The 130,388-nt window shown below is 45.8% G+C and overlaps 9 protein-coding genes and 1 long non-coding RNA gene across 18 annotated transcripts in view; 2 read left to right on the forward strand and 8 right to left on the reverse strand.

The window, feature by feature from the left end:
• Positions 1-8,146, reverse strand: part of LOC120673329 — an 8,147-nt gene extending 1 nt beyond the window's left edge. Inside the window, exons 1-14 of the mRNA XM_039954112.1 lie at positions 7,416-8,146; positions 7,216-7,302; positions 5,874-5,983; positions 5,672-5,722; positions 5,383-5,554; positions 4,960-5,280; positions 4,651-4,851; positions 4,050-4,538; positions 3,749-3,958; positions 2,815-3,003; positions 2,451-2,614; positions 1,694-1,852; positions 1,063-1,141; positions 1-768 (exon numbers count right to left, since the gene is read on the reverse strand). The exon at positions 1-768 is cut by the window's left edge and continues 1 nt beyond it. Coding sequence (XP_039810046.1) covers positions 325-768; positions 1,063-1,141; positions 1,694-1,852; positions 2,451-2,614; positions 2,815-3,003; positions 3,749-3,958; positions 4,050-4,538; positions 4,651-4,851; positions 4,960-5,280; positions 5,383-5,554; positions 5,672-5,722; positions 5,874-5,983; positions 7,216-7,302; positions 7,416-7,907 — 3,168 coding nt within the window. The 5' untranslated portion in view covers positions 7,908-8,146 and the 3' untranslated portion in view covers positions 1-324. The remainder of the gene's footprint in view (positions 769-1,062; positions 1,142-1,693; positions 1,853-2,450; positions 2,615-2,814; positions 3,004-3,748; positions 3,959-4,049; positions 4,539-4,650; positions 4,852-4,959; positions 5,281-5,382; positions 5,555-5,671; positions 5,723-5,873; positions 5,984-7,215; positions 7,303-7,415) is intronic.
• A 13,406-nt stretch (positions 8,147-21,552) lies between these two features.
• On the reverse strand, positions 21,553-25,670 carry LOC120673431 (uroporphyrinogen decarboxylase 1, chloroplastic). The gene is made up of 5 exons (XM_039954256.1): positions 25,385-25,670; positions 24,926-25,314; positions 23,562-23,846; positions 22,670-22,905; positions 21,553-22,158 (listed from the first exon to the last, which is right to left on the reverse strand). Exons 1-5 carry the CDS (start codon positions 25,509-25,511, stop codon positions 21,990-21,992), a joined length of 1,206 nt encoding a protein of 401 aa, XP_039810190.1. The 5' UTR covers positions 25,512-25,670; the 3' UTR covers positions 21,553-21,989.
• A 1,969-nt stretch (positions 25,671-27,639) lies between these two features.
• LOC120675713 lies at positions 27,640-35,188 on the reverse strand. 7 transcript variants are annotated; one of them, XM_039956920.1, is made up of 11 exons: positions 33,911-34,107; positions 33,235-33,319; positions 31,938-32,006; positions 31,234-31,840; positions 30,977-31,104; positions 30,723-30,863; positions 29,548-29,724; positions 29,354-29,426; positions 29,131-29,229; positions 27,967-28,004; positions 27,640-27,886 (listed from the first exon to the last, which is right to left on the reverse strand). In XM_039956920.1, the coding sequence occupies exons 6-11, from the start codon at positions 30,743-30,745 to the stop codon at positions 27,871-27,873; spliced, it is 426 nt and encodes a 141-aa protein (XP_039812854.1). In that variant the 5' UTR covers positions 30,746-30,863; positions 30,977-31,104; positions 31,234-31,840; positions 31,938-32,006; positions 33,235-33,319; positions 33,911-34,107; the 3' UTR covers positions 27,640-27,870. The 7 variants fall into 7 exon arrangements, 5 of the variants coding, with proteins under 5 accessions (XP_039812854.1, XP_039812853.1, XP_039812855.1 ...); XM_039956919.1 differs by having other exon boundaries at positions 31,231-31,840; XM_039956921.1 differs by having other exon boundaries at positions 33,235-33,325; positions 33,911-34,095.
• Positions 35,189-35,251: 63 nt separating this feature from the next.
• On the forward strand, positions 35,252-39,381 carry LOC120675711 (calcium-dependent protein kinase 1). The gene is made up of 8 exons (XM_039956915.1): positions 35,252-36,065; positions 36,613-36,756; positions 36,865-37,017; positions 37,365-37,480; positions 37,571-37,738; positions 38,074-38,201; positions 38,292-38,391; positions 38,840-39,381. The coding sequence occupies exons 1-8, from the start codon at positions 35,405-35,407 to the stop codon at positions 38,924-38,926; spliced, it is 1,557 nt and encodes a 518-aa protein (XP_039812849.1). The 5' UTR covers positions 35,252-35,404; the 3' UTR covers positions 38,927-39,381.
• Positions 39,382-39,979: 598 nt separating this feature from the next.
• Positions 39,980-44,044, reverse strand: LOC120675712 (probable protein ABIL1). The gene is made up of 9 exons (XM_039956916.1): positions 43,668-44,044; positions 43,370-43,452; positions 42,486-42,636; positions 42,302-42,401; positions 42,131-42,214; positions 41,804-41,876; positions 41,655-41,707; positions 41,486-41,568; positions 39,980-40,487 (listed from the first exon to the last, which is right to left on the reverse strand). Exons 1-9 carry the CDS (start codon positions 43,791-43,793, stop codon positions 40,296-40,298), a joined length of 945 nt encoding a protein of 314 aa, XP_039812850.1. The 5' UTR covers positions 43,794-44,044; the 3' UTR covers positions 39,980-40,295.
• Positions 44,045-45,282: 1,238 nt separating this feature from the next.
• LOC120671899 (protein FAR1-RELATED SEQUENCE 5-like) lies at positions 45,283-48,496 on the reverse strand. Of its 2 annotated transcripts, XM_039952159.1 has the most exons (3): positions 48,174-48,496; positions 45,806-48,038; positions 45,283-45,705 (listed from the first exon to the last, which is right to left on the reverse strand). In XM_039952159.1, the coding sequence occupies exons 2-3, from the start codon at positions 47,311-47,313 to the stop codon at positions 45,672-45,674; spliced, it is 1,542 nt and encodes a 513-aa protein (XP_039808093.1). In that variant the 5' UTR covers positions 47,314-48,038; positions 48,174-48,496; the 3' UTR covers positions 45,283-45,671. The 2 variants fall into 2 exon arrangements, with proteins under 2 accessions (XP_039808093.1, XP_039808094.1); XM_039952160.1 differs by having other exon boundaries at positions 45,806-48,496.
• Positions 48,497-59,253: 10,757 nt separating this feature from the next.
• On the reverse strand, positions 59,254-60,986 carry LOC120676148 (protein TOO MANY MOUTHS-like). The gene has a single exon (XM_039957372.1). The coding sequence runs from the start codon at positions 60,883-60,885 to the stop codon at positions 59,386-59,388; it is 1,500 nt and encodes a 499-aa protein (XP_039813306.1). The 5' UTR covers positions 60,886-60,986; the 3' UTR covers positions 59,254-59,385.
• Positions 60,987-65,708: 4,722 nt separating this feature from the next.
• On the reverse strand, positions 65,709-74,195 carry LOC120676147 (S-type anion channel SLAH2-like). 2 transcript variants are annotated; one of them, XM_039957370.1, is made up of 4 exons: positions 73,689-74,195; positions 67,524-68,269; positions 66,657-67,424; positions 65,709-66,545 (listed from the first exon to the last, which is right to left on the reverse strand). In XM_039957370.1, exons 2-4 carry the CDS (start codon positions 68,244-68,246, stop codon positions 66,147-66,149), a joined length of 1,890 nt encoding a protein of 629 aa, XP_039813304.1. In that variant the 5' UTR covers positions 68,247-68,269; positions 73,689-74,195; the 3' UTR covers positions 65,709-66,146. The 2 variants fall into 2 exon arrangements, with proteins under 2 accessions (XP_039813304.1, XP_039813305.1); XM_039957371.1 differs by lacking the exon at positions 73,689-74,195 and adding an exon at positions 68,399-68,579.
• Positions 74,196-83,505: 9,310 nt separating this feature from the next.
• On the forward strand, positions 83,506-84,595 carry LOC120676745. The gene is made up of 2 exons (XR_005675978.1): positions 83,506-84,158; positions 84,253-84,595. It is a non-coding gene; the product is annotated as an uncharacterized LOC120676745 (long non-coding RNA).
• A 12,738-nt stretch (positions 84,596-97,333) lies between these two features.
• Positions 97,334-126,302, reverse strand: LOC120675612. The gene is made up of 8 exons (XM_039956817.1): positions 126,154-126,302; positions 125,572-125,782; positions 125,425-125,493; positions 125,198-125,297; positions 124,439-124,510; positions 124,268-124,320; positions 98,775-98,812; positions 97,334-97,947 (listed from the first exon to the last, which is right to left on the reverse strand). Exons 3-8 carry the CDS (start codon positions 125,474-125,476, stop codon positions 97,855-97,857), a joined length of 408 nt encoding a protein of 135 aa, XP_039812751.1. The 5' UTR covers positions 125,477-125,493; positions 125,572-125,782; positions 126,154-126,302; the 3' UTR covers positions 97,334-97,854.
• Positions 126,303-130,388: the final 4,086 nt, after the last annotated feature.

Below are 130,388 nucleotides of genomic sequence, written 5' to 3' on the forward strand. Positions count from 1 at the left end.
AGACATTATCAGAGGCTCAACCACATATATAGGACATCATCAATCATCTACCCAATTTGTTCTACAGACGCAAAGCAGCTGTTAGAAAGCTTAAGCTAGAACAAAAGCACCCACGGAACCCAATTTACATGTAGGGTGGCAACTCGAAGGCCTAGATATCTTACAACGGCGCCGTTTACACCCAGCACAGAGGGCACAACAAAATTGATCAAATATGCACACCCGTTCAGGGGGCAACTAGTGAGGACATTAGCAGTAATGATGAAAGAATGAACAAAATTTCCTGCAGAAAGAATTATCGCCCTAAGTATGTTTGTCAAAATGCTACAAATCTACTGTCATCGTATGGTTCGAGCCACCGATATCCTCAGGTGGTGGCTTTATATACTTGCCCAGTGTCTTTTGCCGAGCTCTCTTCTTGATTCTCTGGATCTTGTCTCTGCTCTGCTGCTTCCGGCGCTCCTTTTCATGTTGCCGCATGGTCCGCTCCCTCTCATAGAGACCTTGCCAGAAGACCTCCCCAGTTTGTGGCCAGAGCCACCTCCTATCTGGGTGATCTGAGTCGAACTCTTCTGCCAACTCCTCATCCATGCTCTTCAGAGTGGCGTAGGAGAACCACTGGACTGACATCTGACCTCTCCTGCCACTGAGCTGGTGCTGCTCCTGCATTACACCAGTCTCAGGATTGACATAAACCATCCGCCGCGCACTGTGGAATGCCCAGACATTCACAATCACCTCCAGAAGACGAGAGTAGCAGTGCTGGTCCTGCACAGAAAACAAAGAGGTCAACAACGCAATTTCTTTTAACCACAAGCATATGGCAAAACGGATAACAAAAACAAGTCGAACTATAAGGCAAATGCGAATGTGAGCTTTAATTTTTCTTCTTTTCTGAGCATAAGAGGACGACCATGTATATTAGCATGGTGATTATCTCAGATTCTTATAGGTAGCAAATTTCATTTAATACTATTGATTATTCTATCTTCAGAAACTACTGCTCTGGGACAGGACTTGAAAATTAATTAATGCTATCTAAAGAAGTGACACAGGGCTCACCTTGTGGAGACTCAAGATGCAATGCCCAGTTCGATGGTGTTTGTCATACATTTGTGCATCCAGTGCATCAACAAACATTCTGAAAAAAGCAACAGCATACTGTAATGATAACCAAGCATATAGAAAAAAAGGCTGAATCAATATAATATCCTATCAGGTAAAAGGAACGAACAAAATGAACAACACAGGCAAGCAAATAGCGACCAAAAGGGTTTGCTCCATATCGATTGATGCATAGCATGGTATTATAGCAACATAATGCTTTGAAATGATCAAATGACTTGATACTTGTAGCCATAAGCTTTGTTTTGTACCCTGCTCAATAAGAAACTATACTCTAGCAGTTAAAACTATCCATGTAAAAAAAACTTTGGATCTTGGCCAATAGCATGGCTATGTTCTAACAGTAAATTACCCGCATAAAGTACACTACCCCGAATCACTAGCACTGCAATTCTACCAGTACTGACATAAATATACTTAGATAAGCGATATCCTGATGCTCATTCACAGTAGATAGTTTGATATACACATAGCATTAGATAATTAAACAGTGCACACATCTTTATCTAGTTATAACATAACAACGCTCACTAGATTCTCAATAAGATTCCAAAAACATAACACATACCTTGAAAACATAACAAATTCTAGGAATGACCGTGTAGGCAAAACCCAACTTTGCATCACAGACCAAGTGTCTCCATCACTAGGCATGTATAGCAGAGAATCCAGTTCATGATCAAGCTGTACACCATACATCCTTTGAAAGGCCTCCGAAAAAGCTAACCTTTGAGGTAGAAGCACGGAGTAGATTAGTTCAGTTGTAACCAAACAATGTCCGCAATGACAATACCATTGAATGGCATACAAGACAGCAGCTTACATTGGCTAGGATGCAGGTATTCGTATATACACATATAGCATATACTCCCTCCGTTTCAAAATATAGGTCATTTTGGCCTTTCGAGATACATAGAGTTTGCTATGCATATAAATATACACTATGTCTAGATACATATCAAAAACTATGTATCTAGAAAAGCCGAAGTGACCTATAATTTGGAACGGAGGGAGTACTAATGTAATAGATCTCATAGTTCTGTAACAATGAACTTACAGACACCGGATAACCAACAGTGAAATAACTACTAATAAGAAAAGAACATAGAGCTCTTTGAATGATTATTCTGTATGAAAACGTATCTGGTATTTGCTTCATAGAATTGACTATGTGCAGCAACAACAAAACCCTTTATTCCCAAGCAAGTAGGGGTAAAAGCTAGAGATGAATCTCAACCAGGGACAAAAAAAAAAGCAACATTTCTCAAACGAGTACATTTGCAGGCTTGGATATCAGTTCAACATATGAAATATAACTGACTAACCTGCAGTTCCCAGCATTGATTGCATCACAGAAGGACCAAAAATCTTTATTAGCATGGTTCCTTGGATCTTGATCCATCCGAACCCAAAAATAAAAGGCATCTCCATGCTTTTGAGATTGAATGGCTTCTAAGATTGCAGATTCAGCATTTTCTGATAAGTTTTCCTGTTCAGGAAAAACAGCTGCTCAGTATAAGTAGGATATTAATTGTTATGCAAGACAATGTAGATAGTTCTCACTGCACTAAAACAACACATTCCATACAGAACACTTGACTAATCATCATTTTATCAATCAGACTCATCAAATCCATGGTACGCCTCCAAAAAAGAAATTAGAAAAACATAAATGAACTTGATCATTACCTTTCTCGCTGTTACTCTCCAGGACTGAAACCCTATCCAAGAATTTTTATGTATACGGTCAATTCTGTTGGCAAGAGCAAAGAAAGCTCCAAATTCACCAAGAATATCTCTATAGTAAACATTGTTGAGAAGTGGAAGGCGAGAAGAGGCATCAATATCATCCGCTCCTGGTCTTCGACCTTTTGAAGACTAATGAAAGAGAAGCCAATTATCAACATGAGCCATTGAATAATTGTAAAGCAAAATCATACAGAGTCTTGACAGTGCCATATCTGTTCCACTGGTACTAGTAACTACGCTAGATTTAGCTTTAGCAACTATTTTGCTTGAACATAACCATTTGAAGAAACTATGCCAATTTTAGCAAAGGCAAAATATCTAGTGCAAATCAATTGTTGGATGCTAAATTATAAATGCACCTAGTGGATTCTTGGATGCAGTTTGGATGGATCAGGTTTTGAAGGGGATAGAGGATGCAAATTAAGAGTGGTGAAACTCCACCGCCAATGATGAGAAATCATGTGGTATTCTGCCTCCTCGACTGACTACAAACCTGTACCACCCAAATATCATGCAATTGACACGAATGAGAGTTTATACATAATCACATAACATAGCTCAAGAGGATTTGACTATCCAAAATTATTTCCATATATTGTTCATCAAAGGCTTATCTAACCATAAATCAGATTAAATCAGAATTTGGGGAGTCTCACTTAGCATTTAGTGGAATGTATTACTAAAACGTTCCAAAAGGACCAGTTGAAACGTTCGAATTTCCAACAGTATTGCTAATCTGTGCTTATAACCATATCTTCACTGTTAGAATTGTCTGTCAGATGGGTATACTTTACAACATCAGAAATGTCTACATCTTTGAAATATTAAGGCCAATAAAAAATATTTATTGTTGCTCAGAGGAACAACAGCTTACCAGGCCAACTCCACGATAAAGAGAGCCTTGGTGCAGAAAGGGCCAGGTCCCCTCCCCAAAGAAAGGCTCATATATACAAAGCAGCTGACCTGTCCGCTCAAGCTCCTTATCATCTCTTTCATGCAATTCATTCTTTAACCTCTCTACCCTTTTGACATTTCTGTACACCTCCTCCCATGTTCCATGAACTTGGTCACTCCTGTCCTTCAACTACATAACAATCAACTCCAGTTACTTTGAAGCATTGTTTAAAAAGAAGAGGATGTGAAAAACACGTGAATATGCAACATTTGTGTTTTACCTCGTCTTCTTCCATTTTTCTTTTGATGTCCAAAACTTCATTTGCTCTCTGTTCCTCCCAGGCAATTGCAGAGAATGCTTCACTAATCTTTGATGTACCAACAGAAGGGTGTTCCATTAGGTTGCTATGCCACTCCTGCTCTAGTTTCTGGAGTATCTTGTAGCCAGACAAACTCCCATTAACACGGTGTAAATGCTTTACATCCTCAAATAGGTGCCATTTCCACTCTTGTTTCAGAGCTAAAGGTATCTCACCAGCAGTTAAAGGGCTTAGTACATCAGTGGGGAACTTGATAACATTTTCCAGAAGCACAGCATAGCCCTCAATGGTCTCAGAAGCCATAAGGTTCTTGGCATAGACCTTTCCAACTGATGCAATTTTTTGCCCTGAAACAGACACTTTACCATTCGACAGTGCTCGAAGTAGGACTTGAGTTAACATGCCGATATTCTTTTTTGGAAAAAGAAGCCCGTTTACCCCATCATCAATCTACACCAAACGAAAACCATGTTAGTTTATTTGTAACATACAATATGCAGTCATCAGTATTTGAAACCTAGAGATGAATCACAATCTAATGTGGGTGCACTCATGAACATACATGTTTTCTAACAATTGCAAGGTCTGGAGCTATAACTAGCTTCTCAAGACTCATAGCTTGGACAAGCACACTGGGAAATGATTGCTCCTCGAGACAGGAACCATATATAACAAGGTCAGCTGTACGAAGGAGGTTGTGCTTGTCACCAGCAGCAACATGCTCCACTGCACCTCTTGGGAAGCCAACACTCAGAGCAACAGACTATCAAAAGCCAGAAAACTAATACATGGTTAGATACGACTTGAAACAAGGAAGTCTGTAAATAACCAATTCACATGATGAAACAGAACATGAAGGAGTGAAGCAAACCTCAAGGACCATCTTATGCTTCTCAGTTATGTTCCCAGTGAAGATCTTCACTTTCAGTTCAGAATCTGTGATATTCTCGGAGTGATATTGCTGTAACAGAGGACCTATTGCTTGCAGGACAAGTGTCTCTTCCATCAAATTCGCACCATATGAAAATGGAGTACCAACAATTACAATTACAAAATCTTTGGGGCTCAAGCCTAAGCTGATCCTCGCATCTTGGTGGTAATGGTTGGCAATAAAGTTATCAGCCTGAAATACTTCTGAGGGAGAACCTGGAATCACGAAATAGTTACCAGAATCAAATGCAGCATACATCACCTGCAGGAAAATATTTAATCATACTTTTAGGTTAGAGGATCTTTATCCATATGACAATGATTGTATGATTGTTGAAATCACAATCAGATTTGAATTAAATACCGGTAATATATAGTTTGGGAAAACTATAACATTTGCCCTGCTGAAGACTTCTTTCCAAGCATCTATAATCTGAAGCATTCCACTTGCATTATACTCTTTAATACGATGAGCAAGAGAATATTCATGCACAGTCCAAATGACAGGTACGGATTTGAAAGGCTCGTGCAGAAGACTGTAGAAAGGCACAGAGACATGGTCCAAATAAAAAACTCACTTTGAGAAAGCATTATATCACAATCTGAAGCACATGAAGAAAAATAGTCATATGATTCTAGTTTTCTAATGCTACCTTGAGAATACTGGTCTTGCCTCAATAGAATTCACAAGTATGCCATCATAGCTGCAGAAATAATGCAAATTAACCTGGTGAGGAAATGATTAGAAAGTGAGGCTGGTGCCACATCTTATCAGTAAAAGCGAGATGGGACACATAATGTGAAAATACAGTAAGCGAGAAGAAAACAACAGGAGAGAGAACTTCAGAAACTTACTCTAACCAATCTACAGAATTAGGTAAGTTTGCGTCCTCAGGTAAAATGCTCACTGGTGCTCCGATGGCTCTCCAAATATTACCACAAGGGCCATCCTCTAGTGAGAAAACCTGGATTAATAATCAATAAAGAAAATTAAGGTTCATGGAAATCATTCTGGCTGTATATGAAAATGACTAAGCCAATATATAAGTAGGAAATCTTAACTCATACTAGCATTAAATGATAAAAAAAAGAAAAGGAACAAACAAGGTGATGCAGCATATGTTGACTAAACTTAGCAGCTTACTGTGTAATAGAATTTTCCAAGTATCATTTATCCAAAAAAGTTTAAAAACATATTTGAAGAAATCAATACAAATAAAGCAACATGCCAACTTATCTCCTGGGAAAAGGATACTAGCATTGTCAGCATCTTGGTTATGTACATTTACAATATGCTGAATCTTGTTGTCTCGTGTTTCTTGGGCATGTGGAAGTCTACTAATGTTACCAATTCACAACTTTTGCAGGTAACACTTTGCCCGCACAAAAGGGTAAAAGTATTCATGCCTTACATTTTGTAGCACATAAGACCATTCATCATAGAGGCAAAGTCGATTGATCTGGATACCATTATACTTCCAAGTTCTGAGTTCTGACAGCCAAGTCATATGCAGTGTCACAGATGCTTATATAAAACATGTTACTGGCAGCAGTATTCAAATACACGAGGGCAGATGTTCCTCTTTGGCAAAAAGATCACCAACTAGACAAGTTTATCAACATCCAAAACCAACTTTCAGGACAAAATATAGTACAGGATGCAATTTCAGCAAAAGGGGTAGCATCTCTAATTTAGTTACTTTATAAGTTGTAGGCCCTGAAATTTTCCATAGCGCAAAAATTGCATTGACATGGACATAGCAAAAAATACAATCCGCATCACATTACTTCCACACTGAGGACATCCAACTGCAGAGCACTTGACTACCAAAGGAGTCAACTGAAGTAACCCCACACTTAGCATCCTACTTTTCCTTCGAAACTGGAACACACAGATCAACTATGTGGCTCATGTGTTGCCAGAGAGGTGCATAAATCATACTGGCTGACTGGCAAACCAACTTGCTCCAAAACATTGAGGATTAGTCACAACAGCTCAGCTCAACCATTAAGATATCTCCGGGTCTCCACAAACAACTCCTAGAATTCTCTCCCAAAAAAAACTCATAGAAGCAAATTCTAACAAAACGAACACAGGGGCATGGGTTCCACATGAGCTTGAGCAAACGACCAACAAGCACACTACCAGGCTATGATTCGCAAGACAATGATTCGATAAAGCAGTTAAGTCACGCACCTTCATTTCGTAGCCCATAGCCTCCAGCACCGAGGCGACGCTAAGCATCTGAAGCTGCATTGCGCTGGGATACAAGTCACCAAACACCTACAGAAATTTCAAAGGAGAGCAGCGAGAAAAATCAGGAATCACAACGCAGAACTAATTGCCCGACCCACACAAATCATCCTCCCCCCACGCCACCACTCATCAGTACTCACCATGGCAAGGCGCGGCTTCCGTGCCCCGAGCCTCCTGACGGGCGTCCCGAGCTCCGCCAAGCTCCGGGCCTCCTCCCTCCGCTCCCTCGCCCACTTCTCCCTCAGCCTGGTCGGCTCGAACGCCACGGCCGCCTCCAGCCCCACGAGTACAACGCCGACGCGCGGCAGCGAAGGGTGCTCGCCCCCGCCGCGCCCAGGCCCCGCGCGGCGCGAGGGGAGCATCAGCCTGGGCCGCTCGACGACGCCCGACCCCGGGAGGAAGGCAACGAAGACGATGGCGACGAAGAAGAAGGCGGCGGCGGCGGCGATCCACTGGAGGTAGTCCACCTTCTCGAACAGCAGGAAGCGCGCGAGCCTGGATCTCGCCCGCGCCCTCCGCGCGCTGCCGGCCCTCAGCGGCTGCGGCGCCGGGGCCAGCCCGCGCTTGTAGCTCCCCGCCGCCGCCGCCGCCGCCGCCGCAGCCGCAGCGGCCCCGTTCTCGAGGGAGCCCATGGTGGCGAGCGTGTCGGCCGCCCGCGCCCCCGCTCCTAGGGTTCCGCGCGCGGGGTGGCCATCAGCGGATTGGTCAGCGGGCGGGAGCAATGGGATTGGATTGGCAGTGAGGAGACCGTGCTGGGACTCGTGAGCGAGCGCGGCCGCTGCGTTGCCTGCTACTAGTATTTCCGCAGCGAGGCGTTGCGTTTCGTTGAGCTCAACAGGATGGGGGGAGGAGAGAGAGCGAGGGAGAGGGAAGAGGGGGAGGAGGACGGGGGAGGCGGTGGCGTTTAAGGCGTGGTGAGAGAAGCGGGGCGGCGCGCGGGCGTCGGATGGGGAGGGGACGGCGGGGATGGGCTCCCGACGCCCGGAGCATGGGGCCGCGTGTTTCGGGAAGCGGGAGGGCGGGTGGGGCTGGGGGTCACGCCGTCTCGGGCTCCGTAAGCCGCGTAGGCGAGTTTCGGCTACGCTCCCTGCGTGCTTTGGCGTGGCAAGGTGGGGTCCGGAACCCGGTGGGACCCATGCGACATCACGCGGGTAGGTCGAGGGCCAGGTGACGTTTGGTTTGGGCTTGAGGAGGAGCCTTTGTTTTGGGTAAACCGAGTCCCTGAGATGTTTTCCCTCGAGTACTCCACTGTTGTCGCCAAGCCAAGGGTGGAATAATAAATCGACATTTCGAGAGGCAGGTTCTCGTGCACATTTTCTTCTTTTATGGTACAGTATTTGTTTCGATTTTGCATAAAATAAAATTTTATTATGTCTTGCAGTGGAAGTATACTCGAGAGACGGCATGCTGCCATTATGACTTATGAGCCCGCGTGGAAAAGTGGCAGGATTCTTGCGGAAAGAATGTGCTAGGGCGCCTGGGAAGTTTTTCAACGCAATTGGGCGCACGGAAAATATTTGCTGGACCTGGACCGGGTTTTGTCTCGTGCAACGGTGCAAGAACGAAACGCTCGTGTGGCCGAAAGCTCCAACTGCGTGGTTGGTCGGGGACTTGGGCTCGAAGGTGGCTGGAAAATGTCTAAAAGCTTCGCCGTTAATTCCTTGCGTTCGTACTACACAAGATGAAATATTCTCTCTTTTAGCATAAAAAATAGCTTCGGCGAATTAGTCTTAATGACACGTACTTCCTCCGTCCCAAAAAAAATGTGAATCTCGCTTCCCGATAAATCAAACACTTTTAATTTTGACTAAATTTATACAAAAAATTACTAACATTTGTGTAACCAATTTTTTGTAGTATAGAAATATATTATAAGATTAATCTAAGGATATTTGTGTTGTAATATATATATTAGTACTATTTTGCATAAATTCAGTTAAAATTAAAATTATTTGACTTCTTAAGAAATGAGATTTATATTTTTTAGAACGAAGGCAGTATAATTGATTAAGAGCCAGTTTAGTTACCAAAAATTTTCACCCAAAAATTTTCGTCCCTCTTCCCTCCCCCTGCCGCGGCGGCGGAGACCGCGGCTCGCAAGCGCCGGGGGCGGTGGCGGGCTCGAGCTCTCGCGCGCTGGCCGCAGCGGCGGGGCCCGAGCATACTCGCACGCGTGGCGTGTGGGTGCTGGGCGAGCGCTGGCGTGCAGGGAGGAGGAGCGCGGCGCAGTTGGTCGGTGGCCGGTCGAGCACCCTGACTAATCAGGCTCGCGGCGCGGTGCGATGCCTAGGTTGCCGGCAAGCTCTGCTCATGGGGAGAAAGAAACAGGGGAGAGACAAAGAGAAAGGGAAGTCAAATAGCGTTTGGCTGTTGATTTTTTTGAATTCTGTGAGCAGCCTGGTATTGCAGGGGTATTTTGGTCATGTTATTTGTTCTCTCTATCCTCTAAATCAGAAAATTATTATTTTAATTATTATAATATTTTGTAGCAAAGATGCATATTTAAAGAGTGTCCAGTAGCAAAGATAAAATTAAATAGTGTCCACTAGTGAAAATCAACATTATAGAGTGTCTCAGAGCAAAATTACCCTTCAAAATTCCAAAACTTACAAGATTCCCCATCACATCAAATTTTTAAACGCATGTATGAAATATTAAATGTAGTTAAATAAAATAACTAACTACACAGTTTGTCTATAATTCGCGAGACAAATCTTTTGAGCCTAGTTAACCCATAATCGAATAATAATTACCAAATACAAACAAAAGTGTTACAGTACTTTACACCCAAAACTTTATGCATCTAAACAAGGGGCAATTCTCGATGCCAAAAAAATTTGCCCAAACATCGATGTTGCGGTAGTTGACTCGATGCCCAAAACTCTCTCTCCTAATTCAAGCATCATTGGAAGCTAAGGCTGCTGCTGCGACGTACTGCAAGCGGTCCGCTTGGCTTGCGGACGAGCGGAGGTGCGCCAAATCAAGCGCAATCCAGGGCGTCCGCAACGGCTTGCGTTGGCCCCACCTCTCTTCCGGGACCAACTGCCCTGCTGCTCCTGCGCTCCTCCGCCGCCTGGGCGCAGCTGCTCGCCGCCGCTCTTGCTCAACCGCGCGCGGCCCGAGCTGGCCATGGACGTGAAGGCCTCCTCCAAACCGCAACCACTTGCTTCCCAGCCCGAGCTCGAGCCTAGCCGTCCGCACGTCGCGCAGCTGCTCGTCGTCGCGCCGCTGCCCGTGTGCGCCGCCGCGAGCCACAAAGTCGCGCCGAGCGTGGAGGTCGCTCGTGCAGGGGCCGGCGCAGCCGGGAAGGGAGAGAAGGGGAGGGAGAGGCCGACCGCCTCCGAGATCTCTGCACGGGGTGGAGCCGAGGAGAGCTCGGCTGCTGCCCCTGCTCCTCCAATTCGCCGTCGTTGAGGGGGGAGAAAGGGGCCGGGGCTGTCGGGGATGGGGCTTTGCTCCTTGCCTCCTCAAGGCCTCGCTGGCACAGAGAGGAGAGGGAGCAGCCGAGCTCGAGCCTAGTTGTGCCGCTGGAGCTCCGCCCGCCGCGGCCGCTCCACTGCGGCGCGCGCGGCCCACCCCGCCGTGCCCGCTCCACCGCGTCGCGCCACACCACCGTGCCGCCGGTCCGCGTCGCGCCGCACCACACAAGCATTCATTCAAACACGACGGATTACAATAACGCGGCTCAACTTTTAAGGGTCGGCCAGGACGACTCGACTACTGAACCCTACAACACAGTCTTCGGGGTCACTATTTCCGGGATCTCGGGGAGACGCGGGAGGCGTGGGCGGCACTGATTCACAAATCCTCCTGCGTAGTTGGGAGGAGGAGCGCAGCGGGATTCCCTCTAGGATTGGCGGCTCCGCGGCAGTCCTGGGATGGCGTTCCTTGCGCTTGGCACGGTCCACTAGGTAGACACCCCTAAGGAGCTGACTGTGGCGATCTGCCTGCTCCCTAAGGTTCTCTTCGGCCACGGCAAGGCGGCTTTCAGCTTCGGCTGCTCGGGCTTCTGCCTGGGCTACGGCCAGTTTAGCCCTACGCCAACAGGACTCCGCTCCCTCAGCACGCTGGATTAAATCTCTCACACGCTGATGCAGTTGGTCACACAAATCGTCGAGGCTAAGCAAATAGCCAGACATAGCGACAACTGTGGGGTTTTTCTCTGTCCCTGCGGGGCTCTCCAGGTTGCGGATCCTCACCGCCCAAGCAGGACGGCTACGATCCAGCGGTGGAAAGTACTTCATGGGAGTGGAACCCAAGTGCCATTCAAACATCTGGCATAGGTACCGCAGCGCCTTGCGAGCTGCAAGTTGAATGGTGTCAGGCATACGGGCTCCAGTGGCGGTGACGCTCCAGGGTTGCATCTCCAAGTACTTATCACTGGCGCCAATATGGATAGTGACCTCACAGCTTTCGGTGCCATGCTCTATGAACTCTCGACCCACGTACTCCGGTCGTTCCGGAATACCAAGTCGCACCGTGGCAGCATAAAGCACCCTGGGGAATCCATCTTCGTTGATGCAGTAGGTGGTGGTCCAGTCATCCGCCATCTGACTTACAAAGGTAGGGTTAGCATAATAAGGATAAAGTTTTAAGGAGTAATAGGGTTTCAAGGATTGACCATCATAGGGCTCCTACGGTCATCGCTCACTACCGGTTCGTGTCCTATAGCCAAGCATGGCTCTGATACCACCTGAAGCGCCCCGACCCAAAGATCAAGGCTAAACCATGTATTAATTACCGAATAAAGTCTCCTGCATAATACATGTTACATCAAGTGGAGTCCAGAGTCATACAGAGCTTTATTCAACATGTATACGAGCGTGGTGCCGGCGGCAGTGCACGGTCCCGTCGTGAGGCCGGCGTGTCGCGCGTGCGCAAGCGAGAGCGAGCACGGGCGAGGATGGCAGGGAGGGGGCCGGGCTGCTGTGTGGGCGCGGGTGAGGCGGTTCGCGCGGCGGAAAAATCTCGGGCGGCACTGTGCGTGGCGACCCCGATTAATGGCGAGGTGGGTGCTGCCATGACGGGTCATTTCAAGGTCAATGGTGTGGGTACTCTGTGGCTTCTAGGGAATGATGAAGTTATGGCGAAGGAGGTAGGCGCTGTCATGATTGTCTGGGAATTATGGCGTGGTACGGTGACTCGAGGGGCTTCTATGGAGACGAGATGATTTTTGTCGTAGGTGCAAGCATGCGTATGCTGGTTACTGGAGGGAACGAATGTACTAACGCAAGGCAAGAGTATAAAATAGTTTGCATAGTAATTATGTAATACCTCATATGACGTTAGTATTATTTTACGTTACTAGTTTAATTGCAACATAAGTTTTATTTTAGTTATTGTTGGAAATTGAGGTGGCCCTACTAAGTTGAGGATCTACACCAACTTACTTCAGAGTCGGTCAGCTTCTAGTTACTTAGTGTACCGGGTTCTTTTGACGGCAGAGCCGCCTTTTGCTTCCGGGAGGCAAAGCCTACCAACAGATGAAGCTGGCTTCCGGGTGGCAGAGCCAACCTTCGATGAAGCCCAGACCCTTTTGTGATCCCGGGTGACAGAGCCAATCTTCGATGGATCACAACTTATACACTAAGTACTAAGCTTAACCGGGAGACTAACACTTATAAAGACACTTACCTTATTGGAGCAATAAAGTTACAAAGGAAGACACACCTTGTGGTGGCTAACCTAGCACACTCTACCTATGCTCCCTTCTACCATGCCCTTGAATGTGTGTGGGATGGAGTGGAGTAGTATGACATGGCAAGGGGTGGCACCCTCCTTATATAGGCACCCATACCCCCTTGGATGAGTGACACATTTCACACTCTCGGAAATTCCCTACAAATATCTATTTCTAGAAAATTCTAAATTTTACCATGACAAGAAAATATCCAAACTTCATGTCTTCTTATGATTCTTGTGGAGCATTCTAGAACCTTGTCATGGTGAACAAAATTATGCAATGGTTTATCCTTATTTTTATAGAACCTTCTAGAAGTTTGCATTGTATATTTCAACACTCTCCTTTAATCGTGATGAAAACTGGGATGTTACAAACCTACCCCACTTAGGTTGAATCTCGTCCCCGAGATTCAGCTTCACTACTAAAGAGACTGGGGAACTCGGCTCGGAGCGCGTCTTCTCTCTCCCAAGTTGCTTCAGCTTCCGTATGCCTGCTCCACTGAACTCGGCAAATCCTGACTTCTAAGTTGCGGGTTCTTCGCGTCACAGTGTCCAGAATTTTTACTGGTATCTCTTGATATCTGAGATCATCTCTGGGGCCACTTGTTCTTCTGGTACTCGCAGACACTTTCTGAGTTGGGACACATGGAATACATCGTGCACATCTAACATCTCTGCTGGCAACTGAAGCTTATAGGCTACCGCTCCCACTTTCTTGTTAATTTGGAAAGGTCCAATGTAACGTGGAGCCAACTTTCCTCGTACTTTGGAATATGCGTGTGCCGTGAATTGGGGAAACTTTAAGGTACACATAGTCTCCAACTACGAAGCTGAGAGTACGTCTTCTTTTATCGGCATAACTTTTCTGGCGGGATTGAGCTGCCTTTAGATTCTCTCTGATTTCTGCTATCTTGTCTTCTACTTTTTTAATAAAATCTGGGCCCTCAATAATGCGGTCACCGACTTCGGTCCACATGAGAGGTGTGCGACACTTCCTCCCGTAGAGGGCTTCAAACGGCGACATCTTTAAGCTTGACTGGTAGCTGTTGTTGTAAGATAACTCTGCATATGGCAAACTGTCTTCCCAATTTTTACCATAAGTAAGAACACAGGCTCTTAGCATGTCTTCAAGGATCTGATTAACTCTTTCGGTCTGGCCATCAGTCTGAGGATGATAGGCCGAACTGAAGTCCAACTTTGTACCAAGTGCTTCATGTAACCTGCTCCAGAATCTCGAAGTGAACTGGGTGCCTCTATCTGACACAATCCTCTTAGGTACTCCATGCAACTTCACAATACGCTCAATATATAACTTGGCTAATTTATCACCTCAATAAGTGGTACGCACTGGGATGAAGTGTGCCACTTTAGTGAGTCGGTCAACAATCACCCAAACCGAGTCATGACCACTCTGGGTTCTTGGTAGACCGGTGATAAAATCCATACTAACTCCATCCCACTTCCATACTGGGATCGGCAACGGCTGGAGTAATCCACTAGGCTTGATGCTCTGCCTTGACCCTTTTGCACACATCACAATGAGTGACGAATCAAGCGATAGCCCCCTTCATACCATTCCACCAATACTTCTCCTTAAGGTCCAGGTACATTTTCGTAGTGCCGGGGTGAATGGAATAGGCTGAGTTATGGGCTTCATCCAAGATGGTCCTGCGGAAATGACCTTGCTTAGGCACACATAATCTCTTCTTGAACCACAAGACTCCATCTTTATCTACTCTGAAATCTGGGGCTTTGCCTTCACTGTTGCGACCTTTAATCCATACCAATCTTTTATCCTCCATCTGAGCTTCCTTTATCTGGTCATCCAGGACGGGATGGACACTAAGGTTATAGTTGCAAGAGCGGCGTACAACCCTTAGGTTCAGCTTCCTCATTTCTTCATTCAGCTCTGGGGCTTGTGTGACTAAGTGATGGCAATGTGCTTTACGACTGAGCGCATCAACCACCACATTAGCCTTCCCAGGGTGGCAATGAATTTCCAAATCATAGTCTTTGATCAACTCCAACCATCTTCTCTGTCTAAGGTTGAGGTCTGACTGGGTGAAAATGTACTTCAGGCTCTTGTGATCCGTGTAGATTTTACACTTGTTCCCGATCAGATAATGTCTCCAAATCTTGAGGGAATGCACCACTGCGGCTAATTCCAAGTCATGGGTGGGATAGTTCTACTCATGTGTTCTCAACTGTCTTGATACATAAGTTACAATTCTTCCTTCTTGCATAAGCACACAACCCAATCCTTGTCGGGATGCGTCGCAATAAACGACAAAGCTCTTCTGATTATTTGGCAAGACTAGCACTGGGGCAGAAGTTAGTCGCCTCTTCAACTCTTGAAAGCTTCGCTCGCAAGCTTCAGACCAGACAAACTTCGTGTCCTTCTAGAGCAACTCAGTCATAGGCCGGGCTATCTTAGAGAAACCTTCGATGAATCTCCGGTAATATCCGGCTAATCCCAAGAAACTCCTGATTTCCGAGGCTGAGGTTGGTTGCTTCCATTCTGATACTGCCTTGACCTTTTCTGGGTCCACTTCAACACCTTCAGCTGTTAAGACATGACCCAGAAAACTGACTCTCTGCAACCAGAATTCACACTTACTAAACTTGGCATACAACTGGTGTTTTCTGAACTTTCCCAGCACAACTCTGAGATGTTGTCCATGCTCCTCAGCACTCTTAGAGTAGACCAGTATGTCATCTATGAATACCACAACAAACCGATCTAACTCCTCCATAAACACCTTATTCATGAGGGTCATGAAAAAGGCAGGGGCATTAGTCAGACCAAAAGGCATCACTGTGAACTCATACTGGCCATAACGGGTCCTAAAGGCTGTCTTAGAGATGTCCTCTTGTCGCACTCTGAGCTGATGATAACCTGACCTCAGATCTATCTTGGAGAAGAACTTAGCTCCCTTCAGCTGATCAAACAGGTCATCGATCCGAGGCAGAGGGTACTTGTTCTTGATGGTGACTGCATTCAGATCACGGTAGTCCACACAAAGTCTCATGCTTCCATCTTTCTTCTTCACAAAGAGCACTGGGGCTCCCCACGGAGAAGCAGCAAGTCTAATAAATCCCTTTTGTTGAAGCTCTTCAAGCTGCTTCTTCAACTCGGCAAACTCTGGGGCTGCTAACCGATAGGCATTCTTTGCTATAGCCTTGGTTCCAGGGACTAAGTCAATAGTGAACTCTACATCTCTTTCTAGAGGCATACCGGGTAATTCATCTGGAAACACATCTACGAACTCCCAAACTACTGGCACATCTTCTGGGGATTCTGCTTGGATGTGGTTCACCATGGAGTCTGACAGGTTAGGCTGGATTAGGCATGTGATTGTAATCCCTTGGTGATTGGTGACTGTCACTGCTCTCTCAGCACAGGCTATGTTTCCGCAGTGCTTGGTGAGCCAGTCCATACCGAGTATGACATCTTTCCCTTTGGAAGTAAGGACTACTAGGTTGGCAAGGAATACTACCCCACTTAGGTTTATAGGGATATCTAAGACACCTAAGTGGCAGGGTATATGACCTCCAGGGGAACAGGTCATTAGTGGCCTCTTAAGGGCTATAGTAGGTATATCATGCTTTTCCACAAAGTGGGAGGATATAAAGGAATGCGATGCTCCAGAATCAAAAGGCACCGAGGCTAGAGCGGATTGGACTAAAAACTCACCGAAAATCACTTCGGGTGCATCCTCTGCTTCTTCAGCATTCACATGGTTCACTTTTGCCTTGCCGAAGGACTGTTGCTGGCTCTTAGCTAGTGTTGCACGGTTGGCTCCAGTCGGCTGCTTTGGTCCTTGAACAGAGTTGGAGAAAATAGAAGGGGCGGGCTGATTGAGATACGGACAGTTGGCCTTGTAGTGTCCGGCTTCGCGGCAATGGAAACATGTCTTCACATTGGTCACTTGACTTCCACCAGTCGGTTGGGTGCGTAAGGTGTTCTAGGTCTTCATAACAGGAGCTGATTGGGCTGGCTTCTGGAAAGAACCGGGGTGCGCTTTGAATGAAAAGGCACCCTGCCTCCTCGGGACTGAGTAAGCCGGATACTGGGTCCTCTGAAACTTCTCCAACTGCTGGGGTTTCTTGCTTTCAAACCGACGTTTGCGCTAGAGGAAGAGGGCCAATTGTTGGAGCTTCGTCTCGTGAGTGAGCTGGGCTCGGGAGGAGTGGTTTAGCTGGCGAAGCGAAGCGGCTCGGTGTGCTTGGGCTGGTGACGAGGCTCGTCACGGCCTCTCTCCTTTTATAGGCGAGGAGAGTAGCGGCGGCGTGTGCTGCGGCAGCTCGTCGTCAACGCGAACAGTAGCAGTGCTGAAGGCGCGAGCGCCGAGGCGGCAAAGCCGGCGAGGACGCTGCAGCGGCGTGGGCGAGGTGGGGACGCAGGGGTGGGCGGCACGGCGTGGTGCCGGCGGCAGTGCGCGGTCCCGTCGTGGGGCCGGCGTGTCGCGCGTGCGCGAGCGAGAGCGAGCGCCGGAGAGGACGGCAGGGAGGGGGCGGGGCTGCTGTGTGGGCGTGGGTGAGGCGGTTCGCGCGGCGGAAAAATCTCGGCCGGCACTGTGCGTGGCGACCCCGATTTATAGCGAGGTGGGTGCTACCATGACGGGTCATTTCAAGGTCAATGGTGTATGTACTTTGTGGCTTTCAGGGAATGATGAAGTTATGGCGAAGGAGGTAGGCGCTGCCATGATTGTCTGGGAATTATGGCGTGATACGGTGACTCGAGAGGCTTCTATGGAGACGAGATGATTTTTGTCGTAGGTGCAAGCATGCGTATGCTGGTTACTGGAGGGAATGAATGTACTAACGCAAGGCAAGAGTATAAAATAGTTTGCCTAGTAATTATGTAATACCTCATATGATGTTAGTATTATTTTACGTTACTAGTTTAATTGTAACATAAGTTTTATTTTAGTGATTGTTGGAAATTGAGGTGGCCCTACTAAGTTGAGGGTCTACACCAACTCACTTCAGAGTCGGTCAGCTTCTAGTTACTTAGTGTACCGGGTCCTTTTGACGGCAGAGCCGCCTTTTGCTTCCGGGAGGCAGAGCCTACCAACAGATGAAGCTGTCTTCCGGGTGGCAGAGCCAACCTTCGATGAAGCCCAGACCCTTTTGTGATCCCGGATGACAGAGCCAACCTTCGATGGATCACAACTTATACACTAAGTACTAAGCTTAACCGAGAGACTAACACTTATAAAGACACTTGCCTTATTGGAGCAACAAAGTTACAAAGGAAGACACACTGGCTAACCTAACACACTCTACCTATGCTCACTTCTACCTTGCCCTTGGAAGTGTGTGGGATGGAGTGGAGTAGTATGGCATGACAAGGGGTGGCATCCTCCTTATATAGGCACTCATACCCTCTTGGATAAGTGACACATGTCACACTCTAGGAAGTTCCCTACAAATATCTATTTCTAGAAAATTCTAAATTTTACCATGACAAGAAAATATCCAAGCTTCATGTCTTCTTATGATTTTTGTGGAGCATTCTAGAACCTTGTCATGGTGAACAAAATTATGTCATAGTTTATCCTTATTTTTATAGAACCTTCTAGAAGTTTGCATTGTATATTTCAACACTCCCCTTTAATCGTGATGAAAACTCGTATGTTACATATGCAAACCCTTCCAGACACAACCCACAGTAGGTAGCTCGCTAGCTGTCAGGACCACACCTTAGCCTGCCCATACCGTGGGCACAGACCATTCGAATGGATTATACACTCTGCAAAGGTCGTATACTGTACCCACACGCTCGACTGCCCGAACGGACAACCGACATAGCCGACACCCAGCCGTGGTCACGCCCCAGCCCGACCGCACAAACCCTCGGGCTTTGACTCCAATGGTCTATACCCGTAAACCATCCCTACGACCGTCAGGCTAACCAGTGGGATTAGGCTAAGTCCGGCCCATACCGGAACCTGCGGTCATACTAAAGTAAGCTAAGTGAGATGTCAAAACAACTCGGTACTTATGGTTCACCAGGGCAGCAACCATCCCTCATACCAACTCGAGCCTACCACCACGGTAGCACTCACCCGCCAGTCTACCACCACGGTAGCGCCAACTCCAGCACACCCAGCTGTCCTGGTCTCAGCCATATCCCTTCGTATCCTAGTCTCAGCTCTGGATATGCATGATTACTCAGATGCATGCATGAGCACACTCAATCACTCAAGTACTGGTATATGTAATCGATCCTAGACCTAGGCTACAGCTAAACGTCCTCCCATGGATGCAACCGCTCACGTAGGGGTCGATGAAACTTGCCTTCGCTTACGTACGCGTCGGCGGCTTCCTGATCGCAGTACGGGTCTTCTGGCTCCGGCTCGCGGTACTGGCCTTCGTGCTCCTCAGCGCTCTCCTCCTCGATCACTCCGTCGCCTACGGACGGGGAACGACACCACCGGCAAATAAACACAAGCAAACACAAACATAAAATAAAATGAGCTCAAATGGAGATGAAAATAGGAAGAGTGGATAGTGTATGATTTTATAGGAATTTAGGAAGAAGAATCATTTGAATCGGAGTTTGGATGATTGAGATATTGTAACTACAAGATTGATGGCTTAAATAAATCCGAAAATGGATTAACAAAAATGGAAGGGTGCTTCACGGATTGTTCTGCTCGTGGTTGGTTGAGGGACTGCTTGTTTAATTGTGGGCTGGACTGGGGGGCTTGCACGGGACTATAAGGTCCATAAGCTTTTAGCTGCTCACGGTAGAGGGGCAGAGACAGGACGTGGTGCCTAGTCGGCGGCGCCGCCAGCACCCACCGCCCAGGAGCTGCCGCCTCACCGCTCGGGTCCTTTGCGCCGGCTTCCGCCCAGGAGCTGCCGCCTCACCGCCGCCCAGGCGGGCCTCTGCTGCCACCCGCCGCTGTCGAGGGATGCCGGAGGAGGGGTGCGTCGGCGAGGAAGGCCGGAGGAGGGGCGCGCCGGTGATGTAGGAGAGAGGAATGCCGCCACCGGCCTGGGGAGAGAGAAGGGAGGAGAGAGAGGGTGGGGTGGTGGGTGTAAAAAATTTAATAGTATATGACTTGTGCGTCCCGCATAGTGGTAGTTGGTATAGAGTGGAGATATAAAGGATGTATGGATGCGGAGAAATCTAACGTAGAGGAGAGAATCTTGATGACCAGACAGAAATATTTTTTTTAGAAGAAAGAAATAGAGTATCACGAGTGTAGATTGGCTAAGCGTGGAGTATAGGCGGGCCTGCAGCTTCTCACCGGGGTCCGCGGACCCCAACGAATTTTGTAAAATGTAATGAAAATTACTCTCCATGCTTGGCGACCGGCCGTTTGATAGATGGATATGACCCTGGTGAGCTTGTGCCCTGGCTTCGCCCCTGGTGAGTGTGTGTGTTTTTTTCTTCTGAATATTTGTGAACCAGAGACACACGATTATCCTTTTTTGTTCTTAAAAAAAAAGACCGCCACGATGCAGCAGATCTGCTCGCGCTAGATGCTGTCAACGAAGCTGGTGGAGGATCCCAATCAGGTCGCTTTACGACCACGCAAGCAAACAATCCAATCAATCGTTGCGATGCAAATGCAGTTATGCAAGGACATGCAGCAGGAACCCTTTTTCATCACGATTCGTCGATTCGTGAAGCCTGAACCTGCGGAGGCCACCATTTCAGTCACATGCAGCAATTCTGAGCCGGTGGCGAATAATCAGGAGTCAGGACAGAGGTAATTCGGTGTTTCCCCCCATCATTCCCACCAGGACTTCCATTTTTGCTAAAAAGAGATCGCGCAAATTACACTAGTGAACAGCTCAGCGACGGGAACTAACCGCGCCATCCAATATCCCAGTAGCTGGCTGGAGACGAAGCCCCACCCCACCGTAATCAACAGCATTGCGCTGGTCCCTGGAAAGGCAATCATATTTTGATTGATTTAGACACCACGGAGGTTGACCCACACACATCATAGCTGCCGACGCTTTCATCTTTTTTGTCTCCACAATGGCATGGGCAGGCACATGTATATCTCAACTTTCAGCTGCTAATGGAGATAAAAAGAAGGGAACATATCTGGTGGAAACCACAAATTTCGTAAAATTCGTGTAAATCACGGCAAAAAAGATCGTCTAAATTCATCAAAAAAAATCACACATATAAATGATATGATAATACATAACTTTTTAAAATATTTTGTCCAAACTCGACTTCGTTTGTGAAATATCTTGTCCAAACTTATATAGAATGCTGGTCTGCTGCAGACCTACAGGGCTGATGGTATCCTCATCTGATGGCTGATTATACAGCGCACATGTAATTTGCGATAGTTCTTGCACATATAAGGAAAGAATATGAATTATCAAGCATCCATGGGGAAATGCCTCAGTGATATCATCGTAATAGCCAAATAAGTTGCTCGTATAAAGAGCATCACGAGTAATGCTTGTGCCATTTTTAAAAGGCAAAATCCATTTTCCGACAGTATTTGTCATTCTATTTTTAAGCCCAGGAGATTGACCAGAGATCTGTGATATACTAAACCTAGACAGCATGTGAACACATGGCCCATCTGACATTGCAATAAACAACGGCCATAGTACTGCTCTAATTAAAGCATGACAGGTTAAAATATTGGTACCAGTCCAGATCAGGATCCTACTTGCCTAAAATATGATGCCCATTAACAAGGAAATTACAGAACTCGCAGGATCTTACACTGATTGATTCTACTGTAGTACAATAATTAATAACAGTCGCTAGAGGCTTTGAAAGAAGAACGGACAACTCCCTGCATCCTCCCCTGCTTTCCTTCTACAACCCGGCTGCACCATTGTTTATTGGCCACATGACTAACTGAAACTGGCAGGCAATGAATAAATTGCGTCGATTTGCTGTCAAATGACAATATCCCGAAACGCATGGCTCTTACAATTACAAGGCAGAAGGTACTGAACTAGTCAACACTAGGAATCTAGGATAATACACCATATATCAAATAGACATTTGATGAAAATGAGAATGCCATTTGCTGTGGTCATGCAACAGCCTGCAATTCTCCAGCAACTGAACCTTGGAAAAGGGTGTCATATCTCAAGCTCCTAGTGACATCAAAGAAATGTGCTACGGCTTCTTCAGGTGTTTTTTGTAGCACACCGTGGCCCAAATTAAGAATATGACCTTTTGGACCAGCTGATTTCACAACCCTGCAGAGCAGATAATGAGAAAACAATTTTAATCAGTTCGTAGTGACTGCCTGGAAAGGTATTTCAAATATAATGACTGGACGTTGCAGCCACTTAGAAGCTAACGCATCAAACGTTACAATCCCCATGCAACATAAAACAAACATGAAGGGCTTAATACTGCTTCATTTTTACATGTTCCGCGTGATCACTGACGACATGCAAAAGATAATGCAACACTCTGATAGTGTGAGGTGATTAACTATTTCTTATTCTTTGATCAAGAATTCAATACATCTAAGGAGTAAGATGGATACCCATTTGTATACAACTGACGGATATCCATTTGTATGCAACCCACACTTACATCAGAAATGAAACAAGTTAAACTGTAGCAAGAAGGTCTACACTATGATGGTGTAACAGACATGACAGGAAGACATACTTCTGAGAGAGCAGTTTTGGAGATCTCGTTAATTAATTGTACACAGCAAAAATTAACACAAATGGAAAGCATGAAACCTTTACTGACCTATGAATTTCATCAGTCAATACTGGTAACGGTGAAAATAGAAATGCTGGATCCACATTCCCTTGTACACCAATTCCATTACCAAGGCGTCTCCTTCCATCAGCCATGTCCACTGTCCAGTCAAGCCCAATGACATCAACTCCCGTATCCTTCATTCGCTCAAGTAAACCTCCATTCCCATTTATATACAAGACAAGGGGTACATGAGGGCACTCATTCTTAATCCTACTCACAATCTGTCAAAGAAATGGAAGAGGTTAATGTAACAGAATAGACCAAATTAGAACTTTTCATGAAATCTTTTATTCTAAATTATAGTACCAAACAAGCTAGAATTTATGCAAATTTACAAGCTCAAGATGAAAATTGGGATTTTCCCCCCTTCTAAACACATTGAGCCTGCAGAAATTACCATTTATGACCAAGTCAGTCAATTACATGTATTGTGCTAGTTGCAGTCTTGCAGATTAGCAGATATGTAAACGAAACTAAAGCAATATATAGTGTATAAATGCATGATAACATATCATATAATATATAAATCCAAATTACTGAGAACATGTTGCTGACATAAACATCAGTTAATGACTCTGTGTAAAAGATTGACTGTTTCCATATTCACTTTCTTTGAAGGTTATGAGGAGCTTGTAGCGGTAAGCTGGTACCATAACAAGTCATGTAACATGTGCTACCAGAAATTGCAGAAGGTTGAAGCAATTAATCATATGATAAGTATTTCAGTATAAGCATAAAGAGATTAATTCTCAATAAAACATTTGGTGCTGGTAGACATTACTGATCTATTATACAGTGCAGATATATAGTGACACCACCGAGCATGACATATGTGAAGTTGGAACACATGAGAGCATGAAAAGTAAGGAACAGTTACCTGTTTGATATATGGTTTTGACCACTGCTCCCACACATGAGGTGGAAGTTGCCCACCCCATGAATCAAATATCTGTATACATTGAGCCCCAGAGTTTACTTGGTAAATGATATAGTCAGATATTGCTTGTGCAAGGTGTGAGAGAAGGCCCCTCAAAACATTTGGAGCAGTATGGCACATGCTCTTTATATTTGTGTATGTGTTGGTCATCCCCCCTTCGACAACATAAGTTGCAATTGTCCACGGGGCCCCCACAAATCCTAGCAAAGCAGCTTTTCCATCAATCTAGAGGATAAAGAAGCAAACAAGAGTATAAGCATCATAAGAAAGTGTAGTGCAGAATGCATTGCTGAACTATACACAATCCAATTCATATCGATAAAAGCACACTCATATATAAATTTTTGATCTTCATGCGAATGCATTGCGGATTTGCGGTGGTAGTTTCCCCAGCAGAATATTCAACAATGAGAGCAACAACAATATAGCTTTGGGTTGAGACATACTAACACGAATAGCATTTTACTGATGTTTGACCAGGCTTGCAGTTCATTAATTACTAGGAATTTATTGAAATGCCCAACCGATACCACCAGATATTTCAGACAATCACCGTCATAAACATTTAATTCAGATAATAACAAATATGCATCTCATAACACTTACACGAAATCAACGTCTGGAACTAAACAAAGCAAAATCATAGCATATTTACCAAGTTCCAAATATTCGAAAACCTGTTTCACGAGATACAATCTCAAGTCTTTATCATTCACACCATGCATCAAAACCTGTTTTCCTGACATTTATTTTCAGTTGGAGGCATTCATAGCAACCAAAAATAGTCTTGAACCCACCAAAGTATACCAAATTACATCAATAGAGTGTCGCTTTTCAGATGCTACACAAATACTTTGATGTTAAATGATTAACAATGAACCATCTGCCAACATTAGTTTCCAAAAAGAAACGCAAGAAGATGAACGATATTTGCAGCACAATGCAGACCAACTTTCATAAATTATAAGTGTATGACTGAAAAGTACAACTGCATCGTGTTAGCAGTAATAACCAAGTATTCTTGCATGACGCTGACAAATTAGTAACTACTAACAATTTCTATAATTTATGGCCTGGTGTCATTTTCATAGCATGCAACAGTGAACCTAACATTACTTCAATCCATTACACATCAATGCATTTTATAGGTCAAATTGCAGCATGAGCATTGACTTTGAACGGTACATTGTATAGCACTTAACTAGTAATCTAGTATCATTCAATCCTAAACCACTACAATAAGAAAATCCAATAGAACCAAGCTTTCAGTAGCAGTGTAGCACCAAAATGTATACGGGCATTACCTCATTTCGCAGAATCCTGAGCGACTCCCCGACGAAATTGAGCTTATCGAGGTCGATGGGCACGAGCTGCCTGACCTGTTCCTCGGACCGCACGGGCGATTGGATCAGCGGCCCCTTGGAATCGGAGATATCGAACGGCACCCCGATTGCCGGCAGCGGCGTGAGTATGTCCGAGAACAGGATGACGCCGTCGGGCGCGAAGGCGCGCCAGGGCTGCAGAGTGATCTCGACGATGAGGTCCGTTTTCTCGGACCGCTCCCGGAACGAGGGGTGGCGCTTGGCCAGCGCCTGGTACTCCGCCATGTACCGCCCCGCCTGCCGCATCATCCACGCCGGCGGGCGCGGGAGGCCATCCTCGCCCCGCGCCGCGCGCACCAGCAACGGCTCCTCTGCGCGGGAACGCGGCGGGTAGGTCAAATTGGGGGCGTGGGCGGTGGAAGGAAGGGGAGTTGGGTTTACCGGAGGAGGACGAGGGCGAGAGGGATGCGGAGATGGCGGCGAGCCGGCCGCGCCGCCGACGAGTGGTGGAGGAGGGCGCCGCCGCGGAGAGGAAGACGGCCGTTGCGGTGGCCGTCGGAGACATCATGACTGACGGTGGCGATTTGGCGATGGCGATTGGCCTTTCGGTTTATCTAATCTTGTTTCGAGAACGAAGAGGTCAGGTTTGGGTGGCGATGAAGCGCAGACGATGGACAGGGGACCAACTGGGCCGGCGCCTAGAGGCAGGCCTGGATTGGATCAGGCGTGCAAGTGCAAGGGGTGAAAATGGTCAGAGCTGATGGGAAGGAATTCGAAACCAATTGTCCATTCTCTTTCCAAAACATAGCGGCAGAAGCGACTCTTCACTGTACACTAGTTTACCCACTTCAGCACCCGAATCTGAAGCATTTAAGATCTTTATCGGCATTTTCTAGTGTTCCCATCATTTCTTCTTCCGTCGACACTCTTGCTATAGTGATGGCGCCCAAAACGAGCTTCAGCTGCCCCCTAAACTGTTCTCTCCTCCATCCACTTTTCTGTGTTTGCTCCTGAGTCCTGACCCTTGTTGTTTTTCCGCAGTTCCACTGCTTTGCTAACCTACCATCTTCTACCATCATGACCGCGATACACAATCGTCGTCCGCTCACCAACGGCCTTCAACGTGGGATCAGCCTTCCATCCTCCACCTTCCTTTAAAAGATTCAAACTGAGTTGAAAGAGGGTGGAGGCTGGAGAGGAAAGAAGGAGAAAAAAAATTAATTGTCAGAGGACAAACACTTGACATAATATAGCTTTCCCCAAAAATAAACATGTATAATAACAAAAATCTTATATTGAAAAAACAATAGAGCAGAGAGATATATAGGTGTCAGTGATAGATAATTTGTATTAGAAATGCCTAACGGGCAATCACAGAACGATTATTTTGGTCGAATCTGTTTGCATTTATCTAACGTGAATATATATCGTTAGCTAATTCAATAGATATATTTTTAAAATGATTAAAAAGTTTCTCTTAACCAAGCAATACTTTTGTTCCTAACGTCACTTGTGCTATCATGGGGTTTATTAAGCGTGCAACAAATTTCATGAGCGCTTTTGGGATCATGTACTCTATTAAAAACATCAACATGTCACTCTTCAAATGTCTAACCCTTTTTCTTATAGAAAATGTGACATGAAGACATGAAAATAGAGGTAGTTTGTGCTGTCAAAACGTGAACGATTACCGGGATTGCTCTTTAAATTTTCGAATATGATTTTGCTTGATGGCAGTAAAGCCAAAGGTACAAATGCGTTAGTGCTCTTTTTTACATGTTTTCTTTTCCTTTCTTCGCGGGTCCTTGTCCGAACTTCTCTTCTATGATGCATTCGGTTGCTAGATGGTCCATACACTTGATCATGCTTTTAAGTGATTTTTATTCCAAATTTATTACCATGTATCGATCTATTAGACTATTACCTTATATAGTGGTAACCAACGTTTAAGACTAGCCACAGTGGTGTGCATCGGCTCCAAGTCAGACTCATGTTTCAGGCATTGAGCTTCAAACTCTGCAGTGGTTGACTCTCCCTCTCTCTTTTTACTCTGACACAAGTATTTCTTTTACTCTCCCTCCCTCCTCAACGCGCGCGGGGGGGCCAATCCTTGACGCCTAAAAATTTTGCCCAAACATCAGTAATTTCCTCTCACACCACTCCAGCTCCAGCCAGATAATAGTGTTTTTCTCTCACACCATTCCAGCTCCAGCCTCCAGCTCCAGCCTGCCGAACGCGGTGAGTGTTGCCGTGGTTGACTCAATGCCCCAACGCTCTCTCTCCTGATTCAAGCATCGATGGAAGCCACTGCTGTCGCTAGTCTAAGTTATCACACAATCACCAAACACACTAATGATCTTGCTAGATCAATTTTTTTTACACTCACAACGAGCTGATTTCTGGGTCCCGCTAATTTTCGGGCGACTGTAAGGGGATGGTACGGTCGATTCTCCGAGATCATATACTTTCCATATTTGGAAAACCGTGCCAATCCGTCCCACCAACTGCCCTGGGTGGGAAAAATTGAGATTCCCCTTCTCTTTTAGCTGCGGGATAAATTTGAAATTCTCCTTCTCCGAGCGACCACCCCGCCAAATTGAAATTTCCATTTTCTTTTACCGATGTTAACATTTTCTTTTATGAAGCTATACTTTTTCGGGACCATGGGAAATGAGTATTGTTTTGGGTGGGGGGTGTAACATAAAAGTTAGTTTCAATCAGAGAAAAAATATTGAAACATAATATTTTGATTTGTATGTCCAAACATAAACTGATGGTGGAAAAAATATTACATGAAACACAAATAGACCATTCATTCATGTACCCTCTCTTTGTGAGACAAATAGACAACGATGTTTTTCAAACAAATTTAGTATCTCTCTGTGATACGGAAAAAAAAACATCTCCCAATGATAGCTGATGGCGAATCACTTTTTGCTGTACCTGTGAGTGACATGATATATAAAATTTGTCGTGAAAATAAAAAGGAATGAATAAAAAATGGCGTAATCTTTTATGCTTGCCTTTTGATCCTTGCTGTGTAGTCCTCCAACTTTATTCCCTGAAAAAAATAATAGAGGCAGTATGAGATTTATGTGTATAATACTAGTGTATGATGTAACATTCAAAGTGTATAATATTTAGCAGTATGGGATTTTGCTGTGTGGTTCTACATATATCACAAAAAAAGCGGATTGAGTTTGTTGTCATCTTGATTAGGCATTATTTAAATCATCCAGTAATACAGCTAGCCAATGTTCAAGAAGGCGGAATTAGGCGGCCGCCTAGGCGCGCTTAAGCTCTAGGCGAGGGGGTCCCGCCTCGCCTATGGGGGTAGGCAGTCCCCTAGGCGGCGCCAGCTCGTCGGCGGTGAAAGGATGGCCGGAATTCCATCCCTGGTGGCCGCCGTGCAGATCCGCCGGGTGGGGACGCCATGCGCCAGCGAGGGAGGAAGGGACATCAAGCGGAAGCAGCGGTGGAGGTGGGAGCCTGAGAGGCGGCGGCGGCGGCGTGCGCTGGACGGTGGCGGAGGAGGAGAAGGCATAGGCGGGCGGACAGGCGACGTCGTCCTGGGCAACGGAGGAAGTAGGGGCGGGAGGGGGCCGGCGGCCTGGGCAGCAGAGACGGGTGGAGGAGGGTGGGTGGGGAGGATAAGGTTGAGGCTAGGGATAAGTTAGGGTTGAGACTTGGGTTGGACTGCTTGATGAGCTTTCTATCTAACTTTAGGCCCATTATTCTCAAGTTTCCTTTTTTTTAGAGATAGTTGATGTGTATGGCAAGAAATATCTACATATATAGCACCGCCTAACAAATCGCCTTGAAACGCCTAGGCTCGCCTAAGCTCGCTTAGGCTCTAGGCGGTGGGTCCGCCTAGAAACCACCTAGTGCCTTTTTGAACATTGCAGCTAGCTAATTTAATGGTCCTGACCCGTATTTGAAAACTTTGGATTTGACTACAATTCAGTATAAGACGTTTAACCATGCATTGGTAGAATTCAGTATATGGATTTATTCAGACAAAAAAGGCAAGCATGTATATGGCCTTGCTTTCTGTAGAAAATTCAGTACAGTTGCATGCTTACCGCCCCCCGCTTATTGATAAATCAATTAAAAACATAATCAACCTATTGTATATCCTAATAGAGTAGTTAAGAATTTAGGCGTATAATATGAGTGTATGAACTTACATGTTGATAAGCAATCTGCCTTATTTCTAGCATAATCAGTTCGTTCTCGTGGGCACACAGATAGTACGTTAATGATTCACGCAATGGCTTTGAATGTTCCTACATAGCCAAAAAAAAAGGAGAAAATATGGGGATAGCCTTGAGACATTTCTACTTGGCTGGTGGCAAAAAATATGCAAATAGGAGAAATTTGGAAAACAAAAAAAGGTAGCATGTAGGTAACCTGAGTAAAATGGAAATGTGTCTTTCCATTGTAAGCAAGAAGTAACTGAAGAATAAAAACACCACTGTCGTTCCTGGCAAAAAAAAAAAGGAAATGTAGTGTCAGGTCAAAGAGGGCATAGGATATATTTTCTTGAATGTGATATGTAATAATAAAAAATCACATATATGTTAATTAGAACTGGGAGACTAAACTGATTCGTCTGATTTGAGACACTTCCAATAACTGTTGGCATGTCATATATGTCAATCCTTGTTGATCTGGAATGTACTGCTTTGAACACCTTTCTGAATTTTGCTATGGCACTGAGGGAATCATTTTCGACTAGTGCTGTATCTTTGAAAGGGCATATTACTTCAAACCTTTTGTCCCTAAAATTAGCAACAACAAGATCCAGAATGCACTTTTCAGTTGGGGCGATTGTGGCTTGTTGAAAATGATTGGCCCTAATCAGTTGGGTTGTAGTATGGCACGATGACTTGACTGGCCCTAATCAGATGGAACGAATATGGAAGGTAATATGACGTGATTGACCCTAATCAATATGGCAGGTCATCCTTGATATATACTAGAAATCGCTTTATACAAAAGCATACGGTCATGGAGTTGACCGCCTAGACCACCCTAACTCATTGGGCCGAGCATGACAGTATGCCATGACTGACCCTAATCAGTTGGGCTGAGTATGGCAAGTTAACAAGATTGGCCCTAATTAGTTGGGACGATTATGGCTTGTTGGAAATGATTAGCCCTAATGTTGGGTCGTGGTATGGTAGGATGACGTGACTGGCCCTAATCAGTTGGAACGAGTATGACAGTACGACGTGATTGACCCTAATCAGTATGGCAGGTCATCCTTAATATATACTAAAATGCCATTATACAAACCACATGGTCATGGAGTAAAACCCCCCTAAAAAATGCAGACCACCCTAACTCGTTTGACCGACTTTGTTAGTATGACTTGATTGACCCTAATCAGTTGGGCTGAGTTTGGCAAAGTTAACGAGATGGGCCTTAATCAGTTGGGTCGTAGTATGGCATGATGACGTGACTGGCCCTAATCAGTTGGAATGAGTGTGGCAGTATGACGAGTATGGCAAGTTAACAAGATTGGCCCTAATCAGTTGGGACGATTATGGCTTGTTGAAAATGATTAGCCCTAACCAGTTGTGTCGTGGTATGGCACGATGACGTGAGTGGTCCTAATCAGTTGGAATGAGTATTGCAGTATGACGTGATTGACCCTAATCAGTTGGGCCGAGTATGTCAAGTTAACAAAGACTGGAACTAATTAGTTGGGGCGGTTATGGCTTGTTCAAAAAGATTGGCCCGAATCAGTTAGGTCGTAGTATGATGAGTGACGTACCTCAGGTTGATTGTTGGTAGCATTGCAGGGAGCGTGGGATGTTGACTTGATGGGAGGCTGATCCCAACCAGTGATGTCAAATCCACGAATTGACGCAAGGGTTGATGCTTATTAAAAAAGTGTCTCCTCCATGGGCTTAAACTATTGGACAAAAAAGGGAACAAAATATAGCAAGAAATAAAAAATAGATGATGAAAGACAATCAGAAATACAAAAATGATGTAGAAAAAAAAGGAAATAGAGATAATAAAAACCTCAATATTTTGGATGCCTAACTCAGCTCCACTATTGCTGCTGATTGCATTGTCATCCCATACGCGTATACGCGGCAGAGTTGGTTCCAAAAAGGCGGAATCCAAGACAAGATAATCAAATATATTGCCTGTATATTAACATAAGTAAGACAACGAAAAACGAAAAAGGCTAGATGAAAAATATGCTCGCGAAGTAGAAAAAAAAGGCTAAGAATGTAAATATATAGAACTCATTGCAAGTAGGAAAAGACAACCACCAAGTGCTGCTTTGCCTCTAGTATTCCCTTTCCGAGCATTTGTCTGGAAGTTCATTAACCCAAGATGAAGACACCGGATACAGCAGTGCACCAATCATATGAGTTGATTTCTCTAACTCTGCATATGCTCTCGTAAAACTGGTGACTAACAGTAGGACTGCTTTTTGGGCACAAGAAAATGCCAAGAACAATGAGAAAAAAAATCCTTGCAAACTTATCACCGACCAGCTCTGGAGTTATCATATCAACTAAAGCATCAATCTTTGCAGCTTGACTCTGTTGATTTGTATCTTTGAGGATGACATTTTGGCATAGCTGGATGATTTATTGGGCACTTGTTTTCCTCCATATGGAATACCAAGAATTTGGTGCACAGCGATTGCATCAATTTTGAAAGAACTCCCACGGTCCCACCAGCTGCCTTGAAGTGTCTAGATTTTGGATCATAGTTCTTTGCAGTCCATAAGATTAGTGAATTTGGAATTGATGTACACTTGAGAGCCAGAATTGAGCCAAAACCACACTTGATAACACTATCTCTTTGGCGAGGAGATAACTTTTCAATCAATTTAACCATCTTGGCAAGAGAGAACTGAGTGCTGAATTTCTGTATTCAAAAAAAGTAAGAAGAAAAAAATTATTGACAAAAGTCATTGATAGTGTGGAAAAAAAACATAGGATATATAAAACACAGGAACACATACAGTGCAGTCCTTGAGCTTGCTTCGCGGCGACAAAGCACTATCATCAGATTCATTGATGCTTGGGCCATCCTACATGATTTTTTAGATAGCAGAAAATTTGAGACTCATGAATATAGGTATGTGTAAAATATACTGGAAAATATAGCTATGAATACAACAGATAAATAATATCAGTAACACAAAAAAATAGTTTAAGGCCATAAACAACAAACCGAATCCCTCATTTTTATTTGTTTGGCTTCAGTTCATGTTGGCTACAATTCATGTTTAAGCCCAACAAAAACTGAACTTATATCACTCAAATAAGACTGATGCATAATTAGCAACCAGAGTACTGGGAATAAAAAAAGTGTGGGATCTATCGCATGCATCCAAAAATGTCTGATAAAAAAAACTCCATAATGTTAAACTTGGCCGTAAACAACAATTAGAAAGAGTTCATGCATATGCTTACAGAAATTCCCAGGTTTGGTTTTAAAAGTTCACTCAGCCACATTAGAAGAGTTCTGGCACTTCTGAATGGTGACCAGGAATTCGCAGCATGTGCCTCCAGTTTTACTCTTAGTCGATCGAGTGTTACCAGAAGGGTCAGGTGTAACTAGAATCAATTCCCATTGATTTTGTCATCATGCATGCATGCATATTTTTACTGTGAGTAACTAATTATTTTCTATCAAGTAAAAGGTATGTTTAAAGTAGCAAACAACTTGGCCATGCAGGAACCGTGAGACAGGCAACAAATGATGAGACTCGGTGATATCCGTGATCTGGTGTCTTCCATGTTAATCATGCTGAACAAAAAAGATATTTATCCTATTCCTGGTAGATGGCCTCGAAAGGGCGTTGCGCCACAAATAAACTAGGCTCGGCACCTAATCTATAAGTAGGATGGAATTCGGTCAGTACACGAGAGCTTTTCAAAAACTCTGCAAACTCCCAATCATGAATATACTATAATCTCAAAAAAAAAGGAGTAGTACGTCTGCAGACTCATTGCTCAGTATATATTTTGCTCCGGCAGTTGGTTGAATTATGTCTTTTGTCCACAATTTTAAAAGTACCATACAAATTTCACAGAAACTCACATGATGAATACTAACACTAGTGTGCAACCAAAATCAGCATATATATAGCTAGGCAAAGTGCCCTAATAACAATCCATGGCGCAACCAAAAATTCAGAATTCTATACGTCGTAAGAGAAGCAGAACAACTGTAACCCCCCAAAGATTAAAATCATTCATCTTATTTAACAAGGTAATAACAAAAAAAATACATCTGCACATATGTGGGCATACCTTAGAATTACTTTCTGCATTTTTATCTTTGCTGCTTTGCGCATTCTGGTCACTTGAACTGGAACTATCCATGGTGCCTGCTACACTAATTCTAGGTAGCAAAAAATATTGTAGTCACTTGGATGAAAAAAAATGCGAAAAAATGTACTTAAAAACTACCATAAATAACGAACCCTAACACACCGGAATCTAAAATTTTCATATATATACAAATATTTTCAAATGCCTGTAAGAAAAAATTCCAGCTGGGGGAGCACGCTGATATATGATAGGAGAGCCAAAACGTTGAATCTCTAACAAAAACGATGAACAATAAATCCACTAGAATAGCAAAAGCGGAACAATACCTGCTGAAATGTGCAACCCCCCCCCCTCCCCGTCGACCACGAAACCTATATACGGCGTTCCACCAGAACAGATCCAAAACAAACACCAAGAGTTCTACACGAAAATCGGTAAAAGGGAAAAAACATGGAAAAAAAATAGGTGCGACCCGCTACAATAGAAGCGCTAATAGGAACCAGAAGATACTGAAATCCTTGAAGCCCCGAATCAAAATCGGATACCCGAACTCGCTGCAGATAGAAGAACTACGCGAAATCGGCAACAGAAAAAAAGCATGACAAAAATACAAGCGACCCCGCTAGGCCGCTACAGTACGGGCCCTAATACGAACCTTCAACGCCGAATCGAATCGGAACACCGCCGATAGGATCATGGAAGGGGGGAAGGAGACCCGGGTGGGGGCGGCGGCGCGTGGTCCAGGTGAAGAATACGAGGAGGCAGGAAGGGGAATGAGGGAAGAGAGGATGGGCATGAAAACGAAGAGGGGGAGGCACCGGAAGAAAAAAAAAACGATATCAGCTGGGGGGAGACCACGCGGGAAGAAAATCGCACGTGGGCGCGGGGCGCGTCGCCATCGACCGGAAATTTAGAAAGTTACGGTCGCTTGTAATATCAGCATCGGGCTGATTTCTACTTTTCTACAGCTTACTAGATAGGTAAGTTTGGAAAAATAAAGCACAAATTACTTGGAAAATCGTATGCGCGAAATTCATCTCCGACTCCAAACTCAGTTAGGTTCGATCGACACAAGCACTCTCCTAAACAGGTTCTACCACACTGCACATGGCCATAAACGCTCAGGCATCCAACATGTCCTGAGCAACCGGCGAGATCCGGCCGGGCCGGGGGTTACTACGGCCAAGGCAGCCGGACCCGAGTACCCCAGTCACTCTGTCGCTACCCAGAAATATCCCACGCGGCTACAGTGTCACGAACACCCCGCAGGGCGAAATCTCGGCGACCAGCAGCTGACCCAGCACAGCAGGGGTCGCCGCGATCGCGTCCCACCAAGCATCACTCGCTACCGGCCCCGCGGTTCTCTTCTCCCCCAAAATCGCCCACGGCGGCACGCGTGCCTGTCGCGCTCGCACGCCGGCGGACCTGCTCCTCTTTCACCTAACCGGTGGGAACCGATCCGGCCCGGTATCCAAATTTAAAATTTAAATTTAAATTCAAAAAATGAAAAAATTTTAAAAATACTTTAAGGTGCGACGAATCTAATGGTGTCAAATTTTCTCAAAAATTCGTTCATTTAGTATAGTTTGCGGAGATTTGAAGTTAAACAAAAAAATATGCATACAAAAATATATAAATACAATGTAAAAGTAGTACAAAAGAAGGTTTGAGGGTTCATTTAGACTAAAATATGTTATACAAACATTTATTTAGTATACTTTGCGGGCATTTGAATTTAAACAAAAAAATTTGAATTTGACCGGTTACCAGTCAAACCTGCCGGTTCCCAAATGCACCGGACGATTTGAATTTGCACTGGGATTTGATCGGTTTCTATCGGTTTCTGGTGAAACCGGTCCGGTTTACCGGAACCGGAGTGCTCCAGTTTGGGGTGTCCGGTTGGGAAAAAAAACCCTACCTCTACTGCCTCTGCCTTCGCCCGCCGCGCCCAACCCAACCCACCACCACCCCCACGCGGTGCTCCGCACCGCGCTGAACGCTCGCGGCTCGCCCTCCTCCCCCTTCCCTCCGCACCGCGCTGAACGCTCGCGGCTCGCCCTCCTCCCCCTTCCCTTGGGGCCTTGTCCTCGCCTGCTGCTTCAAACAACAGACTCGCAAACCGGGAAATCCCCAGTCCGGGCACTCAGCCATGGGCAACCGCGGGTCGCGCCACCACCGCCACGCAGCCGACCAGCAGCAACCGGCGGCGCCGCCCAAGCCCCAGGCCCAAGCGCCGCCGCCGCAGCAGCAGCAGCAGCCGCAGGCGAGGCCGAAGCCGGCGGCGGCGGACGCGGGGGCGGTGGGGCGCGTGCTGGGGCGGCCGATGGAGGACGTGCGCGCGGCCTACACCTTCGGGCGCGAGCTCGGCCGCGGCCAGTTCGGGGTCACCTACCTCGTCACGCACCGGGAGACCGGCCAGCGCTTCGCCTGCAAGTCCATCGCCACGCGGAAGCTCGTCCACCGCGACGACATCGAGGACGTGCGCCGGGAGGTGCAGATCATGCACCACCTCACGGGCCACCGCAACATCGTCGAGCTCCGGGGCGCCTACGAGGACCGCCACTCGGTCAACCTCGTCATGGAGCTCTGCGAGGGAGGGGAGCTCTTCGACCGCATCATCGCCAGGGGCCACTACACCGAGCGCGCCGCCGCGGCGCTCTGCCGCGAGATAGTCGCCGTCGTCCACAGCTGCCACTCCATGGGGGTCTTCCACCGGGATCTCAAGCCCGAGAATTTCCTCTTCCTCAACGACAAGGAGGACTCGCCGCTCAAGGCCACGGACTTCGGCCTCTCCGTCTTCTTCAAGCCCGGTGAGCGCTTGATTTTGACTTCATCCCTTCTTCCATATGGATCCTGCAGTGCCCTTTTGCGATGTTTGACACTTTGACTAGATGTGGATGTCGCTTTGACTTGACCGATTCGCTCCGTTTGACGATTTCGGACCCAGCATCGCTAAACTTTTAATAGTATCGATTTGGAGGTGGCGTTATTCATATCTGTCCATTCTTGTTGAGAGATGCTATGTTAGTATTAGGGATCCAGCTTAACTCCAAAGTAATTGAGCTTTACTCTTTACATATGCGATACGTTGCTTCCACCATTGTTCTTTAATGGGGTAAGCATATAGTATCAAACTTGTTGAATGCTCACACATAATTATAAATGATACACTAAGTCTGTTTCATAAAAGCGGGATGTTCATTTTGCAAATCATTGGTGATGATGGAGGATTTATTGTGGGGCGTAGTCTATTTTTATATTTATTCTCTCTGTTTTGTCTCTTGGTAGTGGAATGGCTTTTTTTGTTGTGTCCGCGGCATGATCAAACATAATGAGAATGTATAATGGATGATGCAGGGGAGACATTCAAGGATCTTGTGGGAAGCGCGTATTATGTTGCTCCTGAGGTACTCAAACGGCACTATGGGGCAGAGGCTGATATTTGGAGTGCTGGGGTTATTCTTTACATCCTTCTTTCTGGTGTTCCTCCCTTTTGGGCAGGTAATCATTTTAGTTTTTGAGAATCTTGTTTCAGTCAGATTTTTTTTTGCTACTATCGCTCCAACACAATTGTTTCTTTTCCTTCACATTGTCCTTTGATTTTGCCAGAGAATGAGGATGGCATATTTGATGCCGTCTTGCACGGTCACATTGATTTCTCTTCTGATCCTTGGCCATCAATATCTAATGGTGCCAAGGATTTGGTTAAGAAGATGCTGCGGCAGGACCCCAAAGAGCGCCTGACTGCTTCTGAAATTTTGAGTAAGTCAACTGCTCTTTCACTATCTTTCTATGTCTAGTTGTCGAATCACGTTCCATAACATGGCATTTTGATTTTTAGAGAATAAATTATTATGTAGCTAGTTAGTAGCAAAATAGGAGTAGTCTCCTAGTTTTTCCCCACATTTTTGTTCTTTTTGATACAAGAGTGCTAAAACGCTGAAAGTAGTTATAGTATTCCAGAAAGAAACTGCTGGTTTTCTCTCTTTGTTGAAGACCTGTCTGCTTTCTCTGTAAAAAAAGAGAAAGAAGACAACCTGTGTTTTTCCATATGAACTGAATATTCATTTGCATGTATAATTTATCGGTATAATACTGTGAACATACAGATCATCCATGGATTAGAGAGGATGGAGAGGCCCCAGATAAGCCACTTGACATCACGGTCATCAGTAGAATGAAACAGTTCAGGGCAATGAACAAGCTCAAGAAAGTTGCTTTGAAGGTGATTGATTGACTTGGACTTTGGCATTTATTCCAGTAAAATACTTGATTTTAAGAAGCAGATAATTCTAACATCTTTCATTTTAACCAGGTTGTTGCTGAGAACTTATCAGATGAAGAGATTATGGGCCTTAAAGAAATGTTTAGATCCCTTGATACAGATAATAGTGGGACAATTACTCTTGAAGAGCTAAGATCTGGTTTACCAAAACTTGGCACTAAAATTTCTGAATCAGATATCAGACAGTTGATGGAGGCGGTATGTTCATCCTCCAGACCCATATGCTTCATTTTTTGGTTGACTATCTATTACTATCCCAATTCCCAAGTCACATCTCCAATTTGGAAAACTGAAAAGCAACTGTCTAGTGCTGCCTTGCACTCCACAGCCTTTTCCTGTTTTAAAAAGAAACTTCATATAGGTTTCTGGTGTTTCCTATTGAATGGAAACACAGTATCACAATAATTTGAAAGAGAAGATGGGATGGAACATGTGAAACTGCTATAGATCAAGCTTTTGAACATTATTGATGGAATTGTAGTTCAGCGCATACTATTTTGTTTCCTTATTCTTGTTTTTAATTCCCCAAACAGGCTGATGTTGATGGAAATGGTACCATTGATTATGCGGAGTTCATATCAGCCACAATGCACTTGAATAGATTGGAGAAGGAAGACCACATACTCAAAGCTTTTGAATATTTTGATAAGGATCACAGCGGGTAACTTCACTTCGAATTTTGCCTGAACTTGTTCTGCAAATCTTGACTGTTTTCATTTGATTTCCTCACTATTTAAATCTTTCTATGCAGATACATAACAGTAGATGAGTTGGAAGAAGCTCTGAAGAAGTATGATATGGGAGATGATAAAACAATAAAAGAGATCATTGCTGAAGTAGATACAGATCACGTGAGTATATATTTTGCAGACTTTAAGTAAAAGCTTAGCTCTTCAAATATTTAAATCGATCCGCTGAAGAAAACCCCCTCACTGACGTCAGTTATGTGGCATGCTACTTACTGTTGACTTCAACCACTTGACATGTTTCTAGAATATAGAAATGAATTCTTATTGAAAGAGAAGATCCAAAGATTTGACTGGTGGGGGATTATATGTTAAAAAAATGCTGATCACATTATTTTTTTCTGGATGCACACGAATAGTAATGAGTTCACACTGAATTGAAATTCATGGAGACTACCAATTTGCTGTAATTGAATTTAGGAATAACTAACCTACATTGTGAATGTCAAAGATCAGTAATCCTTTTTACTTATGACTCAAAAGTTCAATAGAGCTGCGGCTGCCTATCACAATTTATCACAGTGCTAATGTCCCATTTGTTATTTGTTGGCAGGATGGAAGAATTAATTATCAGGAGTTTGTTGCCATGATGAGGAACAACAGCCCTGAGATTGTTCCGAACCGGAAGCGCATGTTCTAACTGCCGTGTACAATTTGAATGAACCCTTTTGAGCATATTTTGCCCTTAGACATCTTCTCCTGGAGCCATTTTCTTTTGGGGAAAGCCGTTAAGAAAACTACATTTGAGATCCATATATCTGCAGCCAGGACCAGTTTGTACCAGAATGGGTCGCATGATATAAGGAGTCGAGCCTAGATGCTATGGACTCTGGGTGCAGTATTTCTACTCACTGTATGCATAATGCCTTTGAGATTGTTTTGCGGCTTTATCTGTATCTTTCCCCACCTTCGATTTTAGTGTTTTTCCTCAATGAGGTGATCGGTTAAGTTGCACAATTGAGAGTGTTGTGACTCGTGATCCATGAGCTTTTATCTTCTTGGCCTTTATATTAGACTGGCATTGTAAGAGGGTGTTTAGTGATCTTATCTGGCAATGTTGTATCGTTGTTAATAAACACATCACAAACTTGGTCCTGGATTGGCCTTAGGTAAAATGCTTTTCTATCTGCGTTCTCAGCAAACAAGGTTGAAGGTTCTTATTTGGGTGACGATGCACCACCCAAAGAATCATATGTTCTCTGTCATATGGTCCCAGAAAAGATATAATTTGACTTAGTTTACCGACGCATTGTCACATTTCCCTTAGGTAAACACAGGACGGGCACACCACTTTTTACTTGCGTCAGACTTGCACAGTGGGAATGTATGTTCGAACTGTTCTGGTTGTCATAGATTCTGATCTCTAGCTAGCTTGTTAGTACTATCTTGAATACTTGTCTTTAAAGTGGTAAGGCGAGCCACCACCGCCTTATCGCCTAGGCGGGCTAACCGCCTTGTCGTCTAGGTGACACCTTGAAGACACTGAACATATAAGGAAAGAAAATAGTGTATAAAAGTTCTATGTAGCATAACGCATATAGCCAGAACTTCACTTAGATAAAAGGGGGTAAATTTTTAGAAATCTCAATGATCTGCACACTTTGTATTACATTATTAGTTCCTTACATTATTCACTACCGAGCGTGCATTTTACACTTGAGCCAACTCCGGGACATAACATACTGGATTCAACTAATCAGATGAGCCATGCACCTTTTATTTCTCGCACAAAAGAATCTCCTTTCAAATTCCAGTTACACTCTAAATTTCTGGAAAGTGAAATGACAGTAGGGCATAGAACTATTATTGTATATCCATATAAATCATTACATTTAGGTCATCAGCAAGATGACATTAAGCGAGACTGATAGGATATCAGAAAAGGTTTATCACTTGAGCACTAATATACAAGATCCAAATACAATCTACAACATGTATACATAGTTTCTTCCATGTCCTTAACACTTCCATATTGGTATGGCTGTAGCAAACTGCAGGCTTGTAGTTGATCAACGAACAGAGACATTTTTCATTTTTGCTGATCTGTGCTTAACAAAGAAAGCAGCTAACATACTTTTTGTGCGAAGTGGAGCCTTCTGGATTTGACGCCCTCTTGGGTTGTCAAAAGAACTGAAGGATGACAAATGCCTTGGGTTGTCAAAAGAACTGAATGATGACAAATGCCTTGTCTTGGGCTGATCCTGAAAATGCAAATTGGACGTTTCAATGTATAAGTACAATTAGGCGTACAGCCTGCACATTTGCGCGGCTAATATTGAAAATTCAAAAAATTCGCATATTATTGTATCCTTACTTAAAGATTATACTATTTTTTTACCATACATCACCCTGTTCATTATTATAAATTATATCTTATTGTTGGTTAAAACAATTCAAATATGATCTACCTGTAATAACAATTTGATTTGCTGAGCTTTAATAATATTATACATATAATTATTCTTATTTTCATTTTATTTTGATTGATTGTTGTTAGCTTTTGTTTTTATTAATAGTATTTATTTGTAAATGATACATAACTAATTGGTATTTTATATTTAATTTTTCATAATGGCATTGGCGGGTGATTTTTAATTAGGCACAGGGGTATTTTAGGCTAATTTTTATCATAATGATATTGGTGGGTGATTTTTAATTAGGCACATGGGTATTTTAGACTAATTTTTATCATAATTGTAATGGTGGGTGATTTTTAATTAGGCACAGGGGTATTTTAGGCTAATTTTTATTATAATGGCAGTGGTGGGTAATTTTTATTTTTCTATATTTCTCCGATTAACGTGGGAATTTCTAGACCTTGAGAGCGAACGTAGAGGCTTCGTTTGTTGACCAAATAATAAGATAATAGATAGAAGAGAAACTTTCATTATGTGGGAAATAGACTGATTTAACATGAGAGTACATGAAAATAGTATATCCTCTATGATAACCATTTGCAACTATTGCATCATCAGTACAACATAGTTCAACAGAAAAGAAACTTTCATTATGGGGGAAATAGACTGATTTAACCTGGGAGTACATAAAAATAGTATATCATCCATGATGGCAATTTGCAACTAGTGCATCATCAAATAAATGTAAGCTTTAATCTTGAACCACATGTTTCCATCATATTTTTTATATAAACAATCGAAAATCAGTCTGGATGTTCTATCATATTGTGGTTAAGGTTTACCTTCACGCCGACACTAACAATATCCAAGCTGGTCATGTTGGACTGCACATGTTTGGACAAGAGAGATGCAGATGATTCCTTGCCTGAAACATAAGCAGTTTCAGATTGCATATAGGCTCAAAGTGTCCCAAATGACGATAAACTAACGCCAATATAAGCAATTAAATACCTAGCATTCGAAAGCCACTTGATGAAGGCTTAGTGGTTTTTGTTTCTCCTAGGCTGCAGAAAGCAGATAACAACAATGCCACACAGGATGAAGTTAGCAGAGCAAATGCCCCATTTGGCAAAACTGAACCAGAGACATGAATGGCTTACGCGAATTCAGACTGATCTGGTCTATTGGTCTTGGAGTTCTTCTCCGAAACCAAATGCCACTGAAGGGTCTTTGCTGCAGGGGGAATCATTTTCAGTACACAAAGTTCTTAATACCATAATTTCAAATGTTTGCACAGAAGCAAGAAGTTTTTTTTTTTGAAACGAACCGGCAGGAGAGCTGCCCGCTATATTAAAAAGAAGGGTGCCCGACGGGCAAAACAAACAAAGGTAGCGCTGTACAAGGCCGAGCACAGGTCTCGCAAAAAAAGGTTGGAGAACCGGCCGTCCAACAAAGAAAAGAGAAACCACAGAAGCAAGAAGTTGAACCTGAGGAATAAGGTCTTGGTGTTGTGTCAAAATCAGCATTGCCTTGCATCTCGGAAAAAGCTTGCATTCTTTTATTTCCCGCATCTAGCTCGGAGAGAAAGTCAAAAGGTTAGCTAGGCATTTATCATTTCCTTCACTCCAGAATTGCATGTTTATTCTACAAACGCTTACATGGTACGATGTAATGTTTGTGGAGTCTTCTGGCAGCCCCCGTCATCTGCTGTTGCCTAAGGCCTTCTTTATCCGTGTAAGTTTGGCAAGTAAGGACTTGCTAGAATTGGACCATGAAAAATTCAGCTTTACTCATGTATTGCACTATAAGAACAAAATCCCTGCATTATGGCAGCAGGAGTACCTGGTTCAAGCATGCTACTTTCAACTCGAGGGTTGAGATTTCTGAAGCCTGCTGTTCGTACAGGTCTGTCAATTTGTAAGCAACTGTGCCAAGGTGGTCGACAGCATTGACCAGGGCCCTGACAGCGTAATCTTTTAAGTTGTCCAGCACCCTGATATCAAGAAGCACGGGAAAATGGATGAGAGAGTTCCTCACTCGACATGTTCTACTGCAGCACGCTCATTACTTTGCAGAAAGTTCTTAGTTTAATCAACACTGAACTGGACCAGGAGGACCCCGGTGACAGCACCAAAGACTAGCAGAAACTTGCAGTGCCCTTGTGTTCTTCAATAAACCACTTTTGCAGGGAAGTCAGGTACTCATACGCACACATCCATTACGCTGCAATTCCATGGAATATGTGGAAGTACGTGTAGTGCAGAATTCAGAATCTCCAAAGGAGACTGAAATAACCAATCCCTCACTAGAAAACTACAAAATTTACCTTCTGCATAACCAATCAGCCCGATACAATTATTTTTCTCGTATTGATGTCTCAAAGTTAAATCTCCACAAACTTCCCCCTGAGGCAATTGCCGCACTTTGCGCAGATGTCCTGAATTCCCGAACTAATGCTTCATTAAAACCTACTGTTCGTATACTTGTAATACCAAATGAGAAGATTAAGAAAATAGCTAGAAGGATCAGGAGACCATTGTGGGCTAGAAGCAACAGGTAAAACTGTTATCCGGTACTACTAGCCACTGACATATCTTTCCAGAAAAAAAAACTACTAGCTATAAGCCATTGATATGAATTTATTGCGGAGAAAACTTGAGTTGCTTTCAACAATTGCACGGCGGTGGGAATTCCGGGGCTACGGGACAAGAGGAATCTAGTCTTACATTTGCTTCTGCTCGCTGTGGAGGTAGGACTTCTCGCAGTACTCCGAGGCCGAGTAGAGCTGCGGCCGCAGGTTCTTGAGCTCCTGCAATCATGTCACGGGCAGCGATCGTAAGCACCAAACCAAGCAAGGACCGGCGGGGCAGCAGCCAGGGCTCCCGAGGAACCCAGATCTTTGAAACACCAATCCGAACGAGAGAGAGAGAGAGAGAGAGAGAGAGAGAGAGAGAGAGAGAGAGAGAGAGAGAGAGAGAAATGGATTGGTGAAAAATCAGGATCGTGTCGGATCAGGGCGGGTACCTGGAGCGCCTTGACGAAGCTTTTGCTGCGCTCCATGGACGCCTCGTCGACGGTGGTGGGCGCAGGGCCCGCCCCCGCCGCCGCCCCGGCAGGCTCAGCGCCAGGCCGCCACGCTTCGTGCTGCATCGCTCCCCTGACCGACACGCCGCCGCCGGCTCGCTCGGTGGGGGAACAGGAGCGGGTACGGCCTGGGGAGGAGGAAGCGGAGGCGCCACGGCACGTGAGGACGAAGCCAGGAACACGCGACGCGCCTCGCTCGGCTCCCCTCGCTTTGCCGGGGTGCCGAGTGGGTGGTGACGTCCCGGCGCAGCAGCGGGAGTGGAGGCGGGGCAGGTAATGGCGTGGGGTGGTGAGGTGGTGACCAGGTGGTGGTTGCCGCTGCCGGCTAGTAGCTTTTTGTTTAGGCCCGGGCCGGGCAGCCAGTCGATTGGGGCGAGGAGTGGCGGCAAGATTTGATTGGCGGCGAGGAGATTGGGGGATCGAGTGGAGGCTTCATCACTCGCAGCTCGCTGGTCGCTGCCGTGCCGGTCGGTCAGCCTGTCAGCAGCTACTGCTACTGCGAGATGGTGGATCTTGATTCTTGCTGCCGGGACGGAAAGCTTCCTTGCCCCGTCCGGTCATTGGATCCCGGTCGATTTCGTCCGTTCAGCCGTAGCTTTTGCCGCTTCCTTCGCCTTTGGCTGTTACCACTCTCCTTCCTCCTGTCTGTCCTGCTCTGTCCTCTGCTGTTCATTCTTTATGGTTGGTACGCTAACTTGTTTGGAGTAAACAACAAATCTTGCGGGTAGGCACACGGAGCAGGGTTTTTTTTTTTTGGTTAAGGAGGCGCAGCCACGGGGGTGGTTAGCGACAGCGGTTATGCTCTGGCTTGTGGTAAGGTATCGATTCGATGCTGCTGAAGTGAAGAACCAAGGAATCTTCTGACCTGACCACCGTGGATTGACAGTAGTAGCTCTAGAGACTAGAGGAACGGCTCCGTTTTCTATACCAGACAAGGCAAATTGTCGTGTCGCGCTCTGCCTGTAAACCCTTTTACGAACCAAGGCAATGTGATTGAGCATTGATGGAAAGTCAAACGATGTCGAAGCATCAAGCCTGCGCATTGATGGCAATGGAGATTGCATCCGGATGACGGGATCACCCACCGGATCCCATCCCCATGTGCAAAGCTGCGGCAGGAAGCAGACTTCAGTTCTGAACCATACGCCAGTTGATCTTATAAAGAGAGCGCCAAGACTGCTAGTCTACAAGAGCGGTCCTCGTCGTGCGGCATTCCGGGTTGTTAGGCCAGTCTCAGTGCTGGGTCATGAGGGTGTCATCTGCATTAATAATTGTGACACATTAGCAAAATTGCTGATTTAGCATGCAAATTAAGAAGAGAGAAGAAATCAGGGTCATCAAGATGACCCGCTGGTGGCGCGGTTCTCAAACGCATGACATGGAGATGACCCCAGCACCGAGGGTGTTCTTCGCGGACACAGATTCAGTGACTTACCTTAGGCAAGTCACACTGAGCCTTACCTCCTGCATCCATTGAATTGGCAGCACTGAACCATCACAAGCAGCAGAAACTTATCACTATGATAACAGTAGAAACTCAAGCATGATCCAACAATTGCTAATTTTTACAAGTCACCAGATTAATAATTAATAATTTGGAGCAACAAGTCTCTAATTCCAAAGCACCAGACGCATACATAGCATTAGACAAGTCTAATTTGAAGCAACAAGTGCTATACAACCACTATAAGGTAGGCCATTTCACTTATACAATTAGGCCCCAAAATACTATAATTAGCCTGTCCAAAATACTATAGCTGTGCCACAAAATGCTATAGTTAACCCTCTAACCATCTTGCAAATACTAGAAGAATAGATCTTGGTCAAGAAGATTGTTGACATCACAAATTGGAGTTGTCAAGATCTGAGTAAAGTTGGCAATGGCATTGTACTCTTGAAGCTCCATATTTGCTCCTCTGTGGTTGGCACCCTTGTCCACTTCTACTAGCGGCTGCGCATCATCATTTTTCTTGTGTTGCTGCAGCAAATTAAACTAATTAGTTTGGTAAAAAATGACTAGACTTTTGCTCCCTTTTTTGTTGGTGCATCATCATTAGTTCGGATTGCATTGGACATACCTTTGCTCCTTTTTTGTTGGTGCAGCAGGTTTGGTTGCCTTGTGCTTCCCCCCTTTGCATAACTTATCGAGCCAAGTTTTCTTCCGCCTTGAATTCTTTGACTGGACCTCTTTTTTCTTCAGCTTTGCAGCACTAAGCATGCTGTCCCTTTGTTGTACATTAGGATCAATATTTTCTTGATTCTTGCATGGTTCATTCATAACAATAGTAGATACATTGAGTTTTTCCTCTAGCTGAATACTAAGACAATCAAGTGCATTTTCTAACAGCACACAACATTCTTGCACTTTGGCTGCTTTATCCGCCAAATTGTGAAATTTATGAGACAAAAACTTGTATCGAAGTTGGGCTTCCCGTTTTGAATTTTCTACCACATTTCTTCCTTGCTTATCCTGTATACTTCCATTGCGTGCTTCTCTAGTCCATCTCTTTAGGATATAATGTGTGGGTAGTATCTTTATATTCATCAAATCAAGAACTTTAAGACCATGTGCACATAATATTCCTGTCCTATTGAACATTCCACAATTGCAAGAAACTTTTTGGGTCAAAGGATCACCAATCACTATGCGTTCCTCCTCATAACTTAAATCACCATGAAGACGCCCAATAGCAACGACATATTTGTTATCTTCTTCTAGAACTCTAGCACATGCAGCCATTGATCTTTCATATTCACTTTGGAAAGCTTCAAAAATTACATGAGTATATACTTGGCTTGCTTGAACTAACATAGGTGTACTCATTAGTCTTCTTGGCTGCTTCTTCCTTGAGTCATATTCAGATTGCACTTCTTGTTGTCTCTTTTCTTGCACTGTCCTCTCAAAATGTTTCAAAAATCGAACAATATCAAAATCTGATTTCAAATGCTTCTTCATTGCATTATTGAAGCTCTCATTTAGCTGTGTACTTCTCACTCCCAAGCTGAACACATCTCTCATATAACATTCAGCCCAATTTTCTCTCAACTTGTAGATACTATCTAGCCAAGTTTGCTTATGCACTTTAGATCTCATAACGTCAAATGCTTCTTGAAATTCGGTCTTGTCCTCAAAAGCATACATACAAGCACTAAAATCAGCAAGAATATGAGATTCATCTTGTTCTTCAATTGTATCTTCTTCTTCAACTTTATCTTCTTCTCCAACTTTATTTTCCTCTTTGTTCTTCATTGGAGACAAATGCTTGACAGCATTCTGCATTATGTGAAAGGTACACAAACCATGATATGATTCTGTGAATACTATCTTTACAGCTTTTCCCATTGCTGCATCTTGATCTGTGTAGATAGTTGTAGGTTGCTTACCATTATGAGCAGCTAAAAAAGTCTCAAACAGCCATGTAAATGACACTTCAGTTTCATCAAATAGAAGCACACCACCAAAGATAGTTGTCTCCCTAAACTGATTGAGTCCAAGAAAAACACCAAATGGCCTATACTCTTTGTTTGTGCCAAAAGTAGTGTCAAATGTGACAACATCACCAAAATGTGCATAATCAAGGATCATTTTAGCAACAGCCTAGAATATATTGGTTATATGCTCCTCACAATCTAGCTGCAAAGCATATTGGAATGCTGGGTTCTCTGCAATTTTATCATGAAAATACTTTAACATACTTCCAGCTTGCCCAAAGGCTAATTCTCTCTGTCTCTTGCTTTACAAATAATTTTTACGATCACGACAAGTGTAGACAAGGTTAAATGGTTCACCAACTTGACGACATGATAACTCATGTGCAGTTTTTTTGGCCTAATTCCAGAATCATCGGCTGTTTCAATTTCAAAAGCTTGCAATTCTGAAATTTTCCTTTGTGACGCCATTAAGTGGCAAGTCTCTGGCAATTGAAGTAGGTGGTTGTGCTCAAGCACAACATCAGTGACTTCATAATTTCCTTCCCCTCGGTCCAATGTGAGAGTCATCCGAGCTTTGCAATCTATTCTTGTTTCTGCTCTAAAACACTTGGTCACATGCTCTTTAAGACCTTTTCTCCGATGACCCTCATTAGCACAAACATATCTGCACGAAGTCACTTTTCCATCAAATTTGCTCAAATTTGTATATCTTTTCCTCACATCAAAGCCTTTATGACCCCCATATGCCAGCCAAAATGCCCAATCCTCTTCTGGATTTTTAAACCTCAAACCAACCTCAGGTATGCTCTTATCAGATATATGCACAAATTCTGCAATTGCCTTTCAGATTATCGATAGGTGAATCTGTTGTAGTTAATTCTGTCACAAAAATATAAAGTCCATGGGAATCTGAACTAATTGGCATCTCAATTCAATTAATTGCAGATCAATATGATGTCTGAATAACAGTCGTATAGTATGGACAAGAAAAGCAAAGAACGAGATGGAACTGACCTGGGTTCCCGAGAGGCGAAAGAGTCGATGCGGATTCATGGGGAAACGACGCAGAGGCACTTATCCCTCTCCTCCGTTGCAGCCCCTCCCTCTCCTTCTTCTGCGCGGCGTCGCCGTGGCGGAGTGGCCGGCCGTTCTTCCTTTCCTCCGCGTGGTGCCGCAGATAGACTCTGCCGCGTGTCTCCGCCTCCTTCAGGGGCAGCGCCAGAGCAGCGAGGTGCGGGAGAAGAGGAGTCCCTGGGCGGCACCAAGAACAGCGCAGCACGGGAGAAGCGGAGTCGGTGCGCGCCAAGTCCTCCCCGTTCCCGCGTGCGGTAAAAAGAATTGTTGCCTGGGTGAAAACGTGTGGGACCGAAGCCGGCGACCAGAGGGGGGTGAATGGGAGCCGATCAAAATTTCTTCGAAATTCAAATCGTCGGCCTATATTCCAAAATCTCCCAAACCCTCAAGCGTTCTGACCAAGTTTTGGAATAGCTATTGAAAAGCTAAACCAACACAAAAGGCCTCGAACGAGCGAGCGAACCCACGAAGCAAATTGGAAGCGGCTCGGAAAAACAGCCGACCTGATCTGCCTGGACCGGTCTGACCGGTACACTGGACCGGTCTGACCGGTCTTGCCTACCGGTCTGACCGGTGGCACCCAGAAACCCCCGAAAACTTGGATTCAAATGAAGAATCTCAACCAAACGACCACGAAAATCGATAAAACTTGGGGGATAGCTTCGCCCCTACCCCGTGAACATATCCCCAAAAGATCTCGTCCTAAAGATCAACGAATCTTGATAATTATGGAGGAGATCAAAAGGGATGGGGTTTTTTATAGAACTCAAGAAATCGAATCCGAACGAGCTAGTGATTCCAGAGGGTTTAGAACAGGGCTAGAAGCACAGGAATCACATCAAAGAACTCGTGGAACCATCGCAATCGTGTGCACCAAAAACGAAACCGAAATTCATCACAAACGGGCACAAAAACCAGGGAATTGAGTTGATTCAAAAACCCAGAGGGCACAAGGAGAATAGGGTCTCCTTTCCCAATCAAATCCCTTAAAAGGTTTCAACAATCCATGGACAAAATCAACTCAAACGAGAGGAACAGAGGGAGGGAGACGCAGGGGCGGCGGCCTGGGGAAACAGAGAATTCACGGACAAGTTCTAAAAGCCGCACTTGACCTAACACAAGTGAAGGGGTATTTATACCCGCGGGACCGGTCAGACCGGTGCGTTGGACCGGTCAGACCGGTTGGCCTGCAGCACCCCCTGTACATGATCTCATCCGACGGCCGAGGTTCTTTCTTCGAAACGAAGTCTTCTCCGCGATGCCGCCGTCTTGATGAAGACCCAGTCCGCGGTTTTGGAGGGTCCGCGAAACCCGGGTAGATGGCCGGTTTTGAGAAAACCGCGACAACCTCACGCGCGGGAAGATTCCCGCCTCCACGCCGTGGCCCTAGACGTCGTTCCCGCCTCGGCCTTCTGACGGCCCTAGACGCCGCCCGACGCCCGTCACCTCCTCGCCCGCAGCGAGGCCCTAGACGCCGTCGACGCCCGTCGCCTCCGTCAGTTCCGAGACCGACGCCCGTGCCTCCACGACTCGGCGTCTTCAACCGCCGTCCGCCTCCTTGGTTTTGTGGCACAAACCAAGAAACCCGCATTCCGTCGCCGCTTGCGCTCTCGATTCAGGAGTGGACGCCACAGCTGCCGCCCGGTCCGAGCTCCGGTCCCGGCTGCCCTTCACCGCTGTCCACCGCACGGTCCATCGACCACAGCACCTCCACGGCAGCTCCCCGTCGACACTCGACGCCCGTGTACCTGTAATCCAAAGACCAAGCGCACGATCACACCGCACGGTTGACAATTCACTCATCACAAGCAGGATAGAGTACTCAACATTCCTCAAAACGAGCTGCTGTGATGGGAGCCCTTGGATTGATTTGGACGACGGATGCAGCATCGCCAGGCTCAGTCACCAAATCCGCGTCTTCGCTTCATCCGAGATCCGGTGCTCCCCACTCCGCCGCCGTACCTCCCGCGCCCAAATTCCTCCGCCGCTCCCGCGCTCAACCCCCTCCCCTGCCTCTCCCGCGCGCGAACCCATTCGCCGCTCCCGCACTCTGCGCTCACGATCCCAAATCTCCCGCCGCCGCGCTCGCGTAGTCGCGTGCATGCTTGCACTGGGAATGATGTTGGCTTGTTGATCTATACCGTGTGAATGATGTTGGCTTGTTGCATACCGTGTGAATGCTGTGGCAGCAATGCCTTTTTCTCTCTCCCTGTTCGCTACCTTGAGTTTGAAATATTGTACGGATCGGATATGACATTAAAGTTAAATGAACCATATATATATATATATATATATATATATATATATATATATATATATCCTAGTATGTTGTTTTACAAATGATTACATAATTCACATGTCACATTTGATCACACCACCATTGAATAATTTAATAATGTAATATGTCTATGAAACTGTGTAATGACACTATGCACTGAGAGAGGTAGTGTCATGGCAGTGTCAAGCTGACATGTCTCTCTTAGTAACCGTGTGATGGCACTGTGCATTGAGACTAGCCTTAGGCGCATACGTGAGCCCATGAATGCTTCTGGTCTTTGGCTCCAGAACTCTAATTGCGAGATTGTGCAACTCCTTGATCAAATATTCAAATGTACCTTCTTCTTCTTTTTTTTGCGAGGAAAAGAGCTTTCCATTAACTTATTGGCTCAGCGTTGTCGCTGGCCCGCTAAGAGATGGGACCTCCACGACCTCTCGGCTGTTGTGTACCGCCTCATAGGCAGTGGCTTGGTTAAGGGAATGGAACCCACCGGAGCCATAGCGAAAGCGAGTCTTCATAGGGTGATTGTCACTGCTTACGGACCCGAACTTGGGTGATCTATCCATGACCAGGATGAAGCTTGGATGAAACTAAACAGAGGTCCGCATGCAACAAAAGAAATTGTATTTGCCTACTACTCCAACCTTGCCCTGAAAGGATATTCCTTTAATAATGCCAAAAGGGGTGGAGGGGATACGTATTTGTTGTTCTGGTCGATTAGGGGGTGCGGAAATAGCTAGAACTGAATGCGGAAAGTATGGAAAAACATCTTGTAATGTATTTAACCAGAAAATCAATTATGCTCCTGCGGAAGTATCTACTCGTAACGAAATTTCAGGTGTCAAAGTGCGGATCTCATATAGTCAAAATAAGAGGGGACGTGCTATATCCGACAATACAGTTTGGAAGACCATTCCATGCAAGGTCGATCTCCTGAGGACACATACGACCCAACTCCGCAATTGCATGAGCAGCTTTGTTACAAATTCTAGGAACATAAACAACCTTACTACAAATAAAATTATCCGCAATGAAGTTTTGTAGCTCAAGAATAGAACCTCCTATCAAAGCTAGCCGGTACGAATTATCCATCATGGCTCGCACCAGAATCAATGAGTCTGTTTCCAAAATGACTTTGCCCATACCAAGGTCAGCCGCTGCTTTTGCCCCCTGCATGCATGCTCTTATTTCAGCTTGGGGCGCGTCTTTCAGGTGCGAAAGCTTGCCAGCTCCAGCAGAGATTACTTCTCCTTCACCATCACGGATCACATACCCCCAACCTCCTTCTCCCGTATCTGCCAAGAAAGCACCATCTGAATTGATTTTGATGAAATTGTCAACCGGCTTCTGCCATCTCTGCAATGGCTTTGGTAAGTTCACGACTTCCCCATTGCCCAGGCGTATGATCTCTTCTGCATATCTCCCGATCAGGTATATCAGGTCGTGAACATCCCTTCCTGTTTCACCTTCTCTGATTTTGTTCCTCTCATTCCACCAGTGCCATAGCAAGACAATTATGTTCATTTGTACCCCCTCTTCCAATTGTAGTATGTGCTGAATCACCTCTTTGGGTGAGCTCTTCTCAGCAAGGGTCTTCCTGTGCTCTTCTAGCTGCATTCCTTGCCATACAGCTCGTACATTCTTGCATTTGAAAAAAAAAAGGTGTCCTCCATCCTCCATCATCCTGCTACAGACCACACATCGTATGTCCAATTCCATACCCTTATACTCTAAAACTCGCCTCAGAGCCAAACTGTTGTGTGCAAAACGCCACATAAAGTGCTTGATTTTACCTGGACACTTAAGTGTCCAAAGCTTCTTCCATTGAAGATTAGACACAGATTCTCCACTAGATGATGTTGCAACTCCCCCCTACTGCTCCTTTTTTCATGGTTCCTCTGAACTCTGTAAGCCGATTTGACAGAGAAAATACCTCTGTTGTCGAAGTGCCATGCCACTATATCATCTAGATCTTGGTGCACCAGGATGGACAGAATAGTATCAACATCCTGCTGCCAGAATGTTTGTCGAATCAGGTCCACATCCCATCTACCCGTTATTGGGTTGATCAATTCCTCTACTCGACCCCCAGAACATTGTGCCCCCTCGGTGTGATAGGTTTTATTGACCACTCCCTCGGCAACCACGGATCAGACCATATGTTTATCCTGCTCCTATTTCCTACACGCCATATAATTCCTTTCTTCATCACATCAATCCCCTTTAAAATACTTCTCCACGTATATGACATATTCCTGCCTGCATTTGCCTTTAAAACATCCCCATTAGTATAATATCTCGCCTTTAGCACACGTGCACATAGAGAATCATGGTTATGTATTAATCTCCACCCTTGTTTTGCAAGCATGGCCAGGTTGAATGTATGAATATCTCTCAACCCCAAGCCCCCCCCCCCCTCTTCTTTTGGGTCATTTAACTTGTTCCAGCTTATCCAATGCATTTTCCTCTTGTCATCCTGGTTACTCCACCAATACCGGCAAATCATTGTACTTATCTCATCACATAGGTCTTTTGTGATATCAAATGTACCTTCTTCTATGCTCAAAATAAATAGACAACCTAATATTAGCTTTTGGAGGAGTGGCAGCCAGGGGAATTTTCGATCGCCAGTGTTTTAAAAAAAAAAGGTGCATCCGCTGCATACCCAACAGGGCACCAGTGCACCACATTTGCTTCTGCCTGTTTTCATCATTAATCCATATAAACATTTATATTTTCCTCTTAGGGTTTAAATCCAACATGGACAAGTATTTGACACTTGAATCTCAACTCCCAACTATTGATAGCAGTTTTGGTAATTAGCTGGAAAGATATTGTTCATAATATTCACCACCCTCCTTTATGCGTGCGTGATTCAGGTAATGCATGAGGACGTTTTTCTTCAGTTCCGAACTTTATTTTCATATCATTGGAAATGTCTGACCTCAAAAAGGATGTGAGCTGCATCAATTTGCATAAATTTGGTGGAATATTTTTTGCCGTAGTACGCACGAGCACAAACAAATTTGCTGTCTTTTATTTGATATTGAATTACTCTGATGTCTTTAACAAAAAAAACACTTCAGTTATAATAAAAAATTCTCATGAAAATTTTTGCCACATGTAGCAATGCACGAACATTCAACTAGTTGAATATAGCTGAAGATAATATAGCTGAAGATAAGAGCCCCTGCAAATTGCAAAATGTATATATTTTCATAGCACTATCATATATAATTTCTTAATCATTGGCGTCTCCTTGTTCATAATCAAAGAGAAAATGAGAAACTGAAAACAAAAATATCACCAAGGAACATATGGCAGATTCATATACACTTCATAAATCTTAAGTTCATATGTGCATCCTATTTGTATTATACATGGAACTGGTGGACAGGCTAAATCAAATAGGCAACATGCTAAATCAAATAGGCACCAATAGCCCAGACTAAATATCACGATAGTTGGTGAGCTCATCATTATTAAATGTCAATATGCATATATGTATTATCAACTTCCTCAAAGGTCAACTCTTTTAATTATTTCAGCAGTCGCATCAAGCCAGTTGAACTAAGTAGCTAAGGCAGTCGAATTAACATACGTTGGTAGGACAAAGCAGTAGATAGTTCGAAGCATCAGAGGTGTAAATAAGATTGGTAGAACTAAGTAGCTAAGACGGTAAATGTTGCTATAGCATGCTTTGAGAAAATTTATAATCTACTAATACCTCCAAGAGAGTAAGAAGTGCATGCTTTGAGAAAATTTATAATCTACTAATACCTCCAAGAGAGTAAGAAGTGCAATCTTACATACTAGATCGATTTTATGTACCCTTGGATAGTTGGATTGTTGAAACCAATTGCTACTAGAACCGCGAGCAAAATGAAACAAAAATATATTTAAAGAAGATTTATTGAAAAAATCATGTAAATTAGTTTTCTAAGGAAGTTAGTTTAACTAGTTTTGTAACTAAATGAATTATGAATAAAGTTTTTTGTAATTATTCTTCATTTGAAAAAAATATCCAAACAATTTACATAACTTCATTAGAAAATTTATCCAAACAACCTTTAAAAATTATCTACATAAAAAAGGTTAGGAATGCATAAACATGCAAAAAGGGAAAGATTTTGGAAAAAAAAGGAAAAGGAGTTGTTTAAATAAATTTTAAGATAAAAATATAATTTTCTAAACCAAGCATCTAAATTAGATCCCACCATTATTTTCGTAGAATGAGATCTTAACATAAGACCACAATTATCTATATAGTGGTGGATGAATCTGGAGTAAATGTTCCATATCCGCAAGAAAATTATATATGTCTAGGTTATATCGTTCCCGTTAAGAGCTACAATTGTTGCTGAAAAAAATATGACAACTTTAACAACAAAAATTGTCCATATCAAACCAAAAATTACATACATGAAGCAAATGCGGGTATGGAGAGAAAAAGTTTATATACCTAGAGCAAAACATCATTATCTACAAGCAAGAGAAATATTTAAAAAGTTAGATGCTTGGAACAAATCATGTATACTAGTACAAGAAGTTGCACACCTTAAATAAAAATATAGGCGAGCTGAGCGTAGTTGAGATGGTAAGGTTTGTTGTGGTGGAACCTTCCCACTCGGATTCTAGTTCTCAACTCAGCGCGTGTGCTTATATTTTTTTGGATTTGTTTGGAGATTTAACTGGCGCTGGTACTCTTTGAGTGGTAGCCGACATGCCCGTCAACAGCAAGGCTCCTCTGTGGTAACTTCTTCAATCTTGAGAATCTACATGCTCAGACTCTCGGAGATGCTCATAAAAGTAGAGTTGCTTGCGTGCGTGTACTCATAGAAGGGAGTGAGTGTGCGTGCGTCTATGCATATGTACTGTATTTCGTAAAATATTTAAAACAAAAATATGATACAACTTCAATTTATGTATATACAACTAAAAGAAATAAAACAAAAAATAATTAGGGGAAGCTGTTTTCAGTCGGATACACACGTTATAAGGTCCGAACTTACTTCTTTTAGAACTATAGAGGGCAACTGCCAGCCTGAAGGTCCGAATTTAGTAATATGGATCAGTATAAAAAACAACCAAACTAATGTGCGGTGGGAGAAAAATTCGGCTCGAATGATCTCTCACTAAAAGAACAAAAGGGAGAAAGAAGTGGCTGGGGCGGATCCAGGCATCCAGCATTGGGTCTAGAGGGCTCTAGCCCCTACTACCCTGCCGAATCCCACCCCTCTAAGCTCCTCTACAGTTTTTAACCATGGATGGAAGAAAGCTTCCCTAACAGTTATCCTACATCCGCCACCGCGGGAAGACTTTGAGAGAGTGAGAGAGTGGTCGGAGGCTGACGTATGGGCTGACACTTTCACTAGCATTAACGTGCAAAAAATATGGTGCGTTGCTTGCCTCCGACACTCATCGGCCACTAGAGAATGGAGGTTTCTGTGGCGGAATCCAATTCCACACTCGCTCGCTGGGTTACAAACCAGCGATTGACGTTCGGCTCTGGTTCGCGGAGCCCACCCTGTGTTTCTTTAGCCTCCAGAGTGCTGCGCAGCATGTTTATTGTCTCATATTCTTTGCAGATGCAACGGTGAGAAAGCGGCTGCTGCACCAAGCCAGCAGTGTCGAGATTCATGCACAGGAGCTGCTATGTCTACTGCTAGTAAATGACGTGCGCCTTCGCGCGCGACCCATGCGATGTGAACAATTTTTTGATGTACCGTAGTTTGAAAAATCAATGTCTCATGTGGTTTATCGATATGTGCCTGATGGATATATTGTTGCAATACTTAATCTATGAAAGTAGTGTCAATATTAGAAATGGCGTATTCGTGCGGTTTCATACGTTTTTTCCGTTATAAAAATAGGATCTCAAATTGTTACAGGTTAGTTGCGTAAGACAAGGCTCTTTTTTCAAAAATAATTCTCTGAAATGCAGGTTGATTTTTCAGTAAATAGAAGGCAGCATTTGTGCAGACGAATTGCGAAAGGATTTTGAATTTTAAAATTTGCTCTATAACAATGTTGTTGATTTTTAATTTTTTATCGAATTTTATGATGAATAACTTTTGATTTTAGAGCGCTTTGGTGTTCAAATTGTACGTATAATGTTGCTCGTGTAGAGGTAATGAATGGAATTCGCTGTGGTTTGATTTAGGTAAAATCCTAGAGTTTTCCTTAAAATTCCTATGAGAGGAGTAGGACGTCGTGTTGATTTTGTGAAACATTAAGGTTTTCTTTGTATACTTACCTAAACCGGGAAAGTTGGACTGCGAGTTGATTTTGAAAAATTTTGTGGACTTCTTTGGAAATTTATCTAAGAGAGGAGGACGGACTGCGGGTTAATTTCGTAAAAGGTTGAGGGCTTTTTACAAAATAGCCAAAACTCGTATGATTTAACCGTTTGATCTGCCGATCCGACAGTCGGGAATCGCAGACGACGTGAACAACCTCTCTTTGCGTCTTTTGCCAGCCCTTTCATATATAGAAATCCTTTGTTCCAAGATTTTTTTATCAAATTTTGTTTGAATATCTTTCTTTAAAAAATCTTGGTGGTTTTTTTTGTCCCAACTTTTGAATTCTGGATTTTTTCTATTTTTAATTTATGCTAAATTTATTTTCATAATATTTGTTCATAAGTTATCTTCATATGATTTTGCTTATATTTTTTTTCATAAGTTATGCTCATAACTTTTGTTCTTGCATTATAAAATTTATTCATATATCTCTCTATTCATAATTTATGCACTTGTTCCCATATTCTTTCTGCTCATACTTTTACATACTAATTAATTTAAACTTTTGTTCATAGTTTTGGGATATAAAATTGGTGTTGTCCATTATGTGCAGGGACTAAAATTGACGTGCGTAACTTTTTTTTTCTTATAAACTTTATGTTGCATGTAAAGTTTGTGTTGTAAAATTTCAGAACAGGTTACCACAAACGATCTACGAATGATTAAATGATCCACGAATGACTAAAGAGAGTGAAATGAAATGGTAAAGAAACAAAGTGACCACCAATTAAAAAAAAGGAACCGAAGGTAAAATCAGCATAGGTAAAAAAAATAGCTCACGTGCAGTTCAGTGGTGGAAAAATCATCCCGACAGCATGTGCATGTCCGAAATCGATTGCTGCCGATCGTCCTGGCGAGCGCTTGTGAATTAGGAGACTCCGTTTGAGTGCATTAGATCTAACTCCAATGTGCGAAAACTAATAATTTGTTAAAAACTAGATAATTTTATCTTACTATTACTAATTGGAGGTTCGAGCCTCCACATGAAGCCACCAAGGATCATATCTGGACAATCTAAAAATATAGAGAATCCCTATAAATTGTCACAAAAATCAGAAATATCCGGTCATCAATCCAACAACTCTAATTATAATAACCATCAAATTTGTTATCTTTTCTAATAAATTACTCAACTCTGCTATTATGAAAATAGACTAAAGTAACCTCTTAAACATATATTTTAATTACCCACCTCTGCCATTTTACTATTACTAATTGGAGACTCCTTTAGAGCTTCCACATGAAGTCACCTAGGATCAGAGGTGAACACTATAAAAAAATAAAGAAATCCTATAAATTCTCACAAAAATAAAAAACATTCAGCAATCGATCCAACAACTCTAATTACCCACCTCTGCCATTATAAAATAGACTAAAGTAACCCTCTAAACATGTATCTAAATTACCAAACTTTGCCATTATAAAAAAAATCTAAAGTAACCCCCTAATCTTTGTGTAAATTACGCACCTATGCCATTATAAAAATAATACAAATACCCCCCTAAATTTGCATATAAATTATCTAATGTCATTATTAGTACAAGTTAAATTACTTCTAAATCTAAATTTAAATTATATAATTATAATAAAATATTAAAGTGCATCAATATTAAATTCTAAATTACTATTTGTATCATTATTAATATATTTATATAAAAATACAACCCACGATATATGTCACCATATGTTTATATATGATGGAAGAGATAAGAATTCTAATTCACAAACAAATAGTTCAACAAAATATATATCGAATACATACGGAGGTGTGATGCAAAATAAAATATATTGTAATTAGATAATGATAAATACATTATAGAGTATATGTTAGAACATTTAATAGATGAAAAAGGGCATGATATAGATAATTATAATTGTTGACCTCATTCTTATATTAATTATAATTAGCTCGTGCGTGAGCACGGGTTGATAGACTAGTTATAGTAAACTACCCACCTGTTCCATTATAAAATAATATAAATACACCGTAAATTTGTATATAAATTATCCAATTATGTTATTATTGTTACAAGTTAAATTACTCCTAAATCTAAATTTAAGTTATATAATTATAACAAAATATTAAAGTGCACCAATATAAAATTCTAAGCTACTATTTTTATCATTATCAATATATTATTTATATCATTGTTTATATAAAAATACTACACATGATATATGTCACCATATATTCATGTATTATGGAAGAGATAAGAGTACCAATTCACAAACAAATAGTTCAACTAAATATATATCATATACATATGGAGATGTGATGCAAAATAAAATCTATTATAACTAGATAATGATATTTTAGAGTATGTGGTAGAATATTTAATAGATGAAAAAGGATGTGATATAGGTAATTATAATTATTGACTTTATTATTATAATTATTATATTAATTCTAATTAGCCCAGAGCATGGGTTGATAGACTAGTTTTGAACCAATAGGAATATAAACAGATTTTTTTTGTTCACCCCTTACCACGCTCGGTCCTGATCAAACTGCCTATTCCCTTTTTTACACCAAAACTCGTAGTTCCTCTGATCAGCGCAACCCGCCGCCTACCTACAACAGGAAGGCTGCGGACCATGCAAGGTGCAGTGACGCGAACACGAGCCAACTCCCAACCCGAGCCGTAACGGGGTCACGACTGCCGGAAGCAACCGATGTGGCCACGCCATCCACGGCGCCGGGGCGGCCACCGGCGGTGCCATTGATCCAGACCAGGTGCTGCGTGGTGCGGCTCCTCACGCTGTCACAGTCCAAGACGCCGGCAAGCGAGACGACGCCCTCGAGGCCTTCCTGCTTGGTGTCGTAGCACAGCCCTTCGTTGCCGCCGACGCGGAGCTTCTTGCCCAGCCGCCACATCATCTCCTTGCCGAACGGTATCGGCCCCACCAGCCTGTTGCCGTCGACGCGGAGCTCGCTCGCCCTCTCCAGCCGCCGGAAGGTCGCCGGTATGACGCCGGTGAACTGGTTGCTGTCCAGCCGCAGCACCCGGAGCTCGCTCAGCTCCCCGATGGACTCCGGGATCGTGCCGGCCAGGCCCATTCCGGAGAGCACCAGCGTGGTCAGCGCCTTGAGGCCGGTGAAGAAGCCACCGGGCACCGTCGTGAACTGCATCCGGTTGTCGCTGAGGATCAGCGACCGCAGCGACGACAGCCGGCTGAGCGCGGCCGGGATCGGGCCGGACAGCGCGTTGTGGCTGAGGTCCAGCAGCATCAGTTCTGGCAGGTCGCCGAGCGCATCGGGTATCGTGCCTGCGAGGCCGTTCTGGCTGAGGTCAATCTTGAGCAGAGACCGGCATTGTCCGAGGCTCGCCGGCACCGGGCCCTGGAGCGCGTTGTGGCTGAGGTCCAGGATGCTGAGGCGCTGGAACTTGAACGGCGGCACCGGGCCGGCGAGGCTGTTGTAGCTGAGGTCGAGCATCTGGAGGTGGCTCAGGGACTGGAGGGTGGCGGGGATGGCGGTGGTGAGCTGGTTGCCGTGGAGGTCGAGCACGCGCAGCGCCTTGAGGTTCCCGAGCTCGGCGGGGATCGGGCCGACGTGGCCGTTCTGGCGGAGCACGAGGGACTGGAACGCGGGGCCGAGGCGGCCGAGCAGGCCCGCGATGGGCTGCGGGTTGCCCGTGAAGCAGCGGTAGAAGAAGAGCGAGCGGAGGTGCGGGAGCGCGAGCACGGCGGGCGAGAGCGTGGCGGCCGCCGCGTCGCAGGCCGGGAACGCCGTGTCGTCGGAGAGCGCGCCGAAGGCGAGGGAGACGACGTGGTAGACGCCGTGGCGGTCGGGCACGCACTCGATGCCGTGCCAGCGGCCGCGGCACACGTCCGGGATGCCCCACGCCCAGCCGTTGCCCGTGGCCGCCATCACCTCCTGCACGGCGCGCTGCTCGGCCGGGTCCGTGCGCGCCCGGTCCGAGAACCCCGTCTGCGGCGCGTCCACCAGTGCCGCGGCCGACGTGTCCGGCACCACCACCGTGAACTCGCCGCGGCAGCGCGGCGGCAGCAGGGCGCCGACGGCCAACGCCGCCACCAGGACCATGATCGGCGACCACGCCGCCGGAGCCATTCGCAACGTGCTTAAATTGCAACTAGCTCGATCGCCGCACGGGCAGAATGGCGCGCGTGGGATACTGGGAGTTGTCGTGTCGCGGCCGTTGGAGGCTGGAGCTGGATGGGAAGAGTGGCAGAGGGCGCAGGTTTTATAGTGTCAGAGGGGGCAGAGAGACGCGACGCAGTGCCCGCATTGAATTCAGAGCCGGGCGAGTAAATGCAGGTCACGGGATTGGGGAGAAGGGGGGAGTGAATGAACTGAGGATTTGCCTGCATTCAATTGGTTTCACGGGAAATCGGGTCGAAGTGATACTGCTCGCGTTCATCAATGGCATGGGGGATGGCCGGATCCCGGATGGGGCACTTCGCCTCGCCATCGAGCGTTCCGGGCGATACCATCTGCTCGATCGTGTGTCGTCTGATTTAGCTTAAGAGAACGTGCTGTTTAGCGTCTTTGTTTGCCCCTTCAAGACTTTTACGGTCTGATGAATTGGCTGCTCCAACCCTGCAATCTGAAACTGATCCGGACAAGAAATGGAGATGACGCTGAGCCCTGAGCACTGCATGTTGATCAAGCTGGCAATTTATGTGCAGCATTATGTGCATACTGAGACGGGCAGACTGCTCTGCACCGTTTGGGATCTAGTAAGACTGTTTGGATCAAGTGACTAAAATCAAAATGACTAAAAGCAGTGACTTTTTTTACAGCACCAGAGCACTCAAAAATCATGCAAGGCCTTGTTTAGATGCGATAAGTTTTGGATGTAATGTATTGTAGCACTTTCGTTTGTATTTGGTCATTATTGTCCCGTCATGGGTTAACTAGGCTCAAAAGATTTGTCTCGCAAATTATAGTCAAACTGTGTAATTAATTATTTTATTTAGCTATATTTAATACTTAATGCATGCGTTCAAAGATTCGATGTGATGAGGAATCTTGTAAAGTTTTGAAATTTTGAATGCATCTAAACAAAACGTTCGATTTGCGGGCTGCTTGGCTGGCTGCAAGAGCAGCAGCTCTAGCCCAGCCATAAATGCCCAGCAGAACAGGGCGTTAGTTGGCACCCATGTCGACCATGCCCTCAAACATGGGTGGGCTGACGAGAATTCTAGGGACGCGCCTAACAAGGCTCACACACGCACACACCTACACTCACACACATTAGCCTCAGCACCCCTCAGGGGATAAATCCTGGATCATCCCTGACAGGGATCGAAGCGTGGTGGGCTGCCTGGGCACCGCTAGAGATAGCCGCCAAGCTCTCGGCTCATTCACGGTGACTAAATTTTAGTCACCCTAGTTTGGATCTGATGACTAAAAGTAACTAAAAATCGATTAGTATGGGACTAAAGTTCCATTGAAGCATTTGCGTGGTACTGATGCCGCCGTGTCAATGCAGTGCTAACAGTGTCATACTGTCACCTTTGTTAGTGTCACTGCTTTTGCTTTGATGCTGTCAGGTTGACAGTCTACAATTTTTTTTTCTAAAAACATGATCCATATACTTGTTTCAGTTTACCTGGTCCGTTGTAGAACTCAAAAGGAACACTCAAAAAAGAACTGCACAATGCAGATTAATTTTACCTGCTTTCCTCCAGCCTCTGCAAACCCATATCAGAAACCCACCAGTAGTTTCGAATCTTCCAGTTGCATGCAGTGGCAACATGCTCTGTCTGACTGTCTCCGTCTGCACTTCCTCTGTCGCAGTAGCAGGGCCAAATTGCTGCGCAGGCTCAAATAACACAGAAGAGAACGGGAGAGCAGGAGTAGAAAATTTTTTCCGGCCCATTATAAGGCCCAGGGCCTCCTCACGTCTTAGTAAGCCCACAAAGCCAGCTCAAATTCAGACCCAATACAGGCAAGGTCCCTCCTGAGGTCGTAAATAAATTCACCAATTCCAGAATAATTCTAGTAAGGCTGAGTTTAGTTTGCGAAAAAGTTTGGATTCTGAAGAGTGTAACACTTTTGTTGTTACTTATTTGATAATTAATATTTAATTATAGACTAACTAGGTGTATAGCTCGCGTATTTGCGCGGCTAGTATTGAAAATTCAAAATTTTGCAAGTCGTTGTATCCTTACTTAAATATTATACTATTTTTTATCATACATCATCATGTTCATTATCGTAAATTATGTTTTATTATTGGTTAAAACAATTCAAATATGATCTACCTATAATAACAATTTGACTTGTTGAGCTTTAATAATATTATGCATATAATTATTCTTATTTTCGTTTTATTTTAATTGAATGTTCTTAGCTTAAGTTTTTATTAATAGTATACGTTTGTAACTGATACATAGCTAAATAGTATTTTATATTTAATTTTTTATAATAGCATTGGTGGGTGATTTTTAATTAGGCACAGGATATTTTAAGCTAATTTTATCATAATGGCAGTGGTGGGTAATTTTTTTATTTTCTCCGATTATCGTAAATTATGTTTTATTATTGGTTAAAACAATTCAAATATGATCTACCTATAATAATAATTTGATTTGTTGAGCTTTAATAATATTATGCATATAATTATTTTTATTTTCGTTTTATTTTGATTGATTGTTCTTAGCTTTAGTTTTTATTAATAGTATATGTTTTTAATTGATACATAGCTAAATGATATTTTGTATTTAATTTTTTATAATGGTATTGGTGGATAATTTTTAGTTAGGTACAGGGGTATTTTAGGCTAATTTATCATAATGGTAGTGGTGGGCAATTTTTATTTTTTTGCTTTTCTCCGATTAACGTGGGAATTTTTAAACCTTGAGAGCGAACGTGGAGGCTCCGTTTGTTGACTAAATAATAAGATAATAGATTATGCTTAAAAAATTCGTCTCGTGCCAATCAGTTGAATTGTATAATTAGTTATTTTTTTCAACTGTATTTAATGCTCCATGCATGTGTTCGAAGATTCGATGTGATGGGTAATGTAGGAAAAAGTTTGGGAACGGGCCTAACCTGCGGCATGTCTCATTTGTCATTTCGAATATACTTTAGTCATATTTTTATATGTTAGCTAGGCTCTTGTTTAGATACATAAAATTTTGATGTAAAATACTGTAGCACTTTCGTTTGTATTTAGTAATTATTGTTCCGCCATGAGTTAGCTAGGCTCTAAAGATTCGTCTTGCAAATTATAGACAAACTGTGTAATTAGTTATTTTGTTTAGGCCCTGTTTAGATCCCAAAACGCAAAATGCAAAATTTTTGTAAATCGCTTGCATGGTGTACTAAATGTAGTCGAAAAATAAATCGCATTACACAAATGGATTGTAAATCGCGAGACGAATCTAATGAGCCTAATTAGGACGTGATTAGGCACTAAATTGCTACATTAATGCTACAGTAAACCTGCTCTAATGATGGATTAATTAGGCTCATTAGATTCGTCTCGTAGTTTAGAGACGAGATCTGTAATTAGTTTTGTGATTAGTCTACATTTAATACTTCAAAAGTTGAAGATTTTCTTCAAAAAATGCAAAATGAACTAAACAAGGTCTTAGTTACATTTAATATTTCATGCATGCGTTCAAAGACTTGATGTGATGGAGAATCTTGTAAAGTTTTGGAATTTTGAAAACATCTAAACAAAGGGTAGGTCATGGTGTGTATACATGCATCTTTGGTTACAAATCTGGCATGCTGCCGAGGGACCAGTCAGCCTAGCTTATGATGACCCGCTAGCAATCCAGACAGCCTAACCTTTGTGCTGGGGCTCTGCACCTGACCTCCTGAAACACCGAAGCTTGCCGCGTTCAGCTTATCAGAAAGGTACTCGTGTCCACCAAGTAAACACCCCATCAGGCGAGTCAGAGCTCTGCTGGGTTACAGTAAGAAAACGTGCCAGCTCCCAAGAGCTAGCGACGTACTCTACGCACGTTCGATCCGGGAGTCAAAACTAGTGCCAGAACATGCGCAGGAGGGAACTGCAGTCGCCGCTGCCTGCAAGTTGGCGGAGAGCCGGAGCGCGTTGAACGGATAACCGCAGCTCCGGCGTCGGCGGATGTCCTCGGACCTGTACCGCGCCGCCGCTGCAACTACCAGTCACCGCCGGGTCGATACGCGCGAGGTTTCCCGCAGGAATCCGGCCGCTCCTGCTCAACCGACGGACCGGTCGGGAGGCCGGCCGGTGTCGCGGCGCATGAAAGGCAAGCCCGTGGCCAGTCCAGTCCCGCGCATCTCTCTCCTCCGGTAGTAGTGGCGTGCCGCTGCTAGTGACGTGTCTCCAGAGGCATTGGCATGCATGGAGCGTGCCGCTGTGCGTGCTGTAGATACTGCTCTGTGTTCCTTTCTTGTCAGAAGGAACTCGGCAAGTCAGGGCCGTGTTTGGTTAGTTTTCGTGTTTTTACTGTAGCAACTTTGACCCAAAATTTAGAGTAGCAAACGAAGTCTAGTTACAAAACCACCTCCACAACCCCCGTGTAAATCGCGAGACGAATCTAATGAGGCCTTTGACCGCACGATTAGAGGATGGTTACTGTAGCATCACTGTAGCAAATCATCAATTAATTACCATCATTAGATTCGTCTCGAAAAGTTACACCCATCCCTAAAAAGGTTTTGCAAATAGACTTCATTTAGTACTCTATGTACGAAATTCTCTTCTCGAAAAAACGTGCGCGAAAAAACTCACATGTAAACAAACACGGCCCAGGAGCACATGATCTCCAGTGATCCGCGCATGGACCAAGCAAGCGTCGCCAAGAGCCCGAGTCCCCGAGAGGCCGAGACGATGCGTGGAATGGCAACAGTATTTCCCCAATACATCCATGAAAGGGCCGGGCTTAGCTGTAAGCTGATTCAACCAGTACTGCAAACTTCAACCCCAAATCTTCAAGACCAGAAAATTTAATTAATTAATTAACGTTCATACTTACTCAAGTCCACACGACTTACATATATACCATATATATATATATATATATATATATATATATATATATATATATATATATATATATCGGTAGATTTACAAATTAACCAACATATTTTCCTCTCCCACTATATCCTCATCATCACAAAAATGCTCCAAGGATACCCGAGCATGTGTGCCGTAGTATGTCCGACCGTTATAATGCATCCACGGCGACCAACTGCTCTCTGGCCTCTGGGCGATCGATGCGTGCGTTCTTCCGCTTCTTCTCCGGCCGGCGACCCCTTCTCCTTCCTTCGTACTGAAGAGAACGAAAAAAAAAAACCCCCGCTATGTGCAGCTAGCTAAGCATCTAGCAGCTATGCGACGTGAGACCGCGGCGAGCTAGAGCCGGTGGTCACGGCTCGGCCCGGGATTTGGCGGTCTCGGTGTCGCCGGCGTCGGACTGCGCCGGCTTGGAGGAGAGCGAGAGCACGAGCTCCTTCATGTCGGAGCTGGACGAGCGCAGGTGCGCCAGGATCTTGCTGAACTTGGGCTTCTTCCGGGTGATGGCGATGGACACGTCGTTGGGGAAGAGGTCCCGGAGGACGAAGGCGTGGAACACCGTGGTCACCAGCAGCCCCGCCATGGTGACGGTGGCGATGCCGGAGAGCCCGATGGAGAGCGCCTGCGTCAGCACGTTGGTCACCTCCGCCGCGTAGGTGATGGTGGCCACCGACGCGCCGGTCATCGGGAACGTGTACGCCCACCACGCCAGCGAGAAGCGGAAGCCCCGGAAGAAGTTGATCCGCACCGCCTGATGGAACCATGATATACATCAACGGTCAGAAATCATCGATACCAGCCATGACCGACACGAATGTGCATGCTACTAGCTCGACCGTGCGTGCTTGGTGTACCACCGTACCAGTGACATGTAGAGGAAGAGCGCGATGAAGTAGGCGATCCGTGCGCCGGCGTCGAACTGGCCGTTGATCCTGGCCCAGGCCATGGACGCGACGCTGGGCGCGGCGACGAAGAGGAAGAAGACCGGGTGGAGCTCCTTGGGGAGCGTCACGTTGGTGGGGAGGCGCTGGTAGAGCGTGACGAAGAGGACCACGTAGTGCGCGAGCCCGACGGCGAAGAAGAAGATGGGGCCCTCGCGGAGGCCCATCTTGGCGCCCAGCAGCGCGCCGACGAAGTTGCCGACGATGGACAGGTGGTTGGACGGGTTGGCCACCTTGGACAGCCGGCGCTGCCCGCCGGACATCCACTGCCCGTAGATCTTGATCTCCAGGCAGAAGATGGGCGCCATGAGCCCGTACCAGACGCCGTGGTGCATCCCCGCCACCAGCCGCGGCGCGCCCAGCACCAGGAACAGGCCCGCGATCCACGGCGCGAAGAAGAAGTTGGCGCGGACCGGGTGGTGGAACTCGCGCCGCACCGCCTCGAAGTAGAAGACCACCTTGAGCAGGTAGATGACGGAGACCAGCGCCGTCAGCGCCACCGCGGCGTACCACAGCACGTGGCTCGCCACGGGGCTCACGTGCAGGAACGCCGTCGGCGGCGCCGACGCCAGCGTCTTCCACAGGATCGACTGGCTGCTCACGCCCAGGCACATCCCGAACGCGCTGATCGGGAACCGCAGCAGGAACGGCCACTTCTCGTCTTCCGGGAGCACCGGCACCTCCGTCGCCTGCATGGCACGCACGCCAAGTCTCAGATTTTTTTTCCGGCCCCGGCAGAAAACGAAACCGACACGTCCTTGTCACGCCAAGCGTGTGGTGCTGCTTACCCTGAGGGTGTCGAGCTCGGGGCCTTCAAGGGCATCGAAGTAGCGGGCGGCGGCGGGGACCTGGTCGGTCTCCTCCTCGGAGATCTTCGAGTCCGGGGACGTGCCGTCGGCGGGCTCCTGCGGGCGGCCGCGCAGGTTGGACAGCTGCCGCTCGAGGCGGCCGGAGAAGGTCTTGAACGGGTCGAACCGCTTGTCGCGGGTGCCGCCGTCGCACCGCCGCGCGCCGTCGTCGGCGTTCCTGGACGGGTGCATGTTCAGGATGGGCTGCGAGTGATACCGCGTCTGCTTGAGCAGCCTCGGGGAGTGCAGGTGCGCCTCCGCCTGCCGCTGCTCCTCCACGGGGTGGACATCGAGCCCTCCGGCGGCCGGCGCCACGCGCGCCTCCACGCGGCGCGCGGACGCCGTCCGGAACTGCGACAGGTGGAAGCCCGACGGCGACGCGGGCATGCTGAGCGAGACGGAGTAAGGGACGTGCGCGTCGTCGTACGACCGCGCGGCCGCGGGGATGCTGATGACGATGTCCCTGCAGGCGCCCCCCGAGCCCTGCAGCTCCTCCACCCTGTCCTCCAGCTCATTCAGCGAGACGGCGGCGGCGACGCAGTCGAAGCCGGCGACGGCCTGCGAGGGCACCTGGATCAGGAGCGCCGGGAGCGCCTCTCCCCTCGACGCCAGCAGGTCGGCGTTCGCCCCGGCCATCTCCACGTCCTTGCTGCCCAACTCCATCGTACGGGCACCCGACGGCACGCCTGCGGCACAAAGAGTACGGCTCCATTAATTAATAAGCAGCATGCTGCTGACGCGGCAAAGCGCATGTGAAACTCGCCGCGAAACAGAAATCACCAGAGGAGGAAGAAGATCATCAAGTGTCGCCGTACCAGATCCACCAATTCGGCCGGAGCACGGCTCGGCGATCCCGTACGGCGATGCTTGCCATTTCGATCGATCGATCTACTAGTAGTACTAAGCTTACTCCTACCAGTACTCACCTTCGTCGACTGGACTAGGTAAAATTAAATTTCTCTAACCGACAAGTTCCCTAGACGCGAAGCACCAGGCGGAAGAACAAGTTGCAGCGCGGCGGGCGCGCGAGCGGCGGCCGATTTATAGAGCGCGGCGCGCAGGTGGGGGGACTCTTTCGGCGCGGAGGGGTGACCGGCCGGGCCACGCCTTTTCCAATTCCCCGCACGCGAACACGCCGGGTGGTGAACGGCAGGCGCCAGCTAGCGGGAGCGGCCGCGGCGGCGGGGCAGGCCGGCGGCTGGCCGGTGACGGCGACGGGGCGCGAAGGGCGGCGCCATGCACATCGCGAAGGTTCAGTGCGCCGCCAGCCGCAGGCGTCGCCATCCGCCGTAGAAAACAAGCTGATTTCACCACGCTTTCCTTTTTCTTTCTTGTCAAATTTTGACACTCCCTCTTCCGCACTCTCTGTCGCGCACAGAAAAGATCAAGTATGCAAGTTGGTCTCCGATGGCACAGTTCAGTGCCAGTAAAAGGATCAGTGAGACGACAGGTAGACCACACCTGGTTCGCCGATCCCTGTACTTGTACGAGCAGGGACAGCAATTTCCTCTGACCTGACCTGCGTCTCCGACCCTGCTAGCCTACAACGCGCACACGACGTGACGTCCAAGGGATCGCCGCGTCAGATCCATTGATGACCTAGCCATCGAGGTGGATTTTTGTAAGCTTGTGCTCCTCCTCCGATTCAGGAGTCGCCGTCTCCATGGAAAGGATCGCTGAGCGCTGGCTGGCTGGCTGCACGCAGACCAGTAAACTTTAAACTGGATGGGGGCACGCACGTCGCGGTCCGGCACGGCTCCCGTCCACTGCCGGATCGGACCGCCCCTAGATGTGACCCGCGCGCACGCGACCTTACACTGACTCGATCGGTGCCATGGGTGCTAGCTAGGCTATCCTTCGCGTCCGTGTCCGTGACGCAGGCTCCTGCACAGCACAGCCATGGCCCATGAGCCATGCAAACTCGCAAGGACACAGCCTTGCAAAGGTGTGCTAGATTCCTAGATCCCCTCTAAAATCAAGGACCATGCTAAAACTAAAAACATGCGAAACCAAAAACTTTTCACTCCAATATAAGAGGATGCATGCATGCCACAGGCAAGAACATCCATGCTTTAGCTTTACCTCCGGTTCCAGAACCAGTTCAGCGTGGCTCCGCGGCGGCCTCGATGGGGGTATCAAGCTGGATGTGGTCGGCAGGGGAAGTCGGAGTAGGAGAGGTGAGAGACGGCAAGAAGCTAGAGCACTAGCACTCTAGCAGAGCACAGTATGAGGCTAGCAGCCCCAGTAATTAACCTGCTAGCACAGCACCTGATGAAGTGATGAGTGGAAGGAAGCTAGGAAGAAAGAATGAGCTAGCAGCTGCGAACGGAGGGAGGGAGGTGGTAAGCTCCCAGGCTCACCTGGGGCGTATATATAGACGGCGCACGAGGCTCTCGAGAGCTGAATTCCTCTCTCTCCCAGGAAAAAAGAAAAGAAAAAAAAAGGAGGGAAATTTTTTTTGGTAATCCACGGAAATGGTGCCAACCGCATGGACGAGGAGGACAGGGTGGAAATTTGTAAGAAATACAAATACCCCGGCAGAAAGGTGGCAGAGGCGATTGACGAGTCAAACCGCGGGGCTGGGCACCCTGCCAGGGCGCGGGGCCCGCTTCCAGCCACCCACCCCTCCGTGGGCCGGGCCGTGGACTTGACCAACGGCGCGGGCGCTGTCGGGCCCGCGCGAAAAGCCTCGTGCTTCCTGCATCGTGTGCTTGCTCCCGGTCCCGGGTTCTTGCGGGGAATGTTGGGCAGCGGGACGGGGCACGGTACGGAGAGCTCGGGGGCGGCGGACTGTGTGAACGGGAGGGTTGAAAAACCCGCGCGAGGAGATTTCAGTGTGCACGAGCCTGCAGTACACGGGCCAACTGTTTTTCTCCACAAACTCGTGGGGATCTACTTCTTTTTCTTTTCCTGCTCTTTTATTATTTAATAAGGTGGCACCGTGGCAGTGGCACGGAGCGATATCTATCGCGAGGAAAATAGCGGTAGTCGCTGTTTGGAAAATTGACTTTTCCTATGTTTGGAAAACATAAACCTCGTGTTTTTGTGTCATGTTCATAATCCCCGGCAGTCGCTGAGAGCGGCATAAATTCTAATTCTCGACGGTAATGTCAACAAAAGCACGGGCCTACGGAGTTAGATTCAAAAGTAGTGGCCGGTCAAGCATGCCGTACGTTCCATGACATTTTGTTGCACGGCCACCTATCGCTTTTACAAATGACAGGAGCTAGCGGTGCCCGCGCGCGGGTGTAAAAATTTACGTGTTGGGAGGTAGTAAAAGGTGTAGGTTGACAGTGCGACGACCGTGATCGACCCTGTACGTCTTTCTTAAGTGTTAAGAAACAAGTTTCAAAACACTCTGAAATCTTTTTGATGCACTTACTAGATGCGTGTAATAAACTAATCACGTTAACTTTTGCTAAGCAAAAGCATTTTATTTTTAAAGAAATAGAGGGGCTCTACTAGAGCTTTCTAGCTATATATAGTAGTTCACACACTTTATATTCCTCTTGGGTACGGAGCACGGACCTGAATAGTCTTCGAGTTACCTGAGCACTAGATGTGTTTTGGACGTGACCCATGTTTTATATATGTTGCCATGCACATGTACGCGCACACACTGAAGCCATGTCAAATTGGCCATGAACACCGCACAAGGACACTTTCTGAAAAAAAAATGCATGCGCTACATATATACCATCATGATGAAATCAGACTCATGCATATATACTCCCTCCATTCTTAAATATATGACACCATTGACTTTTTTTCTTGGTTTGACTATTTGTCTTTTCTACAAATATTTATTCAAATAGCCAAATCTTCAAGTTAGATTCAAGATACTCTTAATAATAGACGTAAATGTACTCATTTCACTTCATTTAACTAACTGATTAATTAAATAATGTTGGTCAAATTTGAAGAAAAAAGTCAACGGTGTCATATAAAAAAGAACGGGGGGAGTATGTTGTTCTAATTCCACAAGCCACCACGATGACGAATAGCGTAGAGTACTGGCTAGCAAGATGATGGGCTGTTGAACTCACTGATTCTTGCATTATTGCAGTGCTTGCTAATAGTGAGAATCATCGATCCAGAATTTCCATCGCAATTATGCAGGCTTTTTATTTCCTCCGCCAGCTAGTATATGTGAGTTCCCGAACGAATTTCGAGCGGTTTTCTTCTGCACCTACGAATTCGAATCTTGAATTGTGCCGAATGAAGAAGGAACAATTCCATCGTGCATGCATGGTTGTCTAGAAACCGGCCAGTTGTCTAGAAACCTAGATAAATTGAATGATGTACCGAGATCTCCGAATCGATGCTAGATGCCTCCTTAATATAATGCAGTGACAAGGAATAACTAAACTGAATAAAATCAGCAGACACCGCCCAAGTGGTCAGAATATGTAACCTATATCAGGAGTGAACGAATTAGGATACAGACATACTGTGTATGTCCTAGTCATCCATCTTAAGAAGAAACCAGTGGATTTGTAGCACTTGCTTCTAGCCAACATTAAAAAAAAAAAAGCCTAAAATTTTTTTGGAGCATGAAAGCTACCAGTGCCTGTTTGGAAGCTAGCCGTGGGGGAGTATCTCACCAATACCGAACTACTAGTGAACAGTGATTCCAACAGACAGCGAAACATCAGGTCGATCTAACACTATATGAACGGTGGACCGCTGAGATGATGCGTTTGAATTTGGATGAGCAAATAAAAATAGGTCCCCGACCAACCACAGGCAAACAATTTTGTTGACCACAACGTGATGCTCGCCTATACATTTTATACTAGCTAGGGTGTGTTTAGATCACTTTGCATTTTGCATTTTTGCATTTTTAGAAGGGAATCTTCAATATTTGAAGTATTAAATATAGACTAATCACAAAACTAGTTACAGATCTCGTCTGTAAACTACGAGACGAATCTAATGAGCCTAATTAATCCATCATTAGAGTATGTTTACTGTAGCAATTTAGTGTCTAATCACGTCACAATTAGGCTCATTAGATTCGTCTCGCGATTTACAGTCAATTTGTGTAATGCGGTTTATTTTTTGACTACATTTAGTACACCATGCAAGCGATTTACAAAAAATTTGTATTTTGCGTTTTGGATCTAAACAAGACCCTAGTATATATACTCCTAGCTGTGTCGCAGTATATTATTCAAGTGAAAACAAACGGACCGTACAGAAAGACAACAGGGGAGCGCTGGCTTGCTCGCCGTGCGTGCATGGACTAGTCAAACCCCCAAGAAATTAAAATTTAGAATAATTCGAATCTGGGACGACCAAGTGGTGAACGCGTGCTAGCATGTAGGTTACTGGTGGAGAGCCAAGGATATGCGTGCATGCGATTTTTAGGTTAAACATTGTTTTCTGGATTAAATATTTTTGTTTGCCTGGTTGCTAATTCAGCCAACAGTAAAGAGCTCTGAGCTCGCATGTGACCGAATGAATACTAGCCTACTGTCTTTCACTTACCCTGTCTTCCTAGCAGCTTTTTAACTTGGGGTTTCAGCAAGTAATTAAAAGTACACGCGAACATCTAATACCAATACTGGAACCGTAGGGTGTATATATATACCATAATGCACATAGAGCATCTTTGGTACGTTCCATTTGGACATTCTTTACTAGTTCCATCCGAAATTAGCCAGTTAAATCCAATTTTTATTTTCGCAGGTAAATCCACTGGTCACAATCAGGCATTCAGGTGACAACTAGCTAGCTATCCTCTGCCTTGTCGCAAGCAGAGCGCCACCAGACTGGACGCTGTCATGCTACGTACACACTCCATACAGGTCCACTGCTCGCTGGATCGACCAAACCAGCGAGCCCTGCTTGTTATTGTTGGGTCAGGAACAAAACTCTACACGGGCACGTCACTTGTTTTCTTCTGATTTCAACGAGCAAGCACATACATCATGGCCTCATGGGACGTCCACGTCGCCTTATCACGCGCGTAGTGTACTAGTGTATATGCTTATATATATATCTCCAGGATCGGGCAGATATAAACAACGCAGTTCGAATCGCGGCAAAATCTGGGGGAGGAAAACGGGTTGCAGCGTGCGACGAGTGCTCGCGTGTACGTACCTGGTCAGCAGCAACCTGGTTGCGCGGTAGTAGTAGTCGTAGCAGTAGCGCCTGCCTTGTTAGCCTCCAAAGCTCGCCGCCGGCTCGGCGGGTGACTTTGGCGTGTCGTACGTGCCTTCGGCGGCGGCGCGCGCGGTGCGGTGCGGCAAGTAGCTAGGCTCCAGCTGCTTCCGTTGGGTTCCGAACCCAGGCACCCGGAGAATCTGCGCGGGTGGCGCGGCCCCGGGATGCGAAAACGACACGCGCCGACGCGGCTGCAATGTGATCGCCCGGGCCGGCGCGGGGGGGACAACGCGGGCGGCGGAGCGAGCGAGCGAGGAAGCCGGCCGGCGGCCAGGGCCCAGGGGTCACAGGCGCCGCCGCCGCCCGCCGGGCTTGTTGGTGATGGTGGGGAGTGGAAGTGGGGGTCGAGAGCAGTCCTGGTCGAGAGCAAATGCACCGCAAGTTGCCGCGCCTGCTCGCTCGCTCTTGCTCCCGGCTAGCTAGTGCGTCTCGCACTGATCGATCTGCCTCGCCTCGGCGGCCCCGGCGCCCGGGCGCCTTTTATAGCCGGAGAGGCCGCGGCCGGCCTGCGGCGGGGTCGGGGCTCATGTGCGCGCACGTAGATGGGCAATGACGGCCGAACGAACTCGCGCTAGAGCGCGCGGGGGGATTTTTAGGTCACGCACGATGGATGGATGGGGGCCGGGGCGCGGTGATGACCTGTGCGCGCGAAATGGCCGAGCGGTGTGCTACGGGTTCGGGACGTCAGCGCGCTGGGGCGAGCCGGCCGGCTGCCCGGCGGGGCGGCGGGTAGTGGCCGCCACATGTGTGTTTCTTTGTCAGAGGCCAGTGACCCGCCCGGCGGGGGTCCTCGTGATGAGTGCCATGTAGGGAAGGATCTAGCTAGAGCTAGCCCCCGCCGGCAAGGGTAGGTCGTCGCGCGCCGGGGGATAAAATAAACGAGGGGGCCGGCTAGCTGCTTGTCTTTGGAAGTTGGGTGTGGTTCATTTTTTTTTTGTTTTTTTTTCATCATCTTCGTTCTTCTAGGTCGTTCATGGCAGTAAAAGGTTTTTGAGTGGTTCACGCCAGCCAGAGAGTTTATGCGTGACGCGCAACGTCGTACGTCGAGGTCTCGAGGAACGTGAAAGAAAGACGGACCAAAAAGAAGGATCCACCGACCGCGGGGGGTGTTGTTTCCGGGACGAGAGGAAGCAACGAGCGCATGCACCAAAAGGCGCCAGCCACTAGGCGCTTACTCGCATTGCATTGTGTGTTTTTGATGGTGCGACACAACCCGTTAGCTAGCTATCTAGTATGGGCCGGGCACACGGTGGCTGTGGCTCTGCTGATTCGACCCGGCGGGCACGGAATAGTGGGTCGAGATTTTGTTCTCTTTCCCGACCTGGGGCTGGGGCATGCCGGCTGTAGATGCTTCCAAGGGTAAAAAAATTAGTAATGGTGGATCCAGATTCTCGTTCTTTTCACGGCCTGGTGTCTCTCGGGACCTAATACATGACAAGTAGGTGGCCGGCCATCTCCACTTTCCTCTTAAAAGAAAAAGATCGACCGAACCATCTCACAGACATGTGTTGGACACGGTCACCTCATATCGTGGCCGGGATACGTTTACTCGAGAGCGTCTGCACTTTCTACCTGACAGTTTCGCGCGCCGAATGATCTGACTGAGATTACCATAGTGTAATGCTCCTCTTCTTTCGTTCTATGCCTTTTAAAATTTATATAAACAGTGCGAAAATTCGCTTCGGCTTTCTGGCAAAAAAAAAAAGCGCTTCTGCTTTATCAGCCGCGGCTGTTGCTGCACGCTGGGCCTTTCCAACAGACCACTAGCCTGCCTGGTCGCCAGACTTGGACCAAGACCTGAGCCGCCTCGCGCACACCTCACTCGACTCGACTGTCGACTCCGACCGATCTGCCAGGCTAGCTTGGAGCCCGGGCTCGCGACCGACGCACTCCACTCCACTCCACAAGAGCTGAGCCGTCCCACCCAGTCGGGTCGTCGTACTGCTCACCTCGCCAACCCGACCCGACCCGACCCGTCGAGTCCCAGGTAGGCGGCAGCTCGTGCCGGCGGTATCTGCGTCGTCTCCGGCCTACGCACGCACGAATGCCTGGCACCGTACGTACTACTCCCTCCTTCCCAGTTTATAAGGCATACACGTATATCAAGATTCAAACCTTCTCATCTTTGACCAATAATTTGACTATTAAATTTTTGTTTTTATAATGCAAATTTCATATGATTGGATTCATAATCAAATATAGTTTACAATGATTATAAGCTTATAATCAAAAGTGATATAATATATGATAAATAAATGGTCAAAGTGTTGTTTAGAAGACCGTGTCATGTTCCACCATGCCTTATAAACGGGGAAGGAGGGAGTAGGAACCAAGCAAAAGATCCCGTCACCGTACCACGCAGGCCCTGGTCGGATGATTGGGTGGTGTCGCGTTGCGCGACAACTGGTTTGCAGAGCACTCTCGCTCGCTGCTGATCCATCATCATGGAAAGCCGGTAAAGCTAGCCGCGATCTCACCCGAGTGGGGGACCCAATATATACTCACTTCACCGGGCCAGATGCGTCCCGGAACTGACCGGCGAGCACCGAAGTAAAGGCCAGCGACGAGGCGGTTACTTAATGGCTGTTATCTGGGGACAGCGTAGCACCATGGGCTACTAACAAGTGGTTAACCGTGCCGTAACCTTTTTAGGACCTTTTTTAGCGGAAAGCTTTTTGAGAGGAATTGCTAATAATATGCTGGTGCTGCAGCTTCCTCCATCCACATAAGAGTAGAGTACCGTCCTCCTCCGCCTCCTCTTTGAGGACCTCAAAGGAAATCTTTTCAATTGTTGTGCTACGATAGCTTCTTCCGTTTCCCATGGGCCAGAGAATGCCGCACCGCCTCGGTTGCCTGCCTTCCATGGTTAAACCCTCACCAAGATACCTCCAAGTACATCGTGGAATGGTGGCTCCCAAGCTCCAAGAGGATATAGCTAGAGTTCCGCCATGTTTACGGCACCCTTGGTGTCCTCACCACTTGGCACATGACCAAGGACAGGGGTGAAGCCAGCCACAAATGTCACCGGGGTCGCTACGTTTATCAATGGGGTCAACAATAGTAATAAACAGTAGATTTCTATAGGATTTATGAAATTTTATTGGGGTCTTGTGACCCCAATGCCAATGGGCAGCTCCGCCACTGACGAAGGAGCGGAACAACGAGCGAGGGTACTGGTCTATTGGATGAGGGAGAAATCATGTTGCATACGGGTCCTCAGTTATTCTCATGGTTTATCATAGATTATGTCTCCAAGCAATGTATAACCCTTCTTTGATATTTATCAATATGTACCCCTGGGAATGTCTATTCCTCACTTTATGCAAATCAAAGAGATTCAATCGCAGAAGGCCCCCCCGCCGCCGTCTTCCCCGTCTCCAATGGCAGGCACCGCCGCTGCCCGAGTGAATGCCGTGCCCCCACCCGGTCCCTAGCCCACCGATTGTCAAACTGCCGCCCGCAACCCACCACCACTGTCGTCGGTCTTCCCTACCACCTCCACACCCTCTTCTAAGGTCACCGTTGGCCACCGGACCCCTGCAATCCCCACCTCAAACTCCAGTCGCCGCAGGCTCAATGAGGAAGAAGAATAGTTGCTTCCTACGTGGCGCATGCGATAAATAGATTTGCCCCTATGCGCCCCTTCTCTCTCCCCCCTCCCCCTCCCGTGTACCTTGTAACAATTCATTTTTCTCTCTTAGTTAAAGTGATACGTGATGAAAAACAAAAATGTATTTTTGGGTTGTGTGTTGTCGATGCATTTAATTATTATGAATATCCATTTTAGTAAGTGATGAAAAAGGTATTATGAGTAGATCCATTTTAATATTTAGATTAGACTATTGAAAGATGCATACTTCATTTCATCTTGAAACAACTTCATAATATACCCCCCAAATATGATCCAAAATGTATGTACTGATGATCCATCTCCTTTTGCTTTGAGTATCAAGATATAAAGAGTAGTATAGACTAATAATAAGACTATTGATACTTGATCAATCATGAAAATCAATTTCGCATTGACAATAATTCATTTTTATTCAAATATAATCTTTTAGTTGAAATTGTTGGAAGCGCCGCCTTTGTAAGAAACATGTTGGTCAGACATATTTTGAATTGGAAGGAGCATTTACAAGACTCCTAATATTTTTCCATAATTTCTTTACAAGTGGCCAGCTGTTTCTAGTATATTATATAGTTGGTGATTTGCAACATTATTGGAAATATAGGAATTGTACTGGGAAAATTGTCAGCCACCTAAGAAGAAAATGTTTAAAAACCACTAAACTCCTTGACGACTCATCGAACACTTAGGACTCCTTTTTGTAATAATTAACTAGAGATACATGGGATCCCATCGATCTCTCATCTGCGATGAGCGATCATTAGGTTAATAATTAGGCCCCTGCCTGGATCAGCATTGCGCGCTTTTTTACAGACGATCGATCTTTATTTAACGGAGTAATCTATCAAGCTTAGGCCGCGCGCGGGCTTTAATCTTGCAGTGCGCCATGGGATCAGACGCACACACACTACTAGAAAAGAAGCCTTAGGTCCACCCAAAAGTATCAGTACAAAAATAAACCAGTACCTTAGGGTGGATGGAATTTATGAATGAGCCTTAGGTACCGGTTAGTATTATCAACCGATACCTAAGGCTCTCCATAGGTACCGGGTGGTAACTTTTATATTAGTACCAGGTGGTACCACCAACCGGTATCTATAGACAAGCCTTAGGTACCGGTTGGTGTTACCAATCGGTACCTAAGGCTCTCTATAGGTTACTTCAAAAGGAAAATATCTCCTTCTCAATCAGAACTGCTGCATAGGTGAGATGGTAAAGTAGCAATGCGCGAGGGTAGAGGTTGCGGGTTCAAATCCCAGCCGAAGGATATTTTGCGTGAATATTTTAGCCATAGGTACCGGTTGTTTTACCCGGTACCAAAAGCTCTACAGCTTTCGGGGTACCGGTTCAAGAAACCGGTACCAAAGGGCACTTTGAACCGGTACCCAAAGGCATTTTTCTAGTAGTGACACTTTGGGTGGCTCAGAGAGCCTACATGGGTGGAGACAGATACACATGGCGATCAATCCCATATATAAACTAGTTAGTTAATTCGGAAGCTGTGACAAAAAGCAATTAACGTGTGCATATCTCTTGCAATGCCTTTGCCTTGCCCATGTAAGGGTCGATTATCCATTGCGACCGGAAGTGTCACAGCCCTGGAAAAAAAAAAGGAAAAAGAAAATAAAATCCTCCGCCGGGCCCCACCTGTCAGCCCCTTCCCTCTCCTTCTCTGTTTTCTCCCGCGCGCCGCGGCACGCGTCGCCGCCGCCGGCCATCCTCGTGAGCCGCGCCACGTGCCGGCCATCTTCGCGTCCCGTGCCACGGTCGTCCTCCCCCACGCCCTTATCCGCGCCCGGTCGACCCCGTTCCCTTCCAACCCAAACCCTAGCCCCCTCCTCCATTGACGCCGCCGCCCCGAGCTCCCTCCTCGCCGCCGATTCGCCGCTCACAGTGAGTCCCTAGTCGATTCTTCGCGGGTGGAGCGTCTCCTCGCTTCCCTCGACCCGTTCCACCCCTAACCCGGCCCCTTCCCCTCCCCTGCAGGGCCGGCGACGAGCGCCTCCGCCCGCCGCCGCCTCTGCTCGTCGCGCCACCGGTCCGCCGCCGCTCCTCGCCCGCATCGCCGCCGGTGAGCTTCGCCGTCACCTAGGGCACGCCATGCGCCCTCGCCCCGAGCTCCTCCAGCCTCGCCCCGCCGCGCCGCCGTCCGCCGGCGCCACCGCGCCGCGCACGCGCGCGCGTGGGCGCGCCCAGGCGCGGGGTCAAGGCAGGCTTCGGCCTTGACCCGGCCTGGTGGTGCCGCCCGGCTCCCTGGGCCCACCTGTCGGTGGCCGGGGTGGCTACCTCGGGTGTACCTAGCGTTTTAGCTAGGGTTTCTTAGGTTCCATATTTCTGCAATCTTCCAAAATTCATAGAAATTCATGTATAGCTCCAAAAATTGTGAAACTTGTTTTGTTGAGTTCCTCTAGCTGAGATCTACCTAGGAAAAATATTGTTTTGCATGTTACTTTGTTGTAGATTTATCTATAGATTTATCTTGCAAAAGTGAGTTTATTGCTTGGTTATTTGTGTACTGCTAGAAAAATGTCAAACCAAATTTTGTTAGACTCCTTGTGAGGTGTAGTTTCCAGTGGTGCAGGTTGTTCACATGATTACTTGCTGTTGGTTGGGGTTTTATTTCGATTTCGTGCTTGCTGTCCAAAAGGTGGTTTAGTATAGAACTTTTTGCTGGAAAGTGATAAAATGGCAAAACCAGTTTTGTTAGCTTTGTGTTCCTTTCTAGTTTCCATGATAATTTTGTTGGATTTGTTTAGTTGAGTTTGCATTCCTTTTCTGTTTTATTTTGCTTAGAGTAGCTGAAAACGGTTTTATTTATGGTTAAGTCTAGGAAAATGTTTTTGCTGCAAAACCAATTTTCATGAGTTCTTTGTGATGTCCTCTGCATGTTCAAATTGTTTCATGATTTATGCTTGCTGTTTAGTTCATTCCTTAATTCTTGCATCGCATTCATGCATTTTAGTGACCGGACCGTCGGAGAGCGAACCCGGGGAACCCGTCGAGTCCGTTGAGCCGGAGCTTGGAGTCCCGTTCGTGGTCGAGCCGGAAGTTAACCCAGGCAAGCAGCTAAGCATTTTCCTTGCACCTATTTAATCTGATTTAGTTAGCTATCTCATCGGGTACTGTTGGGTTATATATTATCTATGTATTGCATCCTTGTACCTACTTTGATGCACTAGCCATCCTTGAATTGTTTAACCATGTCCTTGCCACGTGTTAGTCAGCTAATAACTTAATTTGACTAGATGCTTAGTTTTGCTTTGAATACTTGTATAACTTGCAAGAAAGGATTGGGTTAGAGTATCACATTTACCATCCATCCTTGATCGCACTTGGGAAGCTGGGATAAGTGGAGTGTAGTAGCGAGGTTCGAGCGGAATGGTAGGGCCTAGAGAATGAAGTCACATGGGCATAGTCCGCTTGGATCGATTAAGGACCGAGTGGATGCCATCGGCCTTGAGCACCTTTCCGTGCTACCACATATCCAATATAATGGAACGGATGAGCCAATTACCTTCTTTGACTTGATCATTGATGTGCAGTCCTAGCTACGTGGCTACAGGCTATGCAGAGAGGCTTAGTGTGTCCCCAGGTGGACTTATGTGTAGGAAAGTTTAGAGATGTCCCTGGTGGAACTAAGTCTCTACTCGTAAGCTAGGTGTGAGGTTCAATGATCGAGCCTTGTTGGGAACGGTTGACGTGAGTACCCCCTTGCCCGGCGTGATCGGTTGGGTGAGTCGCATGGTCCTCGTGTCGTGTGGGTAAAGTAGTACACCCTTGCAAGGATTTAAATCAATTCGAATTGCCGCGCTCTCGGATATGAGCAAGCTCTTGGTTCGCCGAATTCCTCTTAGAGAGTTTCGGTATTGTTGGTTTTGGAATCATGTCTTGTTAATGATCTATTGTTTAGTATTTTACTCTCTTAATCAACTAAAATTGTTTGGGGTTGGGCAAGATTAATTAATTCTGCTAGGTGGTAGTGTAAAGAGCTCATGCTTATGCAATAATTACTTAACTTAAAGCTTTTCTTTGAGCCTTTGCATGATCCTTGTTTATTTAATCGCGTAAGTCTTGCGGAGTACCTTTTGTACTCAGGGTGCTTTCTAAACCTAGTTGCAGGTGAGCCAGAAGTGGTGTTCGGCCATTTCTACCCCGCTGATCCTAATGCGGGGGAAGAGTAGGCTGTTGCTGCTGTGGTGATGTCCTTGAGCAAGGCATCATCATCTTAAGTAGGTTTTATCGTAGCTGAGCTTCGGGAGAGCATGTATTTTCAATAAGCTCTAAATCTCTGTTTAATATGACTCGCGTGAGCCCAAGGCTTGTAAAGTGAAGCTTTAAACCCACCTATGTTGAACTTGTAATATTAAGTCTCGAACTCTGGTTTTTATATAACTGCTCTTTGTGGATTGTTGGCTATGTATTCGATTGTATACGGTATGTGCATATGCTGATCCTGGGCGTATGTTGGAGCACATACCGGGACTACCGGATTTGGTATTATTTTGAATGAATGACGTGTCGGTTATTCGTGTCTCTAGATGTGGGATAACACGTGGCTCGCTCTACGGCAAGCACGTGTTAACTCTCATCTGGGTGATAATGACCGGCGGTTCATTTAAAATAGTCTCAAATTGGGCGGTTCTCACAGGAAGAGCCACCAGATGTTGGTCGCTGGTGATGGATGATGTATGTTAGTAAGCCTTGATCACTTAGCTTTTCCGATAGCCGGTAATGCGAATGTTCGGTACCATAAGCGGGTGGCCGTCGACGTCATGCATCATACATGCTGCATACACTATGGCCGTGTTTGAATCCAAGAACTAGAGCTATTTGAGGTAGAGCTAATTAACTCAATTAAATAGCCTTCCAATAAAATATAGTCCCTGACAAGTTTGGTTTCAACAGCTATTTAGCCTTTAAAGCATCTTTTTACAATCATTGAAGTCTTATTACCTCTCTTGCTATGGTGGATCCCACCTGAAATAGCTCAAATAATTACACCTTGGGTGGGATAATTTTTTGAGGTAGGCTATTTGCAAATAACCAAGAACTAGCCCTCATATTTGGGGATTTTGAGCTATTATGGGCTATTTTAGACCAAAAATAGCTCTAACTCTTGAATCCAAACATGCCCTATGTGTATGTGTGCCGAAACCTAAACTAGTATACCTGATGACCGCTTATCTGATGATGATACGCCACCACATCTTATCAGCTAGACTAGCTACCGCTTTTCACCGCAATCTGGCTGCATGCAGTAGGGATCGGATCGGAGACGAGACGGAATGGATATGCCGCCCTGCCTACCGTGACGCCCGGGGTGGGCGGGACATTAAAAAGGACACGCGTGCTTGGCCGCGAGAACGCAACGTTTTCCAGGGACCATGACTGACTTCTCGATCGATCTCGTTTAGATAGCAGTAGATGCAATGCAGCACGCACGCGCGCTTTATTATCTGGCAATAATGCAAAGCGCACGCGGTGGCTTTGTAATATACTGGTCTATTAACCCGTGCTCTCGCACGAGCTAATTAGAGTTATTTTTAAAATAAATCATACAATTAATTATCTCGCGCACTCTCATCTATTGAATATTTTAACACATATAATAAAATATATATTTATTATAGGTTTCATTTTGCACCACACCTCCATGTGTGTTTGATGTATATTTAATTAAACTATTTATTTATGAATTAGTGTTCTTATTTCTTTCATCGTACATGAATACACAGTGACACTTATTATAGGTAGTATTTTTATATACATAATAATATAATAATGATAAAATTAGTAATTTAAAATTTTATTATAATTATATAATTTAGATTCAGATTTTGGGTCAACGACATAATTGGATAATTTATATACAAATTTAGGGGGCATTTTGCATTTTTGTTTTAGTGGCATAGGTGGGTAATTTACACAAATATTAGGGGGTTACTTTAGATTTTTTTTTCCTATAATGATAGAGATGGGTAATTTAGATACTCTCTCTGTCCTCAAATATAAGTCATTCTAAGGTTTGAAATTTGTCTCCAAATATAAGTCATTTTAGGTGTTTGGACCAAATTCCCGGTCAGACTTATCACTTCGGTTCCCTAGGCAGGAGACCCGCTCACGACTCGCAAGGCCTTTTCTTTTTTTCGTCCCAGCGACAGCAACCGTCCCCCACCGCCACTCATCTCCTCCGTCTCCCCCTCCCCAATGTTCATGGCCGCTCCTCCCTCTCCGCCTCTGCTACTCCCTTCCATTCTGCTGCTCGCCTCTTCCCCCATCTGCTCCCCTCCCTCTCCGCCGTGAGGCTCCTTCCCTCCCACTCCATCCCATTGAGATGAACAGGCCCATCGGCCCCCGCACCCCAGATCTCGTCCCTCTCAAACCCTGTCGGCGTCCCATTAATAGATCCACGGCGGCGGCAAGATGCGCCCACGCGCTAGGGCTGTCCCCCAAGGCGGATGGAGCTGGACCCCCTCGGGGCGCCCTCAGTGCGGCGGCGGATGCTGACGGCAAGGGGGCCCCTCGGCGCGCCCTCAGTCTAGTGGCGAATGCTGGGGGCCGGGATCCCCTCGGCTGGACGTCGGCAATCCGCATGAAGGTATCGTCCCCGTAGATTTCATCCTTGATTCGGCCCCCGACTCCGTTGAGGCTGAAGCGGTTCATGACGACGGCGAGTTGAATAACAATTGCAAGCTAACAGATTGAAAAGAAATGACACTTACCTTCATGATTTTCTCCAAGAGCAGCATCGTGGACAACCGGGAGCTGGTTTAGATCCGGTAAGACATGATTTTATTGTGCACTTGGCTCAGAGTTTAGATCAATTTCCATGGTAATTTATCTGTGGTTCCCAACATTTGATGGCTGCAACAGGTTCTACTGGAATTAGGGAGGAATGAAGTGGAGTGGAGTTTTGGCTTACAGAACTGTTGCATTTATAGAGGCAAGAGGAGCTGCTCGACATGTGCAGGCGCAAGTTTTTGGCTCCAAATTTTGATTTTTGTGTTTTCGGTGCTGCCTTTTGAGATTTGGTTACGCGCTGTGCAAAATTTAGGCCCCAGGCTTTTTGTTTAGCCACTGTGCAGCACTAGGCTTTTCATTTGGCGGGAGTCATATGGAGGGTCTGCAGTGTTCTCTCTGTATAATTAATGTTTGTAAACTAATTAATGTTTGTTGGATAACGAGGAATATAAGCTTTAAAGCATGCTTTGTTTTCTGTGTGGCTGCCTAGCTTCTTGTGATTGAATGACACAATTACAACTGAAAAGTATATTAATGAGGGGCACATGCGTCTTTTCTCTATCTTCTTAATCTTAATCTGTTGGAAAAACTCTACAGTTACTTATATTTCAGGATGGAGGGAGTACATGTTTAAGGAGTTATTTTAGTCTATTTTTATAATAACAAAGATGAGTAATTTATTAGAAATGATAACGGATCCAATGACTATTATAATTACATTAGTCAGATGGATGACTAGATGTTTTTGATTTTTGTGAGAATTTTTAGAACTTCTCTATAATTTTAGAGTGTCCATCTAAAATTCTAGGTGGCTTCACGTAAAGGCTTTAAAGGAGCATCCAATTAGTAATAGTAATATTGTACTTTTGCAGTTCGCTGCGCAGGCAATGACACGTCAGAATAATGCAGGGGACGGGTAGATGGTAGACCGGCCAATGGACTGCAGCGATCGAAGCTGCAGATTAATCGATCTCTTATCTGGCTCGTGCGTGCCGACGATGGGGCGGACCGAGTTGCGGACAGATGGCAGGCACGACCCAGCACAGCTGCACACATCGAAGGCGGCGGCAGCGCGCGCGCCCGGCCCCGGCGGCGGCGGCGCCGACGCCGCGTGGGCTCGATCGTCTGTGGACTGTGGGTAGGAAGAGCATTAGAAGAGATAGCTACAGCAGCGGCGGCAGCCCGATCACGTCGCACTCGTCTCCACTGGCGCCTCTGCTGCGTGCTTCGAATTTCGCCGGCGCGGCGGCCTCTCCTCGATCCATGGTGCGATGCAGCTCGCCGGCTATTATGATGCGCGTCATCATCAGTATGTACGAAAAGCGTCAAAGCGAGTTCCCTTGCACGGTGGAAAGTGGCGAGCTTCCATGGCACCGAGGAGATGTGCCGGGCCGGGTCGACACGCACGTACGCGCATGTACAAACTGCACGGCGGGAGAAAGCGACGGACAGAGTTCACAGCGCCACCGGTTTATTCACCAAGGACAAACCAAAGATATCTTGCTGGATCATAGCAACAAGGAGCGCAGCCACTCCTGCCATCAGTCTATCCCGATCGACCTCAAAATAGACTGTCGATTCCTCATCTTGCAGCCGCAGTCTTCAGCTAGCTGCTCGATCAGCAGCTGAAATGCAGTAGCTAGCTCAAGCTAGGAGACGCCCGGCCGGGTCTTCCAGGTCGGCGGCGGCCGGGCTTTTCTCCGGCCGGCGAGGTTCCGTGCCCAGATTTAATTTTCAACCACCGTAGCTTTAGCTTTTGGCCCTTTTTAACTTCAGGGCTTTATCGACGGCTTAAGCGTGTATTTTTCTGCACGGAAAGAAGAAAAAGGGATCGTGGAACCGTCGGCCAGCCACTTGGAATGACAGATCGTGAGTGAGGAGGACGCATGAGCATGACAGACGTGCCCTGCGGGAATAGATGTCCTGCGCCACTCAGTGCTTTTATCACCCTGCCCTGGAGACTAGGCCTCTAGGTTCACATTAGCCTGCCCTCACGTTTCTAGCTGCGCTAAAAAGTTGTGAAATTCGTCGCAAAAGAAAACTTGGAAACTGGCACCCACAGTCAAATCACTACTACAGATCGGCAGTTTTGTCCCGGTTTTAAAACCGGCATTCGGCTGCCGGGAGGCTTTAGTCCCGGATGGCAGAATCGGCACTAAATGTCTGATGCTAAAAAAGTTTTTGCGCCCCGCGGGATTCAATTCCAAGACCTATTGTCTAGCGCATGGTTTTTTTGCCAATTCACCCAAATAATACATGTGACTCAGTATAGAATAATTTCCTTTGAACTATCACGTGGAGAGGCCTTTTGTCCGGATTGGTAAACCAACCGAGACAAAAGGATCCTATAATCCAAGTTGGTGCCACCAATCGGGACAAAAGGGTTGGGCCTTTTGTCCTGGTTGGTGTCTCCAACCAGGACAAAAAGCCTTGCTGGCCCGGTTAGCCGTTGGACCCGCGACAAAAGCCACATTTGGTCCCGAGCCTAAAAGCAGCCGGGACAAATGGACTGGATCAAAAGCCTGTTCTGTAGTAGTGAATCAAAATAATCCACAGGTGTAAAGTTTTAAATTTGCAAGGTATTTGGGTTCAGTTGGTTAATTAGTTCGTTATAATGCCAGGTGTCTAATTCATAAGTAAATATTAGGGTTGTTTTGGGTTATTTTTTTCTAGTTCCATATAGTTATGTGATTTAGAAATAGATATTTGGGGTTCGGTTATCTTATCTTACTATTACTAATTGGAAACTCCTTTGAAGTCTTCACGTGAAGCCACCTAGAATCCTAGGTGGGCATTCTAAAAAAATAGAGAAGTCCTAGAAATTCTCACAAAAATCAGAAATATCTAGCCATCCATTTGACTACTCTAATCATAATAGTTTAGATCTGTTATTTTTTAAATAAATTACCCCACCTATGCTATTATAAAAATAGGCTAAAGTAACCCCCTAAACATGTATCGAAATTACCCACCTCTGCCATTATAAAAAAACTAAAGTAACCCCCTAATTTTCGTGTAAATTACCCACATATGCCATTAAACAATAATGCAAAACAACACCTAAATTTGTATAAAACTTATCCAATTATGTCATTATTAAAAGTTAAAGTAAACCCTAAATTCGAATCTAAATTATATAATTATAATAAAGGAAAATCCTTTCTACACTCGCTTGTAGCAACTCCCACATGTATATCTCATGATGTATGATGTATCTGACCCAACAAAGAGTATATATGTAAAGTACGTGGTCACACTAGACAATATATGATGGTATATCCATTAAGTATGTGATCATACATGGAGTATATGGACATACTTATTTTTAATATATAGTGTTAATGTATAATCATAATATATTAAAAAATCTGGGATGCTTTTGAAATTGTTCTCATATATCTATTTGAGAAAAAAAAACTCGACCTGCGGGGGGGGCAAGCTGCCCCGCGGCATTACATTTAAGAAGAAGACCTTCTCACACAGGCCGAGAAAACCCACGAACCCCGGTCCTGTCCTGACACTGGGAGGCGTTACCCGTGAGGCTACCTACCTGGGCCATACACGGTCCTCAGGCCGACCTGGGCCACTTCTTTACCAGTGCTTTGGCACACAGGACCGGCGAGGGGATTTTTTTAACCCCAGCCCGAAATTCGCTCCCACGGGGAGTCGAACCCAGGACCTGAGGAGGTGCTACTGAGCCCCCTTACCAACTCAGCTAGGAGGCTGTTCGCATATCTATTTGAAGTATTTTAGAATTAGTATATGAACATACTCAAAGTGATAAATGAATATGTGGACATACGCATGATGACATATTGATGGTGAGTGTAGCTACACGCGAGTGTAGCTACTCACTAATAAAATATTAAAGTATATTAATATAAAATTTTGAATTACTATTTCTATCATTATTATATTATTATGTATTTAAAAATACTACCCACGATAAGTGTCACTGTGTATTCATGTACGACGAAAGAAATAAGAACACTAATTTATAAATAAATAATTTAATTAAATATATATATCAAACACACATAGAGGTGTGGTGCAAAATGGAATTTATTGTAACTATATTATGATAAATATATATTTTATAGTATGGGTTAGAATATTCAGTAGATGGGAGTGCGTGAGATAGATAATTATAGCTATTAGTTGTATAATTTATTTTTAAGATAACTCTAATTAGCCCGTGCGGGTGCACGAGTTGATAGGCTAGTTCTTTCTAATTACTAGCAGAGAGACCCAACTAATTTTGTATTTTTAGTTATTTTTCATAATGGCAGAATGAAGTGGATCTTTTGAATCCGGCTAGATTGAATGGCCATCGTTGCAAGCGGTGGTCAGAGTTCACCAAACCAATGGTTGAATATTTTGCTTTAGAACCTCTAGGATCTCCTTTTCTTTTCTACCATGTATTATATAAGGTAAATGTGAAAATGGCAAAAGGAGAATCCAATCAGTCAATTACTATGCCCTAGAAAAAGGATAAGATGGCTGAAAGAGTTGAGATGATTTTGGACTAATACAAAATTAACTTACAATTAAGTGGATATCTTGAAAATCTAAAAGGAGGGCATTAGTCCGTTTCTTTTTCTCCACAATATATATTGTCAAAAGTATTGTCTTTTCCTTATCCTCATGTACTATGTTAAATTTTTGTATGTGACATACCTCATTTCTTCAGCAGGGATATCTCGTGACCTAATTATACAGGATACATATCCATCACTTCTTTAGCAGCGATATCTCGTGACCTAATTTTATAGGATTAGTTCGACTTTGTGTGTGGAATGCTGTGGATGATGACTCAAGCAATGAAGCCATAAATATATATGCTCTTGAAGAAAGAAAAAACAGAGAAAAGGTGCGGATTAAGTGAGTCAAATCAACGTCAAATGACGCTTTCAGTTGTATATGCACAGACTATCAGCATGCCTGTTCGAGCTAGGGCTAGTTTGTTTATGTATGTGTATCCAGCAGAACTAATAAAATCAGAGCTTGGGTGAGAAAAATGAATTTAAAGAAGAATCATCCTCCAAAAGTACATTATCCTCTAGGCAAAAGGATTCATGTCGAAATGATAACAATTATGCATATAGCACTATAACATGCATGTGACTATTCGTTGTTTTCAGTGGGAAACATTATCAGCTAGCGCTATCCAGACCTGCGCGGCACTACTCGGTAACATTATCAAGATCACTAACATTTGAGAGGAGAAAGTTTCATAGGATGAGAGGAGTTTCATCCTCATAAAACTCAGCCAACACAGTTACCTAGTTACATCTTAGTAATTGTGCCATTAAACCATACCTCAAAGACAGATCGTCCTAGAATCAAGGTTACAGTGAAATGCATAATGTTTTTTTTTACAGAAAAGATTGCAGATAATATTAACAGCACGCTTTATACCTAGCTAAATCCACCACCCAATCAATCAAAACGCGTCTTCTTTTTGAAGATATCTGATTAATACATTGGCGAATGGCGCATGCCTCCGAGTGCGAAGACTTGCGCTCGGTCACCGGTCACCAGTCACCACACGGTGAAATAAACGCAACAGTTTCCCGCCCGCTGTACGGCCCGCGTCCGACCGATCGTGATGCCGCGCGGCGGCGGCCGGGGGCAGGCATGCTGGCACCGATCACTTTCTACTACCGCGGCCGCACGGGGGTACGTTTTCTCCCACGATAGATGCCGTCCGGCGCAAACCACTCGTGCAGTCCTGCTCGTGCAGGAAGACGGGATCGCGTCGCCCTCAGCCCCTCACGAGTACCCGGAACGAATTGAAAGACCTGGCCACTGCCGGTTCCTCCGCTCCAGACGAAAGGGCCGGGGCGGACGATCGACGTCGTGGCCTAATGCGTGCGCCTCTCCCACTGCACCGTGGAAAAGGAGACCCAGACCACCAGATGCTTACCGAGTGGAAGCCGTGTTTATCGGTCACTAGCAAAGCTTTGCTCAGCTCAATCTTTTTTCGCGATGCTGTGTTCGTTTTCTCCTCGTTGCAGTGCAGTGATGCCAACGCGCGCGCGCGAGAGGGGGTCTAAAAAAACCGATAAAGCTTCATGACTTGAGAGTGGAGGGTGGGCCCGGGGATTTGACCTAAAACTGTCCTGGTCGGACCGCCGGTACGGAATTCGGTAGTAGAGCATACTGTACTTGTGTTGCAGTCCACGTCACATGGAAGTGCTCCGGTCCCTTTTGTTTATTTTTGATGTTGCTTTTTTTTTCTCCTTTGCCCTTTTTCATCGTGCGTGCCTCATTCCTGGGGCAAGAACATTCTAGGGACAAATTCTTGTTGAAAGATCGCGTACCGCGTCTGTATCGCGGAAGGTAGCCATCGATCGAGTTCGATTCCTTCTCGAGTTGCTCGTTATCTGCGAGGTCGTCGTTCCAGATTCGGGCGCATAATGTTCAGATATTGTACGGTGAAGTACAAGTTCTGAAGTTCAGAGGTAAGAGCCTAACCACATGCCATGCGGATTTACAAATTCAGCATGAGAAGATAAAAAGAAGGTGCACTTGTAATAAGATGGCCCAGTATATACTAAGAGCAACTCCAGTGTAGTGACTAAATTTGAGTGACTAAAATTCATTTTAGTCACCCAATTTTTAAGTTTAGTCACCCAAAATATAGTCTTTACTCTAGCAGCATCGACTAAATAGACTTCTAATAAATAGACTAAAAGGATTAAAAATGGTGGGCCTTACTTTTGGTAGCTTAAGTAGAGGGTGACCAAATTGAGGGGGTGGGAGAGAAAATTTAGTCACCCCCTCATTTTAGTCACCCAAGTAGGGACCCTGCTGGAAATGAAAATTGAGCAAAATGATGAAAATGTGGGTTTAGTCACTCAAATAAGAACCTGCTGGAGTTGCTCTAAGTATATATTGCCCATAACAATACTGACTACCTTTTCAAGGCTACTAGAATTTGGTATGATGTCTCTAAAAAAGACTATGACTTTTTAAAAATAAATGTACGCACAGTGTAATGCATTCGTGTCAGTATATCCAAATACAGAGCGTGGTATGTGACCCAAAGCATTTTCTAGGCCTTTTATCCTCGGCTTCATATGTCCATTCCGCGCGTCCTTCTATTCATCAACTTGCACCACCCAGTATGACTTGCGCTCGATTGATTTGTTTAACGTGTTCACTCAACTCAGAGAGAGATACCTGTTTGTTTGAACTTCCTGGCAGATTTTCAGTGTTAAAAGTCATAAGCTCAAACAAACAACGAACTGCTCGTGCATCTTTGGAAAGCTGGAAGCCCAGATAATTTTATATGAAAAAGTTGGAAAGCTCAGTTTTTTTAGATTACACAGTACATCATACACTCAAAACGCACGCACACTTACCCCTATGAACACACGTACACAAATCTTACCTTATAAGCATCTTTGAAGACCAAGTCGGCAAATCCTCGAGATTGATAAAGTTATCACAGGTGCATCGCTGGAAAGCTCAGTTTTATGAATTCTCGTTGCTTTTTAAGCTTAGAAAGTTAAACACATCTTCTAAAAGCTAGTATTGGATTTTCAGAATTAAAAACCAGCGGCCGCTTTTTAGAAAAGCTCAAAAGTTGTTGCTGCCTTTTTCTTCTGAAAATTTTAACAATAGCTTTTAGACTATACTTTTAATTTTATGATTTCAAAAGCTACAAATGCCTAGAAAAGTAAGCTCTTTAGCTTTTTATATAAATTCATTTTTTCTGAGCTTTTAGCTTTTTGAAAGTTGTACGAGAAGTCCGCTGTTTATTTAAGCTTCTAAGTTTTTTTTGGGTAAGTTTGCAAGCTGAAAGCTACCAGATGCTCAAGCAAAAAAAAAGAAACTAGCCGCTCTTCTCGGCTTCTTAAAGCGCCTCCAACAAGAATTTGGCAGTTCTCACAACTGTGCGGCAGTGCGGGGCACCATCGTAGTATATGGGTCACAGGGCGCCCACATGAGAAAGATGGGGAACCTTGCATGTCGTAAGCCTGTCAACTCTGAACTTGTCCGGCACCGTACAAGTTCGACCATCACCTATCGCCTCATGCGTTCAGTTGCTTCCATTGAATTCAGCATCCATTCCCCAAGTTTTTCTTGCGATTCCATCCGTGTCTCCACTCTCCAAGACTCTCTAGCGTTTTAAGAATGCATTAGCTCTGAAGAAATGGTGTACATGAGACTGAGCAAAATTGTTGGTCACTGCCGCAGGGTCTATCCTTCATCCCTGCTCCTGTGCTTACTCTGACTTACGGGTGATCCATCCACACATATGAATACTGTAACCAGATATTGGTCTGGTTTGGTTCACCCTAATTATGTGGTCAAAGACCTCATTAGATTCGTCTCGCGAAGTAGCGCAGGAGTTGTGGAGTTAGTTTTGTAAATTGTTTTTATTTAATACCACTAATTGATGGTCAAAATTTGCTACAGTAAGCGCTAACTGAACGAAACAGGGCCATTTACTCTCCCTAGCTGGTCTTTATCCATGTCACATCGTACACCAGACTGAAGCAGACTGATCAAGACGGCTATCCGCAGGAGCTGATCAGCTAAAGCAAACCGCACACTCCTCCACTGTCATGGGTACATTTCGTCCCTGAAGAATTTCTCGATGCAACTTGCATTGTCATAATGCGCGTTCACATGATCGGTTGCAATCTAGAGACTAGAGATCACATGCATGCAACAATATGCCTCGTCAAATTTGGCCACGATGGAGCCACGAGCGCTAACCAGATGGTACGGTTCAAACAGTACCTGCACTGCTGCAAGACAGGGAAAGAGGCCATCATCACGACGAGGCTCCTGTTGGGCGCGCACTGCATGCGGCACCGTACAAGATCGATCAACCGATGGTCACCATCCGTCGCGTCAAGCATCGTGGTCAGTGGTGGGCATGCAGAGTTGGAGAAGGCCATGATGGCGGGTGCCATGGTGCCATCCACGGGCCTGTGGCCAGTGAAGGTGCGAAAAACACAAAGAAAAGGGCAAAATCGTGGCCAAAATCAGAATGAAACCGTGCGTTTTGAGATGGATTCAAATCCAAACTAGTAGTAAAAAGATAAGGATGAGAAGGAATTGATCTTCGGTTAGGGTTGCTTTGAGGCGAGGGAAGAGAAGAGAGAGGAGTGAAGGCTCGGTCACACTTACACATGCGTCACTACTATAAAAACGATATGTAGTAACACTTCAATTTTTTTTAGGGGCGGATCTAAATTTCACTCGTTGCTACAAATAGAGCCGAGTTACTGTATCATCCGACCCGCCCTCTAAAAATATATTTTTAGAGACGGGTGAGGAGGTGAGCCGTCTCTAAAAATACCATTTGTAGGACGGGTCACCCCGCCCCTAAAGAGTTTGAACGCAGGAAGTGGGTAGGGTTAAAAAATTTCGCTGGTGCGGCGAGCGCGGACGACCACATCTTATATTCTCTGTCTTATCTCCTCCCATCGGCAGCCCTTTCCTCTCTCTCTCCCTCTCTCTCTCACTCTCCCTCCTTCCTCTTTCTTCCAGAATCAGAGCACCCACGCCCAGCGAACAGCGAGCGCAGGGCGCTGCTGCCGGCTTCGGCGACCGGCGACCGCGGCGGGGCCCGGAGCTCTCCTTCCCGGCGGCGCCGGCATGGACGCGCGGCGGCGGCGCCGCCCTGGACGCGCGGTGGAGGCGCGCGCGGGGCCCGGAGCCCTCCTTCCCGGCGGCGGCCCAAAGCCCTCCTTCCCGGCGGTGTCGCCACCCTGGACGCGCGGCGGAGGCGCGTGCGGGGCCCGGAGCCCGACGTTGGCGCCGCCCTGGACGTGCGAGGCCCGGATGTCTCCTTCCCGGTGGCGCCGACGCGGCGGAGGCAAGCGGGGCCCGGATCTCTCCTTCCTGGACGCGCACGGGCCCAGGCCCCTCCTTCCCAGTGGCGGCAGCGCACGGCGTGCTGCGCGCGGCGGGCTGCGGGCCTTTTTTATTTTTTTTATTCTATTTGTAGGGGTGGGTGACCCCCTCACCCGCCCTTAAAAATGGGTTTGTAGGGTGAGGGGGTGACCCGCTCCTACAAATAGCTATTTTTAGCTGCGAAAATTAGAGACGGATGAGAAATCCGTCTCTAAAAATGTCTTTTTACCAGCCCCTAAAAACCGTTTTTGTAGTAGTGCGTTGAGCAGTCAAATTTGATGAACAGGGAAGGGAGCCCAAGTTTATTTAGGGAGGAAACCAAGGCGTTGAGCGGTCCACAATGAAGAAGAACTGACGAAGAGGAGCAGCAGATGCCATGCGCGAAGCAAGTGGAGGTCAATACACATACCTTCATTTAGTGACGCCATAACCACAGCCCACATGAACAGATTTGCATCGTCAAAGAAGCACAAATCAACAAGCATGCTACTATTAGTGATTGAAGGGGGAAACGTGGTGAAGATGAGAAACGATAAAAGATAAAAGACACACGGTAAATGCAATAGCTACCCATCAAGGGCAACTCACCAAAACCAATAATAGATGGGACAGCAGCCATGTCAAATATAGTAGGAGTCTGTTTGGTAAGGTTCCCGGTCCTTCAAAATCGGATCTGGCTCTGGCTTCTCTTCAGGTAGAGCAGCTTTCCGCCCTGCGGGTGGAAGGCGCGAAGGGTTTTAGGTGCCGCTCCGGACACGGAGCTGCTGCGGTTTTCACCGTATGGACGTTTGGTAGAGCTCTAGCTGGACCCGCTTTTGAAGCCCTGCCGACATTCAATAAAAAGGGCGAGGTTAAAGGAACAATAACTAACATAGTCGCTTTGCATTTTTAGGACACGCGGTTAAGCACAGTTCAGATTCTTCTCTACAATATTATTTCTTTTTTGCGAGGAATCTACAGTATTATACAGTACCAAATGCTACATTGATCCAGCTGAGCTACAGCACCGCACATTGTTTCGGATGCTTCCGGTCACTAGATTGGATCTTTTTTTTATTTCTTTTGGAACGGGTCGCATTGGATACCACTGCATCGCCCCTGCATATACCCCCACATTCAGTAGCCTTTTTTGTCAGATTTTCAGTAGGCCTTTTATGTTCCACTTCGATGCGTCCATATTTTACCTTCGAATCCATCAGCGTGCCTTGGCATTCAATTGTTTCGCGCTGCCCGTAGATCGAGTGTGCACAGCGATCGCGCTGCAACTTCTCTTTCTCTGGCCTCCTGAAGAATCGCCTGCAGCAGGTCACCATTGCATTCGTGGAATACGGGCATCCTCTCGAGTCTGAACGGGTCGTACTGCTCCTCCTCAGGATGCAAGCGGCGCGGGCTTTGCCGCGAACCCGCTGGGCCAGCCCGCACCATAAACCCACCTAACCCGCGTCGCAAACCCGCATGGATGAAGCGGTCCTCGCGGGTATACCCAGCGGCCCATCGCAAACCCACGTCCTCGCTCTCCAGACGCTAACGCCACCTCTGGAAGTCCATCCCGGTGCTCCGCTTTGCGTCGAGGGAGGATGTCGCGCCGCGTGACGGCAAGCAGTTCAACGCAATCTTCAGCGCGATACTCGCCCGGCGCGTCGGCATCGGCGGCGCCCGCATCGACGCACTGCAGATTAGCACCGCCCGCTGGCCGGAGCGGGCCCTCGCCGACGCGTGGCTCCGGTTCGCCACGGCACACGTCGCAGGGTCCTTCACGCTCGTCATGGCGCCGCCCGTAGCGCCGCCTTCGAGTCCGGGGCCGCTACTCCTCGGCGAGCTGCCGAGACGCCCGAATGTCGCGGCGATCAGACTCAGCCTGGACCAGGCAACGCTCCAGCTCCCCGCCATGGCGGTGTTCTGCGAGCTAGCCGAGCTGTCGCTCGTCAACGTCGCATTTGCACGCGGCCAAGGCATCGCCGTGCTGCCCGCGGTGCCATGAGCCTGCTTGCACCTTCGACCATCGTACTTCCTTGTCGTTGATACTTGATAGCATGCGGGTTGCCGCAGAGCCCGCAAAAACTAGCGGACGCGTGAGGGCCGCCGCTTGAGACCGCATATGCGTTTGCGGCAAGTGCGGACCCGCGGCGGACAGCCTGCAACCTGCCCCGCCTGCATCCTAAGCTCCTTCGTACAAGATCCATCATCCTCACTGACTCACTGTATATCTCCAACTGACCATCGCGGCACGCCACGCGAACTTGCGGGGGTCGACCAGTTTTGGCGGAGACCAGCACTTGCCGTTGCCGTTGCCGGGGAGCCGTCCGCCGCGCAGGGGCGGGGGCTGGTCGACATGCATCGGAGTCGGACGAGGGGGAGTCTATTCCTCACTGCGTGCGACTGGATTCAATCTAATCGCAGCAGCGAGCTCCCCCGCCGCACCCGCCGCCACCTACGCCGCCGCCACGTTAACCAAGATCGCATCTTCGCCCTCTCTCGACGCCACGCCCCCACCAGGGACCTGGCCTGGCCACTAGCGCCCACCACCCTGGCCGGCGGCGCTCCGCCGCGCCGCCTCGCCCACACACCACCGCCCACCGCTGGTCGATTCCTCCCCCTAGCCACCTTCTCTTCTAGGTCCGGTGGCCATGGAGCCTTCCACCGCCGCCGCTGCCACCCCAGCAACCCCAGATCTTAAGGCCGCCGCCGCCCTCCACCACCGCGGCCGCCGGCCGCTCCCCCCATCAACCACCGTCGCGGCCACCCCCTCCCCTCCCCCATCCACTAGCTGGAGGTGGAAGATGAACAGCGCCGCTTCTGCGATAACATCGCACGAAGTCGCGCGTGCGACAAATAGCTTTTCCGGTCGGACGACCGGTCAGAGCGGCTCCTACACGGCGTGCCCACCCATCGGAATGCGCGCGCCGGCGCCGCACATGATGCCGGTGGTCGGCCCCGGCCGCGCTCTGTCGTGTTGCCGTTCCAAGCTCGCCGCCGTTTCAGCATGCTGCTGGCCGGAATGCACCCACCAGGCCGCGCACTACCACCCCCCTGCAGCCGCCGGCCGGGGGGCCATGGCTGCACCGAGCCGCCGATTTTGCCTGCTTCGTCCTCCCGCGGCAGAGCGAAAACGTTGAACGGAGAACCGATCGAGAACGCACGCGTGGACGGAGCGGCAGGAGTACTAGCAGCTAGGCATTGCGAATCGTTTGCTTGGTTGGATAGTGTCATGGTGTAAGGCTGCATGCTCGCGCTACCTTTTTTTCTCCTTCAATTTCTGCTTCTCCCTCTCTCGTACGCATGATTTTTTTTTTGGTTAGTTTGTTCGGTAATTTGGACCCAAACCAGATCATCGAGACTCGAGAAACGTGACTTGTGTGTTTACTACCATTCACACTTGCCAATACATCGCCCAAGGGTTCCCTTCCCACACACACATGGTTCAGGTTTTCAGGAACGGTAATTTGGTGACGGGGACGTCACTCGCAACTGCACATTTTCCTAGTACAACTCTGACTCAAACAGTTTCGGTCCACGCAAATTGATTCAGCTTGGCCCAGACAAACACGGAGCGATGCGCGCGCTGGACTGGGTACCGGCCCAGTTTTTGATTCGCCAACCTGGGCCTGGGAGCGCGCGGGCCCTGCCTAGTAGAGGCCTCAGATCCGTTTGTTGGGTTGGTGGCCCATCAGGAAATGAGGCGTCGTCGTTGTCCAAGCCGCATGGCCCATCTAAGGAGGCGTACGTGAGCCTAAAAAAAAAAAATCTAAGGAGGCGTACGTACCCCTCGAAAAAAAAAAAATCTAAGGAGGCAGCGCGCCGCGCGCAGGAAAGGCTGCGCGTCGCTTGCGTGCGCCGCGTCAGCAGCAGTCCTGACGGTCAACAACCGCGTGCCGTGGACCGGAGCGCAGATGCCGCCGTGCAGTGACGAGGTCTGCTGTCCCCCGGCGTCCTACTGTCCTGTCCTGCAGCCTGCCGCAGGAGTCCTGAATGGTTTACCCCACGGAGGTGGCAGTCCGATAATTTTTTTATGAACGATTCAGTCCCATAAATTTGATGACCGATCCCGTGAAGCTTGAGGATTTAGCGGCAATTTTTGAATTTTCTAGCAAATGGAGGATTTGCCAAATCCTGGAATTATGCAAAACAACAAACTTACAAGATTTTGCATCAAAGAGAGAGAGAGAGAAAAAAAGTGGTACACATACAGCATGGAACTTAGACTTAATTCATCGACTAAGTTAATCAATTAACGTTCTTCTGTTTTGCTCTATAGTAACTAAAGCCGAATAGAAATGTATTAGATAAAAACTAGCAGATGCTCATGTGCGGCACGCACTTGTTTTGAAAAATCCAAAATTAGAATTGTATATTTATAGTTAACGCTTACACGTGGCAATGATATAATTTTTTTTAAAAAATGAATGAATATTTACTGAAGAAAGAGTCCAGCTTTGTGCACTTGTACATGTGGTCAATAATTCAATATCATGAACTGTAACAGATATTATGGCATGGAATGAAGAAATCATTAGTACTGACTTATTAATCACAGCATCAAAGTCCTGAACACAAATTGCAACTAAGTTGAAGAGCATCCCAAAAATGTATAGCCAAAAATTCTGCACATTAATATTTTTTGAAGGGCGTTTCTTGATAATAGGCTGCATTTTTCAAAAGTTGAAACATGCTACACTCTTGAAGAAATTCTTTGTGACAGTTCCCATTAAATGTATCATCCCAAAACTGTTCGAGGAAAAAAATGTTTCATCCCAAAATCAGATACACAGTTAACTTACTTCTGTATATACACCAGCAAAACCACTTAAAAGAGCCATTGTAACACCCTTGTGTTAATCGTGCTCGCTAATACCGAGTTAACCCGCTAATCATGGACTCGAGTTCGTCGTTAGCGTTAACCGAGTCCGCGATTTAATCTTTGTCTTAGCCATTTTTGATCCCGTTTTTGTCCTTGATCTGAGCTCCAAATCAACTTCCGCCCAAAACGAAAGTTGTAGATCTTTTAATCCTCTACAACTTATATTTTGGCCAAATTTCAAATTGTTATATGAAATTTGGAGTTTTAGAGGGTCAAACTGGAGTCAAAATCGTTCAACGAGTAAACAGTAGTCTCTAGTGCTTCAACTGTGAAGCTCCCGACGCCCATACCGCCGCTGGTCGCCGGCGAGCGCGTCCACGCGTCGGCAATCGCGCTCGACCTCGGCGTCTGAGCGCCGCTCTTAGCCCCGCGGACGCCTCGAACCTTCCCGACCTTCCCTTCCATCCCCATCCTCGAGCTCGAACGGAGCTAGGTCGAGCAGAGTCGCCGCCGTCCGCCGCGCCGGCCACTGCTCGCCACCCCGCCTCGATTCGTCGCGCCCGGAGCCGCGCAGACTCGCCGTCCACCCACTCCGACCATCCACGTGCTCGGCCGAGCCCCTACCCCGGCCGAATCGAGCTCAGACCGCCGTCCGCCATTGTTGTCTTCCCCGAGCTCCGCCCTTTACGCCGAGCGCCCACCTCCGGCCGTCCTCCGAGCAAAACGAGCCCTAGGTGAGCTCCCCAGCAACCTCCTCTCGCTCCCTGACCTTCGCCCCACCCAAATCCGCGGCCGCCGCCGTCGAATCGCCGCCGCGCCACCGCGGAACGCGCCGCCCGCCGCGCGCACGACGCCAGAACACCCTGCGCCAGCTAGCGCGCCGTTGCCGCGCGCCCTAGGTCCGCTTGGACCCCCTGGCCGTCGCCCGCCCCACCTCCGCCGCCGGCCGGCCCTATCCGGGCCGGAACACCACGCGCCGCAGCCACCTTGGCCTTGCGCCGCCGCCCTTGGCCCTGCGCCTCCCCGCGAGCCGCCTGCCGCCCCGCACCTCCCGGCCGCCCGGGGCCTCGGCTCGGCCGCCGCAGCGCCGCCGGTCAGTCCCGCCGGCGGGGAGCGCCGCCACGGGCCGCCCTGCCAGCACGCGCCGCCCTGCGCCCGAAGCAGGGGAGGGGGGGACAGCTGGGCCGGCGCCCACTGTCATGTGGGGCCCGGCTGTCAGCCTCCCCCCCTAAATGTTTTCAATTGTTATTCTTTATTTCGACTGAAAGTTCTTAATTGTCTAGAAATTCGCAAAAAAATGCAAAAAATGCCAAACAAATTTTGTTAGGTTTCTAAAATTATGATCTTCAGAGGGAAAATGCTTAAGCATGCATTTAGTCAATGTTACCCCTGTTAATATTTTGTTTTGTGCTTGAGCTAGTTTAATTATTACCACCTTTTCTGTTGCTCTAAAAATTATGAAAAAATTTGCAGTGGCTTAGTTCTTGCATGTGTAGTTCACTGAAAAAGTTTTAGCTGCATGTTCTATGTGCAAGTGTGTGGACCTATTGATGTTTAATTTCTTTTCTAGGTTAAATTGAATACTTTTGATCGTCGTTAATGTTGGAAAATTTTCTGAGGCAGGCTTTATCGTTATCAAGTTGAGCTGGTTAATTTTGTTGCTAGGTTATGTGTGCAGTTAGAGTTTTGCTTTTGCTTTGCCCTAGCTATGCTCTTTGTGTTATTTAATGTTGTTAGTTATTTGTTTCACGCATGCAAATCAAACTCCGGTTTTAATCCTTGCGGCTCTAAGCAAAGTTAGTAGTTGTTTTTGGAAGGTAACACTTTAGGCTATTTTGAGTTGATCTTTGCATCACATCATAAGTGCTCATGCATTGCGCTGTGTTCTAATTGTTGCATGGCATATTTTATTCGTGTAGACGCCGCGAACGAAGTCGCCTACGAGCTGATCGCTGAGCCGGTCCAGGAGCCACGAGCAGAAGAGCCGCAGAAGGATGCCGTTGAGCCCGCTCCAGAGGTTTTCGTTAACCCCGCTGACCTGCAAGGCAAGCCCCGGAGCATAACCATAATTTAAATTATTCAATGTTTATTTAAGTATTTGTGCATTTAAGTTTTAGGAGTTGTATGAAACCCTAGTATGCATGTTCTCCCTAGGTACCTATGAGGCCATACTAGTGTGCAGGTATTGTTAGCGATGCTCTGCTAAGTAGGATTTCGGTAGAAGTCGAGTGATTGCTGTCACTCGCGAGTTTTAGGATCTTGTTTCCTTAGCTATGGCTTGAAATGAATTGTTGAATAAAGAGAAATGGAGACCGGGCGGAAATGAGTAGGAGTATTGGTATGGAATGGATGAAAAGAAATCTCCGCCTGTGTTGATTGAGGACCGTTCCGTTGTTGGCAGTGTTGATCGAGGATTGAACAGTACTAACCACATACCGGAAGTAGGAGGTAGTCGAAACCGGTGAGCTGTGTACCACTTTACAGCGGTGATTTGAATTCCGTCATGCTACGCTGGGCGTGGGAGTTGGCGGGTGTTGGATAGGATGCCGCCTCCAGGTTCTCCGGGAGTTCACCGCGAGGGTGAAAGACCCTTGTTTGGTTTTGGTAATTGAGTGACAACTTAGGTGGACTAATAAGTGTTTATGTTGAGATACACAGGAAATTAGTCCACACAAAGACACTAGTATGAGCAACATGTGCCATGGTGGAGAAATGGCTAAGGGTTGATGCTATGCTCATATAGTGTGATCGAGGAGCTCATTGCATATGAGACATGACATGGAGTCATGTGACCAAAGTGGAGAAGATCAAGACAATGCTTGGCTTGATGGACCGGTTGCAATGGAGAAGGGCAAGTCAAGGCTTTGAAGCGATGGACCGCGAGGCGGTGAAGCTTGGGCAAGATTTGGCGCCAATGGACCGAGGCAACGGTGAAGAGCGAGCAAGGTCAAGATCGATGGACCAAAGAGGTCATGTGATGATATGGAGTGGATCATATCATTCAAGGAAGATCAAGCCAAGTGTTGACTCATGAAGATGATCAAAAGGCTTGATGGAGTTTGGTGCTTGTGTGGCATCAATATTTGGAAAGATGAAATGGAATGCGCAAGGCAAAGGTATGACTTGTAGGGCATTTCATTTCACCGGTCAAAGGTTGTGTAGAGAAGTGCATGACCGGATTTAGGATAGATGGTCGTTCTATCAAGAGGGGCAAACTTGTTTGCATATCGGTCATCTAGTGCCACTTGAGCGATCTAACATTGCAATGTAGCTAGGATCGAGTGGCGTGGTGAGATCAAGTGAAAATCCTTTGAAAATGATTGTGAAATGCTAACACACATGCACATGGTGTTGTTCACGTGGTTGTGTTGGCACATTTGCAAAGGAGAAAAAGTTGGAGTTGATGTTGATCAACATTGGGAAGTAAGAAAGGTTTTTCGGTGTTCTCCGGAAATTAGGTGGCTCTTGGAGTGGAATACTGCTTTGATCCATTGTGTTTTGGATCAAGTATTTAGTTGGGTTGTGTAGCCCTCTGAATTAGCTTTCCATAGAGTCCAAGATCACCTAATTTGGACATCGGAGCTAAGAGTTATGGTCGTTTTACCGATGTACATTTCTGCTGGAAATAGACCTGCGGACGGTCCGCCCTAGACCTGCGGACGGTCCGCCCTTGAGGGGCGGACGGTCCGCCGTTATCTCGGTTGAGCTCAAACAGAACCGTTTTTGGCTCTGTGGGTGGTCCAAAATGACCTGCGGACCGTCCGGTCCATGGGGGCTGACGGTCCGCCTTTAAAAGCTGAAACGGGCGCAGAAACTTGGTTGTTCTGTCTTGGGTGCCCAAAATGACCTGCGGACCGTCCGGTCCTTGGGGGCGGACGGTCCGCCTCCTACTGAAATTTCTGGGACAGAAACACTGCGGTTTCTGTGTGTGCTCACGTTTTGAACTGCGGACAGTCCGCCCCTGGGGAGCGGACAGTCCGCCGGTAACTTCCAGATTTAGTCAGAGACGTTTGCAAATCGGTTGGTTCGAAGTTTTGAACCGCGGACAGTCCGCCCCAGGGGCGCGGACAGTCCGCCCGGGGCTCTAACGGTCGACTCTGACACATAATCATTGCAGTTCTAGCCGTTGGTTTTAAATGGCGGACGGTCCGGTTTTTGTGAGGCGGACAGTCCGCGAAAACTCAGTTTTCACGGGATTTGAGTGTAACGGCTAGTTTGGAGCCTCCCTCTATAAATAGAGGGTGTGGCCGGCCATTTGAGATGGTTGAGCACCTTGGGGACTTAGTGTCCATATGTGAGAGTGCTTGAGAGCCCTCTACTCACTCTAACTTGATAGTGATCATCCGATTGAGTGAGAGAGCGATTCTAGTGCGTTTGCGTTGAGAGATTGCATCGAGTGGCACTAGGTGATTGTGTTGCAAGCCGGTGCGCTTGTTACTCTTGGAGGTTGCCACCTCCTAGACGGCTTGGTGGCAAGAGGCTCCGTTGAAGCCCGCAAGAAGTTTGTGCGGTGCTCCGGAGAAGAGTTTGTGAGGGGTTTTGTGCTCACCCCGCGGGAGCCGCGAAGAGTAACTCTAGTTGAGCGAGACGTGAAGAGCAACAAGTGGTCCGGCCGGATCATGTGCTAGAGCTCGGTGTGAGCACTCCACGTGGGAGAGTGTGACTTGAGAGTCACCGCTAGCAAGAGGATCGGCGGCAACCTTGGAGCTTGTCTCAACGGGGATTAGCTTGGTGGCAACCAAGTGTACCTCGGGATAAAAATCACTGTGTCAACTTTGTCTACTCTTCTCGGTGGTTTGCATTCTCCAAATCACAAGCATTGTATTTACTTTCTTCTATATCTTGTACTTGTGTAGTTTCTCTCTAGTGATTAGTTAGATTGTGTATCATCTTCTTGCTTGTGTAGCTAGAAGTAGAGATCCTAGTGTATCTAGTTAGCTTGTGTAGCTTTATTAGTTGCTCTTGCTTAGATTGTGTAACTAAGCAAGTTGAGCTCTTGGATTTGGATTGTGTATCCTTGTTCTTGAGCATCTAGTGAGCTTAGGTTGGCTTTGTGCTTTTGCTCATTAGATTTGTGTAGGAGCTCCCCCGGTTTGTGAAGTACTAGTGCTTAGGCTTGTGTGACTTGGCATTAGAATTATTAAGAGAGCTCTTACTAGCTTGGCACTCCATTTGCTTTGTGTAGGATCTTTTTGGAGGTGCCTTAGAGTTATAGTTAGAGGGGTGTAGTCTTGGCTAAGCGAATAGTTTCAATTCAGCATAAGTTTCGGTTAGCCGGCGCAATTAGTTTTAGAAAGGACTATTCACCCCCCCCTCTAGTCCGCCATCTCGACCCAACAAGTGGTATCAAAGCCGAGGTCTCTCATTTGTGGTCCTTACCGACCCGAGAGGATGGCGACTTATGGGCTAGATGTTGAGTGTCCACATATTTTTGATGGCACACACTTTGCACGATGGAAAAATTGGATGATATGCAATTTTAAATTTATTTGCCCTCAAATGTGGTGGATGGTGGATGTAGGTTTTTCTCATGTGTTAGATGAAGGAAATCTAACTCCAACACAAGAGAAATGCCTAGATCTAGACATCCAAGCTACTAACATCTTGTTTAGATCTTTGCATAATTGCATTCTTGGTGAGATTATGGACAAGGAAACCGCCCATGAGATTTGGAGTTATCTAAATGAGAAATATGGGGCGGCCTCCGATGATCATGATGATTATAAGACCAAGGAGGAAGTGCATGAGGATGATGAGCACATCCATGACATGGTGGTTGTGGAAGATTGCTCCACTTCATGGTCAAGTGATGACGATGATAATCAATCTACAACAAGTTCACTTGACATGATTGATGATGATTCAAGTGTTGCAAATTATGATTCTACTCCAAGCACACTTGATGATCAAGTTGGCTCATGCACGGATGATATTGCTACGTCAAGCTTATCTCCATCATCACATTGCTTCATGTCACAAGGTGACACAAAGGTATCAAATTGCAATGTGATTGATCCTTATTCATATGATGAGCTCTTGAATAGATATGCTAGCATGACCAAATTATTTGAGGAAGTGTTAGCCAAAACAATCAAATTTGAAAAAGAAAACTCTTTTCTCAAAGACACATGTGAACAACAAAAGCATCTACTTTATGTCATGAGTTGTTCACATGAGGAGTTAAAATTGACTCATGAGGAGCTTAGTGTTGCTCATGAGAACTTGGTACTAGACCATGCTTTACTCACTAGCAAGCTTTGTAATAAAGGAATTAAAACTAGTGAGAGCTCATCACATGGGTCAAATGATCAATTGCAAAATATTGCTAACCCTTGTGATGTAGGCAAGAAACATGTATCCACCTCTTGTGATGATTTATTGTCTATGCCATGTACTTCACATATAGATGCTTGTTCTTCTTCTACTATGCAATATGAGACTAACCTTGTAGAAGAAAACAAAGAGCTCCAAAGTCAAGTGAAGTATTTAAGCAACAAGATAGAGAGATGGACAAAATCAAAAGTCACACTTGAAAGCATAATCAAAAATCAAAGAAGTTTCGGTGACATGAGTGGCATTGGTTCCAACAAGAGTAAAGCCAAAGGCAAGAAATGGGGCAAAAATAAATATAATAGAAAGATAAAGAAGCAAGAAGAAATGAAGCTATCTCATTTCATGTGCTTTCAATGCCATGAGATGGGACATCTTGCAAATGGTTGCCCCAACAAAGAAAAGCTAAAGTTGAAGAAGGAAGAAGAGAAGCTTAAACATATCAAATGCTTCAAGTGCCGCACTTGGGGTCACCTCACCTCAATGTGCCCAACCAAGCAATTGGTGAAGCAACAAGAACCTCAACCAAAGCCACAAGTTGAGCAAGAGAAGGCACCCCAACCTCAAGTCAAGATCAACCATGATGATCAAGTTGATGACTTGAAGATGATGAAAAAGAGAACAAGAAGGGGTGGCAAGGCAAGAACAAGGCATCCAACTCATATTCAAGATGCCAAGATGTTAAGCAAAGACATGATTCAAGATAAGAATCCACATGCTCACATCAAGTGCTATAGTTGTGCAAAATTGGGTCACCAAGCTTCGGGTTGCCCAAACAAGCTTGAGAAGAAGGCTCAAGCAAACTATGAGAAGCAAGGCAATGAGAAGCATCAAATGAGTAAGAAAGAAAAGGCTCAACAAAAGAGAAGATGCTACTTATGCCGGGAAAGGGGACACATGGCTTATTCATGTCCCTTAGGTAACAATTCTAAGCTTATTTCAATTGATGCAAATATTATGCTTAGAAAGGATGGTAATGGTACCTCATTTGTTACTATTGCAAAACATCCCGCTATTCATACTAAGGTTTTGCCAAAGTATGTTGCTCCTAACTTGAGAGGACCCAACCTAGTTTGGGTACCATCAAAACGTGGATAAATGTGTGTAGGTACCAATGACATTGGAGGCTTGACTCAATTGGTTTTATCTTGTTCATCATGTGATTGAGTCAAGTAATCGAAGCCTAGTGCTATTCTCATCCCAATGTCAAGTCAAAACAATGAAGTCCAAGTTCTACAACATACAAGTATCTGTTTCTAGTTGTGAAGATTTATTGGAAATATTTGATGGCTTGCAAATTTATTTGAGTTGAATCTCGTTTTTGGATGAAAATCTTTTTGCAAGTTGAGAAATGAGCTACTTGTCATTTGACTTCTCAAATATGACTTGAAAACTAATACTTATGGCATTTGGTTCATATATGCACTTCTTGTTTCATTTTTCTGAATTTTTAAGCCATCTATGAGTTTTCATGATTCTACTCGATTTATTTTTGAATTCTTGTTGAAACTTGCTCATATGAGCCTTTTGAAGGTTTTCATGCAATATTTGAGATTTTTGGATTTTTATATGAGCAATGATCCCAAATTGAGGTTGAATTGAGAAAGTTTGGAACAAATTCTGGACAGTCTGAAATTTGGTACTGCGGACAGTCCGCGGGTAAGGGGTGTACAGTCCGCCGTTCATGGGACTTGCTCACCAGAGGCTCTGCAGAGAAATTCTCAACCGCAAAAATACACTGCGGACAGTCCGCCAAAGGACCGCGGACGGTCCGCCTGTGTTGGGCAGTATTTGCCAGAGGCAGTTTCAGTCGAGCGGCAGTGTGAAAATTCAAAGGCGGACGGTCCGCTAGGATATCGCGGACAGTCCGCGAATGGACAAAAAGGAGGATCCTGACAGCTGAACTTATCATGAACTACAAAGGTATATCCCTAGTTGATCACATTCATTTGGGTGCATATGAGATGTTTGAATTGGATATATATGCTCGTGTTGCTTGCTATAAGATGTTTGAATGGATTAATTGCTTAGTATTCAAAATTGAGTTAATTTGAATGGATATGATCATGAGATGACATTTAGTATGCGATATAATTGAATATATGTCTTGTGAGAGTATTCAAACAAGTTGACATCAAGTTTGATTCAATTTGATGAAGTATAGCTCAATTGCTCAAAATCTATCCTTTATTGAAAATCTGAGTAAGCTGAGAAGATAGCCATAGTTGGATGATCAAATCTATTTGGATTGGCTTGAAATTTGGTATGCATGCCCTACACTTATGGTACTAGTTGCTGTACAAATTTCATGAGAATATGATGAGAAATACTTTAGTTTTGGAGTGGATCTTGTCAATGCATGTGCAGCAGTTTTCAGCATGCACCCATGAGTGAAGATGTGAAATCTGGTAGCAATCTAGAAAAGCATTGAAGCTCAATTTTTTATGGCTACTAGATGACTTAGTGCCACACATCTCCACAAATTTTTGTGGCAATTCAACATGTACTTTGAGAGATTTGATGTATTCTTTGAGAAGCACAAAATCTGCCAGAAAAGTGACAAATGTTGGATTGATCTTGAGTCACTTAAATTGAAAGGTCCTCAAGTTGGAATCATCATTACAAGTGGTTGAGGAACTTAGGTTTGGTTTTGAGAAGAGCTAGAAGCATGACAAGTATTAGGTACAAGGCCATTTGATTGTAGAGTGTGCTTATCACATTTTTGGTACTAAAATTGGAAGATCAAGAAAAGCAAGCAATACCCAATATAGAGAGATTCATGATAATTCAAGTATATTCAAATGGTATTCTCTCATGCAAGCAAGGATCAAAGAGATGAAGCAAGCCAACCACAACAAGATAATGCATTTGATGATAAGTGATATTCATTTCATATGGGTGAAGGATGGTATTCATTGTCTTCACCAAGCTATTATAATTGGACTTCATGATGCTAGTTGGAGAACTAAATCGGAATCTAATGACTATCCTCTACTCCAACATAGCAAGGTGAAATTGGTTGACATATGCATTCATTATATGCTAAGGACATGATTAGTGCATATAGTCATATATAGTGATCATTCATGAAAAATAAAATATTTTTAAATGTTTTATGATGCCACTATTGCTTCTATGGTTGATATGATCTAGTGGTAACATATGACATGTTCATGAGCTAGTAAACCCAAGTAGTTGATCTAGAAAATGAGTTTTCAAGTGTTTAACTCAACATTGTCAAGATAACCCTTTGAATGAGGAGTGAAGAAGCTTGTCATTGGTTCAAACCGAGTTGAATTATTTTGGCAAGTAGTCTAGATCAAGTCAAAGAGAAAGAAGCTCATGGAAACAATCTAGTTCAAGAATTGGTTATCAATGTCAAATTCAATAAAGTGGTCCATCATGATTTTACAAGTGATACTAGATTCAACAAAAGGTATATCATTGTATCTCTACAAGTGATATACATGGTCATACAAGTAGTATTCATTCAAGTAGATCTAGTGCAATAATGTTGGTTCCACAAGTGATCCTCAACTTTAAGTGATCAATTCAAATCAAGAAAGCTATCCTCATCAAGAAGAGCTCAAGATTCAAGTAGATTGACAAAACACTTTGACATAGGGGGAGGAGCCCCACTACAAAGTATCAAGGTCAAGGATCCTACTAGTATCCTACATGTGGCTTTTCAAGGTGATCTTCATGCTTCCACATGTTGTTGTTACAAGTGGTGTCAATTCTAATCAAATTGAATTGAAAGTGTCCATCAAAAATAAAGATTCAAGACTCAACCATCTACCCAAGTCCAACTCTTTGTATCAAACCACAAATGCTTCATATGATTGCCTACAAGGGGTGTTCAAGTGGTAACCCTATAAGTACAAGAGGTACAACCTCAAGTGGTAGCTATTGATCTTCACATGGTCAATTTCATGTGGTTTCGGCCTTTTTATGGTCATTGATGACAAAGGGGGAGAGAAATGAACAAAGATATGAATTATCCTTGGATGACAAAGGGGGAGATGAGATGAGAGTGCAATCATGGACATGGATCAAGAGGAGCAATATTGAGGAGGATCAATATTCTTGGACAAGAGGAGCACACAAGTAGGGGGAGCAAGCTCATGAACTTGGTTGTTTGCATTTGATATGTGCATATTCATGCGCTTGCTTGCATTTGCATAAGTTTTAAAATTTATATATGCATTGCTTGTGTGTGATGTATGCTAGTCATAGAACTTGATTGATGATTTAACAACTAGCATGCATAGATTGTAGCTAGACATTTTTTTTTACAAGTGAATCAAGAGCTTTGCTAATATTGTTGATCTCATGAGGTATCTTGAGTTTTTGGTGAATGACTAGTTACTCATTGATGCTAAGGAATGAACTCCAAGGATGCAACTCAAATTGGTATCACGCTTCAAAGGTTTATCCTATATACCTTAGCATCACTTAGTAGTGATAACAATCCCACAAATTTCATATTTATGCATGTGTGTGAGTTTAAAACCAAATCTCTTGAGCACATATGTAGGGGGAGTTATCACTACCAAGTCGGATTTTTATGGTGCTTATCCAATCTTTACAAGTGGTCTTAATGGTGGATAAGAAACATAAAATCCAAACCAAGTTAGCTATTTACACATGTGTGAAGTGCTAGCTTGGAATATGCTTAATTTCCATATCTTTGTAGAGTTGTCATCAATTACCAAAAAGGGGGAGATTGAAAGGCCCTTGTTTGGTTTTGGTAATTGAGTGACAACTTAGGTGGACTAATAAGTGTTTATGTTGAGATACACAGGAAATTAGTCCACACAAAGACACTAGTATGAGCAACATGTGCCATGGTGGAGAAATGGCTAAGGGTTGATGCTATGCTCATATAGTGTGATCGAGGAGCTCATTGCATATGAGACATGACATGGAGTCATGTGACCAAAGTGGAGAAGATCAAGACAATGCTTGGCTTGATGGACCGGTTGCAATGGAGAAGGGCAAGTCAAGGCTTTGAAGCGATGGACCGCGAGGCGGTGAAGCTTGGGCAAGATTTGGCGCCAATGGACCGAGGCAACAGTGAAGAGCGAGCAAGGTCAAGATCGATGGACCAAAGAGGTCATGTGATGATATGGAGTGGATCATATCATTCAAGGAAGATCAAGCCAAGTGTTGACTCATGAAGATGATCAAAAGGCTTGATGGAGTTTGGTGCTTGTGTGGCATCAATATTTGGAAAGATGAAATGGAATGCGCAAGGCAAATGTATGACTTGTAGGGCATTTCATTTCACCGGTCAAAGGTTGTGTAGAGAAGTGCATGACCGGATTTAGGATAGATGGCCGTTCTATCAAGAGGGGCAAACTTGTTTGCATATCGGTCATCTAGTGCCACTTGAGCGATCTAACATTGCAATGTAGCTAGGATCGAGTGGCGTGGTGAGATCAAGTGAAAATCCTTTGAAAATGATTGTGAAATGCTAACACACATGCACATGGTGTTGTTCACGTGGTTGTGTTGGCACATTTGCAAAGGAGAAAGAGTTGGAGTTGATGTTGATCAACATTGGGAAGTAAGAAAGGTTTTTCGGTGTTCTCCGGAAATTAGGTGGCTCTTGGAGTGGAATACTGCTTTGATCCATTGTGTTTTGGATCAAGTATTCAGTTGGGTTGTGTAGCCCTCTGAATTAGCTTTCCATAGAGTCCAAGATCACCTAATTTGGACATCGGAGCTAAGAGTTATGGTCGTTTTACCGAGGTACATTTCTGCTGGAAATAGACCTGCGGACGGTCCGCCCTAGACCTGCGGACGGTCCGCCCTTGAGGGGCGGACGGTCAGCCGTTATCTCGGTTGAGCTCAAACAGAACCGTTTTTGGCTCTGTGGGTGGTCCAAAATGACCTGCGGACCGTCCGGTCCATGGGGGCGGACGGTCCGCCTTTAAAAGCTGAAACGGGCGCAGAAACTTGGTTGTTCTGTCTTGGGTGCCCAAAATGACCTGCGGACCGTCCGGTCCTTGGGGGCGGACGGTCCGCCTCCTAATGAAATTTCTGGGACAGAAACACTGCGGTTTCTGTGTGTGCTCACGTTTTGAACTGCGGACAGTCCGCCCCTGGGGAGCGGACAGTCCGCCGGTAACTTCCAGATTTAGTCAGAGACGTTTGCAAATCGGTTGGTTCGAAGTTTTGAACCGCGGACAGTCCGCCCCAGGGGCGCGGACAGTCCGCCCGGGGCTCTAACGGTCGACTCTGACACATAATCATTGCAGTTCTAGCCGTTGGTTTTAAATGGCGGACGGTCCGGTTTTTGTGAGGCGGACAGTCCGCGAAAACTCAGTTTTCACGGGATTTGAGTGTAACGGCTAGTTTGGAGCCTCCCTCTATAAATAGAGGGTGTGGCCGGCCATTTGAGATGGCTGAGCACCTTGGGGACTTAGTGTCCATATGTGAGAGTGCTTGAGAGCCCTCTACTCACTCTAACTTGATAGTGATCATCCGATTGAGTGAGAGAGCGATTCTAGTGCGTTTGCGTTGAGAGATTGCATCGAGTGGCACTAGGTGATTGTGTTGCAAGCCGGTGCGCTTGTTACTCTTGGAGGTTGCCACCTCCTAGACGGCTTGGTGGCAAGAGGCTCCGTTGAAGCCCGCAAGAAGTTTGTGCGGTGCTCCGGAGAAGAGTTTGTGAGGGGTTTTGTGCTCACCCCGCGGGAGCCGCGAAGAGTAACTCTAGTTGAGCGAGACGTGAAGAGCAACAAGTGGTCCGGCCGGATCATGTGCTAGAGCTCGGTGTGAGCACTCCACGTGGGAGAGTGTGACTTGAGAGTCACCGCTAGCAAGAGGATCGGCGGCAACCTTGGAGCTTGTCTCAACGGGGATTAGCTTGGTGGCAACCAAGTGAACCTCGGGATAAAAATCACCGTGTCAACTTTGTCTACTCTTCTCGGTGGTTTGCATTCTCCAAATCACAAGCATTGTATTTACTTTCTTCTATATCTTGTGCTTGTGTAGTTTCTCTCTAGTGATTAGTTAGATTGTGTAGCTTGCTAATCATCTTCTTGCTTGTGTAGCTAGAAGTAGAGATCCTAGTGTATCTAGTTAGCTTGTGTAGCTTTATTAGTTGCTCTTGCTTAGATTGTGTAACTAAGCAAGTTGAGCTCTTGGATTTGGATTGTGTATCCTTGTTCTTGAGCATCTTGTGAGCTTAGGTTGGCTTTGTGCTTTTGCTCATTAGATTTGTGTAGGAGCTCCCCCGGTTTGTGAAGTACTAGTGCTTAGGCTTGTGTGACTTGGCATTAGAATTATTAAGAGAGCTCTTACTAGCTTGGCACTCCATTTGCTTTGTGTAGGATCTTTTTGGAGGTGCCTTAGAGTTATAGTTAGAGGGGTGTAGTCTTGGCTAAGCGAATAGTTTCAATTCAGCATAAGTTTCGGTTAGCCGGCGCAATTAGTTTTAGAAAGGACTATTCACCCCCCCTCTAGTCCGCCATCTCGACCCAACAGAGGGGCCCATCACCTGGGTTTTAGCAGGCGTAGTTCAGATGCCGTGGTAATGATGGAAACAGTTGACGCGCGTGACCCGACGGGGTTTACATGCGTCGTGTGAGTTAGGTCCACCTTGCAAGGTTAAATCGGATCGATTCGCCGTGACTCGCGGTTATGAGAGCCTTGATCTCTTTGTCACATCGTAGTAAGAAAGTGGAATGAAAACAGAATGGAAAAGACTGGTTTGGAAGTTGCTGAAAAATAATCTGTTCCACCATGTGTGCTCTAGATGATTAGGCGAATTTAGTTAATACTTGGTATACTAAATGGAGCTAAAATATTGAAAGTAAGGATTCACATCTAGCAGCCTTTCAGCAAAAGAACTCCAGAGCCAAAAAGCTTTGCATGTCTAGGTAATGGGCTAAGTATACCCAAAGTCGGGTAAGCCTTGCTGAGTATTAGTATACTCATGGTTGTTGTTGTACCCTTTTTAGCAGGTTGTGTCCCCGCTGACTTCGAGGAGGTCTGTGCGTCCTGGATTGGACAGCCGCTTCCTCCGGGTTGGACCGTCGAGTGGGCCCCGTCTTCCCCGTGAAGATCGGGCAGGTTGACATCGCATCGGTGGGCAGGATGTGGAGCTCACCTTGTATCGTCGTCGTAGTTACCGTATTGTATTTCGAACTCAGTTTTTAACCTTCCGCTGTGTTTAAACTCTGTCGCTTGTATTAAGACTTTTATGTAAAACTGGTGTTGTAATTTATTTTGAAGACTTTTGTGTGCTGGTATCACCTGTGCTCGTCTTCGTACGGGTCTAAGTGCAATTGTGATCCTGGAGTATAGTAGTTTAATCGGGATTTTACCCGTCAGCCTGTCAGGTTACACCGTTTTAAGTGCACAGGAACTTGATTAAGTATTGAAATGATGGTTAGTGCATTTAAGCCGGTTTAATTTGGACGGTGCTGCGACAGCTGGCATCAGAGCTCTAAATTGTACTGGGGTGATTACTGGTGTGCTTAATTACGTTAAGTAACTCCTACCTTGCAACGATTTCGGGTTTTTCGAAAAGTTGACGCTAGATGCGCTAAGGAATAGAATAGATAGTTCGTATGCCCTAAATATGTATATAAGTTAGGTGGCAACTAAGTATCTATTTTATTCCAGCACTTCCAGCTTTTACTTTTTGTTAAACCTTATTTCTGTAACGACGCACCTACGCTAAGGTAAGCAAGGTAAGCATTCTTGGTAGTCCTTTAGAATAGCCCACGTGTTTCATACGTGCGCGGGTCCCGTATGATGAGCATACGAGGAGGTGATAAGGCTCAATTCAAATGAGCATGTCGCTATCTGCTGCCTGATATGGAGTGCGGATTTCATGCCGTGTGATTGTGATCACGGCCATTTCGTAAGGCAATGTTACGAGATGTAAACCTGTCATGCGGTTGGCCATGACCGTGACCCTTGGGACACGTCTAGCCTTGGATGTCCCGTAAGGCGAGTGTACGGAAAGTGAATATGTTGTTATGACTTATGCAGCGCTGCCCATTCAGCGTCGAACGCCTGGGTGCCATCTCTATAGTGGATAGTAATGTATGTGTGAATATGTGGGAAAATGCATATGCGTTACCCGTGTGGCGTAGGACACATGGGGGCCGTTCGTGTGTGCTGGCACGAAGGGTCCAGAAATGGATATTTATATTTGTCTCTGTGTTCTTCTGCAGGAAACTAACTACGTAAGCGCGTTATAAAATCCTTGATCGTAGGAACGACTAGTCTATATATAGGGAGAGTACGTAATTGTGCCACCGATTGTTCTCGTATACCATATTTTGGTACTTGTTTGGGTGAGAAACGCTAGAACGTGGCATGCATCTTGCATCTTGCATTCCTGAGTTGTTGTTTGTTTTGTTATTTTTCGGTCGCGCTCATAAAAATTTATTTGGATCGCCATGTTTTTACTAGGCGCTCTTCAAAAATTTATTTGTGTTGCGTTGCCAAGTTTAAATCTGTTCTTTTAAAAATCTGTCACCTACATTAGCGCTATTTGTTCTTACAGATGGCTAGCTTCACGCACGTGATCGTGGACGCTGAGGGTTGGGCGCACTCCAATGCCCTCCACACCGGCCACTTTCCTCGTCTGCTGTGGCAGATGCTCAGGGCGTTTGACTACACTGAGCCCCCACAGTACTCAGGACACGAGTCTAGCTTGCTGGGCACCGAGCGCTGTTAGATGATAGTGAAGATTCCTGCTTGCCCCGCTCGCTTGGAATGGGACTCGTGGCAGCTCACTGTCTATGGTAGGAAGCTGGCAGACTCCTGGGAGATTGCAGCTAGGAAGGCTATTGAGGAGTTCTCAGAGAAGCATAATGCAGAGGTGATAGATACTCCTTACAGTGTGTTTCCTCTGAAGGATGAGACCACTCAGGCCTATTCAGATCGGGTTAACCGCAACCTGAACTACATGATGCCTGACTACAACGTCAGGACAGCTCTCTCGTTCAGCTACTCCTCAGCTTTGAGCAACATGTATGAGCAGCTTCGCGAGGAAAATGCGATATGCAGGAGCAAGGCTCGAGAGGCTCACCTCCATGAGCAGCACATGATTGGTACCCAGGACAAGATCAAGACCCTGAAGGCCAAGTCCAGAGCGAGGAAGATAAGGATTCAGGAGTTGCAGGAGGAGTTGGAGAACAGGACTCAGATGGTGCAGCACCTTGAGGGGCAGCTTCAGCAGGCCCAGGAGTGGATTGAGGACGCCCAGGCTCAGGTGCAGGCAGCAGCAGAGATGGAGGCTGAGGCAGCCGAGGAGGAGCCAGAAGAAGAAGAAGAGGAAGAGGACCCTGAGGAGATCGAGGGAGTGTCTGGAGTCGAGTCGGGACCTGGGACTCCGTGAGGACGCAGCGGGATAGTGTTGATTCTCCCCTTGCAGTGTAGCCTAACCGTAGGATAGTTGGGTAGGATGACCAACATAGTGCTCTAGGCTAACCTTGGGTTGAGAATTCTTTTGTGGCTCGGTAGTTCGAGTCATGCAGGATAACCCCTTGCTAGTGTGGTGTGTAGCCGGGTCGTGCAAGACCCTTCTTTTAGTAGTGGTGTGTTCTTGGGTCGTTTGTGAACCCTTCTCTAATGTTAGTTGGTTTGCAGCAGGACTTTGGTATTGTAGTGAACCTTGTTCCAGCTTAAGCAGCGTGACTGCTTAATGTAAATTTTACTCCCGTGATGATATTTTCTGTCAGTGTGTGAAATTTCAGCTATGAGTTGCGCTTCGACCGTCTTCAAATCTGAATTTTTTGTTGAGCGATGTTTAGTATTGCATACGTTAGAGCTGCTTTGGACGAAACTTGTTGAGTTGATGCGCTTTCCACCAAAGTAAGTTAGTTATCTTCCCTTGGTGAACCATATCGCGAGGGGAAGGATTCATGCCGTGTGTTCATATTATATATGCACATTCTTTATTTGCATGAATTAGTCCTGATAGCGAAATGGCTAACCAGGGGAATGATTATTTTGCAGATGGGTGATAATCATGACAATGATAATCACGAAGCACTGCCCCAACAACCTCCCTCTTTGGCTCAAGCTGTTGCAGCTCTTATCGCTGACCGCAACGAGCAGACAGAGTTGATAAGGCAACTGGTGCAAGCCCAAGTCAATGCCGGCAGAGGTCAACATGCTCCCCCATTAGCACCAGCAGAAACTGACTATGTCGGTTTTCTGGCCACCCAGCCACCTCTGTTCCATAAGGCCGATGATCCCCTTGAGGCTGATGCCTGGATTCGCACCATTGAGGATAAGTTCAGTATCCTCAATTGCACAGAGATGGACAAAGCCGCCTTTGCAGCGCAACAGCTGCGAGGACCTGCGAAAATATGGTGGGTCAATCACAAGGCTCTACTTCCCGCTGGTACACGTCTCACCTGGGATGAGTTTGTGGCAGCTTTTAAAGCCCACCACATCCCTACAAGTTTGATGAGGAGAAAGATGGCAGAGTTCCTAGCCCTGAAGCAAGGAAACAACACTGTGCTCCAGTACGCTCAGACCTTCAACCAGCTATCCCAGTATGGTGGTTTTCATGTGGACACTGATGAAAAGAAGCAAGATTGCTTTAGAAGGGGACTTAGCACCAAGCTTCAGGACAAGCTAGCTCTCACCACATGCAACAACTTTACTGATCTGGTTAATAAGGCCATCACTCAGGAAGATGCCACACTGGCGCACAAAGCTGATAAGAAGAGAAAGGCACATGCCGGATCCTCCAGCAATGCACCCCAGAGGTACAAGCTGGTTCAAACAGGGAATCAGCAGACTTCAAACCGTCCTCCACAGCAGGGCCGTTGGGTCGCTAGACCACCACAGCAACAGCAGCAGTGGGCACCCCGTTTCCCGACACAGCAGCAGAGGCCCCTAATGCTACAAGCTCCACGCCCCAACAACTACCCATGTTACAATTGTGGTAACCTGAGACACTTTGCACGTGACTGTCGTCTGCCACCTCGGCAGAATAACTACAAGACTCCAGCACTGAGTCAAGGTTCCAGCCAGAAGGATCAGAAAAAGAAGGTTGTACCTGCCAAGACTGGTCGTGTGAACTACACCACTTTAGAGGAAGTTCCGGAGGGCACCCAAGTGATGGCGGGTACGTTCTCCGTTAATCACTGCCCTGTTACTGTGTTATTTGATTCGGGAGCATCTCATAACTTTATCAGTGAAGCATGTGTGGCACGACTTCACTTACAAGTAACATGCCTAGAGAAACCCTACATTATTCAGACACCTGGCTCCCGGTTAAATGCTGGCCAAGTAGTTCGAAATGTTCCCCTTAGCTTGGGTGGGAAAAATTTTCCACTCACTCCCATTGTTCTTCCAAGTCAAGGGATAGATATCATACTTGGAATGAATTGGATGAAGAAGCAAGGCGTTATCATCAATACCTCTTCTCGTATCCTTCAGTTCAACTCTTCCATGTATAGTTCTATGGATATTCATCTTTCCAAGCATGAAATTCCAGCCACTGTCATATACCATCTTGAGGGGAAAAATCTAGAAGTAATTCCGGTGGTTTGCGAATACCCCGATGTGTTTCCGGAGGACTTGCCAGGCATGCCTCCCGATCGGGATATCGAGTTTGTCATTGAGTTACAGCCTGGCACAACGCCCACATCTCGAAGGCATATAGAATGACTCCAAGTGAGATAGCTGAATTAAAAATCCAGTTACAAGAGTTGCTGGATAAAGGCTATATTCGACCGAGCACCTCACCTTGGGGTTGCCCGGCTCTGTTCGTAAAGAAGAAAGATCACGGGCTGAGGCTATGTGTGGATTATCGACCTCTAAATGCAGTCACGATCAAAAACAAATATCCCCTTCCTCATATTGATATTCTTTTTGATCAACTAGCTGGAGCTAAGGTATTCTCAAAAATAGATCTACAATCTGGTTATCATCAAATCAAAATCAGACCGGTGGATATACCAAAAACATCCTTCTCTACTCGTTATGGTCTCTACGAGTATTTGGTGATGTCCTTCGGGTTAACCAATGCTCCAGCTTATTTCATGTACCTCATGAATTCAGTATTCATGCCGGAGTTAGACAAGTTCGTCGTGGTCTTCATTGATGATATCTTGATCTACTCCATGAATGAGGAAGAACATGCTCATCATCTTCGCATAGTACTTCAGCGTCTGAGAGAGCACCAGCTTTATGCCAAACTCAGCAAGTGTGACTTCTGGCTGAAGGAAGTACCATTCCTCGGTCATGTTATATCTGCTGAGGGCATCTCTGTGGATCCCTGTAAAGTGCAGGATGTACTTGATTGGGAAGCCCCAACTTCAGTTCCTGAAATCCGCAGTTTCTTGGGCTTAGCCAGGTATTATCGGCGATTTATCCCAGAATTTTCCAGAATTGCGAAGCCGATAACTGAACTTCTTAAAAAGGGTGTCAAGTTCTATTGGTGTGCCCAATGTGAGGAAGCTTTCTAAAAATTGAAAACACTTCTCACTTCAGCTCCAATCTTGGCCCAACCCGACACTACAAAATCATTCGATGTCTACTGTGATGCCTCAGGCACAAGACTTGGCTGTGTTCTGATGCAAGAAAACCGAGTGATTGCTTATGCTTCTCGATCACTCAAGAGGCATGAAGAAAACTATCCCACTCATGATCTTGAATTAGCAGCTGTGGTCCATGATCTGAAGATCTGGCGACACTATCTTTTAGGTTCATTGTGCAACATCTATACTGATCACAAGAGTCTCAAATATCTTTTCACTCAAGCTGATTTGAACATGCATCAAAGAAGATGGCTTGAGTTGATTAAAGATTATGAGCTCGAAGTGCATTATCATCCTGGCAAGGCGAATGTAGTTGCCGATGCGCTAAGTCGCAAAGCTCATTGTCATTGTATTTCAGCTATACCATTAAGCGAATCCCTTTGCTTTGAAATGGAAAAGCTGAACTTAAGTATTGTACCACCTGGCACATTGGCCCATCTACAGCTTACTCCTACTCTTCGTGATCTCATCATAGCGGCACAAAAGCAAGATAAAGGGGTGAAAGAAATTCAAAGAAGACTATCAGAAGGAGACCCTAAAGTGAATTGCTTCCACCAGGATACTGAGAATGTGTTATGGTTCAAGAACCGATTAGTGGTGCCTAAAAATTTTGAGCTTAGAAAACAAATTCTTGACGAAGCTCATACTTCACGACTATCAATTCATCCGGGTAGCAACAAGATGTACCAAGACTTAAAACAATGATTTTGGTGGACTCGGATGAAAAGGGAAATAGCCAAGTATGTGTCAGAATGTGATATCTGTCGGAGGGTTAAAGTCAGTCATCTCAGACAAGCTGGGACTCTCCAGCCCTTGAATATTCCAGAATGGAAATGGGAGGATATAAGTATGGATTTCATCGTCGGCTTACCTCGAACTCAAAAGGGATACGATTCTATTTGGGTTGTGGTCGACAGGCTAACCAAGTCGGCACATTTCCTCCCAGTTAAGACGATGTACATAACCAAGCAGTATGCGGAATTGTACATGGATCACATACTATGTTTACATGGTGTGCCAAAGACTATCATTTCCGATCGAGGAACTCAGTTTGTTGCTCGTTTTTTGGAACAATTACATGCTTGCTTGGGAACGCATCTTTTTCGCAGCTCTGCATATCACCCTCAAACAGACGGCCAAACCCAGAGGATAAATCAAATTTTGGAGGATATGCTCCGTGCTTGCGTCTTGACCTATCCACAGAAATGGGATCAATGTTTGCCATTAGCTGAATTTTCTTATAACAATAGTTATCAAGAAAGCATCAAAATGGCACCATTTGAAGCCCTATACGGTCGTCGATGCCGTACACCTCTCAATTGGTCTAAAACCGGAGAAAGAACAATCTTTGGGCCCGACATGGTTCAAGAGGCCGAAGAACAAGTCCGCCTTATCCAAGCCAACTTAAAGATTGCACAATCTCGACAGAAAGGCTATGTAGATAAAAGAAGAGATCAACTCGTATTTAAGGTCGGTGACCACGTCTATCTGAAAGTTTCACCTTGGAAAGGCGTGCAAAGGTTCGGAATAAAAGGGAAGTTAGCTCCCCGCTACATCGGTCCATATCCAATTGTGGAACGATGCGGTCCTGTGGCTTTTCGGTTGGATCTTCCGGCAAATCTTTCTGCAGTTCATAACATCTTCCATTTGTCACAACTCAGATTGTGCCTTAGAGTTCTGACTGAAGCTGTGGCAAGTGACTCGATTCAATTAGAGTCTGATCTCACTTATTCTGAGCATCCTATCAAAATTATTGATCGCAAGGATCGAGTTACTCGTCGCACAACCAACCGATTCTACAAAGTTCAATGGAGTAATCACTCCGAAGATGAAGCTACTTGGGAGAAGGAGGAATTTCTGAAATCCAAGTATCCGGAGTTTTTAAATGCCCATCCAGGTAATTCGCCTTCGAACCTTCTCACCTGTCTTTATTTTCCTTCGTGCCTGAATCTCGGGACGAGATTCTTTTAAGGGGGGAAGGCTGTAACACCCCTGTGTTAATCGTGCTCGCTAATACCGAGTTAACCCGCTAATCATGGACTCGAGTTCGTCATTAGCGTTAACCGAGTCCGCGATTTAATCTTTGTCTTAGCCATTTTCGATCCCGTTTTTGTCCTTGATCTGAGCTCCAAATCAACTTCCGCCCAAAACGAAAGTTGTAGATCTTTTAATCCTCTACAACTTTTATTTTGGCCAAATTTCAAATTGTTATATGAAATTTGGAGTTTTAGCGGGTCAAACTGGAGTCAAAATCATTCAGCGAGTAAACAGTAGTCTCCAGTGCTTCTACTGTGAAGCTCCCGACGCCCATACCGCCGCTGGTCGCCGGCGAGCGCGTCCACGCGTCGGCAATCGCGCTCGACCTCGGCGTCTGAGCACCGCTCTTAGCCACGCGGACACCTCGAACCTTCCCGTTCTTCCCTTCCATCCCCATCCTCGAGCTCGAACGGAGCTAGGTCGAGCAGAGTCGCCGCCGTTCGCCGCGCCGGCCACTGCTCGCCACCCCGCCTCGATTCGTCGCGCCCGGAGCCGCGCAGACTCGCCGTCCACCCACTCCGACCATCCACGTGCTCGGCCGAGCCCCTACCCCGGCCGAATCGAGCTCAGACCGCCGTCCGCCATTGCTGTCTTCCCCGAGCTCCGCCCTTTACGCCGAGCGCCCACCTCCGGCCGTCCTCCGAGCAAAACGAGCCCTAGGTGAGATCCCCAGCAACCTCCACTCGCTCCCTGACCTTCGCCCCACACAAATCCGCGGCCGCCGCCATCGAATCGCCACCGTGCCGCCGCAGAACGCGCCGCCCACCGCGTGCGCATGCCGCCAGAACCCCCTGCGCCAGCTAGCGCGCCGCCGCCGCACGCCCTAGGTCCGCTTGGACCCCCTGGCCGTCGCCCGCCCCACCTCCGTCGCCGGCCGGCCCTATCCGGGCCGGAACACCGCGCGCCGCCGCCGCCTTGGCCTTGCGCCGCCGCATGCCGCCGCCGCCCTTGGCCCTGTGCCTCCCCGCGAGCCGCCTGCCGCCCCGCACCTCCCGGCCGCCCGGGGCCTCGGCTCGGCCGCCGCAGCGCCGCCGGTCAGTCCCGCCGGCGGGGAGCGCCGCCGCGGGCTGCCCTGCCAGTGCGCGCTGCCCTGCGCCCGAAGCAGGGGAGGGGGGGGGGGGACAGTTGGGCCGGCGCCCACTGTCATGTGGGGCCCGACTGTCAGCCTCCCCCCTAAATGTTTTCAATTTTTATTCTTTATTTCGACTGAAAGTTCTTAATTGCCTAGAAATTCGCAGAAAAATGCAAAAAATGCCAAACAAATTTTGTTAGGTTTCTAAAATCATGATCTTCAAAGGAAAAATGCTTAAGCATGCATTTTGTCACTGTTACCCCTGTTAATATTTTGTTTTCTGCTTGAGCTAGTTTAATTATTACCACTTTTTCTGTTGCTCTAAAAATTATGAAAAAATTTGCAGTGGCTTAGTTCTTGCATGTGTAGTTCACTGAAAAAGTTTCAGGTGCATGTTCTATGTGCAAGTGTGTGGACCTATTGATGTTTAATTTCTTTTCTAGGTTAAATTGAATACTCTTGATCGTCGTTAATGTTGGAAAATTTTCTGAGGCAGGCTTTATCGTTATCAAGTTGAGCTGGTTAATTTTGTTGCTAGGTTATGTGTGCAGTTAGAGTTCTGCTTATGCTTTGCCCTAGCTATGCTCTTTGTGTTATTTAATGTTGTTAGTTATTTGTTTCACGCATGCAAATCAAACTCCGGTTTTAATCCTTGCGGATCTAAGCAAAGTTAGTAGTTGTTTTTGGAAGGTAACACTTTAGGCTAATTTGAGTTGATCTTTGCATCGCATCATAAGTGCTCATGCATTGCGCTGTGTTCTAATTGTTGCATGACATATTTTATTCGTGTAGACGCCGCGAACGAAGTCGCCTACGAGCTGATCGCTGAGCCGATCCAGGAGCCACGAGCAGAAGAGCCGTAGAAGGACGCCGTTGAGCCCGCTCCAGAGGTTTTCGCTAACCCCGCTGACCTGCAAGGCAAGCCCCGGAGCATAACCATAATTTAAATTATTCAATGTTTATTTAAGTATTTGTGCATTTAAGTTTTAGGAGTTGTATGAAACCCTAGTATGCATGTTCTCCCTAGGTACCTACGAGGCCATACTAGTGTGCAGGTATTGTTAGCGATGCTCTGCTAAGTAGGATTTCGGTAGAAGTCGAGTGATTGCTGTCACTCGCGAGTTTTAGGATCTTGTTTCCTTAGCTATGGCTTGAAATGAATTGTTGAATAAAGAGAAATGGAGACCGGGCGGAAATGAGTAGGAGTATTGGTATGGAATGGATGAAAAGAAATCTCCGCCCGTGTCGATTGAGGACCGTTCCGTTGTTGGCAGTGTTGATCGAGGATTGAACAATACTAACCACATACCGGAAGTAGGAGGTAGTCGAAACCGGTGAGCTGTGTACCACTTTACAGCGGTGATTTGAATTCCGTCATGCTACGCTGGGCGTGGGAGTTGGCGGGTGTTGGATAGGATGCCGCCTCCGGGTTCTCCGGGAGTTCACTGCGAGGGGCCCATCACCTGGGTTTTAGCAGGCGTAGTTCAGATGCCGTGGTAATGATGGAAACAGTTGACACGCGTGACCCGACGGGGTTTACATGCGTCGTGTGAGTTAGGTCCACCTTGCAAGGTTAAATCGGATCGATTCGCCGTGACTCGCGGTTATGAGAGCCTTGATCTCTTTGTCACATCGTAGTAAGAAAGTAGAATGAAAACGGAATGGAAAAGACTGGTTTGGAAGTTGCTGAAAAATAATCTGTTCCACCATGTGTGCTCTAGATGATTAGGCGAATTTAGTTAATACTTGGTTTACTAAATGGAGCTAAAATATTGAAAGTAAGGATTCACATCTAGCAGCCTTTCAGCAAAAGAACTCCAGAGCCAAAAAGCTTTGCATGTCTAGGTAATGGGCTAAGTATACCCAAAGTCGGGTAAGCCTTGCTGAGTATTAGTATACTCATGGTTGTTGTTGTACCCTTTTTAGCAGGTTGTGTCCCCGCTGACTTCGAGGAGGTCTGTGCGTCCTGGATTGGACAGCCGCTTCCTCCGGGTTGGACCGTCGAGTGGGCCCCGTCTTCCCCGTGAAGATCGGGCAGGTTGACATCGCATCGGTGGGCAGGATGTGGAGCTTACCTTGTATCGTCGTCGTAGTTACCGTATTGTATTTCGAACTCAGTTTTTAACCTTCCGCTGTGTTTAAACTCTGTCGCTTGTATTAAGACTTTTATGTAAAACTGGTGTTGTAATTTATTTTGAAGACTTTTGTGTGCTGGTATCACCTGTGCTCGTCTTCGTACGGGTCTAAGTGCAATTGTGATCCTGGAGTATAGTAGTTTAATCGGGATTTTACCCGACAGCCTGTTAGGTTACACCGTTTTAAGTGCACAGGAACTTGATTAAGTATTGAAATGATGGTTAGTGCATTTAAGCCGGTTTAATTTGGACGGTGCTGCTACAGCCATCACCTGCAACAAAAAATAAAAGAATAATAACATTCAGCAGGTTGAGCTAAATACTTCATGTAGTACATCTAAGTGAAAAGATTGATTCTTTTCTCTGCTATGACTCACAATTGCCATCATCCAACCTTGAATAGGGGTCTGCAGAACATGATCTGACCTGGAAAAGGACATATTATAATGCTATCAGTTGATTACTTCAGTGTGACGTTTGGACAAATGAGGAAAGAATGACTAAATAATGCAAAACAAAAAACAATCAATCATGTTCTGCTTACGAGGGATTGAGCTGAGCAATAGTGCAACCAGCACATAACAGAATAAATGCAGCCCACTGTATTTCACTCAACCTGCATTAGTTTTGACATGCTAGGTTAAGAAGGGAAACAACTGTTGGTGAGGAAAAGGCTTAAAACTTTGGAGACGAGGAAGCGAAGTAGTTTTATGACTTATGACAGCCAACTATGAGGATAGCAAGGTACTAAAACATTTGGTAGGCCAAAGTCATATATTGTAAAAACTCAATGTGCAATAACAAGCTAAGCAGAGTGTCCATGTCTTATCATTTGACAGTGTCTTCATAGGTTTTTTGGTCCTAGAGACACCTTGTGCTATTTTGGTTGGGTGATTGCATTACACATTCTTGTACTAATTTTTGGTCATGCGAAGATAAGATGGACATCAAATGGCTCATGTTTGGAGTTTCAGAGTTAGGATGGATTATCCATTGATCAGCTGGCTCCTAAATTAAACAGTTCATTGGATGATAGGTTCCTGCCTATGGATGAATATTTGTTGTGATTGTGTAATAGCTCAACTCTGTGTTCACAGAACTATAATGCGGCATGCAAGGCTAGCATCCAACATCAAACAAAGGCTTCAAATAAAGAAGGAAAAGGCTAGCCCAATGACAGTGATACCAGCAAGCTTAAACAAAGAACACATTCATATAATCCCTCTATTCCCAGCTGCAGTAGGTACATTGATTGAGTCATTTCCAATGGTAAGAACAATGTAAGGAGAAAAATAAGACTTACTTTTCTTTAGAATGATATGGTATAAGACACCGGTGATGATAATATTCAGATTTTTCAGGATCAGGTAAGCTGGTGCATCCACATATGCAAAGATATAATACTGACAGCCACAGGAAGCAGTAAGAGCATGGTAACGTTTGTTTTGTGTTTATTATTATTTTCTGCAACAAGAAAAGGAAGCAAAATAGCAGTATATTATCAACAAAGGACTGGTCAAATGGACATACCTGCAACAAGTTCTTCACCATGTAAAGTATAGCAGAAATGGGGTAACTTCATCGAATGATGTAGTTAACCTGAAAATAGTAAACTGAATGTCTAGAGGGTAGGAAGAAGACTATAAGCACTTAATAAGTAATCACACGAAAGATTACTGTAAAATCATCCCCTATTATCTTCGGTAATGCCTTGACTGTTCCATGTTCTGTAAACATAGGACCTGGCGGAACATATTGCCAGAAAATAGATTGATTCCAGAAAGTATCAGATATAGTACAATAATTGCAAGGAATAACACTTACTTGAGCTTCCAAGTATTCTTGCCCTTTGGCCCTCCTGCAGTGCTAAGACTCGAAGTTGCTGAAGCTGCAAATGGCACTGACATTAAATATACAAACCATCTGAATATACATACCACCCAAACTGAAGATGCACACGGTTTTAGATGATCGGCAATACTAAAAATGTTGATACTATAACATCCTAGATAGAAGTGGCAATGGACTTTTTTCAGGGAACCACTGCATATCACAAGCTCTCAACTTCCATTCGAAGTCAAGTGGTCATATATGAAATCAATTATACACAAGTACTACATCCCATCCTAACTGTTGTTCTTGACTATAACGTTGTTAACTCATAGTCAAATTAACTCATTGCCAGCAACCATGAGGTCAAAATAATCTCACGGAAGCAGAGAAGCTACGGCTTGCATAACAGATTAAGAAATCTAATACCAGCATTTTTGTACCGAGCCCTTGTCCCATATCCATCAAGATCAAAGCATTTGGTTGATATCCCTGGGACGGAACAACCTGAATGGACACAAAAATAGTTGAGATTGGGATTAGCATTTGAGAACATCCTAGTGAGGATTGACATGGAGATGTGTTAAATGGTTGCTGATGAGCAAATGAAGCAGTGCAATGGCTAATTAGGGTGCTACAAATGCTTCTTTTAACACAAATCATTTGTAAACAGGCAAGCTGCAGCATTTAGACTTCAGGTTTAGGGACTTCATTATTGTACCATGAGTCACAAGCATCATGTGTAGGTCTGGTAACACAACAATTTTACAAGGAATTCACAAAAGGCAGTTAGCATCCTAAATTCACACAAGCATTCATCATCTGCTGGCACACTCCGGCTGCAACTGAAACAAAAAAAATACATTAGAACTGAAACAAAAGAAAAAAACAGTTTCACAATAATAACCCACAATACATTAGTTTCACAAAAGAAAAAAAAACATTAGTTTCACAAAAGAAAAAAATACATTAGAGCAGACAACAAGCTGGCTTTTGAGATCACAAATCACCCACAATTAGTCTGAGGCAGAAAGGATCATATGATCAGTTTTTTTTTCATTGCACTCAAGAGTTTAGAAGACCATCCAAGAAACAGGTAATACTAAGCAAGCATCCACAGCTGTGATAAGAAGAGTGGCAGGCAGCACATGGACTCACCGTATGTCATCGCCTCCCCTGGCAGCGACGTAGCGCGAGACGTTCAGGTGTTTTAGGGTTTAGGTTTGACCAGACTTGCTGACTTACGGATCAAAAACATGGCCCCCAGCTTTCTGAAGGATCACAGCTCCAACAGCAACATCCCCAAGGAAAATTGGCAATCTGAGATGCACATGCAGATGATTTAACCGTGTGTCAAAATAAAAGGAGCATACAACAATTAACTCTCTTCAATGAGGCTCATGCCCTATCCATGTTTGAACTTGGCCAGTTGGTCATCTGTTCAGTTATTAATCTTTCAAAAAAAATTCTTCAGTTATTAGAGTTTTAGACAATACTTCCTATTCATTTTGTAGAAGTAACATTTCTTTTCAAATTACATTGTTCTGATAAAATCGTGAAAACTTAAAGAGGACAAGCAGCAATATTGTTTCTACATCAATTTATCATTCTCAAATCAAGCAAATTTGAAGAGTGTGTAAACTGCATGGTATAAGTTGCCTACCTCTGTTACTAGAAGAGCCTTCACTAACTCATCTTGAGATGATGCTGTGAATGGAATGAACATATTCAAATAAGGAGAGTCAGTTGGAGGAAAACAGTATACAAGCACTGCAAGGGCTAATATGTTGTTTAGATTGATTGACACCAAATCTGGGTATACCTTTGATTGGAAAGCCATTCAGAAAAGCACCTTTTACACGGATCGCAGTGAAAAGCTAAATGAAACAAACAGCATGAGTCCTTGCGGCTGCCTCCACAATTTCAATTTTGATGCTATTCGGGTGGCAGGCTTTACCCTTGCAATAAGCCGATAACACCCTTTCAATCTTTAGAGTCTCACATATACAGGTATCCAGATATTTGCAATTTGACAATATAGAATAAGGAGCATACATTAGAGTCAAAGCGTGGTACCTGCACAAAAATGAAGCGCACACACATACTCATCGGTGGACCAGGCAAGCAGGCATTCCATTCAGACAGAAAAATGAAGCACACAATAAGTAATGTATAACTTAAAACATCAGAAAACACAAAAATGGAAGGTCAAAATAAGCAATGAGATTTGAAACATCAAATATTTTCAATAAAACAGCTTGGCAGGCATTTCACCTGTTAGGTATTGCAGTTTTCACCAGAGCTTGCCGCGGGCGCCGTTGATCGCCGACCGGCCGAAAGCAGGGTTGAGGATGTCAGGGCTGTCAAGTGCTTCGTAGAAGTCCTCATCATCTGCAAGGGGGAGAAAATCTATCAAGAACAAGAGATAATCTCGTACCGTTGCATCTGGCGCCGGCAGCAGAGAGGGGGCATGTCACCACGGATTCTTAATGGTGGTGTGGACGGTGTAGCACTGTAGCCTCTGTCGAGGCGGAGGCGGACAGGCCACGAGCCGATGAAGCCGTTGCGGTCACGCAGATGAGGTCACGGCGAGCCGCGCCGTTGCCGTCCCCGGTTGATGCCATCTCAGCACGATGCGCACATCCTTGTGGACGGTGCACCGCCGCAGCCCGGCCGCCGCACGTCACGCCTCCGCCCAACCACGCAGCCGCGGCCGCTCTGCCCGCCGCTCCCGCCGCGCGCTCCCACCACCCACGCGGATCCGGCGTGGTGGCCGCGTGCGGGGCTGACAAATGGCAGTGAGCGGCTGCCGTTGTCATGAGAGAGAGACAGAGAGGAGGAGGAGGAGGAGGGAAGGAGGGCGCGAGGCCCCGCCGCCACCCCATGCCTGTGTCGGCCCTGCCGCCGCTCCGCACATGCCCCACCGCCGCTCCGCGCAGGGAACCGAGCAGGGGAGGGAGGAGGGGTGCGCGGTGGTGGAGGGGGAGCGAGGAGGGCCGGCGCAGCGAGGCAGGGAGGAGGGGAAGGAAGGGGGCAGCGCCGCGGTGGGAGGGGAGAGATCAAGGAGTCAACCCTGCAATCACAGAAGACCCCGTCGCACCCGGCACCCGCCTGTCCGCTGCAATCATGGACATGTAGCGATCGTGGAGGCGGGTATGGCGTGTGGGAGGGTAGGTTCCACGGTGAAAAAAAGCCCTCGGACGGCAGTAACATCGCCGAATGTGTCCGCCCCCTGGCTTGGTCAAACTATTTTAGCTGACATGTGAGTCTAAAAGGTGGTTTGTGAGGTGGATGGGTAGGCTAATTTTGGTACATGTTAATTTCAATTCTTTTGGATCCTTATAGTATAGATTCTTTTGGATCCTTATAGTATAGATAAGAAAACATGAAATCATTTTATGGACAGCTAGAATCTGAAACTGAAATAGCCGGTCACACTTCAAATGGGAATCATTTCATGCTAATCCATGTAAAATTAGAAGACGGAGTGATTAAAATCAAAATGAATTATCCATCTTGTTTCAATCTATCACTTTTACGTACTCCGTACTTTAATTCTTTCATAAGTCAACCTCTAGTTTTGATTAAATTTTATAGAAATGTACTAACATGTACAGTACCAAATAAATGTACCAACAACACATATTTTGTGTATTTTATATACATTTATTCAAAGTTAGAGAAATTTAACTTAGACCAAAATTAAAGTGATATGTAATTCGAAACTGAGAGAGTATGTGTTTTAATAAAGGTAGATAGGATCTTTGGTTGCTAGCTAACTAGTTCCATCACAGTAGGAGGACAAAGATGACAAGAAAATAGTGTACATTAACATATGATCAACCTGAGTTTTGGAAGGGGCGATACAATCACTGGTGCTTCGTCTCCATTGAGATAGCATGAGACTAAGATATTACATTTTCATTGCTCCATAGACTCCAACGTTTCCAAAGAAGGAAGACAACACATGCTTTGAGACGTATGGTTGGAGTGTAAATATTGATAGTACTTGACCATCATAACTTGAATTAATTGCATACTTGGATGTGGATACTACAATGTTCCCTAATATTTTTAAAGTTTCCAAAGACGAAACACAACATCTTCTTGCTATTCAAATTCTAGCCCTTGAGACATATTTCCAAAGAAAGGAGGTGTCATGGTGTCTTATATGGTGGGTACAATGGTGGTTCCTAAACTCGTTTGTGATCACTTGTTCCACATGTTCTCCCCTTTAGTGTGGCACTGACATTTGTACTTGCTCCTATAGGTCATAATGACGTGTTTCTGCTACTGTTTATCATGATTGATAGCAGCTGTTAACTTTTCTGAAGACATGCATCATGTTCTCTCCCTCATTGTGGTGTTGTCAACCTGGCATTTCTACTTGTTCCTGTAGGTCCCAGTGACGTGTTTCTACTACTGTTCATCATGTTTGATAACTGCTCTCCCTTAACGTTCTTGTCGACATGCATCATGGTGATAACTGCTTTCATTAACTTTATATCAAACCGTTCATGATAACCGGTATCTACAAGCTTTTGTTTGTTGTACCATTTGAAATCTTGTGTGATGCCAGGCCGTATTATTCGTGCTATGTACCAGCCTAATATATTAAAAGAATATGATTTATTGGTTTGGTTTTGTCATTGATACGATAACTT

Source organism: Panicum virgatum, chromosome 5N, assembly GCF_016808335.1.
Source record: "Panicum virgatum strain AP13 chromosome 5N, P.virgatum_v5, whole genome shotgun sequence".
Taxonomy (NCBI): Eukaryota; Viridiplantae; Streptophyta; class Magnoliopsida; order Poales; family Poaceae; genus Panicum; species Panicum virgatum.

Coding starts and splice junctions, on each gene's coding strand:
- LOC120673431 (XM_039954256.1), bottom strand. CDS start 25,511: ATGATGTCTCCGACGGCCACCGCAACGGCCGTCTTCCTCTCCGCGGCG. Junction 23,847..24,925: donor TCAGGATTCTGCGAAATGAG/GTAATGCCCGTA, acceptor TTTATCCTCTAG/ATTGATGGAAAAGCTGCTTT. Junction 22,159..22,669: donor TTGACTGATGAAATTCATAG/GTCAGTAAAGGT, acceptor TCTGCTCTGCAG/GGTTGTGAAATCAGCTGGTC.
- LOC120675713 (XM_039956917.1), bottom strand. CDS start 33,306: ATGGATAGTTCCAGTTCAAGTGACCAGAATGCGCAAAGCAGCAAAGAT. Junction 32,007..33,234: donor ATGCAGAAAGTAATTCTAAG/GTATGCCCACAT, acceptor AAAATCATGTAG/GATGGCCCAAGCATCAATGA. Junction 31,841..31,937: donor GCAAGCTCAAGGACTGCACT/GTATGTGTTCCT, acceptor TTTTGAATACAG/AAATTCAGCACTCAGTTCTC.
- LOC120675711 (XM_039956915.1), top strand. CDS start 35,405: ATGGGCAACCGCGGGTCGCGCCACCACCGCCACGCAGCCGACCAGCAG. Junction 36,066..36,612: donor CTCCGTCTTCTTCAAGCCCG/GTGAGCGCTTGA, acceptor TGGATGATGCAG/GGGAGACATTCAAGGATCTT. Junction 37,481..37,570: donor TCAAGAAAGTTGCTTTGAAG/GTGATTGATTGA, acceptor CATTTTAACCAG/GTTGTTGCTGAGAACTTATC.
- LOC120675712 (XM_039956916.1), bottom strand. CDS start 43,793: ATGCAGCACGAAGCGTGGCGGCCTGGCGCTGAGCCTGCCGGGGCGGCG. Junction 43,453..43,667: donor GCTTCGTCAAGGCGCTCCAG/GTACCCGCCCTG, acceptor ACATGATTGCAG/GAGCTCAAGAACCTGCGGCC. Junction 41,708..41,803: donor CCAGATCAGTCTGAATTCGC/GTAAGCCATTCA, acceptor TGCTTTCTGCAG/CCTAGGAGAAACAAAAACCA.
- LOC120671899 (XM_039952159.1), bottom strand. CDS start 47,313: ATGATCCTTGATTATGCACATTTTGGTGATGTTGTCACATTTGACACT. Junction 45,706..45,805: donor CCAACAAAAAAGGAGCAAAG/GTATGTCCAATG, acceptor AATTTGCTGCAG/CAACACAAGAAAAATGATGA.
- LOC120676148 (XM_039957372.1), bottom strand. CDS start 60,885: ATGGCTCCGGCGGCGTGGTCGCCGATCATGGTCCTGGTGGCGGCGTTG.
- LOC120676147 (XM_039957370.1), bottom strand. CDS start 68,246: ATGGAGTTGGGCAGCAAGGACGTGGAGATGGCCGGGGCGAACGCCGAC. Junction 67,425..67,523: donor CCGAGCTCGACACCCTCAGG/GTAAGCAGCACC, acceptor CGTGCCATGCAG/GCGACGGAGGTGCCGGTGCT. Junction 66,546..66,656: donor TCTTCCTCTACATGTCACTG/GTACGGTGGTAC, acceptor TGGTTCCATCAG/GCGGTGCGGATCAACTTCTT.
- LOC120675612 (XM_039956817.1), bottom strand. CDS start 125,476: ATGAAGTTACCCCATTTCTGCTATACTTTACATGGTGAAGAACTTGTT. Junction 125,298..125,424: donor TGGTGAAGAACTTGTTGCAG/GTATGTCCATTT, acceptor TGTGGCTGTCAG/TATTATATCTTTGCATATGT. Junction 98,813..124,267: donor TTGGATGATGGCAATTGTGA/GTCATAGCAGAG, acceptor AGGGTGTTACAA/TGGCTCTTTTAAGTGGTTTT.